This window comes from Podarcis raffonei, chromosome 5 (assembly GCF_027172205.1).
Source record: "Podarcis raffonei isolate rPodRaf1 chromosome 5, rPodRaf1.pri, whole genome shotgun sequence".
NCBI classification, from domain to species: domain Eukaryota; kingdom Metazoa; phylum Chordata; class Lepidosauria; order Squamata; family Lacertidae; genus Podarcis; species Podarcis raffonei.
Genome location: NC_070606.1, coordinates 39,485,928 through 39,630,106, shown reverse-complemented (window position 1 = coordinate 39,630,106; position 144,179 = coordinate 39,485,928). Strand labels below are relative to the sequence as shown.

General features: G+C 41.4%; 2 protein-coding genes and 1 long non-coding RNA gene across 7 annotated transcripts; 1 reads left to right on the top strand and 2 right to left on the bottom strand.

Moving 5' to 3' along the window:
• The first annotated feature begins 27,657 nt into the window (after positions 1–27,657).
• Positions 27,658–120,906, top strand: BLNK (B cell linker). The gene is made up of 25 exons (XM_053388791.1): positions 27,658–27,747; positions 30,579–30,641; positions 66,597–66,643; positions 90,019–90,084; positions 94,082–94,138; positions 95,946–95,992; positions 97,126–97,160; positions 98,418–98,571; positions 100,077–100,234; positions 103,481–103,568; positions 104,210–104,305; positions 106,632–106,657; positions 107,453–107,478; positions 108,254–108,358; positions 110,363–110,405; positions 110,950–110,983; positions 111,319–111,391; positions 111,814–111,844; positions 112,270–112,312; positions 113,528–113,606; positions 115,088–115,119; positions 115,323–115,402; positions 116,676–116,759; positions 117,824–117,979; positions 120,718–120,906. Exons 1-25 carry the CDS (start codon positions 27,673–27,675, stop codon positions 120,835–120,837), a joined length of 1,818 nt encoding a protein of 605 aa, XP_053244766.1. The 5' UTR covers positions 27,658–27,672; the 3' UTR covers positions 120,838–120,906.
• On the bottom strand, positions 93,774–97,423 carry LOC128414078 (uncharacterized). The gene is made up of 2 exons (XR_008330575.1): positions 95,382–97,423; positions 93,774–94,304 (listed from the first exon to the last, which is right to left on the bottom strand). It is a non-coding gene; the product is annotated as an uncharacterized LOC128414078 (long non-coding RNA).
• Positions 120,907–123,781: 2,875 nt separating the features above from the next.
• ZNF518A (zinc finger protein 518A) lies at positions 123,782–137,671 on the bottom strand. 5 transcript variants are annotated; one of them, XR_008330574.1, is made up of 6 exons: positions 136,841–137,089; positions 133,603–133,719; positions 130,964–131,003; positions 130,714–130,831; positions 124,380–130,295; positions 123,782–124,349 (listed from the first exon to the last, which is right to left on the bottom strand). XR_008330574.1 is itself a non-coding variant. In XM_053388790.1 (5 exons), the coding sequence occupies exon 5, from the start codon at positions 130,188–130,190 to the stop codon at positions 125,703–125,705; it is 4,488 nt and encodes a 1,495-aa protein (XP_053244765.1). In that variant the 5' UTR covers positions 130,191–130,295; positions 130,714–130,831; positions 130,964–131,003; positions 133,603–133,719; positions 137,405–137,671; the 3' UTR covers positions 123,782–125,702. The 5 variants fall into 5 exon arrangements, 4 of the variants coding, with proteins under 4 accessions (XP_053244765.1, XP_053244761.1, XP_053244764.1 ...); XM_053388790.1 differs by lacking the exon at positions 136,841–137,089 and adding an exon at positions 137,405–137,671 and having other exon boundaries at positions 123,782–130,295; XM_053388786.1 differs by having other exon boundaries at positions 123,782–130,295.
• Between the last annotated feature and the right edge of the window lie 6,508 nt (positions 137,672–144,179).

Genomic DNA, 144,179 nt, shown 5'->3' with positions numbered 1-144,179 from the left:
GACTTGATTGATATCTGGAGGACAAAGAACCCCCTAGGTAGAGAGGGAACATTCTTTTCTGAGGCCCACCTATCCTGGACAAGAATCGACCAAATCTGGATATCTAGAGGACTGGCACCCAAGACCAAAAAAGTAGAGATCTGCCCTAAAACTTGCTCCGACCATAACCCCTTGAAAATGGACTTGAGACTTACACCAGCTGGATCCTTCAGATGGAGAATGAATGATGCATTGTTTAGAGACCAGGAGATAGTGAAGAAGGCCCAAAAGACGATGAAAGACTACTTTGAACTAAATTTGAACACTTCGGTGGGAAAAAAAACAATCTGGGACGCAAGCAAAGCTGTTATGAGAGGGTTTCTGATACAGCAGAATTCTATTAAGAAAAAACTCTGGAACGGTAAAAAGGACAAGATCTTGGAAAGGATAAAAGACGGAGAGAAAAAGTTGAGACTAAATCCAAAATCAAAAGAAGTTTTGAGAGAAATAAAATTCCATCAAGCACAATATGCAAAACTGATAAATCAAGAAGTTGAATGGAAAATCAAACAGATGAAACAAAGATCATTTGAATCGGCAAATAAATGTGGGAAGCTGCTATCATGGCAGCTGAAAAAGAGACAAAAACTGAACTTTGTTACCAATCTAGAGGTTGAAGGAGAATGTATTCAGAAACCAGAGGAAATTAGAAAGTGTTTCCAGAGATATTTTAAAAAATTGTTTTCCCAAGGACCCCAAGTGGAGACTGAAATAAATAAATTTTTAAAAAGCTATGGCCTACAAAAACTAACACAAGACAAACAAACTGACCTGAATTATAAAATAACCCAACAGGAAATCGAAAATGCCATTCAGAACATGCAACTAGGCAAATCCCCGGGCCCAGATGGACTTACCTCCAAATACTATAAGATATTGAAGGAATACCTGACTCAGCCATTGATGGAGGTATGTAATCAAATTATGGAAGGGAAGGGGGCACCAGAATCGTGGAAAGAGGCATTCATCACTTTGATACCAAAATTGGAATCTGAAAAGACTCAACTTAAGAACTACCGTCCCATCTCACTCCTAAACGTGGATTACAAGATTTTTGCTGACATTTTGGCAAATAGATTGAAAAAAGTCTTAAATGGAGTTATTCATAAAGACCAAGCAGGCTTTCTCCCTGGCAGGCATTTGTCAGATAATACTAGGAACATTGTTGACGTTCTGGAACTTCTACAGACAAATTTGAATACAAAAGCAGTTTTGATATTTATAGACGCGGAGAAGGCCTTTGACAATATATCTTGGAAATTTATGAAGAAGAATTTGGAAGGGATGGGAGTGGGAAGGGCGTTCCAAAATGGCATAGATGCAATATATTCAGAACAAAAGGCTAAATTGATAGTAAACAATGTGGTGACAGAAGAGTTTAAAATTGAAAAAGGAACACGACAGGGGTGCCCCCTATCACCCTTGCTATTTATTTCTGTCCTTGAGGTTTTGCTAAATTTGATCAGGAAGGATCAGCAGGTGGAAGGAATACAGGTCGGAGGAAAACAATATAAACTGAAGGCCTTTGCAGATGACTTGGTTTTGACATTACAGGAGCCGGTGTCCAGCACAAAAAGAGTATTGGAATTAATTTCTGAGTTTGGTCGGGTGGCGGGATTCAAGTTAAACAAACAAAAAACTAAGGTTTTGGCAAAAAACTTGACACCTTTAGAAATAGATGGGTTTCAGAAGGAAACAGAACTAAACGTTGTTAATAAAGTGAAATACCTGGGGGTCAACTTGACTGGGAAAAATTTGAATCTGTTTAAAGATAATTATGAAAAATGTTGGTCTGAAATTAAAAAGGATCTAGAAATCTGGTCAAGATTGAAACTTTCCTTGTTGGGAAGAATTGTAGCAGTAAAGATGAATGTATTGCCAAAAATGCTGTTTCTGTTCCAGACCCTACAGATCGTGGACAGAGTGGAATGTTTTGGAAAGTGGCAGAGGGACATTATGAAGTTTGTCTGGCAGGGCAAAAAGCCCCGAATAAAATTTAAAATATTAACAGATGCAAAGGAAAGAGGGGGTTTTGCCCTGCCGGACTTAAGGTTGTATTATGAAGCTGCATCCCTCTGCTGGCTGAAAGATTGGTTTTTGCTAGAAAACACTGATGTCCTAGATCTGGAAGGGTTCAACAATGCTTTTGGGTGGCATGCATATTTGTGGTACGACAAGGTAAAGTCTCATAAGTTGTTTAAAAACCATATTGTAAGGAAATCTCTGTTTTCTGTCTGGACTAAATACAAGGACTTATTTGAAAACAAGACTCCGAGGTGGTTATCACCGATGGAGGCTAAAGCCACAAAAATACTTAATATGGGGGGTGGCTGGGCAAAATACTGTGAAATAATAGAAAGAGTGGGTGACACTTGGAGGTTGCAGAGCTTTGAAAAATTGAAAGGGAAGGTGCGAGACTGGTTTCACTATGCCCAAATTTTAGAGATCTTTAAAAAAGATAAAAAAATTGGTTTCCAGGTGGAAAAATCAAAATTAGAACTAGAATTACTTGAACCTAAGACGAAAGTGCTTTCAAGAATGTACAACTTGCTGCTTAAATGGAATACTCAAGATGAGACAGTCAAATCAGCCATGATAAAATGGGCACAAGATATTGGATACAACATTATGTTTGAGGACTGGGAAAGGTTATGGACCACCGGTATGAAATTTACGGCATGTAGTGCCTTAAAGGAAAATATTATGAAAATGATGTACAGGTGGTACATGACCCCAGTCAAACTTGCAAAGATATACCATTTGTCTGATAATAAATGTTGGAAATGTAAGGAGGCTGAAGGAACTTTTTACCACCTCTGGTGGACATGCCCGAGGGTGAAGGCCTTCTGGGAAATGATTTATAACGAGTTGAAAAAGGTATTTAAGTATACCTTTCAGAAGAAACCAGAGGCCTTCCTCTTGGGCATTGTGGGCCAGAGGATACCTAAGAAAGACAGAACCTTCTTTCTATATGCAACGACTGCAGCAAGAATTCTCATAGCTAAATACTGGAAGGCACAGGAGCTACCCACACTGGAAGAATGGCACACACAACTGATGGACTATATGCAACTAGCCGAAATGACTGGCAGAATCCGAGACCTGGGAGAAGAGGCTGCGGAAGAGGATTGGAAAAAATTTAAGGACTATTTACAAAAACATTATAAGATATATGAATGTTAAAAATTTGCTAAGGTTTGAGGTAAATATGCTTCAGTATTGAAATTCGGAGTTGATAGAAACAAAGTTAATGATCGAGAAAAGTTTTAATTTCAGAGTGAATAATTAGATGAAAATACAAAAACACAGGAAACAAGGTATTAATTTGCTGTTTATATTTATTATAAAGAATGCAGGGATGGAGGAGATGGGGAAGTCCAGTGGATGATGAAAAAAAAAAAAAAAAGACTTCGAAAAATGAATTTTTTCTTGTTTAATTTCTTTTTCTTTCTGTAAAACCGCTTTTGTTGTGTTATTGATGATGGATTTAGATTCTGGAAAAAAGCAATAAAAAAATTTATAAAAAAAAAAAAAAAGAATATAAGAAGCGACACGATAGAATTGTGTAGAATTATGCATGGTTTGAAGAAAGTGGATAGGGAAATGTTTTTCTCCCTCTCCCGTAACACTAGAACTCAGGAACATCCAAAGAAGCTGAATGTTGGAAGATTCAAGGCAGGCAAAAGTACTTCTTCACACAGTTCATAGTTAACCTATGGTGATGGGCACCAAGCGGATTGGCTTGAAAAGAGGACAGGATAAATTCATGGAGGAAAAGGCTAACAGAGGCTACTAAGCATGATGGCTATACGCTGCCTCTGTGGTTGGAGGCTGTATGCTTCAGAATACCAGGTGCTGGAAACCACAGAAGGGGAGAGCGCTGTTATGCTTGAGTCCTGCTTTTGGGTTTCTCTGGTTGGCCACCATGAGAACAGGATGTTGGAATATATGAGTTTCTGACCTGATCCAGTCGGCTCTTCTTTAGATAGAATTTTAGAAACGTCTTAGTTCAGTAAGTATTATCTGAAATGTTCTGCGTTATGAACAAGTTATTCAGGAATACATACAGGCATCTGTAGGTCACTTGGTTAGAGCATGGTGCTGATAACGCCAAGGTTGCAGGTTCGACCCCCATATGAGACAACTGCTTATTCCTGTGTTGTAGGGGGTTGGACTAGATCAGCCTTTCTCAGCCTGTGGGTCCTCAGATGTTGCTGAACTACAACTCCCATCACCCCTAGCTAGCAAGGCCAGAGCTCAGGGATGATGGGAGTTGTAGTCCAAGAACATCTGGGGACCCACAGGTTGAGAACCGCTGGACTAGATGATCCTCAGTGTCCCTTCCAACACTACAATTCTGATTCTGATTTCAACAGAAAGCTCAGGTGCCCATACAGACTTTGGCACACATGGACCTGAGGGTGTTAGATTAGATCCATGTGTTTGTTATTACATTCCGTAAGTAACCTTGAGAGAGTTTTACACTTATAAAGCAGCCAACCAACTTTTCTAATAAAATACATGTATTAAGAAACAATGCAGCCTTTGCCAACCTGGTGCGCCCACCCCCACCCCCACCCCAATTCACGCTGGCTGGGGCTGATGGAAGTTGTAGCCCAGTCCCTCTGGAATTGGGTGGGTGAAGACTGAAATAAGACATCCCTTACAAGGGAATTGTGCAAAATTACATGTGCTAGAACGATCTGTGAAGACATGGCTCAAAGTACGTTGTCACCTCTTTCCTCAGATGTAAAGAACTCTTAGCATTTCCAGTGTCTCAGAATATCTTCCCCGTCATTTTTGTAGCCCTTCTGTCACTTGTTTCTCTTACGAGACTTGCTGTTCGTTTGAGATCTGGTTTTTATTTACTGCTGTGCATTCCATCTGTTGCCAGTGCCGGTTCTACCAAAGTCTACACGTTTAGAAGTAGCTTGCCACCGGTCCTTTTCTTTGTCTTTGACTAAAATCTCAGAGGAACAGATTTAGAACAGGGACACATGTGTTATAGATAATGGGGGTTTTCGGGGGACAGGGGTGCATATTGCTTTGAATAGGGCGAAGTCATACACATGCAAACAAACAAATATAAGAAAGGTATAAGACTGATAAATAAGATGTACTCTAAAGTTGTTTTCTGTGTTTTCTTTCTTTCTTTCTTTCTTTTTGTTTAATTTATTATCACTTCAGGCATCTGTTCTTATTACCACCAGGGAATGATTCTGCATTCATTACAGCTTGAAACTTCTGTTCGTAATCCAACTCTGTCTGGGTAAAGTGTTAATTAGTTGTAGTTGCTGTCATTGTTAAGTTGGCAGCCCCAGGCCGCAGCAAAATATTACCAGCACATCAGGCTCTAAGGATATGGATTCCACTAGGTGCACACAAAGGATTTGCATGACTTATAGCTCTGATCAGATGTATTGGACATTAATTGCTGCATCAGCAAATACTCCCCCTGAAAAGCACACCATATGTATCTATTTCTGGAGACAGTGTCTCCCAGCATTTTCTAGTATAAATTATGATAAACTGCACACAGAGGTTTCATTCAGGCAGTAGGATATTAAAGAAACAAAGCATTATCCTGCTACTTTAAAATGATTATGGCTTCAGAGGCGAGCTAGCACTAGAGAGGAGCAAATATTGAGAATATGCACAAGCCTTTGTTCTAAATGTAAGTTGGGAAAACTTTGGTCCTCCAGTTGTTTTTGTGGTTGGATTCAAACTCCCATCATCCCTCACCGTTGGCCATGCTGGCTGGGAGTAGTAGTCCAATAATATGTGACTAGACAGGTTCTTGTTTGGCTATATCTGCTGAACCTGTTTGATTTACTGTGCTTCTACTGCTGAGGAGGTATCGTAAGGAGTCATAGGGCATCAAAGCCAAATGGGTCCCATGTAATGCTGCTCAACCAGCCTGCTAATTTCTGAGACATTGCCCAAACAATTTCTGGCTTCTGCACTGAAGACAACTCTCAGGCAGCACATACCCCTCAGCATGCAGGCCCCAGCTAACTCCAGAACCCCCTAGCCCTACTCCTCCTTGCTGATAATGTCTGTTCACTTGCACCCTCTGTGTGAGGAAGCTGATAACAGTGAGAAGAAAGAGCAGCTCTCTCCACTCACCTTGCATTTCCCTTTGACCAGCCATTGGATGAGATAAGGCCCAGGAGAAGAGGTCAGGTGAATGGGCAATGCCAACAGTGGCAAGGAGGAGGGTCCCTTGATGCCCTCTTCCCCAAAGGTTCCTAAAGCCTGGGTCCAGCACAGACAAACTCCATGATTTTGGGAGTGTATGTAATCTCAGAACAAATACATCCCTACTGATGCTCTGACAAAACAATGCCACCAAGATTTAGCACACAGTCCAATATCTCATTGACTTAAAACAGTATTTTATGAAATTTTATGTTAAAACAGTATTTTCTGCTTGACTTCATGCTTTCTCTAGTACACTCCAGTAAATATCAAGAAGACTGCTACTTGTACCTAATAAATCTGCGTCATTGCCACATTTCTAAAGTGCACATTCAATTAATGCTTTGACTAATTTTGTTGAAAACACTTTTCTCTGCGTGTTGTCTTATTATTATTCTCCAGATTAGCAGAGTTGTATGAAGATCCAAACAGTAACTGATTACAATGCATTATGTGCCACTGATGGTGGAAAACATATGACACTTCGTGAAGATAGGTACATATTAATTAGTGGAAATGAATGAAAACAACCCAAAGTGTTGGGTTTAAATAAGATTTGCAGTGTTAAAAAAAATACCACCTTTTAAAAGTAATTCTTTTGAATATATTCCCATGGGGATAAATGACAGGTTTCTGTAAAGTGTACAATGCTAGCAGCAGCAGTGGATGGTGTTTTGGGGCAGAGGGACTTACCTGACTTCCTGGCAGATGAGTCACTACAGTTTACTGGGAAGCAAGAGGTAGAGGTGAAATCAGGGTGCTGCAAACACACAAGCAGGAAGGCTTGATTTGTTCAGCCAGTGTGTTTGCACCACACCAACCCTGCCACTGCCTCATCCTTCTCCAACCTGGTAAACAGCAGCAATGACTCACCTGCTGGGAGATCAGATAATCACCTCCATCCCACCATGCTGTCCGCTACAGATTACAAAGTAATGTGTGTTTTCAGTGCAGTCCACTTTGTATGACTATGTCTAGATCCAACTTAACTTCTTCTTCCTTATATATCAGCATCCAGTTTCTGTAAGGTGTCTTCATTTTATTGTAGCTGGCTTTGTTTTTTGAAGAAAGCACATGCTTCAAAACTGTAGTTCAGCGTTAGAGAGTTCAAATGGATGGTGTCTGCTTTGCACTCTCCATTCAAGAGAGATAACAGAAATTGCAACAACAAGGTTGAAAGAGCTACATGCCCCTTTCCTCTTGCCTTAGAGAGAGCAAAGCAGGTGTTCAACTGTTAGATGAGATGCAGGAGGTTCTTGCTCCCAAGTGAAGGTTCAGAATCAATTAACTGCCTCTTATTCTGTAAATATGAACCAAATAGCCCCAGAATGCACTAGGAACACCAAAGGATCCCCAAAGCTGCTGCCACAGTTCTTAGAAAAGTCATGCTTAACTAGTATTGCAGTCCACGTTGCTATATTCTCAGGCATTTGATCTACTGAAGGGAGGCATTTAACTATTGCTGAACTAACTGTGATGCAAAGAAATATTCATGTTGCTGCTGTGCCAGCAGGAGAGAGAATGTATAATTTCTCCAGCTGATTATTTTCAGTTCCTCTGTCCTGTGCAGCCCAAGCTTATTCAAGTTTACTCATAAAGCTCAGGGCCCTTCCAGACTGGTGGGTTCCTCAGGTTTCTGCAACATGTCATAGAAGAGGAAGAGGAAGAGGAAGAGGAAGAGGAAGAGGAAGAGGAAGAAGAAGAAGAAGAAGAAGAAGAAGAAGAAGAAGAAGAAGAAGAAGAAAAGTTTCGATTTGATATCCCGCTTTATCACTACCCTAAGGAGTCTCAAAGCGGCTAACAATCTCCTTTCCCTTCCTCCCCCACAACAAACACTCTGTGGGGTGAATGGGGCTGAAAGACTTCAGAGAAGTGTGATTGGCCCAAGGTCACCCAGCAGCTGCATGTGGAGGAGTGGGGAATCGAACCCGGTTCACCAGATTATGAGTCTACCGCTCTTAACCACTACACCACACTGGCTCTCAATAATAGTCTGTTGAGGTGGTTTAATAATTGTTGGAAGAAAGTACTTACGCACACAGGGAATAGTTAAACTATGGAACTCACTGCCACAGCAGACAGTAATGGCCACCAACTTGGATGGTTTTAAAAGAGGATTGGACAAATTAATGGAGGATTGGACAAATTAAAGGCTATCCATCGCTACTAGTCATGATGGCTACGTTCTGACTCCAAGGTTGGAAGCAGAAATGCTTCTGAATAACAGTTGCTGTTATTCAGGAGGGGAGAGTGCTTTGGGGCTTGGGTCGTGCTTTTGTGTTTATTTGGTTAAGGTCTTAAATTACTATTAAGCCAGGTTGATTATTCTTAATTATATTTTTAGACAAACAGAAAGATGGGAAAGGAATGATCCTTTTAATCGTGAGAAAGAGGAAGCAGTCACATAACAGGGGCAGCTTTGTGGAATATTCGTGCCTTAAATAGGGAAGTTTAGATTCCTTCCACCCCCATCACATCCAAGGATGTGTTTACCACATCTGCTGTACAGGAACACCCTGAACAACTTTTAGATAATGAAAATGATTCCCCTGACAATAAGTGACCTAGAGGGTTTCAGCTGAATAATGTGACTTTTTAATCACCAAAGCTATTCACTGGAAATTATCCCATATATCAAATTTACTTTCCACTTGTAATATTCAGAAGCAATGTAGAATCAGTCAAAGCACTAAGATTAGAAAAACAGAATGAAAGCAATAACAAATAAGAATATAGAAGATGATGGGTGTGTGAACTGCTATTGCAGCCTCATTTTTCTACAGCTGCATACATTACATATATTTAAAGCATGTGACTTGCCCAAAAGCATCTTAGGAACCGTAATTTAGCTCTCACGGAGCTACTATTCTCAGCACCCTTAACAAACTACAGTTCCCAGGATTCTTTCAAAGAAGGCAAGCGCTTTAGATGTATGGCGTGTTCACAATCCAAAAGTCAAAGTCACTTTCAGAGGTCACCTTGTCCAAACCTTCCCCCAAAGTCAGGGCCACCCAGCCACCAGCCCCTACAGAGCAATGTACACAATCCAGATTACAGCAAACCACAAGAACAGAGCAGGTGCACTCCCAGAGCTGCCTGCAGAAGTAACTGGCTCCAGATGATACAGCCCTCAAGTTAGTGAAGAAAACCACACCATAGAGAGAAAGCACAGAAAGGGAAGGGAAGAGGCTTCCTTACCAACTGTCAATGGCAAACATGTGAGAACAAACATAATAATCACCTTGCTGGACCAGACCATGAAATCCACTCCAAGCCAGATGCCACCTCAGCCCTTCCCTTGAATGGTCACATTTCCATATTTTAAGCAACAAATCTACCCTTTTCACACACCAAGATACATAAGGAGCAATGTGCTGGCAGCCTTCTACCCAGTTACTTGGTCAGAAGTAAAGCCGTTTTCAATTCCTGAGCGTTCCTAACCAATGCCAATCGGTTGCAAGGAATCAGTATGGCTGGCAGTAATGTGGCAGTTGGCAGCTAGCATTTGAAACAGCTTTAATGGAAACATTAGATAAGAAGTCAGAGCCGTGGAAAGAGTTGGATTTTGCTAGAGTCCTATAGGGACTACTCTAAACAGAGCAACTACCATTTCCAGGCTGGATGCAGTTTCCAAGAAGATCAGATGCTGTCTAAGAGAATCCTCAGCGTGCATGTTCTGTCTTTCCCCAAGCTGGCTGGCCAGGCTCTACTGAGGGTGTAATGCCTCAATCCTGGTCCACCACTGCAAGCGGCGTTTCACTTTTAAATAGCCATTACATTGTGGTAGTGGCAGCCTTGGAGACACCCCTATATTTTGTAGCATAGAGATAGACAAATGGTTGACTGAGATCCACCGGGAGATTGTTAGGCAATACATACAACATATAAGCAAGTAAGCAAACCTCTATCGATAAAAGGGCTCCACCATCACCCAAAAATCAGCTGTTAGAATTCTTGATGTAAGATTGTACTTGTTGCATACAGGTCATCCCCGTGTCTTCTTCTTTGGCGATCACTCGTAGCCGAGTAATATTGTCTTCCAAAACAGGGTTTTATAAGTCCATAAGTGATGGTGGAGGCCAATTCTGGATCCATACATCCTTCCACAGTGGGGACAAAGGTTTCCAGGTGGGAGTTAATCATGGTGAGGGTTTGCCAAGCATGCCTTCCTCTTAGCACATTTCTCCCTTTCGTCCTGAGTTTGGGTGTCTTCGAAGTCCGTGACACCTTTGGTAAAGGCTGTTCTCCAACTGGAGTGTATAACTCATGTGGCCAAGTAGACAATTGCTTCCACCACCACCCCAACCACCCAGACCAGCAATTCATACCTGGTTTTGGTTCATGGACCTCAGAGTTCTAGCAAACAACAAAATGGCTCCCCAACCTTGCAGTCTTCCCATGGCTGCTTTAGAATTCACCATTCCACCTTAAGAGGCCCCCTGTCACCAAAAAACGATCAGGACTGCAGTCTTCTGATAGATTTCCTTGTTTAGAATTTCACATATTCTCAGTTTAAATTGATATTAATGCCCATCAAGTACTTGCTTGGAGAACAGCAGTTATTTATACCAGACAACCCTATTTGTTTTGACTAGTGTAGTTATCAGCTGGAACTCTGCTTTCAAATAATTCAAACCAAAAAAGGAAAAAAAATAGTCCTTGCTGTTTTATAATTTAGAGGCAATTTGGTTCAGCTGCGGTTTTTCATTACACCACTATAGATACACTAATAATTCATTATCGTTCTTTTCATTTGCTCCTGGCTGAAATATCATGGGACGTACAAATAAACTGCCCTTGAAAATCTTGTTTTTGACATAAGCAGGAATTCAGTGCGCGGCTTGAAAACTAGAATGAGACCCAACTTCTCAGAGTGGTATAAAGCAAGTTAAAATATATTTCTGTTCCCTATCACCACCATTAGAAAAGCTGAAATATGCTGCACGGTGCCTACACGTCAACATGTGATATCTGATATAATCACTAAGAACAAGAATATCACAAATGTTATTCCAGTAATAGCTCAACATAGTGATAGTAATCAATATGTAGAGCTTTTACTGGGAATATCATTTGCAAATGAGGTGACTACCTCAATCAGCTGATTTTGAGTTAGCAAGCAAGAGCAGCATTTTTTTTATTACTTTATTATTGTATTTTTACTGCCAGGTACAGGGAGAGGTACTTGTGGGATTTTCTGCTGCGGTTGTCAAAACAATTCCTTGGGGTACAATTCGCTTTAACTTTGTGAGCCACCTCAGGCACTACAATGTCTTCAGCCAACCAGGATTCAAACCAAGACAAGAGCTAAATGCAAAACAAACTAAAAACCAGGTCAACTAGTTTTTATGAGTTTGTAGTGCCTGGTCTCTTATCATGACGTAAAGAAGGCTGGAAGCCAAGTTATAAACTCTATATATAAACTCAGGAATGGGGAGACATAGGCTCTCCAGATGTTTCTACAACTCCCATCATCATCCCTAGCCATTGGTCATGCTTGCTGGAGCTGATACAGTTCAATGACATCTGTAGGACCAAAAGTTCTCAATCCCTGTTCAAGGTGATCATTGTTTCAATCTGCATTGCAGGGATGAGGAACCAGATGTTGTTGGCTCTCAATTCCTCCCAATCCCTATCAGCATGGCCAAGAGTCAGGATAATGGGAGGTCAAGTTCCCCAACCCTGTTGTATTGCAATCCCACATTTATTCCCTGAAGGATGGAAGTTGTCTGAGATTTTGCTGTGTTTTGCATGGTTGAAGACATCATAGCAAGGCTGCTCACCATTGTTAAGAGGCTAAAGATGTGCACAAAAGTTTATATCGGGCTTCGTGCCTGTGATAAGCATGCCACTTAAGTCACCTTGTGTTAATTTGATACAACATTTAAAGAAGAAATGAAATGTACTTAATTATAAGCCAGGTAGGTGTAGGTTCTCATTATAATTACTTTCCTACTAATGGAAGATTTGAAATAATTGACCAATCTATTATATATCTTGCAGATGTTTTATGAGACAGAACTATGTCAGCTGGCACCTCTGGCAAAGGAAGGGCATTGCAGATATTAATTGTCCTGTGGCACACTTTCATAGATGAGTTAAAGCAACGCTAAATTATCCTCTGCCACTCTAAATTATATTTGCTTTGTTCACATCCTTCTGTGCCCATCTGGTGGCTATCCAACAGCAATGCATGCAGTGCTATACAAATTGGCAGAGTTAAATGCCCTCCGATTAGTGTTTGTGTGCACGTGTTAACACATGTGTCCACTGGCACTGCAGGTGGAGTAGTTTCTTCAAAGATTTGGAGGGGCAGGTACTATACAAAGAGTGGCCAGAGATTATGGTTGTATGAACTAAGTCATGGTTCCCTGTTATTATTCAGGGAACTAGGGTATTAAAAGGAGGAAGGTTGGTTATAAGCACAGTACAGCTGGTGTGGGGGACTTTTGGTCCTTCGGAATTTGTGAATTACAACTCCCATCATCCCTGGCCATAGGCCTCACTTGCTGGGGCTGATGGGAGTTGCAGTTCAGCAACACCCTGAGGACAAAAGGCTTCCCATACCTGCCATGCAGGTTGGGAAAAGATTAAACAAACCTTTGTTAATATCTCTGACAAATATGAACCTCAAGTATCAGTTTCCACAGTAAAACTCCATACCCTTCAGTATCAAAAAAGGAACCTCGTGAATTCTGACAAAATGAAGATTTGGCCAGAAACAGAGCAGGCCACATACCTTTGAAAGAATGCATATTTGCATAGTCTAGACAAAGAAGAGTTCATAAACGTCACGATAACTTTTTGTAAAACAGGGGTAAACATGTACTGAGCTACTTTAGAAGTAGCTCAGTCAGAGACTCCTTTTGGAGCAAGCAGGCTATGTGAATCAGCGCCCATCTAATAAAGAGCACCTACACTTTGCTGTCCAACAAGATCTGCTTCCTGCACCTGTGCAGGTATTTTGACAGTGCCGCATTTTGTGTTTTTAGCTACTTACTCTCTTCAGTTGTGACTCTCTTCAAGATGGTTTAAACTACCTTTAGAGTCGGTGTTGGCTACCGTTCCTGCAAGGGGGAAGGAGACACAGGAAAGTCCTGGAGATGTTTTCCAGGTTGGCATTTGATAATTTCAGTGAGTGATCACATTTGCTCATTGTTGATTTCAGATTGCATTGGACATCTGAGCCCCAAAAGACAAATGTTGACAGGTAAGAAGGTAAAAATTGTATCGCTAAGGACAATGGCAGCATACACACTATATACACTTAACGCTCTCACACACCCAAAGAAAGAATCTGGGGAACTATAGTCCACCCCTTACAGAGTCCTTAACAGGATTCTTGGGGATGGTGTGCTTTAAATGCACTTTAGCTGTATGGTGTGTACTCAGTCACTAATATATCATCCAATCCCCTTGCATGACATTCACATGGGGCAGAGCCAGATGCTTTAAAGGCCATTTGCAATGGCACTGAGCTCTTAAAGAACATTGCATTGCTAAATGATCACTTCCATCTGCTGAGGAACATTATTACCTAGGAGATATATGCTCTATCTACCCTAGGTAATACCCATTGATCTCCCATGTGTTTTGTGTGAAGGTTTTTTTAGTTCCACTTTCTTCTTCGCTATAACTCTGAATTCCAAATGGGCATTATCTCTTGCCAGAGAAAAATATTTCATGATTGCCATGTTATGATTGCCATACGTTAATTTCACTCACTCAGTGTCATTACTACGCAAATGGGGGAAAAATCTTTGTGTGTTTCTCCGGAACCATTTTCCAATGGCCTGAAGATGCCAAGCTATGCATTCTTCCCAAGATGTAAGATCCATTGTACTCACTAGGATTTACTTTGAAGTCTAAACCACAGAGCCTAGGACTTGCCGATCAGAAGGTCAGCAGTTCAAATCCCCACGGCGGGGTGAGCTCCCCTTGTTCGGTCCCAGCTCCTGCCTACCTAGCAGTTCGAAAGCACGTCAAAGTGCAAGTAGATAAATAGGTACCGCTCCAGTGGGAAGGTAAACAGCGTTTCCGTGTGCTGCTCTGGTTCACCAGAAGTGGCTTAGTCATGCTGGCCACATGACTTTCTGCGGACAAACGCCAGCTCCCTCGGCCTGAAAAGCGAGATGAGCACCGCAACCCCAGAGTCGTCCGCGACTGGACCTAATGGTCAGGGGTACCTTTACCTTTAAACATACATACAATTGCTCTGTAAAGAGACCTTTGGCTATTTTTTTTATTATTTTTTTCTCTATCTCCAGTAATCTGAGCATTTCAATCTGATTTGCAATGGAAATTCTCAATACCTTTAGTTACCACCCGTAATTATTGTTAGGTTAACTTGGAATAGAGGTGAAAGCTGTGAAACAAGAGGGGCATCTAATAATTTTAAACAAAATATGTTAGCAGAGTTCCACAACAGTTTAATTTCAGTTATACTGAATCAGTTGAATAGTGAATAAAGTACACGTGGGCATGTGAATTCCATATAGGATCAAGAATCATTTTTAATTACTTAATTTACTACCAATCAGGAACATATAAAAAGCATTTACTGCTATCACCTGGTGGGTAAATTTGTTCTGACTTTTAAATCGCTGGGTCACAGAAAATGAAAGCATCGCTTTCGCATTGACGAGGAACGCAGAGCAAGCTCGTGATCTCCCCCTTCTGGTTCCCATGAAATCTGCACGGAACGCTATGGTTCCGCTTTTTGCATTGCTCCTTCCCTATTAAAGTTTGTGAGGGAGAGAAAAAACAAAACTGCGTGCAGAAGAAAGGAGTCAAACAAATAAAGATGCATCAGCAGGTGAAGAAAAAGTATGTGTCCAATCTTCTTAAGCACATGTTGGGAAGGTATCAGATGTTCTCAGGTGGTTTGACATTCCCTGCTAAGTATGTTAAACAATAATAAACCACTGGGTGTGCAAAGGGCCCAGTTACAAATTACCTGCTGTATTTTAAAAGTAGGTAGATCTGGACCTACAGGTAAATCTTGGGTCTGTAGTTAGTGGACGCTAATCCATTAGAGCAAATAGGACATTACCCCACCAACCTCAGCCAAACAGGAGTTTCTAGTCCAGCGATTTTAATATCCAAAACCAATTCAGCTCTTGCCATTTGGCATTATTAAGTTATGCAATCTCCCTAAGCAGAGGCTCCATTTAGCAATGATAGCTAATTCTCAGGCAATATTTCCTAACTCAAATGGATATTAACTTACTGATTGATTTTGCCTCAAAATTCTAGAACCTTTGATCATTTCCATGAAGTTGATTTGCAATAACTCTATGACAAAAAATTTAAAGGAAGCCCTTTTTTTCCTTCTGAACTCATAGTTCATTGTCAGAATTATGCTTTGGCTGTCACTGACATTGCCCACCCAGAAAAGAATTTTTAGCAAAATCCACAGCTTGCAAGTAACTTAAAAGCACCATCCAGCTGTTAGAACAATCAAGAGCTGTTAATTCGCTCAACAACCTGAGTGACCAATTGCACCTTCTTTAAAATACTTAAGAACAAATTAAGCCTTAGTTTTCTCTTTGGGGCATGAAGCCATCATTTCTATTCCAAAACAGATGCAGTTGAGGATGCTCCCTCACTGCAATTCCTACATCTAAGTAAGTTTCAAACAGTCAGTCTGGTCAGATTCTATATGTGGAATGAGATGGGTGCCATCTTGTCTTTCGCCTCAGGCAGCAATCTGTCTTGTGCTGGCCTTGGGCTGAGGGCCAGTTCATGAGAGCATTTGAGCAATGATCTCCCCCCACCCTGCCATCCAGTTACATTCTCCGGAATAGTGAAGATAATATTTTTTTTTTAAAAAAAGTTAAAGTACACACAGAGGCACCACCCATGGATATCCACAGGGGAGACAGCAAGTCACCCCTGACCACCCACCCCCAGAAAGACCTCCATTGGCTCCCAGTACATTTCTGAGCACAATTCAAAGTGTTGGTGCTGACCTTTAAAGCCCTAAACGGCCTCAGCCCAGTATACCTGAAGGAGCGTCTCCACCCCCATCATTGAGCCCAGACACTGAGGTCCAGCTCTGAGGGCCTTCTGGCGGTTCCCTCACTGTGGTAAGTGAGGTTACAGGGAACCAGGCAGAGGGCCTTCTCAGTGGTGGCACCTGCCCTGTGGAATGCCCTCCCATCAGATGTCAAGGAAATAAACTATCTTACCTTTAAAAGACATCTGAAGGCAGCCCTGTTTTGGACGTTTTTAATGTTTGATGTTTTATTGTGCTTTTAACATTCTGTTGGGAGCCACCCAGAGTGGCTGGGAAAACCCAGCCAGATGGGCAGGGTATAAATAATTTATTATTATTATTATTATTATTATTATTATTATTATTATTATTATTCCACAGATTCCCAGATTCCATTGTTTTAAACAAGGACATTTCAAGCATTTGTATACGTTCAGCTATTATAGAAAATGCACATGCACTCTTGTTCTCAATTTTTCTAAGAAATCAGCCTGACTTCCCACTTTTAATGTTTTTATTATTATTATTTTAAAAATCCCTTGGGGGGGGGGAATCCTGCAGATGCCCCTGGTTCCCCATCTACTCTACAAACGTTGAGATGGCTGTTCAGCCAGTTTTGTAGTGTGAGCATTTCCTCTTCCTCCCACCTACCCACCCAAACAAACAGAAGAACAGCCCTGCTGGATCAGGCCAATGGCCCGTCTAGTCTGGTACCCTGTTCTCACAGTGGCCAACCAGACGCCTGTGGGAAGCCCAGAGGCAGGATACAAATGCCTCTTTTCCCCTCCTGCCCTTTCCAGCAACTGAAGTAGAGGAGAGCATTTCAGTATCTGGAAGCAACAGGGACAGCCAGAAAGGCCAGCTGTCACCACTGACACCTCTGCCTCTCGCTTTCAGCAGCTAGGATTCGCCCCTCTTTCCCTCAGAGGCTGATGCAGCCAACTGCTCTGCGAAGAAGAAGCCAGCTAGGCAAAATGCCATCGCTGCCACCTTTTAAATGAGGCTATTAAAAACCACATGCATTTATTTATTTATTTTACTTGGTTTAATGATGTGCTATTTCTTTTGCTGTGCTTATTATGCACTGGAGGATGGTCAACAGGGTAAAAAAATAAAGCTTAAAATAAATAAGTCAGCCTACATAGTTTATTACTGATTTAGTAACTTCCTTCTGTAGCTTGGGAGGCAAGGTGGGAAACCTTTATTGCTTTATCCTTGGGCTCTTCCTGGTTTTCTGAAAAAAAGCAAACTTCAGCAGTATAGAGAGAGCAGCACATACTATGACTTTACTGCCCAGGTTACTGTAATATCTTTCACAGCAGGAGATGTGCATTCCAATAACGTGCTCTGTAAATATGTAGTTTCTTAGGATGCTACCGGACAGGCACCTAATATTGCAAATAGGTCATTAGATTTCTTGAGCCAGCCCTGTACACACGTGAGAATGATGTCTGGTGTTATTCAGATATACTTTGGCGAATTTTGTTTTATGCATCCATCCATCCTTCCGAAGCCAGGCCTAATGTATTCTTTTAGAGAATGTTTATCGAATCAAGCTAACAACAACCATTTATCATTTTATATCAATCTAAATTGTTATGTGTGAGAGAGAGGAGAGAGAGAGAAAGAGAGAAGGAATTGTTTTAGCTAATCAAAGTATTTGCCAGAGAAAGATTTTATTTCCGTGAAATGTACTTGCTAAGGGCTTCATTCTTCACAATTGCACTAGCTGTAATTTGTCGGATATGGAGAATGGCAAAGGCTTGGCGGGGAAATGTTCTGTGTGCACATCCAGGACATGTTTATCAATTTGAAAGATCCAAACCCAGACAATGTCCCCTCTCTAGTTTTCATGCCCCCAAACAAAAAAACCAAATGAATGGAATGAGCAAGCTTTTAAGATGTGCTAAAGCTGCTGTAATCTGAATCAATGGCGCTATTACATAGTCAAGCCATGCAATATCGCACAAATGGAAAGACCTCTTTGCAGGCCAATTCAACACAATACCCTTTTGTGCAGTATTTTCTGGAGCAGTATGTAACCACCTCAGGTGGAATGAGCAAAAATCAAGAGATTCTCAAGAGAACACCAAAGAGATTTCAAACTGAAATATCTTGTTGTGGCAAACAGGGTGGAATTCACCTTTGGGGTCCTCTTAAGAGACCCCTGCAAATCAAGAACTGGCGTTTGATCTGCAAAGCAACAGGTACAGCAACCAGAACTGTCTAGCAGGGCCAGAGCAAGGGCTGGTTATTCCCTTTTGTGAGGAAGAAGTCAAACAACTCTTCCTAACTGTGGAATGAGAAGAGGAGGTTAGGGAATGGGGGAGATTTCAAAGCCCCATCTCCAAATTCACATGTCAAAGGCAAGTTTTGGGGGTGAAAATCTTTTAAAATATATTTAGCAAGTGTTTTAAGATGTTTTTAAAATTAACTATGGTTTCATGTGGATGAGACGGAAAGAACAAATAGTAGCTCCCACTCATTATTTGTTTGGGAGTAAAACAACTCATGAGCTCTGGTTCACACATGATGTAAATCCAGCCTCTAGTTTATCCCCCCCTGCCCTGCACACCTCCCTGTCATACATGGCAAAGTCAGGAGTGGGAGTGGAATAAAGCAGGGATCTTTAAACAGCATGCAGCAGCACACTGCTTATTCACATGAAACCATATTTTAGAGGGCTTTTTAAATGAAAGTTTTTTATCAAAACTTGAAAAACAAAACATAGTTTCATTTTTAACTATGGTGGTAGCAGACAGCATGGTGTGAGTGCCAGTACTCACCTGGCCTCACCTAAAGCTGAGTCACTGCCATGTCATCACAGCTTCCATGGGATGCAGGTGGCACTTTGGTCTAAACCACTGAGCCTCTTGGGCTTGCCAATCAGAAGGTCGGTGATTCAAATCCCCGTGATGGGGTGAGCTCCCATTGCTCTGTCCCAGCTCCTGCCAACCTAGCACTTCGAAAACACAGCAGTGCAAGTAGATGAATAGGTACTGCCGCGGTGGGAAGATAAACTGCATTTCCATGCGCTCTGGTTTCCGTCATGGTGTTCCATTGCATCAGAAGCGGTTTTGTCATGCTGGCCACATGACCCAGAAAGTTGCCTGCGGAAAAACGCCGGCTCCCTTGGTATGAAAGCGAGATGAGAACCGCAACCCCTTAGTTGCCTTTGACTGGACTTCACCCTCCAGGAGTCCTTTACTTTACCATCACAGCTTCCACTACTGAACTATTGGTTAACCTTGCAAGAAGACAAGGTCACCAACTCTAGGGCTCCTTGCCAAAATGACTTAGACCTTCTGTCCCCAATGCTGGTATCAGAGTGATACACTGGGATAGACATCTTTTGGTGACAAAATGTCCTCGATAGAAACAAACTTACTCCATGCTTTAAAATAAAAGTTTTGTTTTTGTTTGTCGATATCCTAAACTGGCAAATGGATGAGCTCCCTAAGGGATATGGGGATTACACTTTCCTCTCCGTACTGAGGTAATAATGTAGAGCTGGCGCTTCAATACAGCAGGATACAATAATTCTGAAATGTAAATCCCTCCCTGACCCATTAAGGATCAACCACAAAAGAGATAAGAGAGTTAAAAGAGAAGAGAATGGGTATTGACATTACGCAGTTCCAACATTATTGGTTTTTGTAAAACAAAAATAAAAAGAATCCCTTAACATTGATTTTCCCCAATGTTCACTGGCCAGTTATTCATTGATTATCATCTAGTGCATTTTTACACACAACATAAGCTAACAAATTTAACAATTGGGCTTGTCAGGGAGGAAATACCACCGCAACTGTTCTGGCAATATTGGTCAGTATAAAGCAGTAATGTGCTTTTATGTTGTTTTTATTAGATTCACATGAAATTTTTACTGTTCTTGTAAAAGGCTCGGTGGAGATTAAGGTATTATTCCTAGCATACTGTTGACACAGCTTTTTGAACCTGAGCTGCTGAAGCAGAAAAAAAGCACGTGGAGCAACTGCAATCAGAGCTCCTTTAATCCCAATTCCCTGGCTTTAAAGTGCTGCTTAATCAATCAAAACACTGTGTTAGACGCCATGCGGCTTATAACCAAGAGCTACATATCATCTTTAAATAAAGTCTTAAGTTGAAAGCTCATTTCATGCTTAGCAAGAATTTTCTTGCTGAATCGATATTGCCATTGTATGTGCCCTTTGAGCAAGCGCCAATGGTTTCCAGCTACAACTTTGGAGTATTGCAGCATTGTTGGCTGAAGGATCCTATAAATGTCTAGGCCACGTCTAGACATCCTAACATTTAAGCTGCCCCTTTAAACAATCAGGGCTTCTCCCAAAGTATCCTGGGAACTGTAGTTTGTTAAGAGTCCCGAGAGTAGTTAGGAGACACCTGTTTCCCCCCAGAAGGGTACAATTCCTAGAGTGATTTAACCATCAATCCCTCTTCACAAGAAACTCTGGGATCCTCCAGCCTTCTTCAGCAGATCCTGAGGGTGCCCTTGGGGAGACAGGGAAAAGAAAAGGATAGCAAAGCACCAGCAGAACAGCTGAATTGGATACTACCCAAGGTTTTCAGGGACGTGACTCTTGAATAAAAAAAGTACAGTGTTCATCCCACAAATGTTAACAGGAAAACATTCGGCACAGCCCTGTTATTTTCACAATACTTTTTTTTTCTTTTTTTATCATAGATTTTGCAAATTCCTTTTGAGCGGGGTTTTGATATCAACCAATTGCCATAAACAGTATCTACAACAGAGACTCTGAAAAGCCCAAGACATGACTGCAGCCAAAGAACAATATAATTCAAAGAAATTGCCCAATTAAATTGAAAAGCACATTGAAATACACACGCACACAAAACCACAACTGAGCATTTCAGCAACAATCGTTAAAAAGTGAAAGATGAAACGGAATTCTTGATGCATAAGTAGCAAGAGGGTGACGGACATTTTTTTTTCCCCAGCTGTACTAACTAAACCATGAATTTATGATGTAGTAGTAACTAAGGCAGATTACAATGGTTTTAACAGCAGCCAGAATCTTGTTGGCCCAAAAATGGAAACAGGAAGAAATGCCAACGAGGGAAGAATGGAGAATGAAACTGATGGAATATGCAGAAATGGACAAATTAACGGGAAAAATTCGAAACCAACGCGATCAGAGATTCACCGAGGACTGGAACAAATTTACAGAGTATATCAAAACTGTGTGTGATCAGGAAATAACGCTTGTTGGATTTCTGGAAGCTCTGTGAAAAGAATAGATAGGAATGTCGCTTAAAGGAGAAGATAAAATAAGGATTGTTAAAGTGCAACATAAATTTAAGGAATGTGAGAAGTTGTGATAAATATGAAAATTGTCAGATAGGCTGATGGAAGTCTAAAAGATGTATAAGTTAAATTGGATGTTAAATTATAATTGGAATGGTTATTGGAAATTTGAATAAAAATTAATTTTTAAAAAAAACATTCACCTGGGAACAGGGGTACCAGCAGGATTTTCTGGGCCCAGGAAACTGTGGGTGAATTGAGGCCCCTGCCCCATCACAAACAAGAACTGAGACTTGCATATAAATTTGAGGTGTGTTTAGAGGCAAATTTAGAAATGCCATACATTTCACCACAGTGGGGCAAAATGTTACTTGCTGAGGTGACTTTTATAAGTATAAACTTTGTTAAAAAAAAAAAAGTGCCTACATGAAGGTAGACCATGACCTGGGTTATGTACATTCAAACGTACATAATTGAGATGGTTCAGTTATCAGGTAATGGCTCTATCTCCTCAGGTGGCACGAGAGGGAGCATTTGTTTGAAAGAGGGATGGGGGTCAGGGAATTTGATTCAGTTTGCATTTCAAGGTGAAACCTACCTAATTTGCAGTTTCTAAAACAATATGAAAACCCCAACAAAGGCACGCTTCAAAAGTCACACTTCTCTGAATTTTGCACTGTGAATCTCCAGCCACCTAATGTGCACAAAAATGCATAAACTAGGTAGAGTGTTCATTTTTTAAAAAAAAATGCATATATTAGTGAAAATAACATCAACAATGCTTTATATATGAGGAAATGGCTTTGCAAAAATATGTGTGTGAGGCAAAATTTCATAAATATTGCAAAATATACATGTGAGTGTTAGGAGAAAATTGCACTAACAAACCGGTGAAATTTCATGGAGACTTAAAAAAAACTGATGTGGAAATGTGGAGTAGGGGCTGAACTCACTGGAATTTTTGCATCCTTTCATTTTGGGAATTACCTTGCGCAAGTACGGCTCGTTGGTGTCATTTGGTTTGCAAAATGCCTTTTAACCTGATGTCAAATTGTGTTGTTGGTTTTTTTTTCAAAATTGGTGCAAGTGACCGACTGTATTTTCTCTGCCACAAAAACAATTGATTGCACAACTGAAGGTCTGCTAATGTGAATCTTTGGCTGTCATCTCCACAGGTGTTATTGTGCCCCTGCAGTCTTCCCCAACTTTTTTCTCAGCAAAATGAAGTTTTTTCTTCACCTTAAACCTCAATAATCACACCTTCCTGCAGTTTGTTTCCTCTTTCAGGAAAGGCTGGTTATCTCACTCAGCTTGAAAGGACAATTCATTCTTGTGGTCATTTGATAGTTCAAAGTAACAATTATGCCTTTCCTCTTTTTTGTCAATTTGATTTATCCTCATTCCTCAATCATGGATCCTCATTTATGTAGTCCGTCTAGATTTTGGAATGGGTGGTGTTCGCGCTCTTTCACAGCCAATATACTAAGGCTGAAGTTCCAACCATTTTTGCCTGGGAGTAAGCCCCATTGAATGGAATAGGACTGACTGAGTAGCCATGCTTAGGACTGTGCCTTAAAGCAAGCTGTAAGCTTGCTCCTGAAACCATTCATTTTACTTGTTTGGGTTTGGTCTCTTGTAAAAGCAGGATTTTGATCTTTTGACTGGCAAAAAGATTTTGATCTTTTGTCTTGCACACACAAAATATTTTTTTAAAGATCTGTCCACCCATGGCCAAGGCAGGGTATGGCGTATATGCATGAATTCTGTGTGTCTCTTTTTTATAAAGAACTACTTGCTCAATATAAAAAAGCATTGTAAAAAACAGTTCAGTAACATTCATATTTCAAATGAAAACAAAAACTGGCTATCCTTCTCCTCAGTGGTGAAAAAGTGCCTGGATTTTTTTCTTTATAAGAACTAAATGAAAAACATGACAAAGTGAGAATGAGAGATGAGAACACTGAATAAAACTTGCGTAACTCAGAATGACCTGTTTTCTTGATTAAACTCTGAGGCACGAAGCCCCATTTCAGTTTTCCTACCATCTCCCACTACCACCAATGACATACATGGCTGGCTAGCTAGCTAGCAAACAGGATTTGAAAGATAGCAAAGAGGAAGGGCAGATAAAGCATGTTAATGGCTGCCATAAGCAGAGTATATAGGAATCCTCTTCAAAGGAGAAAAATAGTTTTGACATAGAAATTGGTTGCTGCATTCACCATAAAGCAGCCCTTTTTTCTGCAGTGATCACAGGAATAGGTTCCTCTAAATACTGAAAAAATCCTTTAGAGAAAAGCATTAACTCGGCAACTGCAGTTGACATTCGTAATCAAGCAAATCTGTCTCCGTTTGAATGAAAGCTCGACGGTTGCAAAAAATTGAGTCCATCCCTAATGTGGAGAACTGAACTTAAGACTGGAAAACCAAGACACTGAGAAAAACCAAAATCAACAGATTTGCCCATCCCTAGTTTGAAAGCACCCTCCACATCAAACATTTGCCATGCCCTTGCTGACAGAGGGTGGTATTCACCTAGGTTTTTCTCAGAGTAGACCCATTGAAATTAATGGACCTAGCTTAATCATGATCATTAATACTGCCCACATTACTTTTTATGATGTGGGGCAGGGGATTACGTGGATACAATTTCAAACACATTTAATTTAAAGCGATATTTGGTGCAAATGATGACACCAGTTTCACCCCAAAACATCACTGGTTCAAGCAGATCCTCTGAGAAGCATCTACCACAGGCTTCCTCAACCTTGGCCCTCCAGATGTTTTGAGACTACAATTCCCATCGTCTCTGACCACTGGTCCTGCTAGCTAGGGATCATGGGAGTCGTAGGCCAAAAATAGGGGAAGTTGAGGAAGCCTGATCTGCTATATCGAATTAATGTTACACAACATAGTCTAGTAACTGTCTTTTCTCCTTTAGTGAAGGAAGCAGACTACATGTGCAGGGCAAATATGGCAGAAGCGTGTAACCATTCACCTCTTGCTCCTAGCACTGTCCCGGTACTAGGGGAACATTGTCGCTCCAACAGCCTTTTGCATGTGGCACACAGTGTACTTAATAGTAATACAGACCTATTTTACTCCAAAACATAGCATCTCATGCCCCCTCCCACCCAGTTCTCAGTTCCACATAGCAAAATTAAGTGGGCGGTTTCAAGAAATGTAAGCAAATTTCACTAATTAATTTTCAGCACAGAACTGGGAATTTAAATGTTAAAATTCCAGACCTATTCAGGCACCAGTGAAAGCTATCAGTGAATTTTGCAAAGAGGATTATAATAATTGATCTTCCTGGGGATATTGCACGGGATTTTATGCAATGCATTCCCTGAACTAGTTTTATGAATTTAAAGGCTTCTTGTTTCCCTCCCACTGGGCACAGCTAGCTTGTCAATCATCCTCCAAACACACAGAACAGTTAGCTTTCAGAGGAATAATAGACAAAGCAACTGCTCTGGACTTTAAGCAGTTTGATGACTAAGAAGAACACTTGTATGTGGTAAGTTGTTCTTTAAATACTCTATACACAGTATCTTCATATCTGTCTGCATTAGGCTTGTTAATAAAATGCATTTATGCTTTAAATAACCACAGTGCATTGATAGTTGCTGCTTCTGTAATGCCAATATTGATTTTAAAGGATGTTGCATATTTCATATGTTGAATGCTTGATAAAACACCCATGGGAGCAAGTTGCTACAATTTAGCAAGTAGGTTAACAGTATAATTTCCAATTAACTGCTGCTTTAATGGGTACAGTGAGAAATTACTTTAACGACTACAGTAGTCAATCCATGTAAACAAGACTTAGGAATTTGCTTCCTGTTAAGTGGAAGAGGAGTTTTAAATAGTTTGGATTTTTAAAAAAAAGACAAGAAATATGCTTGCGTCAATCCCTCTAAATACAAAAACTCCAACATAGGAATGGGAGATTGAGACCTGACTTTAAAGTAATTACTTCAGTCTTTAAAATATATATTAGCACAGAAAATACTAAACAGGAAAAGGAAAAGCAGGATGTGGAACAGAATATCCTCGCCCTCCAGTCTTGATGGAAACTTTTACATTTGTCATGTCACAGTGACTCAGGATTCCCGAATGAAACAAGCTGATTTCTGTCGAAATGAGTGATAACTTCATTCCTCCAGCTTTATTTCTAAATGGTAAGGTTCCATTGTATCTTTTTTTTCTCCCACTTCCAAAAATGCAACGTGCTTGTTACTGACTGATCTTTAAAAGGCAGGATTTATGCTGCTTCTATAGCTGTATAATTATATTTATAAGAACATGGTGGGCTTTAGCTTACAAAAATGCAGCTCCGTTTTTTCCACCGTCTATTTTAGACTGTAAGCTCATTGGGAGGAGGGACCTATGTTGACTAATTCTGATTATGCAGTGCACATTAATGACACGGGGCATAGTAACAACAACAACAACTCTGTGCAGAACTCTGTGATCACCAGTGTGACTTAAGTGCCGGAATTTGCTTTGGAAGCAGGAATATGTTGGTGACAAATAGGGACATCTGTAGACTTGGTTTGACCTGCATTTTTAAGCAAACTGACCTGATATACACTTAATGCACCAGAAGGCAGTTTCCTCTTCAGGTTTCTGTACTTCTCCAAATTCACATTATAGTTGAGTACATAAACGCATGCAAAGGATATCTGAAGAGGAAACGCATACAAAAAAAAATGCATGTTTTGTGGAAAGAATATATTCAACATGTGATTTTTGTGTGTGTGGCATTCAAAAAAATTAACAGAATGTGAACCTGAGATGGCTGAAATAGGTTGATTCATCTATCCCTAGTGCCAAGATATTCTGTTGTCAAACTAACCTTAGTTTGTGTGTGTGTGTTTGGTGGAAACCAGAAAAAGTTCTACACAGTAGGCTTGGCTAATGGAAAGCTCATAGGAGGTGCTCTCAAAGGCCAGTTTCCACCTAGCAATGCCCCAATGTGAACTGTAAGGAAAGAACTGGCCTTGAAGGATACAATCTCTTCAAGGCCAATTTTGCCATTAAACTTTTGGGGGGGGGGACAGGTCCTCACTTAGGTTTGTGCATCTATTTTATCATGAACATCATTAAGGAGGCTTATTTTGTTTGCTTGTTTGTGGCATTTCCGCTCCACGTTTTAACGCATCTGTTCTCAGGGTAGCTTGAACAGCTTTACTGTCATGTAAAACACAATACAGAAAAATAATAGAAACAAAAACAAAAGCGAGGAAACAACAATGAAAACACCTCAAGTTAGTCCCCAAATGCCAGACAGAATGAACATACTTTAAGTCATCTCCAAAAGGAAACTAGAGAAAACCATAAATGGGCTTCTTTTCAAGAAAAGTAACGTAAGAGCAACAACTAAAAAGGCTCTGTTCCCAGGAGATGCCAATCTCAGTACCCCCAAAGGATGCCACCTGGAGCTAAGTTGAAGAACACAGAATGTGAGTGCTGAAAATCCCGAATTAATTTTGTGGATTCTAAAAATACATCTGTTTCTCTCTCCTTTTTTCCATGCAGCAGTGAATGTTGACAATAAATTTTAATAGGGATAGGTTGTCGGCATTTACTGGCATATCTCTGAATTTCTGGACATTCACGAATTTATCTGGGGTTGCAAATATTTGCTATAACATATTCATACATACACTTACATGAAACAGAATGGCAGAAGTCAGGGCTTCCAGCAATATGTATTTTAAGATGTGATTTGATAAAGAATAACACTGAAGAAATCAAGATAAAAGATTTCCTACATACAAAACTTAATACACCAGTACATTTACTCCAGTAAACGTCACATTGGCAATACACCATTATCTAAACTTGCTGTTGATGGTGGATATGCTTTTGATCTTTGCTTTGCGTTTAGTGGTGAGACATCTTTGCCTCCTTGTCATGTTCATCACAGCTTATGAGCAGAATGACTGTCACTGAATGAAATGTGAAATGATCACATTAACAACTGTGCAGCCACTGTAAAGGGATGTGTAGCTTTAAGCAATGACGACCACAGGGAGGGGGGAAAAAGTTGCGAAGGACACTTCCTCTAATAACTTCCAGAATCTCTCAGTAATGTTTAGTAAAGCAAACAGTTTCTGCTTTACCAGAAGAAGCAGGTCAGTTTGCCCTTGTTGGGTGACCCAGCATGGCCACAAAACTACCCTTCCGAGAAGAATGTGAGACTTGGACTGCTATTCAAGTGGCAGATCTCCTGAGACAGGTACTGGACTGATGTGATATTCTAGACAATTGACTGTCCAAAGATTAAGAGGCAGGCACAGTTAAAGAGTTGATGTAAGATTACTCCATTCTTTTTGAAGACATTGGTGGCAAGCTCTTAGAGGCAATATGCCTGTGAAATTCTTCTATTATTAGCCTAAAGCACCAAGAAAGGGAATATTTCTTTAGTCGCCTGTGTCATACTGAATGTTATCACAACATGTATAGTTGTCAGATTGCCATTAGGAATATGAATCTGGGTGCAGAACAGTTAACATATGTAACATTTCAACTTCAAGATCCTCCTCTACACGCAGCCATGAGCAGACTCATATTCTTGACTTCAAAACTGCCTGCACCCTCTCCTCTTACCCCCAACGCAAGGACCTGCCTGGCCATGCAAGATGCAGGGTTCAAGAATTCTTGAAGGGGATCATCCCTCCCCCTCAGCTATGGCGGCCATGTGACACCCAACAAGTCAGCTGACAGCTTCAAGGGGCTCACCAGGCTGTAAGTTATATTAGGAGAAATTGCTTTGCAATACAAGTTTATGTTAGGCAAAAATAAGTACATAGATGTTTACATTTGGAAAAAATCGCACTAAAATGATTGATTTTATGGGGGGGATTTAAAAAATGCACACTGGCATGAATGAAATGAAATGAAATGAAATGAAAATAAATTAATAATTGTAGCCTGCCCATCTGACTTGAGTTGCCCCAGCCACTCTGGGCGGCTTCTAACATGTATAAAAACAAAATAAAACATTCTGTGCCATGCTGAACCTTGTACTATACAGTGTTGAAAGCTGATTGATAAGAGAGAGAAACTGAAATTGTGAGATTTGCCCATCCCTGTGCCAGTTCTTGGAGAATCTACCGTACTTGCAGAATCTACTGGAGGACTACTCCAGTCTAGTTTTAAGGGAAGGGTGGGGATTAACAGCTGAATATTCCTCAAATGTGGACAATACCTAAGCAAAGCTTGTAAGATCCATCTGCAGCGGAGGCAAGGCAGCAGAGGAATAACAGCTGAAAACAATATTCTTGTGTATGTGTGTACAACCATACTGGTAACCAGTGTTTTTTTCTGGGGAGGGACACAGGGGTACACATACCCCTAAACATTTTGTGAATCTTTGTACTTTTGTCCATTTACTGTATTTATTTTTCCTGATCTGAACTGTAAAATGCTGATTTTCTTGAGTCAAACTGAGAGTACCCCTAAACATTTTTTTAGAAAAAAAGCACTGCTGGTAATTGTATGTGGGGCACAGGTGGTGCTGTGGTCTAAACCACTGAGTCTCTTGGGCTTGCTGATTGGAAGGTCGGTGGTTCAAATCCATGTGACAGGGTGAGCTCCCATTGCTCTGTCCCAGCTCCTGCCAACCTAGCAATTTGAAAGCATACCAGTGCAAGTAGATAAATGGGTACCGCTGTGGCGGGAAGGTAAACGGCATTTCCATGTGCTCTGGCATTCATCACAGTGTCCCAGAAGCGGTTTAGTCCTGCTGGCCACATGACCCGGAAAGCTGCCTGTGGACAAATGCTGGCTCCCTCGGCCTAAAAGTGAGATGAGCGCCGCAACCCCATAGTCGCCTTTGACTGGATGGAACCATCCAGGGGTCCTTTACCTTTAATTTTTACGTTTACTAGTAACTGTAGGCTCCCCTTCCTCACTCAGGATAAATATTTATTTTCTTCCTTCTCATCATATTGCAGCCTTGTTCTCTTCAGTAGTTTGTCCTGTCCTGGCTTCTGAAGCAAGCAGGGGGACGGTATTATTAAACTGATCACATCCTTGTCATTTTCACCATTTGTAGAATGTGTGATCTCACAGTGGCTCTGATGGTGCTGATTAGAGAATAGCTGCAACCCTTGACACACTTAGCAACACTTAGGGTACTACCTGGTAAAAGGTTATGGGGATGTGGAAGTGAAGCAAGAACTATGCACTCACAAAGCCTTTTTGTCAAAATATTCTCATTTAGCAAAAAAGGGGGTATATAATACTGAGGTATTTATGTCATTAAACAGGGCAATCCTGAATGTGTTTGCTTTTCACTTCTATTTCCTTCTATAAATTCGCAATCTTTTAGAAGTCACATTTTATTGTACTGTTTTTCCCTGACCTTGCATTTCTACAATGGATGTCTGCACCGCAAAAAAAAATTCCACTCCTGCTAACTTCCTCTTTAAATCTAGACATACAACACATCTGTCCATGGTACAGGGTACAGGTCAAGAAAATATGACGTTTTCAAAATAGTGTTGTGTAAAATTTAAAAGAAACAACAACTCCAAAGGAAATGACCCAGCAATCTTCTAAAAAAGGAACTGTGGAGAACTTTCTACTGAAATACTTAGTACAAACTTATCCTACCCAAATTGCCTATTAATAGGTCATGTCACTGGCTATTTTACAACACAGGTCACACGTGTGGCATAAGCAACAGCAATTTGAGACACAACTGGATGCCAGCAGGAGGGCTTATGTCTCCTTTTCTGTGGCTCACATGCCTAAAAACTGTTGGCCATCATGATACTAGGGAGATCATGTCCCAGGGGCTTAGTCTGGTACAGGGATCAGAGTATCAGAATGGGATGTAGAGACCCAGGTTCAAATCTCCACCCAGTCATGAAGTTTACTGGATGACAGTTACCACCTGTTCACTTAACTTACCTCACTCGGTGGGTGTGAGAATAAATAGAAACTGTACTTAAAATGAACATTCATCAAGGCACTATGTCAGCCTGACAGCCATCTAAAAGGTTTGTGTGATGTACATATCACCAGTTCTAATATCACCTTTCCCTCCCTCTTCCTTTTCAGTGTGGGATGCATGACTGCGCCCGGATAGTGGAAAAATTAAAGATAGACGGAGCTCGGTTTTTGGTAAGCATTTTTCATAATTTCTCTTAGAAATTGTTAACAGAAAGATGGCCTCCCTTTTAGTGAGCAGCAATGATCGTGCCCTCACACTGTATAACACTGATAGAGTAACACCAGTATTCAGACTCAGATGCATGAAGGCAACAGAAAAATACCAATATAAAATGAACACAAAGAAAAGTGAACGTTTCCTTACCTTAAACATAAAAGCCAAGCAATATATATTTAGAGTTCATTTCCAATTGTGTTGCAAGAAGTACCATAAGTGACGAAATGTCATGTGACAAAAGAGATCTGGAGGAACTTTCATGGGCTCTTTCACTTTTCATCACAATTTAATATTGCTCAACACCGTTGACAATGTAACATCAAATCCGTGGTAAATTTATTCTTCTGATGGCATTTTGCCAATGCTGAGTGATTAGTTATGTGCAAGTTAGGCTGCTTACAAATCTAGAACTATTCATTTAAACTAAAAAGAAAAAGATAAACAAATACAGGCACAAATTAAAATTAAAATATTTGGAAAAAGCTTTCCCTGCCTTTCCCCTTCACTGACCTTCCCTTCTGTTAGGAGTCTTGCTTTATTTAGACTGCAAGTCTGTGTCTAATTTTAATTTTATATACAGAGCCTGCTTCTTGAAGGAAGACTGTATGAAATTTAATCATACAGGAATCATGAAGAGAAACTAGCATTTTATGGCTGTATGCACTCTGCCAGTTGACGGTCTTGAAATTTGCGCAGAATATGACTCCCTGGTGGGTTTTGTTTTTAGAAGTGTGTGATTTTAGCCCTCATGACTGTAGAGAATTTGTTCTAAAGTTGGGGAACAGCCTGCAGACCAGGAAACAAAAGTACACTTTATGTGCTATGTTCAGTGGGATAAAGCTGTGAAAACATTATTAGTCTTGTGCCCTGCGAGACTCTCCCCCCTGTGTACAGGGACCATGTAAAATAAATAAAGGAGCTATACTAAGTTTAGGTGGCTCCCTAATCCTACAGTCAGAGAATGCAACTTCATTAATGCTAATCTGTCACTAACAATTGTAGAACTTGAAAGTCTTGTTATCACCTCATTCATTTGCCAGAGCAAGGAGGAACCATCAAATTACCCTGACACAGGGGCAGAGCATATGCCCACATGCTCCCAAGGGGGGGCACAGAGGGTGCCCTCCCAGGCGTGGGATAGCCGCTTGGGTGCCCAGAGCGGCACGCGCACCCCACAGCCGGGGGCAGAGCGAGCCACCCACGGGGGCGAAGCAAGCCGCCAATTTGGCGTGCCACCCACCCACAACTCCCAAGCCTCCCCCAAGTTGTCAAAACAAAGGGGGAAGGGGGGAATTCTGCTGGCAAAGTGGCACAGCTCCCCCCCTTCCCCGACGGCTCAGGGTAGGCTTGGGGGTCGCAGCAGGCAGCGCGCCAAATGTCACCCCCTCAGCGAAGACACCCGGGGTGGGTGATGAAATCACTCCTGCTCTGAAAAAAGGCCCAGAGCTGTGCTTCCTCACCCTACTACACTAACTGCTTTCTCCCCATGGGATTGGTGCCCACACCCCAAGTCTAATATCAGCTTGCTCTCCCCGAAACACTGGCAAAAACAAGACTGGTTTAAAGCTTCCAGACAATAGGACCTTCCTTGTACCAAATGAGTTTTCAAAGTAATCCACAGGCTATTACTGAACTATGGCATGTGTCCTTTATTTTCTACATATATTTCCACACATAAACGTCCATCACACTGGTCCTACTACTCACCCAAATCTGTACCTTCTTTTATCTTCTACTGTTCATTCCTTGCACACATATTAAATGATATAACATATTAAGATTCCAAATAATGTAGGGTTGCCATATTTCAAAAGGTAAAAACCAAGACTCCCCAAAATTGTCAAGCTTTTTTTTGATTGACTTGCCTAAGATCCAGGACAAAGCGCCCCCTTTCGGAAATTCCACAGGGACATCAATTCCATCTTTGGAATCCCGGTAATGTCTGGGGAAATCCAGACGTATGGCAGCCCTAAAATAATGCAATCAAATAAATTAAGCAAATGTATGTATTTCACTGTAATTAAAATCATGAGGGCAGAATATCTTCAATGGCATTTTATTTCTCCCTCCTCCCTTTCTAGATTAGAAACAGTCCTGCTTTGCAAGGCATTTTTCCAAATTAGGTGGCAGTTGATTCAATTCAAAGGGTTTTAAATGCCAAGTTGAGAAGACGCAATTGGCTTCATTTTTCTCAGAGCACTGAACATTCATTACCGAGGGAAGAGAGTGTAGTAACAGAACAAACATATAAAACTATTGCTAGGGGGTGGTTTAGTTTCAGATCATATGTCAAACACTGCACGTTAATTGAAAATGAGTCTGAGCGATTCAATTGGATAGAGCGCTAAAACCTGGCAATTAATGCCATGCAAATATCCAATGGTGCCATAAAGCAGGCCAAAGCATCTTCAGTTAATTGGTCCAGAATTAAAACAACAAGCACAAAATTTAGTAATAAAACTGGCACTCAGATTCATCCAGAGTGTGCCTCTTTTGCGCATTTCTCAGCCGCCTTGGGCCTATTATAGCCCAACTGCTTTTGTAGTAGTTCTGTGTTGCAATGACAAACTCATGGCATCTTAAGACTGCTGGCTTGTTGGTAGCCAAAAGCGTAATCATTAGACAATTGCTCTTAAGTCCTCTAAATAGGGCAAAAGCAGACATTGCCTCACCCCCACAGCTAAGGATGATGTAACCTCAGTGTGTCTGTGTGAAGAGAAGCAATAGAAGCTGCCATTTAAGCAGGGGAGTGAGACAAACTGATAATTTTCCTTCCTGTTAAACTGTGATGGATTTGCTGCAGGTTGCCTCTAACAGTTGTTAATTGGTGCTAGCCTGCAGGCTCAACATCTAGATCAGGTACGGGCAACGTGTGGTCCTCCAGATGTTGCTGGATACCAATACCCATCATCCCCAGCTTGCAGAACCAAAAATATAGTCAAGGATAATGGGAATTGTAGTCCAACAACATCTGGAGGGCCACAGGTTCTGACCTAGATTCAAGCAGGGCCAGGCCAATTGTGAGGCAGAGTGAGGTGGCTGACTCAGGAAGCAGACACTAAAAGGGAAGGGAGGTTGATTTTATTTAATATTTGCATTCTGCTTTTCCAACAACAAATGTTGAGCTCAAAGCGGCTCACAGCAACCACAATAGCATTAGGAGGGGGAAAACATTGTAAACACCATAATATTAAACACAGAAACATATAAATAAAGCAAACAATAAATTCATCAAAACAGCTAATAACAGTTCAGCAAAATCAAAACATGGGAAACAGCACCAACCCTGTACCAGATGATTTCCTCTCTCTGGGAAGCTGCTTCCTGGCTCATGGCAGCAGGTATCACACATCCCAGGCAATTTTAAACTTGACTTCTTTTCACCCTACTGCTCCCTTGCTTGATCTGGGCACAGGGCTGGACCCAGTCCATCTCCAGCTTCTGGTTCTCTTTGAAAGGTGACCCAACAACAAATGATGGTAAGGTGTTAGAGGACTGAGTTGCATGTGATGTGCATGAGCTGTCTTGCACCCCTCAAATCTGAATTGCTATCCTTAGAAGACGCAGAGGAGGATGCTGTCCTATTGCCAGCATTGAAAGGGGTTTCGGCTGTCAATCCAACCAGCTTCTGTATGTGGAATTAAGAGGGGATGCCATCTTGTCATTTGCTCAGGGAGCAAAACACCGTGGGCTGGACATGGATTCAAGAGAGCTGTATGGAGGATCACACTATTATGAATGCATTTTTTTATGTCTGAATGTTGCTCTGGTGTTTTATCTTCCCACACTGAAGCTCAGTGATCATAGATCATTCAAGTTAATGCTGGTATTCATAGATAGGGTTCTAAAGGAAGTAGGGTCCTCAGCTGATGCTTGAACCCTGTGCTGCTGCTACTAGCTCCCCACTTTCTGTTTCCAGGCTTTTAGTCTGCATGCCCCTACACTGGCATTCTGAAAAGCTTCTGGGTATGAGTGGTGGGTAATGTCTGTGGCCCCAGGCAATATTATATCCATGCAATTCAGAGCCAGTACTATTGTCATTGGTGGTTTGTTTTTTTAAAAAAAGGATGCCTACTATAGTCATCACCATTCCTTTGCTGGAATTAAAAGACCTCAAGTGATATGCCATAGCTGTGTATGATATTATTTCCTTATAACTGGCAGTATAAAAATATTCCATTCAGCTACTGTACTGCTTTATAATACATATCCTTATGACTGGAGTTCCCAACACCAGTATTATAGTGACAATCCTAAAATTATCTTGTAAAAACAGAGCACTTGTATTAATCCCATTTTCATTCCAATGGTTTTAAGTTGTCTCATGCTTCCCATCGTCACTTCTTTATAGCCTTCCTTAAGATCACTAGCTATGCTGGAACTGCCGTGGAGAACATACTGAAGCCCTTCATTTTCAGGCTGCCACTGATCTCACAAGACCACCTAGCTCCCTTTCCATTTTGAACCCAAAACTAGAGGATGCTCTTAGGTTGAATTAAATTGAACCCAGAGTCATTCCAAAGTGTAACTAGATTCAAGAAGGCAAAGTAGAAAAATCGAGAGACAAACTTATATCATAACCAGTGTTCAAAAACTTATATACAGTGGTACCTCGGGTTATGTACTTAATTCGTTCTGGAGGTCCGTTCTTAACCTGAAACTGTTCTTAACCTGAGGTACCACTTTAGCTAATGGGGCCTCCCACTGCCGCCGCACAATTTCTGTTCTCATCCTGAAGCAAAGTTCTTAACCCGAGGTACTATTTCTGGGTTAGCGGAGTCTGTATCCTGAAGGGTCTGTAACCTGAGGTACCACTGTACTAGTAATGAAATCTTTCTCCAAGTGTGGATTATTATGTAGCCAAAACAGTACAATCTACGCAAAAGAGGGAGGTATCAGCAAGCTTCATGGCCATAGCCAAAGGGGGGCAGGGGGGGGCAGCTGCCCTCCCTAGATCAAGTACAACAATAGAAATACTTAACTGACCAATCACATCAGTTCTGCCCCCCAATAAAAGGCCTGCTCTCCCTAAAAAAGACCTCCCCGCAAAAAAAAAAAATCCTGGCTATGCCCATGGCAAGCTTAGGGAAATAACTAGGTTTGCATAAGGGGGGCGAATCTGAGGGTGGCAAAACGGATCAATGAGGACTGAGCATGCTGGGTGCATACCCTCCAACATTTCTCCAATGAAAATAGAGATGTCTATTCCTTAATGATAATTTTACTATTTGTACCCCACACATCTTATCAGGTTGCCCAAGCACACTGGGCAGCTCCAACGTATATAAAAACATAATGAAACATTAAACATTTTAAAAAAGAACCTTCCCTATACAGGATTGCCTTCAGTTGACTCGGGGTTGGAAAACTCCATACCCTCTAACATTTCTCCAATGGAAATAGGGACAGCCTAAGGAAAAGCGGGACATTCCGGGATCAAATCAGAATCTGGAAAGGCTTCTCTAAATCAGGGGTGTCCCTGGAAAATAGGGACACTCGGAGGGTCTGTGAGTGGCTATGGACTGGAGGACCCCCTTCAGACGGGTGATGTTTTGTGGGTATACACAACATGCCAGATACAATAATTGTGCATTAATAGTGGATTCATACTGTGCTGTGCACACATCGTTCTGGTTTATTGATTGTTCTGTGATGATACCACATTACTGTATCCTCTTTGTCCCACTCTATGGTCTTCTTGAACCATAGAATGGGACAAATGAAAAACAGCCTGGGGGCGGGAATTGTAGTATAAAATGTTACAGGATTTTAGCCAGCATTTCAAGACATGCTCTGATCGGAAACAGAGCAATATGACTGTTCCCTAACTTTTGCAGACATAAGCAGTACTGAAAGTGGGGCCTCAAATTACTGACTATTGGGTGGGAATGGAATATTTAGGAGGAAGTTGTGGCTGGCTGATAGATCTCACTTGCTCTGCCTGATATTGGTTATTTTTAAATGGAATAAATAGTGGAGGTAATAAGCATTTTTTGTCTCCTCCATTTCTAGTTCAAACATAGAAAACACAAAATGGAGGAAACCCCCATGCTCAGTATTTACATCATCCCTGCACTTACACAACTGTGCTAGAACCTTGGAGAATCTCTTTAGACAATGAGTTGTTTATTCCTGTAACAGTTCTTTTAATCTGTAGTTCTTTCTTAACCTCCTTGGCTAGCTTTATATTTCCTGGCTCCCTCTACTTCCCACATCCCTTACGGCTGGGGAGTGCTGCACTGCATCAACAGTCCCAATACCCTTCATTTGCAGGCTGCAGCTGATTTCAGAGGCCACTAAACTCACTTTCCACTTAGAACCACAGTGAAAGGGTGTTTCTGAGGTAGAGTTGGATGTACTGTAGAGTCATTCCCAAGGGCTACCTTATTTCCTAGTTATTTTTCAGCATTCAGCTTTATACTGGCTGCTGTGGCCAAAACATAAACTGAGTGAAAGAGGAAAGAGATCTCCCCTTCTAGATTTGTGGTTTTAAAAGAGGAACGACAGAACCGTAGAGTGCGATGGGACATCTTTAACACTTGCCTTGCAGTTCAGTGTGAACCTAATGCTTTATTATAGCTGTCAAGATATTGCTTCACTGTGTGTGTGTTTTTATATAAAGGTATGTATCATCAATAATACTTTAAGTAGAGGAGGGATCTACATTATTTATGCTTACTAGATGTTACCAATGACAACCGTGGCCTAGTTAATGTACTGTAAGCATGCCAGCTACTGCCGATAAAGAAAGGGAATGGTGCCTTTAAAAAAAGATACAGATAGAATTTACAGTGCTTGGCTATCTGCCTCAAAACACTTTCAATCTATGTTTGCTGTGTTGAGGAAGGGCTACTGTTCATCTGAGAGTTATTCTTTATTTTAAAGCTTTCTGGATTACCCTTGACATATTGTTCTCCACTATATGATGCATTTTTAAGCCTTTTGACTGGTGCAACTCCCATCAGCCCCCAGTCAAAGGCTGGTGTAATCTATTGCTAGCATTTTTCAAAGAAAGAAGCTGAGGGTTCTAACAAGGAAAGGTTGTTAAAGCAAACGGCATTTAAAGCAAACAGAACGAGGAGACCTATTTTAAAACCTGAGTTTAGAGGATTTAATACAGTGGTACCTCTGGTTTCAAACTTAATTCGTTCTGTAGGTCCGTTCTTAACCTGAAACCGTTCTTAAACTGAGGTACCACTGTAGCTAATGGGGCCTCCCGCTGCTGCCGCCATGCGATTTCTGTTCTCATTCTGAAGCAAAGTTCTTAACCAGAGGTACTTGTTATGTACTGAAGTTCTCACCCTGGGCCAGCAGAGTGATACTGTAGATAGTTTTCACTCAGGTCCACATATGCAAATAGGGGATTAAAAGTGACGTTCAGTGATTGGATAGTTACAGAAAGTGCTTACAGTTGCGTTCTAGTGGAGCTCTATATAAGCAGGCTGGCTGAACCCTTCAGTTCTGTTCTGTTCTGGCCTGTGAATAAACAAGAGCTGTTTGAAGAATCGCTGTGTCGTCTGATATGTTCACCCACAACTTAACAGTACTACTTCCAGGTTAGCGGAGTCTGTAACCCAAGGTGTTTGTAACCCGAGGTACCACTGTAGTTGAGCACATTTGCATTCCTCGGCAATTGCTCTTAGTCTCTTTAACAAGCTATGTCGATATGCCTCCAATGGAATGCAAACTATAAAAAGCGAAGACATATTTTTGTATTTTTATTTCTTCCTACAAGAATAAGACAGAAGCCAAGTTAAGCATTGTTGTGTAACCATTACTGTTGATGACTAAACTGTCACCGATCTGTAATAAGCCAAGTAAGTGAGTGAGGAGAAAAAGGCAAAAATATAGCAGGTTCATCTAAAAAGTCAACACATATACACATAGGCTTAATGTGTTTCCAGTGCTGGGTTTTTAATCCATGTGTGATATTAATCCAAAATGCATATGTATCCTTTATTTTGCTAGAAGATGCTTCTGTATGATGCATAGTCCTTAAGCCTTAGCATTCCCACTCACTGACACCTCTTGGCGTATGCACAAATTGTAGCTGTGCTGATGTGAAAAGCTAGGGGGCAAAGAGCTGTGAAACTCACTGGAAAAACCACTAAAAGCCCTGAGGGAGAGAACTATGAATGTTTCTGAATAAAACAGCCCTCCCCAAGCTGGTGCCCTCCAGTTAAGTTGAACTACAGCTCCAGTGAGTCCCAGCTACCATAGCTAATAGCCATGGATAATGTTAGTTGTTGCTCAAAAAAATCTTAAAAGCACCAGGTTTAGTAAAGGCATAAAAGAAAGCATAATTTCTCAAGTTGTTGGGGATCATAGCAGCCAATGCCTAGGAGCTAAGTTCCCTTGTCCCCACTGAATATTTGATGGGATTGCCATTCAAATGGTGTCTGTGTGCCGTGTCTTATGGTCGGTTAAGCAGGGTGGGGCTTACCTGGGCTCCCCTCTCCATATTCTCTTGAGAATGGGGAGTTACCAGTTCCCTTTCCAGTTTCTAATGCATCAGCAAGTTATTTCTACAACAACTACTACTGCTAGCTGTTAATGTACATTTTACAGGAAAACAAGCAGAACAATCCTTTCCCTATGAGGAGTTTCCACTCTAAATGTTGATAGTGAGAGAGGGTAAGAAAATCCCTTCTGAATCGAACCAAATACCGGTACTTCTTTAGTCTAGCATCCTGTTGCACAAAATGGTCAACTAAACCATGGTGGCTGTTATTCATTGGGGCTATAAAAAAGGTAAAGGACCCCTGATAATTGTCCAGTCGCGAACAACTCGGGGGTTGCGGCGCTCATTTCGCTTTACTGGCCGAGGGAGCCGACGTTTGTCCGCAGACAGTTTTTCCGGGTCATGTGGCCAGCATGACTAAGCTGCTTCTGGTGCACCAGAGCAGTGCACGGAAGCGCCATTTACCTTCCCGCCGAAGCGGTACCTATTTATCTACTTGCACGTACTTTCGAATTCCTAGGTTGGCAGGAGCTAGGACCAGGCAATGGGAGCTTAACCCATCACGGGGATTCGAACCACCGACCTTCCAGTTGGCAAGCCCTAGGCTCAGTGGTTTAGACCTGCTGAGCTACCTGCATCCTAGCACCACTCACTATAATAAATAATAATAATAATTTATTTATACCCCGCCCATCTGGCTGGGTTTCCCCAGACACTCTGGGCAGCTCCCATCAGAATATTAAAAATCCAATAAAACATCAAACATTAAAAACTTCCCTAAACCGGGCTGCCTTCAGATATCTTCTAAAGGTCAGATAGTTGTTTGTTTCCTTGACATCTGATAGGAGGGCATTCCACAGGGCGGGCGCCACCACCGAGAAGGCCCTCTGCCTGGTTCCCTGTAGCCTCACTTCTCACAGGGAGGAACTGCCAGAAGGCCCTCGGAGCTGGACCTCAGTGTCCAGGCTGAATGATGGGGATGGAAATGCTCTTTCAGGTATACTGGGCTGAGGCCGTTCAGGGCTTTAAAGGTCAGCACACACACTTTGAATTGTACTGTTATTGTGGAAAGCAGGGAGGCCAACAGGAGGTGGAGCCAGAGCCAATGACAGGCAGAGTCGCACCCTGACTTTTCTGTAAGCCAGAAGGCAGGCGGGGGGCTAGTAGAGCCATGCCCCTTTCATCCTAATGGACCAGCCTCCATTGCAACCAGATGTCTATGAGAATCCCACAAGCGCAATAGTCCTCTCTCACTCATGATAATCTCCAGAAACGGGCATTCGGAATCATACTGCCTTTGATACTGGACATAATATATATCCGTCATGATGAGTAGCCGTCATTAGCCACGAATATGTCTAATTGCATTCTGAATGCATCTACATTCTCAACGCAAAACAAGCCAACCCAAATTAAAAAGTGGGGGGGGGGGAGAGGAATGCTAGTACAACAGCAAGGATGGTTTATCATAAAAAGATAGGGTACAAATGCAAAAAATAAATAAATAAACATAAATAACTCATATTCGCATTAAATATAGATCAAAAGAATATCCTTTGATGTCTAACCCTTTGTTCTTAAAGTTTTACAGCTATATTTTCAAGTAAGATGAAAGCTGTTACTTGGAGGTAACATACTCTGGGTGCTTGTAAGTGGCTTTGTAAAATACCCCCCCTTAAATGAAAAAAGAAAAAGAATCCCATTCAACAGTAGAGAAACTTGGAAAATTCACCCAGCATTTACATATATTAAATGATGCCCAGTTGCTGGCCCATAGTTCTCTAAAGTAATTTTCTTAAATCTCATTTTAAAGAGAGCAAGAACCTTTCCCACCAATTTCAGTGGGATTTAAGGCAGAGCAAATAACTTTCTCTGTATTGCATCTGAGAGGTGATATAATAGCCATCTTCAAATATCAAAAGGGCTATCACATGGAAGATGGAACAAGCTTGTTTGCTGTGCTTCAGAGGGTAGGACCCAAACCAAAGGATTCAAATTGCAAGAAAGGAGATTTCTTTGGGAGGAAAATAATGAGATCTGTGATCCACATGTGGGAAAACAAAAGTACTGGTTGGACACCTGGATTCAAAACACCAGGCTTTATACACTCTCTAGCAGGAGAAAGCCCCCATGGGAGAAAGTTAAGCAGCTGTATAGCATGGGAATGTAGGTTGTTAGACCCCTATTATATTGGCTTACAGTACTCGCACCTTTGTTTGCCAGAGGGCAATGAACAGACCACACACTATTAAGTAAGTTTAAAATACTTTACTTACAAAACCCAAAGGTCTGATTCATGTGTTATTCCATGCCACAGCAAGGAAACCACAGGTAGAATACGCTTGGGTACAAAATACAGAAATAGCTTCAAGCATGCTGTCTGAAGTGAGGGGGTGTGACCTAACTGAGTCTAAGAACACAGCTCTATGGTCTTAACCCCTTCATGTACTAACTAGCACTCACACCTTTTTGACTGTAATTTCCCACAATTCTGACTAAACGTAAGAGCTGTTCAACCAATTCCCAGCACCCTTAAACTACAGTTCCCATAATTCTTCGGGGGTACTTTAAATGGGCTTTACATTTATGGTACATATGCAGCCACCATTTTATATTCATGGTGCCTTTGGGGAAGAATTTGGCTCAAAACACATTGACCTCAATAAATATTTTCTCTTGTGCCTTTTCCCTTCTTTTCTTCTTGTCATAATACCAGATAAGTTTGCCACGAGACAAGCCAGTGGGCTGGTGACAGCAGCCAGTCATTATCACTTTTATTCTAACTATTACTCCCCAGCCCGCATGGTTCTTATAATAGTTTGGCACCTACTTCCAACCACACAAAGCTTGTCTGAGCTTCTCAAATTACCTTTAAAATTATGCTTAGCTATGCAAAGCTGTTAAAGGTGGAAAGGAACTTCCTTGATGGGCTTCACAGAAAAAGTACAGACTGAACACTCAAGATTTCCCCTCACTAATATGATGACTCCATCCTGCCTTCTCCTAAATTACACCATCTGCTATGAATATGAATGAAGCCAAACAAGCAATGGCAGGCACAGAAGAAGCCAGAAGAGAAATCAGCATAGGCCTAATCACTAATTAGTGTCAACCTGCAATTGTTCTCAACTTAAAAGGCAAAAACCACAGACTTTTCAGGGTTGGCGGCTATCTGCAAAAGGGGACAACTATCCCTTTAAGAGATTTGCCTAAGAGCCGCTCGGGGGCTGTGTCAAGCTTTCTTCTCTGCGGGAGCTCTTAAAGGAACAGCAGTCCCCACCTGGGCTGGAACTGGCAACTCCCGGTGAAACGTGAACAATCTGTCCATTGTCAGTATTCTCTGCCAACGAATGAAAACTAGCAGACATTCCTCTCAGTGAAGCAGAGGAGGTTATTGAAATATTTATCAGCCATTCCATATTTTAAAACCCAGGGAGTTTGCCCCCGTTACAAACAAATTCAAAGGAAACAGAAGAAAGGCTCCGATTGCGGAGGGTTGTGGTTTTTCCCCCCCACCTGCTAGCCTTGTTTGGTTGCTCAGATTTTAACATCGTGTAAACTTGTTCCAAATTTTGATTGCATTTGCTAACACACACACACACACACACACACACACACACACACACATATGCATATGTGCAGTCTGGTGTCAACCAGCATGGGGAGAGACTGGTGAGAAAATATGGTCCCCAAAGTTCTCCCAGTCCTGTGCATAGCAGGGAATGCTTAGATGTCCTGATCATTTTAGAGCTCTTAGGCTCCCATCCTTTACTTGCTTACCCAGAAATTAATTCCAGTGAACACAGTGGAACTTGCATCTTTACTGCACTAACTACAATTCACTTAATTATCCCTCCTATGGACAATCTACAGTCCAATGCCTGTCCTGACTATTGTATAAAATAGTATGTTACGTCCAGGGTTGCACTGCTCAAGGCAGTGTTGTACAGCTCCACGACCCCCCTGCTCATTGGCTTTTACATAAGATGAGCCTGCTGAATCACTCTAAGGGCTCATCCAATGGCCAGTCTAGCTCTTACAGTAGTACCTGATGCCTGCAGGGTGCCTATGAACAAGATCAACAGCAACTGGTAATTCAGAGGCATCTGACAGTGGAACCAGAACCAGAACCACTGTCTACCGCCATTCAGCACTGGTAATGCTTCCAGTTTGGTTGCATTTGGAAGCTAAAATAAATACCATGTTAAGAAATGGGACAAACAATGGCTTCCTACAGAGGTAGCTCATTCCCATCATTCCTCATCATTGCCCATGCAGTTTGGGGCTGATGGCGTAGGGCATGTCGTTTTAGGATGTGAAACTTAATTTTTGCAAATTGCTTCAGTGGTGGAGGAGCTTAAAAATATTTCGGGGGTATGAGGAATTCAAATCTGCTACTAATTCTTGTAACTGGACAACATTTAGCTTGGTAAATCTACATTTGATTAAAAAAGCACATGAACTGATCTCAGAAAACCAAAGAAACTTGATTTTACCTTCTGAAAATGTCAGGTAATACTATAAAATAATTAGTTTCTCTGCATATAACTTATCCTACAAAGCATACAACATTGCCTTGTAATCATAAAACATTAGAAAGTAATGGTATCGTTTAATAAGAAACTCATCGGTTAAAAAATCAGTTAATAAGGAATTTCATCAAGTCTTGCTACGTTCTGGGACATCAGTCACCAACTTGTTTCTTGGCCTCACATTTCTCATGTGTGTACACCCTACCTGCTGCCTCTGTGACTTGTTTCACACACCTCTCTATAGACTGAGCATGGCAGGGCCACTGTGGAACTTGTTACGAAAAAGGAGCAATGCAGCAGCGAGCTCCAGATGGCTGGAAAGCCAAACAGGATGTTGATGTTTGGGACTGTTCCGTGGGAACAAAGGAACAGTCTACTCACTGTACTGAGCACCGGATGTTAGCTCAGAGTGTCATCTGACCTGTACTGGAAGTACATGGGAGGAGTTTTTTCCCTCTCTGCTGTTGGTGTTAAGAGAGTGCAGACACGTTTCTCTGTACTGCTGGAAAGACAGAAATAAAGGCATGTAAATACATTTCTGTCTGTCTCTCTCCCCTCCCTGGGGATGGCAGGGGAGGAGTGGTGTGTTCTTCTCACGTTAGAGGAGGATCGCCGATTGAGATCTCGCCTGATCTTGCCGGGAGTCGCAGACGGGGAGGTCAACAAGGAACTCAAGCCGGGTGCCTGGAGAGTGGCCAATTCCTCTGACTAGGCTTGATTCCTACAGAACTTGCATGGGCTTTTCAATGAACTTATTTACTTCCACTGAGTAAGTCTACATGTCAAAGGAGGTCCATATACCCGTCAGACCAGTCCACCAGTTCCAACAGGGACAAAGCACTGGGACTGATGGAAGATGTCCTACTTGGACATAAATATCTCCCAATACGCCATCATCTCCATCCCTCAAGTCAACAATCTTTTGGACACCAGCTGTCCTCTCCTGTCCCCCGAGCTCAATGATCAGGTATGAGGAGGTTGCAGTCTCGCAACAACTGAAGGGCCCATGCCTATCTTACAGGTTCACCCACTCCCCTGCCCGCATCAATGAAAAGGTCAGGAATGACAAACAAATTTGAAAGACATCTTGCCTAACCATAAACTATTCCCTTACACTGCACCGATTTAGTGGAGTGTTGGGTGTATTCTAGGGCACACTGTGAGTTGAGGAGACTGGGTGATATCAGCCAAGGTCCAAGGGTTTTGCTGCTCCTAAAGGAAAAGAAATAATGCAATATGCTCGATTCCACATGTGTACGTTTAAAGTTCATTGTTAAAAGTAGCTTCATTTTAATTGTGGTTGATTGTCTTTGGGTGCTTCTAGAAGCTATTGTTCCCCTTGTTAACTCTGCAAATGCTCTAGGGAAGCCAGATGGCATCATAGCATGAAGGCACAGCCAGACGGTAGCCCTTTTTGGATCATGCAGCTGCCATCTGCATTGGTGAGTGAACAGCTTTGGCGAGGGGTACTCCTATGCCACCCTGTTCCAATTTCCAAACAGGAATAAAGTCCCTTCTTGTGCTTCTTCCTGCCTACTGAACAGCAAGAGATGGAAATGCACCCCAGTGTAGTGCTCTTCAACCTGCCAGCAACCCAAATAAACTGTGCAATGCCTGTCTGGCGGGTCATCAAAAGCCTATTAGCATGTCATCAGGTGGAAATAGCAGTTTGTGAACTCTGTTGTGCCTTGACCCTCAAATTCTTTGTCCCCTACCTAATTTCCACAGCAGCCAACGAGAAACAGACAACTCTCTGAAAATAGAAGCCAGCATTATTTTATTAATTTCGCAGTGAGGTTTTTAGAGAGTTTAGATTTTACAGATCAATATCTGTAAAAACAAGAACTGCGGGCTTCCCCCCCCCCTTTTTTTTTTTAGAAAATCTTGGTCTTTTTCATAAAGAACAGTAAATCTGCATTAAAGTAATTTCCCCATAACTGCCCTCTCTGCTCATTTGCAGCTCGTTTAAGAAATTGGTTTTTCTACTTCCTGATTTGAGAAGTTGCGCCAGCAGTGAAAGTATAGCTTTTTATTGCTCTTCGGAGAGTTAGCAATTTAATTGCAAAAGAAAAGCTGGCATTTGTAGTGAAGCTCTAAGGAAATGGAACCTTATATCTGAAGGGATGAGATCATTGCTGATGGCAAGGAGCCACTAATGAAAAACAAAAGCTGCTTTGGCAAGTAGCGCTTAGTAATATTTAGTAAGCCATTAAGTAGTTTGGTAACAAAATTGCTTTAATTAAAATTGATTGAAATCCCCCAGTTAACACTGTGTTTTGATTCTTCTTGCTTAAAGACGATTGGCTCACCACTGACAAATACCCTAATAAAACTGTTACTTAAGCTTTCCTAACACAGAGGCTGAAGCTGAATAACCACAATCTATTGTGAAAATCCATGCACTGCTTGGCTTATGCGCATAAGCAATTGTAGAATTTCAATATCATTTACTGCTTTGGAGGGAAAGAGAGAGACTGAGGGGGCTCATGCATTGGTAAACACCCGCAGTCTACAACAGCCTGAAATAAACAAATGTGCAATACCCCTGGTACACATCTTCTTGGTGAGTAATGGGTTGTGATTTGGTAACCAACATAAGCAACCACTTGCAGCTCATTCTCAAATCCTGCTTCAGCTAAATGCCATCCTTCTGCAGAAGAAGTTGTACAAAGCCATTGAGACAGTTATCAATCTCGCCTCGCTACAGGATTTCAATGGAGCAATCTTGATCCTTCCTCCCAAGTATCCCCTGAAGCAGATGAGGAAATGGTGCTCAGGAAGTTGTTAGATGCCAACTACCACTAGTCACCACTGCCAATCATCTGGGATGATGGAAGTTGTAGTCCAAACCCATCTTTGCACATGTTTGCCATCTGTGTCTTGAACCAATTGACCTCCCTCCCTCTCCACTCTATTGCACTTTGTAGAAGGCAGGGAGGGTTGTTAGGCTTGCTTTTGTAGAGCAAGAGGATAAATGAGGTTTCACTATATGCTGGCATGAGGGTGCCAGTGCCTTTTTCTCTGCTCCTCTTCACAGTAGAACTCTGAACCAGGCTGCTTGACTGATGAACAAAGGCAAGCCTCTGGGTTCATTCAGCAGTCTGATTTTTTTGTCAGTAATGCAAAACTCTACTGAACATTGAGGTATAGAAATGAAATTTAGGTGCACTCATTCTAGGTGTAATTCCACAGTTCAGATTTGTGAAAATGTTGACCCCGTGCCTGTTTTCAAAGAGGTGTGTGGGAAAATCCTGTGCAAAGCAATCTCTCACTTGAAGGTTCACCCCTTTCTATTCTCATGTAAAATGAACAGATGAGCAGGAATGAGAATGCTGAGCTCTGGTGTTCTGACATGCAGTTCTTGGTAAGCACAATATATATGTAGCTCATACACTCAGACTGATTTACTTCTAAAAGATATGCAATGGTAATATTAGCATGAGACAGTTTAAGCTCACAGAATCCTCATCACATCAGTAATTGTACTTATTTTAATGGGCCTATCTGCTATTATAAAAGAACTCATTTGATGAAGGGAGGGTTTTGGTTGTTTTTTAAAATGCAGTAGTGTTCTCCAGTCCCCCAAAGTATCAAATGCTATTATGGGATAAAGAAAGTATGGTAATGTACATTTAGCATACACTGATAGGAGCTGTATTTCAGTCATGTAGCACATTCCACCTGTGCTATAGTATGATCACCATACTGCAAAAGATAATGTTTACAAAACAGCTGAGGAGCTTTTATGCTTTTTTAAATACAGTACATGGTAGATTTTTACTAAGCCAGCTAAAAGCAAAGCTTTGCAGCTTCCTTGGCTGTCTGATATATTAAATGGGTATGTTTAAGATATATGTTGGGTGGAGACAAAAAAATGGTAACCAAACTGTTGAATGGTTTCTTTAAATGTAAAGGTTCATCATTGTTCCACCCGATGTGTATGTCTTTAAGGGGCCAGAGCAAGGGCCAGAGTAAGATAACGAGACCCAGCTTTACAGCTGTGAAGCATAGCAGGTGCTGCTGAGTTGTATTTGATTAAGGTGTGTCAGCATTTGGGTGTAGTATATAAGGAGCAGCACCTAGCTCTCCCATTACCCTGGGGGATGGGTTGGTGGTTGGGTCTGGTTTGGTTGTTAATGTACTTAGTGTAAAAGGAGTTTTTGTTTTTCTTATTAAAACCTAGTTTAAGTTATTTTTGAGTCCTTTACTTTTTAATGCATGGTCTCCCCAGCAAGCTCTCTGCAGCGTTACCATACTGCAAACAGCCAACATCTTTGGTTATGGGCCCAGCTGCTGAGTGGATGACTGCATATTTTTGGACTCTGAGAAAGGTTTGAAAACTCCTTCTCCTGTTAGCGTTGTTCTGTGGGTCTGGCAGAGTTCCAGAATGGTTGACCGGGTTCCTGAAGCTGAGAAGGCTCTGGTCTTCCCACAGCTAACAGATGAGAACTATAGTTTATGGTCTTTTCGGGTGGAGGCGCTTTTGACCTCTAGAGAAGTATGGACCTATGTAACTGATGACCCTCCTGACCCTGTGACTAATGCTTGGTCGAAAGGAGATGCAGAAGCCAGGGCGATAATTAATTTGGCAGTCAGTGACCAGCAAGTAGTCTATATAAGAAATAAGAAAACTGCCAAAGAAATGTGGGACAGTCTTGCAGCAGTGCATGTTAGAAAAGAGTCAGCATCTGCATTGACGTTTTTCAAGCAGTTGTACCAGACGAAGTTGCAGCCTGGTAGTGATTTGGCAGCACACTTGAGACGTCTGGAGGTAATACGTGGCGAATTAATTCGAAGGGACATGGACATACCTGATATTCAGTATGTTTTTATCATTCTTTGTTCCCTTAACGAGGACTTTGATGGTATAGCTAGCCAGATATCTGCCGTTCCACCAGCACAATTAACTGTGGAAGGGGTGACGGCAAGATTAATGGGCGAGTTGGACAGAAGGGAGGCTTGTGCCATAAGCACTCCTATTTCCAGAAGTAATGAGGAACGCCATATGCAAACTTGTGGTGATACAACTGCATTTAAAGCTGCAAAGCGTTGTTGGTTCTGCAGTAAGCAAGGACATTTTGCAAAGGACTGCAGATCCAAAAGAAAGCAAAGTACTCCCAAGCCTGTTTCTGTTCATCAGTCACGGTTGTCAGCCCAGCAGCCGACATCGTATAGTAGAGACAGAAACGAGCCGCGAGTTTTCCATGCTAGGACAACAGATCGTAAAAGACTTAAACGTGCCAAGTGGAAGTCTTTTGTTGTGGACTCAGGAGCATCTCAGCATATTTGCAACGATCGAAGCTTGTTTATTTCTTTCGAAGAGGAAATTGGTAATGTACATTTAGCCAATTCACAAGTCTTGCAGTCGCTTGGCAGGGGTACCGTTAAACTTGACTCTTTAAACATTACAATAGCGAACTGCATTTACTGCCCGTCAGTGGACAATTTATTGTCAGTAAGGTGCTTTGCTCGTCAAGGCATAACTGTGCGTTTCTTAAAGTCAATGTGTGAGTTTTTCGATGGGAACAAACGTCTATTATATGCCCGGGAATCTGATGGTTTATATAGACTGTATTTTCGCACCTACTCACAATTGCCTATTAACTGCAGAGCAGCACAGTCAAGCCAGGGGTTGAGGAATGTAAGGCCTCATTCCGGGTGTGTCCACGAGGCACACAGAATTCTGGGACATCTGAATTTTGCTGATGTGAATAAGACAAAGAATATTGTTAATGGCCTCAACTTAAAACCATGTAAATTCTTTATGCAATGTCTATCCTGTTGCAAGAATAAGATTAAGGTTGCACGCAAGGGTAGGTGCTCAGATAGGAAAGTAACTGAGCCATTTGAGCGTGTACATTGTGATTTAGTTGGGCCACTCCCACCTTCATTAGGAAGTTCTAAGTACTGGCTTACTCTGATAGACCAGTATAGTAGATATTGTTGGACTTATGCAATAGCTGAGAAGTCCCAAGCATTTGAGAAGTACAAAGTTTTTTGCAACTGGGTAAAAACGCACTTTAACAAACCAATTAAGAACCTATTTTCTGACCGGGGCGGGGAATTTGTTTCTGAGGATTTTGAGAAATTCCTGGAAGCGCAGGGGACTACTCATGAGTTATCTTGCCCCCGAAGTCCCTGGCAAAATGGGCTTGTTGTGCAGCGAGACCTGCAGGCAGGGGTTAAAACGTATCTGCACGATGCTAATCTGCCCAAAGACTTTTGGGCTGAAGCGCTTAATGCGTTTTGTTATGTTAAAAATCGCAGTTATCATTCTGGTTTAGATGTCACCCCCTATGAGAAGCTGTTTAAGAAACGCCCTAATCTGAAATACCTACGCATTTGGGGTTCAGATGTAATTATGCATTATCCCGCTAAGCAGAAATTGGGTGAACGTAGTGTCCAGGGAAAATTAATGGGCTACCAGCAGGGGGCGTACAGAATTTACATACCAGCAACTGGCAAATTTCATATTACCAGAAGCATGATACAAACTGTAAATTGGAATGGAGTTGCTGTCTTCCAAGATACTGATGGTATAGATAATACTGAGGAAGAAGAGGAAGAAGCAGCAGCAGCAGGAAATGGTGCTTCTGAATTAATGGAAAAAGACAAAAAGTCTGTTGAATCTGATTTGTTTGATGATTTAAAGTCAAAGGCACCCGAGGGGAGGTTAGATTCTCTTGAGTTTTCTGATCGTGAGCTTAGCCTACAGGCATCTCTTCAATCTGACAATGATTTACAACCTGAAACTAGTGGTTCACTTAGTCCCATTAAGTCTGAGGAGTCTGACTCTCCTTCCGGACTGAGACGTTCAGATAGAAAGAGACAGAAGCCACAACGTTTTGCAGATGAACATTTTAATACTGTGTATGCCAGTAAGGCAGTTTTTGAACCAAAAAGCTACAATGATGTTCAGAAATTACCTAAACAACAAGCTGCAAATTGGTATAAAGCTATGAACTCTGAGATAGCTTCTTTAAAAGAGCATAACACTTGGTCTCTTGTACCACAAACCCCAGATATGAGACTTATTGATTCAAAGTGGGTTTATAGAGTTAAAATGAATGACAAAAATGAAGTTGTAAGGTACAAGGCTAGATAGTTGCTAGGGTTCTCAACAAATTACAGGTGAAGATTATGATTTGTGTTATTCACCAAGCGTAAAATTTGAAACAGTTAAGCTTTTGTTAAAAGATGCATCACAACGTGGACATTCTGTTTTGAAAGACATGTACAAAGTATGCTTTATGTTTTTGTTCCACAATGATGAACCGCAGGGGAAATGTTGAATGGTTTCTTTAAATGTAAAGGTTCATCATTGTTCCACCCGATGTGTATGTCTTTAAGGGGCCAGAGCAAGGGCCAGAGTAAGATAACGAGACCCAGCTTTACAGCTGTGAAGCATAGCAGGTGCTGCTGAGTTGTATTTGATTAAGGTGTGTCAGCATTTGGGTGTAGTATATAAGGAGCAGCACCTAGCTCTCCCATTACCCTGGGGGATGGGTTGGTGGTTGGGTCTGGTTTGGTTGTTAATGTACTTAGTGTAAAAGGAGTTTTTGTTTTTCTTATTAAAACCTAGTTTAAGTTATTTTTGAGTCCTTTACTTTTTAATGCATGGTCTCCCCAGCAAGCTCTCTGCAGCGTTACCATACTGCAAACAGCCAACACAAACATGGGGTGACAGTTCTTCAGTGCAAAATGTTTAAATTAATGTAATTCAGCCATTTTTAAAGCAAATTTTCTGAGATTTGGTCCCATCTGACCCCTGCCCAATCCATTCTTATAGTAGGACAGTGGGTGCTTCTCATGCTGGCAAATTTGTGGCAGAAGTCACATACTGTCATACCTTGGTTGATGAACGCCTTGTGACTTGAACATTTTGGCTCCTGAACGCCACAAACCCAGAAGTGAGTGTTCAGGTTTGCAAACGTTCTTTGGAACCTGAACGTCCAACACGGCTTGCACGGCTTCTGATTGGCTGCAGGGGCTTCCTGCACCCAATCAGAAGCCGCGTCTTGGTTTCCGAACATTTCCGGAACGGATTCCATTCGACTTCTGAGGTACCACTGTATTATCATTGACATCATAATGACAGCCTGCATTCCTTGCTCCCCCCTCCTTTAACCTAGATTTATCATTTCTGGGTAAAAAACAAAAAACCAATGTTGTTGGGTTTTTTAATGTTGCCAACTACCTATTTAGGATATCTCAACAACCCATTTTCAAACTAAGCAACCAAATCTGGAAGCACCAGAGCCAGACCTACTCTTAGGCAGAGTGAGACTGCTACCTCATGCAGAAGTCACTGGGGCTGGGAAGGGGCAGCAAGGTGTTGGAAGACACAGCTGTGTATGCCACACAACCCAGCCTGTACCCCCTTCTACTATCCTGCTGCCCTCAGGTGCAGCAAAGGACGTGGTCTCCAGTCTGGTTGTCTTCTTCTGTGTATGTGAAATGCTGAGGGAGAGACCTTGTCTTTTGCCTCAGGCAGCAAAATGCCTTGTTGTTCCTGTTTACACTCCCCTCCTTTTCTCGTTCTCCACTGAGCTATTTCCCACACTTTCTTGTTTTTCTCATCCAGATGCAGAACAGGAGGGACAGAGAGAGAGAGAGAGAGAAACAGCTACTTTGGCAGTCAGTGTCAGCAGGGAGCGGTTCTGCACAGTTCCCAGGCCCTCAGCCAGCAGGGACTCATTAGAATACAGAGGTGACTGACCACAGTCTTCAGTCACAAGCTCTTCCTTCCATTAAATTCTTGTAAACTCTCATTCTCCCCCTCCCCTCCAATCCAAATGTTTGCCTTGTGAATAGTGACTGAGGAAGGATCCACAGAAGATGATGGTGCTTAAGGATGTGGTAGTGTTAGTCCTTCGGCTTCAGCTACTGCTGGAGTTTAACATGTGTTCTCATGTCAGCACTCAGCTCCAATCAGTTTCATTTCAAAGAGTCATTAGGCTATTGCAAAAAAAAAAAGCAAATTTAGCTCCCCCAAAATTACATAATCAAAATGAAGCTGATACAAATCAAATTTACAAACGTACATGACTTGTTTAGCAGCAAGACACTTGTATAAGAGCCAAACTAAACAGGACATTTGATGCATATAAGCATTTCACATATACATTTTTAAACATTTAAATATAACCCAGAGGAGGAAAACAGGTGAGGGGTGATGAGGATGGGGTTTAACCAGACAAAACTTGCCTCAGAGAATCTCTGGGAGGAAAGCTTCCATTGGTGACAATTTACTTCTATTCTTATTTGTTAGAGAGCCAGCAAGAACTGCTTAAAACAAAAATGATCTGCAAGATATAGCCACAGATGAACATTCTGCATAAGTGTGGCAACTGATGCAAAGAGAGAAAGAAAGAAACCTGGTCCAGAACTATTTGGCCCTTCCCATTTCATTAAACACTGTTATAGATTTATAGGTGTTAGGATTTTATTGAGGTTTGGAGGTGTCAAAGCTAATTTCCTTGGAAGAAACAGCCAGACCCAAGTGTGTATTAAGGGTGTGGTGGACTCACTGATAAGCCTCTGCTATTGTAAAAGCTAGTTAAGTAGGCACACTTGCTGGGCTTTTTATTGGACATTGTAATCCTCGCCAAATCAACAAGTGTTAATGAAGTCAGACAAACTTCTTTGTGAGATGACCACCTTGGAGAGTTAACCTTTAGGAGTTCAAAGCCTCAGAGGAAATAGGTGTTGGAATGCAAATGAATGGAGTCCTCCCTCTGTAGAACCCCTGGCCTACCTGGCAGCAAGTCAGTATGTCAAGTCCAGGGATTGAGCCACACACACAAAGTCTGAAGGTCAGGAAATGCAGTCCAAGGTCAATCCAAGTAACCAAGTCTGAAGTCCAGCAGTCAGGATACAGTCCAGCATCAAACCCATAGCACAGTCCCATAGAGGCCAAGGTCCGTCAACAAGGGCAGCTCAGCAGACACAGCACCTCAGCTCTACTTCCCTTTTGCAGCATCTGGGCTTGATGAGGCATGTGACCTTCACCTGCTCAGAGCCTGCTCCAGCTGAGGAATCACAACCCTCCTCCCAGAGCTAATGAGCCCCACCTGGCCAGCTAATGAGCTGGGCTATGGGCCCTTGCCTGCCTCAGCCTCCTAGAGCACCTCTCCTGCTGCTTCTTACATCTCAGAGTCTGCCATGTTCATGGAGATAGGGGCCCCTCTGGCTCTGAGGATGGGTCCTGCTGCTCTGGTTCCTGTGCATTGACCTCCATCCCCCTGCCATCCTCCCTCACACTGTGAGTACTTCCTTCCCCATCTCCTGCTTGCCCCTGTGTGTCCCAGTCCTGGCTACACCTCTCATCAGGATCCTCTTCCTCCTCCCCATCGTCCTGCCAGTTCATAACAAGGGTTTAGTTTAGGGAAGGGGGTTGGCAGGGTTGTAACGAGGAAGCAGAGAGGAACAGTTAAGCTGGCAAGTATCCTGCAGAGCAGGAGAGGCTATGGAGAAAAGATACTGATACTATGGAATAAATTGACATGTTTTGGGCACTGCTGCTGTGAGCTCCTCCATAAGCAGGTTCAGGTTATACATCTGTGAAATTAAAACCATATCTCTTAAAGACACTACAGTCTCTATTGTGCCTCGTTTTTGAACCCTGGTTAAATGCCAAGACACCTGAAATCTCGTGCACAGCTAGGCAGGGGTTGGGGTGACCGGTAACAATATGGAACGTCTATTAAAAAAAAAACCTGCCTGACAAGAGTGGAGATAGTAGATTTCCCTTTCCTTCTGGTGCAAGCAGCATGCAAAACATATACAGTAAAGGCCAAATCCTTTACTGCCTCGGCTCAGTAAATGTGGAACCTTGTAGTTGAACTCAGCAAATGCAGGTCTTTAGAGCAGGGAAATCTCATGGCCCATGACCCAGTACTCAGATGAGAACAAAGTTCAGGATACCAAGGGGGAAACAGCCAGCTGGGAGAACATCCAGAGCTCTCGCAGCTGGAGGACACTGTCTTGCCATTACTCTCTGACTCGGAGAATGAGTCCTCAGCATCTCTGCCTCCTCAGCCTTTTAGAAGCTGAAGACTACAAAATAAGGTGACGGCCCTTGAACCAGCAAGTCAGCTCCTCTAGTGAGGTGGAGCCTGCTACACTCCAGGCCTGCTCAGAGGACATGAGTCTTCATTTGGCTATAGCTTCCTCCAAAAACACCTCCTATGGCTGATTTAGGAGGGCCACTTGGAGTTGCCCAAAGCCCTGTATCCTCCCTGCCTCGCTAGGGCTCTTGACTTTGCCTGTTTCTCCTGAAAGCTCCAAAGACACACACAGACTGACAGGTTGGGAAAGGTGTGACTGTCCTGATGTTATTGGACTACAATTCCCATAATCTCTGATCATTGGTCATGCTGGCTAGAGGTACTAGGTACTGGGAAACATCCATAGGGCCACAAGTTCCCCACCCTGGCTTTAGAGCGTTTTCTTGCAAGAGGCTGAAAGGCAGGAAGAGAAAAGCTTTTCGTCAAGCTAAAAGGGGAAAAAAGAAGTGAGGAGGCTACTGGGATAAAGCCACATTTGAACCATTTTGTGTTATCATCATCATTTTTTTTCCTGTACCACTTTTCCTATAAACTCAAGGCAGTAAATATGAGTTTCTTCCCCTTTCCATTTTATCCCTATTTAAACCCTATGTGGTACGTTAGGCTGAGAGATGGATATTGCCTAGGGTCAACCAGGAGACAGCGGGGAACATTCTAATATAACATAGCCCAGGAATGGCGGAAGCCTGCTGCCCCTCCTAATATTATTGGGCTCCAACTCTCATCAGCCCTTGCCGGCATGGCCAGTGGTCTGAGATGGTTTGAGGTGGAGGACAATAATGGCCTGTTCTGTACCCCTGGCACATCTGACACTGTGTTGGCCCCTCCCATATCACTAAATTCTTTGGGCAGGTAACAGGAACAGGAACAACATTAAAATATAAATTTAAACCATAACATTTGGCTTTATCTCCTGTTCTTGGTGCCAGGTATGTCCAGAAGGTCAGGTTTCCATGGAAATACTTGGGCTCACTGCAAATCAAGAGTCAAAGATTGACCCATCTGCCCCGAATTGTTTATTAACTGGCCTAACCTCCCAAGCAAAAGGCTTAAGTATGCAATTGATAGTTAGCATTGCTACCTGATTAGGAATGCACACATTGCATATTACGTTCCATCCAGCAGCGGGCTATGAGTTGGATGCAGTGCAGTGCTGGTCCTGTGTCTTTTGGTGCTGGGGAGCTGTCAGCAAGAGCTCCAGGTTGGCAGTGGCTATACATATTTGCACATCTGCAGGATGTTGCCACTGCCAGCCCAGAGCTCTCCCAACCTCACTGCTGCCTTGGCCAACCCCACCTTGATCATGGTCAGCAGCAGCAGCAGCAGTGCAGCTATCAGGAGGGCACTACAGCCACTGCATCCTTCCTCATGCATTGCTGCAGCCTCCACCCTGTGTAATGCTGCATGGTTATTTGAAGGAAAGGACATCTGAATATAAGAGCCCTGTTGCATCAAATGCAAAATCGGTATCCCAGAGTGGAACGCAAGACTAAACTCAAAATATGTTGCATTAGTAGAAGAGGGTGATTGCATTCCTAACCCACAAAGTCTATTCTAGATAAGAAATGAGCCCATTTCCCCAAAATAAAAAGTCCTTATCTCTAGGGCTGGATATTGCTTTTACCTGACCTCTGGCCACACTGTCAATATTCAAAGGGGCCAAGAGACACCCTTGTGTTCCACCACTGGAAACAGTCAATTGACCCTTTAATTCTGAGCAAGCCCTTGAAGTTGTAAACCCCAAACAGAAGGAATCTGACATCCACATTTAATTGACTCCTTTTCTCTCTCTCTCTGAGTGATTCCCTATGAATAGAATCAAATGCTGAACTCGGTTCAAAAGGTATCTTCCCATTACCGTGCAGGCTGGGTGACAAAATACAAAGCGTTGCTGAGTTGTTCAACAACTTTTCTAAAACTAGGTTATACAGCTATGAGAGATTTCATTTGCCCAGGATTCTAGGGTTCCTAAAAGAAAATCAGCATAATGTTTAGCAACAATGTTGATCTGCCTTACTGAAGATTAATTCTTTGTAGTTGATCCCCACCCTCCCACCCTCCCTTTCTTCAACTCCAGAACAACTAAGGCTGCAATCCTATGCACACTATTGTGGGAATGATGTTCACTGAAACGAATGGGACTAAAGTAGACATGCTTTAGGGATGCTCTACATGGTATTCTGTTACAGAGAGGATTGATTTTGTATCTTCTGTCTTTTGAAAGGGATGGGGAAACTGGGGCTCTTGAGATGTTGTTGGACTCCACTTCCCAAAGTGCTTTGAGACATGTGGGTGAGAAGCGTGTATAATTTTTTAAAAATTAAATTAAATTATTCCTGACCATAGGCCGTACTGGCTATGGCTGATGGAAGTTGGATTTCAACATTTGATGGATCAGTGGTTAGACATCCCTGATCCAGAAGATGGAGGGGCTTCTGGGAAGCAGTTCTCTAGGTTCAAGGAGGACCATCCTCTAGTTAAGAAAGCACAGGAGAAGCTACTGAAGGTTCTCCCCTGTGGAAAGTGTCCTGAGCCTTCTCTTCATCTGAGCCTTTTCTTCAGAGCACTGTGGAACCGCAGAGCTGGGGACCATGACAGGCTGGGCCCCTGCAGGCACTGACAACGATCTTAGAAATGTCATAGAAAGCAAATCTAGCAGGTATGTTACCTAGAGACAAAAATGGACTTCCCACGTTGAATGCAGGGGGCGAGCATCAATGTTTGTATTAGTCTCATGAACGACAACTGCCAAAAATTAGAGGAGTGTCTACCCAAAGCAGACATCTTCTGTTCATGCCAGAAATCCTTCTAATATTCTGCCTTCTTCAACACTAGAGTTTTATATTCTCTTGGACGGGCTACCATTTATTGTTATTTTTGAAAGCCTCCCTCCCACCCTATTAAAAATAACTTGAATGGTGCAGTCATCCGTAGGCTGTTTATCATCTGATTTAGAACAGCTAAGGAACCTGCTGGTTCCCCAACCCATTGATTCAACAGAGTGCAATTTATCTGTAGCAAAATGCAGTCGCCAAGGTAGCTTCTGAACTGATGCTAGGACTATCACAATATCCAAAATATATAAGTAGTACGAAGGCAGGCTTAAGAAGGAAGGAATTATGCTGGCAAGAGGAACATAGAGCTGGCAGGCTTGATCGCACTAAACTACAAGCTACTATTGCATCATTGCAGCTAAATATAGTTTTACGGGAACCTTGATACAAACTGAAATAGTCTAATCTTCAGAGGAAGTTCTTCTCTGTGTGCCATGGCTCGGCGAGGCATGTTATGTGGTGATGAGAGAAAGAGCCCACTTTGAAGTGCTGTCCTACTTTTGGAATGCCCTTCCTTTAAAAGTGTACTTAGCACCCAACCTTTTTATCTTTTTGGTACTAAGGAAAGAGTGGCTTGTTTGCCTCTGCAATTTCAATGCTCTATTGTATTGTATTGCATTGAAATGATAGGTTAGCCTGTTTTGTGGTTTAAACTACTTTTACAGTTTAAATCGGTTTTTGTATTTTATATTATGTGATTTTGTGTTTGGGGTATTTTCTACCCTGCCGTGACACCTACTGAGTGGAAAGACAATCAATATTTCAAATAAAGGTTGAATTGTATCCAAACTTAAGTAAGGGTGGATCTGTAGAAAGCAATGGGCTTAAGTTACTGAATTAACATTAATTTCAGTGGCTTAACCCTGAAATTATTTAGCTGGATACAACCCATGATGTTAGCTTTTTTTGGATGCAAGGACACACAAATTGTGAGGAGAGTCAAAGAGGCATTTCATATGTGACACTATAGTGGAGTCACAAAGTGGTTTCCAAACAGTCAAGCAGAAACTCCAGAAAGTTCCTGTTGGACTCTTCTCCAGCAGTGAGTCACTTCTGATCTACTGCTGGTCATTTGCAAATGCTACCACACTTGGGGCATCCAGACACCAGAGGCAATTTGCTAGAATGAATGAACTCCAATCTGTCAGAATGCCAGTCATAGCACAGGTCTATCCTTAGAGCTCTCAGATTTCAGGAGAGAGCTGTGTCTTTGGATACACAACTTGGGTGTATTCTGGAGTTGTTGTTGTTGTTGTTAAATTTTCCAAGTAATAGTGAAGGAATACAACCAGTAATGAGAAATATAACAGCTTAGAAAGGCATAAGATTACTCAGTCTTACACTTTCAAAATAGAATACTTCCAAATAACACCCATATAGAAATATTTTTAAAGCAGAAAATTAATAATTTATCCTTACAGGTTTTTATGTAAACACCCTTATGAGTTTTTTATAACAGAAACATGAAGAGGCAGAAAGCAGAATTTGAAAAGACTGTTCCAAATATAACATGCAGCTGAAATGTGTCCTGTCTGGATCTTATGTTGGCATGCAAGGATAGTTTGCACATTATTTTGATTTGCAATATGTTATGCTATTAAGCTTTTTGGATGGTTTGAATCTATTTTGCTCTTTTTATGCTGATTATTAACCTTTTAAACAATATGTGTGAAAGTTTTGAGAACTGGGGGGGCAGGTCTTATTCTTTTTAAATTAAAAAAAAATTAATTTATGCTTTTACCATAAATTGGTACACCCATTTCACAATATTCTTCATTATCCTACATTATTTGACTTCCCCACACCTCCCACATGGTGTTCCTTTTGACTCTTAGTTGTGCTACATATCTTTCTACACCTTGTAATTAATTTAGCTGCTGTTCCTATATCTAATCCTACTTGGAGATTTAACTGCTATAACTCTTTAAATGGTCTCCAAAGTTTTCCCACTCCTCTCTTATGGTATGTTCATCCTGGTTTCTTAACTTTGCCGTCAGCATCACTAACTCCACATATTCTATTAACTCATTCCACCAATCCTCTTTGGTTGGACTGTTAATGTCCTTCCACATTTTTGCATAGGTTATTCTGGCTGCAGCAGTTGCATAAAGAAAAAGATTTAATACATTCTTAGGTATCTTTTATTTACTTTTCTCATTCATGCATACTTATCGCGATGTTAGGATTTGGAAGATAATGTGGTCCAACCTTAAGGCAGGATCCTGAGTGCACGATTCTCTCCCACACCACACAAATCCCTCATGGGAGTTTCAATCTCTCATCTGTAAGACCGGAGCAAAATTAACTGTAACAGGGATCTGTTCAACAGGTCTGTCACAAAGTTGAACAGGTGTTGTACATCACTTTTACTTTTCGATTCTCTCCCTCTTTATCACACTCCAGGCCCTTGTTACTGGTTCTGTGGTTCTGCCACTCACAGTTGCCCTTCTTGTCAATGTTTGTTCATTTTCTTTCTGAAGCTCCATAACTGCCCTTGTTTTGTGTAGACACAAATATGCAGCATGTCTTATTTTAGGCTTAATTTAGCACATTCCTGCTTCCAACAGGTGGAATCCAGTAAAAGATTAATACATAAATGTTTCTTTTAGATGCCTACAAGGTCCCTTTACTATTAAATGAGAAGTGTAGTTTTAAAACTCTTCTCACCATTAGTTTTTCCTCTGTTCAGGATATGGCCTATTAAAGTTCTGGTGTGTCTGACACGATCCAGTCTTGCAAGTTTTTCTAAGTTCTAATTTTGTAGCTCTGGCCCAGTTTGCAAGAAACAGAAAAGCAAATTGTGTTGCCCAACAGCATAGGAAGAAAAGGATAAAACATGACAAATGCAGGAGTCATTGCATTAGTGTAAGAGTATGATATAACTAATTTCTGGACACAAGAAGAATGTTAAGATAAATGACCAAGCAAATTTGGTGTGAACAGGAATCGTCTTCCTGACCACTGGCATATCTGGGAAAGCAGCTTGAGTTCTAGATGCCACAAATACAGCACATCAAAGCACACAGTACATTCATAAAAAGAATTTAAGTGCTATGAAAGCCCTTTCTCATTTCTTTTTTTCCACAGTTCACTTTCATTTAAAAATATCTCAGAACCCTGGCTTTCAATTCGCATGACATAAAACTGCTTCTGAGAAGAGTTTTTAAATGCACTTTTCATTAAGACCGCCAGATGTCAGAGTTTTCTACACTGAAATGGCTTTGAAACCAAATTATCTCCTTGCTTCAATCAATGCATATTTTCCGTTTTAACTGGTCACATGCCCTCCTCTATGTTTCCGAACTCTGGTTTTCCACCAGATATCCTCACATGCCAGGATGAGAGGTGCTATTTGACTTTGTAACCTCAGTTTGGGGCTTAGAGAAACTTAGACGTACATACATTACTCCACAACCTCAAGGGTATTTTCACACCTTACATACTTTAACCAATACTGGAAATATAACCTTCTCTTGACTTCCACATCCTTCTAGAATACATTTCAAAGAATACGACCATGATCCTCCCACTTGGTTCAGTTCAAATTTATTAATAGTCTACAAACCTTCATATTCGGGGAGAGGTATTTGATTCCATACACTGCCAGTAGTCTATATGGGTTTTTTTCCTTATTGTTTTGCAATGTTTGGTAACTGATACATTCTTAAATTATGTTTGTGTTTGTTAGTCCTCTTCGGTTTTGTTTTGTTTTTAAGAAAAGTGGAATATGTTTAAAATGTTTTCTTTTTAAATGGGAAGAAGATTTGGACTTCGGATCGTATTTTGGGGGAAGTAGGTTATTATTCAGAACATTCAGATTTTAACTTTGATCTCTGCGAAGAAATTTTGAATTGACTAATTCATTTCTGTATAGCTCATGAAACAAGCACCATTCCATACTAATTAGCCCAATATTTCTCTCTCTTTTTTTGTCTAGTTGCAAGGAATGCTGGGAACCCATTCCAAGCTCTTGTTAGAAAAGCTTTGGAAAGCAAGCGATAAGAGTCCAAAAGAGACAGGCGAAAAAAGGATTATCTCAGTATTAATTTACTGACTTGGCTGACGCAGCTAATTAGGGGTTGTAAAAGCATCCACTGGTTGCCAAATGCTGAAATGGTCACAGAGGGCATTAACAAATACTTCCATTGGGAATTGTAGGACTAGCTGGGATATTTTAGCATTCAGAATTGTGTGTGTGTTTTGCTCATATCCCCCACCCACTGTTTGGTATTGTACAAGAAAAGTAGAGCATTAAACTGCAAATGTACCAGAGTACACATAAGAAAAGCTACACCTTTCCTAGGGTGAAGAGTGGGTTATGGGTGTTTGCACACATGAAGTCTTTAATGTTGCCTGAAAAAAGTATGGCGTGGGACATTTGCGTAGCCATCAGCAAGTTTGCTTTAGGAAGTGACTTCTCAACAGATGTTACAATGCAGGAAGTTTTTATTTGAAGGGAAGAGCACAGTCTACTTCCTTAAATGCAAATGGTGATTTGTTTTTCTTTTAAACTAAGCATGCATGGTTTTCAGGCTAGCCGGCATGTGAGCAAAATCAAGAGGTGGAGGAAAGCCAGAATGAATGTTTGTGCCAGAGTTTCTGAAGCAATTTATACAGTGGTACCTCGGGTTAAGTACTTAATTCGTTCCGTAGGTCCGTTCTTAACCTGAAACTGTTCTTAACCTGAAGCACCACTTTAGTTAATGGGGCCTCCTGCTGCCACCGCGCCGCCAGAGCCTGATTTCTGTTCTCATCCTGAAGCAAAGTTCTTAACCCGAGGTACTATTTCTGGGTTAGCTGAGTCTGTAACCTGAAGCGTATGTAACCCGAGGTACTGCTGTACACAGGGAAGAAGGGAGTTAATACAGCACAGTGCTAGAGTAACTCATTTCTAGGTTTATTTTCAATTAATCACATTCCTATGAACTTGAGGTTCAGACCATTGAGCTATAAATAAATAGTACTTACTATCTAACTACTAGATGTGGTTTTATATGTGTTGTAAGCTGTCCAGAGTGACTAGGGAAACCCAGCCAGATGGGCAGGGTATAAATAGTAAAATGATTGTGTTATTATTAATAATACCGGGTAGTTAACTGAACAATAAAATCCTTAATTACTCCCTAGATGAATGCAAAAATCCTTCTAGAATAACCAAAAAGTTTGACAAAGTGAACCGAGACTTTCCAAACATTAAGCACTCTGTTTTATAGGAAGTATATCTAATATGTTAATTCCCAAGATCAATCTCTCCAAATGATAGTAACTGTTTTATTTCCAGTTTTTGGTGGCAAATTGTTTTGGCAAATCCTAATAAATACTACCTCGATTTCTGATCTGAATCAGAATAGTGACTATACTAAGCTGCACAGTATTGTAGTAATTCCTTTCAAGGGTTGCCAACTTAAAAATAAATAAATAAATTAAAATCCCTCATCCATCCTACCATGGGCTCCAGGCGTTGCTACATGGCCTCTCCCAAGTCAGATGTTAGGGAGCAATAACCCTGAGTATCATCATCATACTGACAGTACTGTGACCCCAAACTCCTAATGACTGCTTCCAGCTGCTTTATATAGATGTTAAATAGCAGTTGGGTTAAAACAAGTGCCCTGTGGCTCCACATAGTGGAACTGCTAGGGAGTCAAAAAGCACTCTCCCAATGCTGCTCTCTGGACTTGGTCCCATAAGTAAAAAAGAAAAAAAGGTAAAGGATCCCTGGACAGTTAAGTCCAGTCAAAGGCGACTATGGGGTTGTGGCACTCATCTCGCTTTCAGGTTGAGGGAGCCAGCATTTGTCCACAGACAGCTTTCCAGGTCATGTGGCCAGCATGACTAAACTGCTTCTGGTGCAACAGAACACCACGACGGAAACCAGAGCGCACACAAATGCCCTTTACCTTCCTGCCTCAATGGTACCTATTTATCTACTTACACTGGTGTGCTTTCAAACTGCTAGGTTGGCAGGAGCTGGGACAGAGCAACGGGAGCTCACCCCACCACAGGGATTCGAACCGCCAACCTTCCGATCAGCAAGCTCAAGAGGCTCAGTGGTTTAGACCACAGTGCCACCCGCATCCCATAGGTCCCATAAGTAGGACTGGAACCGCTGTGGCACAGCACCCCTGATTCCCATTCCCCAGAGCCAGCCCAGGAGGATACCAAGTTCAGTGGTATCAAAAGCTGCAGAGTGAGAGAGCAAGAAGCAGGAGCAAGGTTCCTCTCTCCCTGTCTTGCTTTCTGTGAAAGTCATCCTTTACAAGTAACTCATAACAGGCTGAAACAAATCTGCAAGGCAGATCCTGATAGAGCATGTTACAGTAGTCAAATCAAGATGTAGCTAATACATATAGGACCATAGTCAGGTCTGAGTATATCAGGAATAGGTGCAACTGATGTACCAGCCAAGCGGGGGAAGTTCTACCCATTAAATTTCTGCTTCTCATGCAGATCTTAATGGCACACGAATTGAGGCAGAAAAAAAGCTGTCTGCCCCTTTCCTTGTCCATATATATATATATATATATATATCCATAGGAATTTGCTGATTTCGAGACCTAGTCAGGCATCCCCTAATTATGGTACATACAGTGTGTGAAACTAGTTTTCTGTTTTGTCTTACAGTATAATTACAGGATTAGTATTAAATATAGATGGTTTTCTAGAGTCTGAAATGCCACATTTTCCTAATGCAGATAAGAATCATAATGAGAAGCAGGGATACATTTGAATTTGAAAACAGTCTGTAGATACACAGTTTTGCTGAGATACTGCATATGCCATATATATATGGGTTGAGGGTTGGTGGAAACACTTAGTTCCACTCTGAAATCAGTTTTAGCTGAGCCAGCAATATTCCAGATTAGATTTCAGAACCTGGACTGGATTCCATTCCACACTTGTGAAGAGAACAGGATTGCCAGCTCTTGAAAATAAACATTATAGTACCCAGGCAGGGACATTGGTGAAGCATGGATTTAAAAGTGAAGTCAAGATTACAGAGCTTTTAGGTGGGTCCGCATGTGGAGTTCAGTGGTCTACAGTAGGCCTGGAGGTAAAGCTCAGTGCAAAAATGGACTCTCCCAACCAAACTTTCTTAGTAGTTGCTCCCCCTCCCCCCCCCAAAAAAAACCCAACCAGGATTTACAAAATGTTAATAATAGTCAGAAAACCAGTGAGGCAACAAGATCACTCTGCTTCTGACCTGAAAGTCAGCACTAGTTAACAACGTAGGCAAAGGCATACTAAGGCTGAAACTGCAGAGCTAGAAATAATCAGATTTAATTTTGCTCATTTGAGCTTGGTCAGGATGATTTGTTTTCTCACTACAGCTGTTGAATAGCAAAGCTAGGAAGACTGAAGAGGTGCATGGTCACTGAACTTACCTTACCTTTGGGCTTTGTCCCACTGACAGCACCTCTAGCATTTCTTGGCCTTTTGGACAGACTGTTTGCAATTTGTTTTTCTAAACCCATTGTGTGTTTACCTGTGCATAGGTATGTGCCAACCTTCACCCCCCAATCAATATATTAGATGTCCAAAGAGTAAGCCTTGCTTTCACTGCAGAACCTCAACATGACTCTGGATTTGTATTGGCAGAAATCATGGATTTCAGCTGAAGACTAGTTAACTTAAGGTACTTTACAGAACAAAAGTTGCCCTTCCCCATGTCTCATCCTACATCACTCAGGAAGGGCCCTTGACCTTCTGGAAAGGTTTGGGGGGGCATGGGTAGTTGCAGGGAGGACATGAACTTCCTTAAGTTATCTTATCTGAGGAACCGAACTCATGCTTTCCATGCTATCTGGTTCTCATGCTTTCTGCAATAAAGTTGGGGTTTTAAAGCCCCGTTTTGAAGTTCACCCTGCTTTTTGCTTTTAGAACACAGCAGAAATGGTAAATCTATCAAATTCAGCTTGTGTGCAAGTAGACAGATGGTTATAAATTTTGTAAAAATAACACGCACAAGCTTATGTTACATCAAGATAAAAAATGCAGTGAAAACTTTATAAACAGAACGTTGCTGTCTTCGGTTTTAAAGGGTCTACAAATAAACACTGAAGTCTGTGCTAAAATATATGTTATTTGTCTGAGTGATAACAGTAACACAAATTTGTCATTGTGTGCAATAGTAATATTTATAATCCTAATGATACGGCAACCCAATAGTTCAACTGGAGGAAGCAAAAAATAATAATCTTCTAAATAAATAGGAATAAAACTGGGTTTGGTGATATTAAGTTCTATAGATGAGGAGTTATGGCCAAGGGCAAAGACTCACTGAACAGCAATGGCAGAGTGGAGGGACACTGGATGGGGCCTCGACTGGTAGAAATCAAGACTTGGATGGCATCCTGTCATGCATTCATGAGCATAAAACGTGGTGAATGGTGTTTGCTCCAATTCAGCTGTAAAGAGTGAGTTTTCCTGAGGAAAGCAGTGTGCCAAATGGAAAACTGCTTGGACTCATGCCTAGAAAGTATGGGGGAAGCAGAAAACGTTGGACCTGTGCCTTCTAGCCATGGGGCAAGTGGAAGTATAGGTGAGCCCCGAATGCCATCATTTCTGAGTAGCAGTGTTCTTTGACGCCTCTCCTTTCCCTCAAATGCTCAAGGATTGCAAGACGCCTGGAGCCTCACTGGACATTCTGTGGAAGCTCCAAAAAGGAGACTCATCCAATTCATCCTCTTGCTTATAGTTTTAATAATCATTCATTAACCTGTGTGGGTTTTTTATGCACAACATTCCTGGGAAGATTTTGCACTGTACAACATGTGCCACTTCCCCTCCACAGTATCACCAGGTGTTAGTAATAAAGAGTTAATAAGTAACCAGGACTTAATCCTTCAGTGGCATTAAAAGAATATGATTACTTAACTCCACAGAGTAATCTAACTGTCCTCCAGCTAAAGTGAAACTCAGTTTCAATTAACTCCTCATTTGTTTTGGCTGTTCCCTACAAAAACACTTCTCTCTCTCTCTCTCTCTCTCTCTCTCTCTCTCTCTCTTTCAGAATTTATCAGAATATGAGATGAACAGATTCTGTATAATGGACCAGCCGTAAGTTTTCACTTTTTTTGGCCTTCACAAAGTGGACAGATGTTTTGTTGCAATTCATAGTTAATTTTGTATGATTCATATTTAATTTAATATCCTCCTTTCATTTTCCCCCCCTTTTTTTACATAGAAGAGAATCAGACCATAACCTCATCCAAACTGCTATATTTATTTTGTGTTTGGATTAGAACAAACTGGATTGGCCTTGCAGAATAAATTCCACCTTTCGTTTGGGTATATCAGCCTATATCAGCCATAAACACTATGAGTTTATTTTGTGATTCAATCATGCACAAAGTAAACTGAAAAACAAGACAAAAGCAAAAGCAAAAAATAAAGATCAGTCTCAAAGCAGCAGATTGGATACAATTATATTAGTCTGTTCTTATTTCTGCATTATATATTATTTCTTATTTCTGCAAATATATTAAGTACATTAAGTATATTCACACACACACACATATATGTAATACATAAATTAATATATACAATGTATAAATGGTCTAAACATTATAAATGATTTCCTATAAACAGTAAAATGTACCATTATCAAAAGAAGAAATATTTGTTTAAAAAGCAAGTCAAAAATATATTTGCAAATGATACAACTTCTAAAGGAAAGACAAATTAACCCAGTCTCTATTAATTCAGCTTTACTTGAAAACCACATATGGTCTGTTCTGATCCCTGATATTCTTTTCTTAATTATTTGTGTGACTAAATGCCATTTATTTGATACTTCACTAAGTATTGACATATGATGCTATAATGTTAATTTTTTATCACTTCCAGTTTGTTCTAATAATTTCCAAATGAAGTCCTCTTTGCTAGACGTGTGTCCTTACTTCCAAGTCTGAGCTTACAAATCCTTGCTAGTGTAATTATACACAGGACAGGTTACACTTTTTTTAGTTGCAGGTGTTGCAAGGTTTGCATCTGAGCCCGCAGGTGTGTCCAGCACTCACATGTACTCAATGCACACCTTCAAGAGAAAGTGGGATCTGTTATGAATACACATTTACCTTTAACCTTATGCCCCACACCAGGAAAGAAAGGTTGGTTTATTACATGAAATAAAGGTGGGAAAGTATATGGATGCTGTTTCAGACAGCCAACTTCCTGCTACAGAAAAGTAAGTCTTAGGTTGTGGTTCTATACACACTTATGTAGGATTAAATACCATTGAACTGTTAGGTTTACTTCTGAGTAGGCATATGATTGCACATCAAATTGCTCAAGCAAAACAGCTCTGAAGTAAAAGAATTTTGATCAGGACTCTTGTGTGAAAATACCCTCCAATATTTGTCATTCAGGACATTTTCTATTTAAATGTCTTCTTAGTGCCTAAACATTGGTCATAGGTAAGTAAAAGCACCCTGGAAAAATAACATATTTTTGTCAACATTTCGAGCCCAGAACTGTCTTTGTTTTCAACACAGTGACTGCACCATAATTATATCTCCTTCTTGAGAATATATTTCCAAATTACAGGCCCAAACCAGACAATTATGTGTAAGATTCACACCAGTTTTTGCAACATGCAAAGTACTAAATTCTAGTCTCCCTTGCAGTGCTCATTAAGCAGTAACTCATCTGAGTTATGTCTGGAAAGGTTAGGGTGAACACAGATGTTTCATATTTTATATTCACGTTTAAAAAAAAAATATTGCACATTACTCACTAAAGCTTCATGGTACCCAGGAAGATTTGGCTAGCTTAGCTTAGCCCCCAACTTCCAGCTCTATGGCCGCAGAGTTTATTCCTCATAGAGCTACAATTCCTCATAGAGCTACAATTCCCAGCACCCTTAACAAACTATAACTTCTAGGTTTATTCGGGGAAGAGGATGTGCTTTGAATGTGCTTTAAAGGTATAGTGAGTGCACAGCCTGTTTCTCCCATACGAGCTCTTTCCTAGAATGTTTCTAGTTGGTCGAAAAAGTTGGTGAATGTGCATTTTAAAGATTTTTGTATCCAGTTTCCTGTTTTATTTTCGTTACAAAAAAACCCAAAAACTTATTTCAGCTGGTGTTTGTATGGGCAATTTATTTGCTGGCAGCCATTCCCATCAGTAAACAAGGGTCTGTCATGTGGTGATTCACATTATGTAACTGCTTCCTTATGAGAAGAAAATATGCACCTATATTTACCAGAATGCAATAGAAGATCGCTTAGAAGATAAAGTGTAACCATGGTGCCACAGTATCTTTTTAAAACTTCCTCACATGTTGCACTTGCTGGGTAACTTTGTACAAAGTCATGATCTTTCACTCTATGGCCATTTCAACGATTGCTTGGGAGACTTTCACTTACACGTAATACATTAATTTCCTACTCCACATCCTTTGTTGAGAAACTATTGATGTAAGAATTCAGATTCAGTAGGGTCAAAATGAGAAGGAAGCATATCTTTGGGAGTGCCTGAAGTTTCATGTGAAGAAATTCCAGGAAGTAATCAGCCGTCATATTCCAGAATTCCCATCAAAGGTTCTCTCTCATATACTCTTATATAATATATTCTCCTTGATTTATCAGGATTACTGATAAAAGAAGTCTATAATTATGGAAATACATAATTTTTTCCTCTTTGTGAGTATCTGGAACAAATTATGCATTTGGATATTAATATATTCCACACACACACACACACATATTATGGGGTTAACATGATTTCAGAATGTGTGGCCATTGTGCATATTGAGCACACATCACAGAGAATTTGGTGTGTTTTAGCAGCATCCAAGTGAGGAATTTGCAAAGTGGAAGAGTAATGCATGAAGTGCCCTATTCATGTTGCCAAGTCATGCACATTTCCCAACATCACTTGGAGACTAAACGTATTCACCTGACAATGTCCCCTGTTTATGCTGTTCAGTTTTGCTAATTCACCATGGTATCTGTTGAATCTGCACAAGGGCTGACGTTTATCCAATGACTTCAAATTAATTACACATGCACTGACTTATTTTTACAAAATGATGCATTGTATCCTCACAGTGGAGTAGGAAATGTGTGCATCAAAACAATTACAATTCCAGTGCAAAGAAACCAAAATTCTTCAGCGTGAAAACTCAAATGTATTCAGAGGCATGGAACCCAATACAATATATGCCTATATTGGTTTATTCTGCCACAGTAAACATATCTTAGCAGCAGGGCACTTTTGTATACATTTGTACATGCAAATTTATATGTGTAGATGCAAACTTCAGGGGAGAAAGCAAAGTTGATTATTTTCAAAGTTTTTTGGAGGGAGCAGTCAATCTGAGACGAGATGGAAAAACCCAGGGTGCAGGACTCCTAAACCACCTCCAGCAATACCACTGTTTAGAATGATAAACAATTTGCCCTGCTCATCTGAACCAGAAGGCCCCATGCAAGGTAAAATAACAAAGATGAGGCCTTGCCATTTTTGCAAGGTCTGAGCCCCCCGCCCACACTCTTCCCTCTTTCCAGACAGTCTGGTAGAAAGTACTGCACCTGGACCTCAGCAGTGAGAAGAAACTTGCGTTTCCTCAAGCATGAAGAAACTGCACATTTAGATTCTCAAGCTCTGTAAGGAAGGAAACTGTGAACAGATGCATCAAGTAATCTGAAGTCCTATCTCTTTCGCGTATTTGTGCCTAGTGTGCTGTCGCCATACACCAGGCCTCGTTCCAATCTGAGGACCAGAACTCTCGGTTGTTGCTATGATTGCCCCATGCTATAAAAGCCATGTCACAAAACACAGCTGAAATTGGCTTAAAGTATTATCCCAAACAAAAAGAGAAAAGTATTCTCAAATTTAAAACAGTTTTAGCTAACTAGTAATAGTTTGAACTATCTTTTTTTTAATGGCACATTGCAACCTACAATTGTATTTTTGCTATTTCATAAAAAAGAGAAATGTGCAAATGATTCCACATTGGCACATTTCCCCCTGTCTGTTTTTCCAATTCTGTTTTGTTGTTCATAGCATTCTCTAATTAATTTCATTTATTTGGAAATACTGGTCTTTAATTAGCACAATTACTAATGAATTAGCACACTAACTGTGAACTTCCGTGCATGTTTACTCAAGTGTTAAATGGGGCTTACTCCTTGATGAGAGTGCATAAGACTGCAGTCTAAGTGGGAAGACAGTTTACCTCTTTTATGTCTTTAAGATATATTTCTCCTGGACAGCTCACTTTTAAGAAATGCAAATTCAAAATTCTGTTCTCCCATATAAGCCCACTGTCTTTTTGTAAAACATCAAACAACTGGCGCAAATAGCGCATTCAAACACGGGAAAACAAAATGTTGTATTTTAGTTTTCTTATGCAACAAAATAAACCCAATTCCTCTGCCATTATGTGTCATGGTATCCTAATAATGGAAATTTTAAATCACTCATATTCCATGGTCTGAGAGCTGCACAAATAATGGAAAAAATTCTGTGGTAAACCATTTTCAAACAGCAAATTTCCAGCTTCATGTTACATTCCTAAGACATAAAGAGGGAGATGTTTCTGTCTCTTTACAAAGTATAGAGTAACCCTATACTCACTTACCTGGCTGTGTGCCCCATTGAACTCAGTATGGTTTACTTTTGAGTAGACATAAAACTATACTGCGTGTTTCTTTAGCTATGTTGCTTGGTTAAAACATTTGAAATACTTCAGGAAGAAATATTTTTACTGATACATATATATCTATTGCTTTAATGAGATGTTAAAACAGTACATTGTCAGATTTTGACCTGAATCTTACTGCTAAACAAAAATGGTTCCATATTGAAGTCTCGGATTCAAACCACTACTTAATAGTTAAGCCTAGGGTCTAAGTTATGATCGACATATGGTAAGATCCAGGCCTCCACAGCACCATTGGGTGAAGCTGTATTTCAGGGATGGAGAACCTGCAGACCACCAGATCTTTCTGGGCCCCAGTTCCCATCAGCATAGGCAGTGGTTAGGGATTTTGAGAGTTGCAGTCCAATAACTGGAGAGCCAGTGTGGTGTAGTGGTTAAGACCGGTAGACTTGTAATCTGGGGAACTGGGTTCGCGTCTCCGCTCCTCCACATGCAGCTGCTGGGTGACCTTGGGCCAGTCACACTTCTCTGAAGTCTCTCAGCCCCACTCACCTCACAGAGTGTTTGTTGGAGAGGAAGGGAAGGAAGGGGAGGGAGGGAAAGGAGAATGTTAGCCGCTTTGATTCTCCTTTGGGTAGTGATAAAGCGGGATATCAAACCCAAACTCTTCTTCTTCTTCTTCTAACGTATGGAGAGCCTCTGCTTCTCTATCTCTCCTGCATAATAACAGGTAAGGCAAAAAATCAAGCCTTTTAGCTGATATGAAGCAAAAGTCCCCCACTGACTGAAGAAGCAATCAAAATAATTTTTAAAAAATAATAAAAGCAGAAGTGTTAACTGTACCTCCAAACTGCGATTTTGTTCTCAAGGGAAATTAACTGTGGCTGGAACAGTTGCTAAGTGAATCATGAAGACAGATCCGGCATGAGAATGTGCTGTTTTCATGAATGCCTTCTGACTGTCAGTGTTTCCTAGTAGAAGTGGAACTGTACTACCTAAAAGGAGTACGTGTGGCCCTCCAGATGTTGTTGCACTGCAACACTCAACATCCCTGGCCGTTGGTTTTGCTGGCTGGGACTGAAGGGGAACTGGAGTCCCACGAGGAATCTTGGATGTGCATTGACACAACTTGTTTTTACGTTGGGACTGGAAGATTTTGCAAATCCTTCAAAATACGGTAACCTCAATAATGCCAGGTCGGAATGAGCAGGTTGAGGACCAGAGAGGTTGTGTGATTGCTCTGTCATATTCCAGCAAGAACCCTAATTACTCCAAATCTGCTAATTGAGTTACCCATTACAGGACTGTAATGTGCAAACAAGAAACGTCCCAGCTGCCTTTAGAGCTGCATTTGCAGAGGAGGCATTTAAGTAACTGACGCATGAAACTGAAAACCTTCTGCTGGGTCCCCCACCCCACCCCACCAATTTCTCTTATTATTAATCTGCACTTGCATCAGGAGGAAGGGCATAATTTAAGAACAATAAAAGAAAAAGTGAGGGGAATGAGGAAGAAAACGCATACATATTGAAATCGTAAAACACAATTTAACACATCTCCTGCAGCATTAGAAATCTTGGTGGAGTTGTCCATCTTTGTGCACGTACAGTCGTACCTCGGAAGTCAAACAGAATCCCTTCCGGAAGTCTGTTCAACTTCCTCAACGTTTGACTTCCAAAGCACGGCTTCTAATTGGCTGCAGGAAGCTCCTGCAGCCAATCAGAAGCCACGGAAGCCCCGTCAGACATTCGGCTTCCAAAAGAACATTCGAAAACCGGAACAATCACTTCCAGTTTTCGATCATTCGGGAGCCGGAACGTTCGACTCCCAAGGCTTTCAGGAGCCGAGGTACGACTGTATGTATATTTAACACACATGACTGTCCTCAAAGAAGCCTGGGAAACATAGTTTGTTTAGGGTGCTGGGAACTGTACATCTGTGAGGAGTAAACTACAGTATAACATTTACGGATCTGTCAAGGTCACAAAACCTTACAAGAAGAGAAATGATTCGTTTTGGAATTAGGTTTCAAACCCTCATGGTTGAAACCAGGTGGTGACATTGTGAAACTCCAAGAGGCACACAAAGTAGCAAAAACAAAATAAAATAACATAAAATATTTTTTTAAAAAACAATTCCTTCCAGTAGCACCTTAGAGACCAACTAAGTTAGTTACTGGTATGAGCTTTCATGTGCATGTACGCTTCTTCAGATAGCAAAGGACAGGTGTTGGAAGCACACTGAAGAAACTGCTTAAATTTTAGCATCTTCCTGAATTTGAGAGCATGATAAGATCTGTAGTGCCCAGACCCAGCATTAGGGATGGTGCAACTACTACAGTGAAGACTGGAAGCACTCTTCTCAAAGCATCTTAACTTCACATGACCCTACAAGATGCTTCAGCCCATATGACTGACCAGAATGGGACCAGAGCGGGTGGTGCTATGGTCAGTTCCTTTCCATTGGGCATGAGGGGGAAGTACCCACCAGCACCCAATCAGGATGCAATGTGGAAAACATCTGAATACACCTCTGCACTTGGACTTGAATGCCCAGGTTCAATGTCCGCACCATACATTCAAAGCACACAGCTTTCCCCAAAGAACCCTGGGAACTGCAATTTTCTAAGGCTGCTGGGAATTGTAGAAGTCAGCTACAGTACCCAGGATGGGGAAAGCCAGGTGCTTTAAATTTACAGCTTGGGTGTGTGAGTCCATTACATGACAGTGGCCAACAGCAATGAAAGTGCATTGCCTGTTGTTTTTCCAAAAGTGTTCTGTTGTGCCAGTAGTGGTTTAGTCATGACCCGGAAAGCTGTCTGTGAACAAACGCCAGCTCCCTCAGCCTGAAGCGAGATAAGCACAGCACCCCATAGTCGCCTTTGACAGGACTTAACCATCCAAGGGTCCTTTACTTTTCCAAAAGTCCTACTTGAGCTCTGTAACTCTCCAACTGTTTGAGTTATGCCAGATTCCCAATGTAAATTCGACTCCCAAGCTGCTGTTCAGCCACTGGTGCTACTGGTAGCTTTCCTTCCAAGGCAAATAGCAGCTTTGCAACTATCTGTGGGTACATCATGATTGTGGTATAGTTCATCTCCTCCTCCCCATGCAGTAAACATAGTCGAAATCCTAAATCCTGACCCTATTTAAGTATTTTTTAAATAGGAAATGTAATCACCCATTTCACACACCATCCCACTGGTGTAGTTCATTTCAGCCGCTGCTGTGGCTGTGGTTCTAGGTTTAACAGTGTGTTAACATGCAGCCCCCTCACTTTTCAAGTTCCTTCGCAAAATCTGTTCTTGCTCATCGAAGAGGAACAAAGGGTAGTGTTGCAAAATCCAGTTGCCATGTTACTCTCACTATACACGGTATCTTCACAGCCCCTCGCCTTTGTTTAGATCAGTGTGTGTTTGCTGCTAACACTCCCTGGGTGACCTTTCTTTTCCTGCAAAGGGAGGGGGTCAGCACAGTTGCATTCCCACGTTAACCCTCCCTTTATACTTTCTTTTCAGCAGCATTCCTGGGCCAAAAGCAATGAGGTAGCACAAATGAATAGACACTTCAAGAAAGATACCGGTTGGCAAAGACTAAGGTTGTGTGTGTGCATTACTGATTTAAAACACAGCTTGGTCATTCTCCCCCCCCCCCAATATGCATCGAAGTTCCTTTAGGAGAAATGCTTCAAAACACAGCATTTCATAGGAAACAACAGGGCACCTGCAGGATATAGTTTGTACAGCGCTTGCCCAAGCAGTGGTGGGTGCACGTTGGATGGAGGGTAAATGGAAGTGTGTGCACGTTGTTGTTGTTGTTTAGTCGTTTAGTCGTGTCCGACTCTTCATGACCCCATGGACCAGAGCACACCAGGAACTCCTGTCTTCCACTGCCTCCCGCAGTTTGGTCAAACTCATGCTGGTAGCTTCGAGAACTCTTATCCAACCATCTGCCGTCCCCTTCTCCTTGTCCCCTGCCGTCCCCGTCCCCAACATCAGGGTCTTTTCCAGGGAGTCTTCTCTTCTCATGAGATGGCCAAAGTATTGGAGCCTCAGCTTCAGGATCTGTCCTTCCAGTGAGCACTCAGGGCTGATTTCCTTAAGGATGGATAGGTTTGATCTTCTTGCAGTCCATGGGACTCTCAAGAGTCTCCTCCAGCACCATAATTCAAAAGCATCAATTCATAATTCAAAAGCTCTCACTTCCATACATCACTACTGGGAAAACCATAGCTTTAACTATACGGACCTTTGTTGGCAAGGTGATGTCTCTGCTTTGTAAGATGCTGTCTAAGTGTGTGCACAGCCTGACACAAACAGCATCTCAAGCAAAGAGAGCATGAAATGATCGTGGGAAGCATGATGCGCACACATTGAAATCGACATGGAAGAGAACGTGCTTGCCTTTCATGAGCACAGAAGGCGTGATCTGCGCAGATCCACCACACTGAAAGAGAGCCACTGAAAGAGTGTCAGACTAGGACCTGAGAAAGCAGAGTTCGAATCCCCACTTGGCTATGAAGAAGGATCGCTGGATGAACCTTGGGCCAGTCACTGCCCCTCAGCCCAGCCTACCTCACAGGCTTGTTGTGAGGCTAAAAGGTGCTGGAAGGAAAACTATGTACACCACCTTGAGCTCTTTGGAAGAAAAGTGAGATATACAGTGGCACCTCTGGTTACGTACTTAATCCGTTCCGGAGGTCCGTTCTTAACCTGAAACTGTTCTTAACCTGAGGTACCACTTTAGCTAATGGGGCCTCCTGCTGCCGCCGCACCACCGGAGCACAATTTCTGTTCTCATCCTGAAGCAAAGTTCTTAACCCAAGGTACTATTACTGGGTTAGCGGAGTCTGTAACCTGAAGCATATGTGACCCGAGGTACCACTGTAAATATTACGACAATAATAAAAATGGGATTCCAAATGTGTCTGGATGCAGCCCGCTTTATGGAAGGAGCATAAGGAGAGTCCTGTGGGTACAGATCCACAGAAAACCAACATTCTTTCTCCAACAGCAAGTCGGCTGGGCACACCAAGAAGAACTCTTCATAGAATCACACCAGGAAGAACCCTTCCCGGTTTCTTGTCTCCAATATCTGCTATTCCGAGGTAGTCTGCACTGGAACATGGAGGCTCTACAAAGCGAACTTTGTGTGTCGTTGAGGGGCGGGCGAGGCATCCCATTGCAAGAGAGGAGGGCCTTTCAAGGCAGCAGAACGTGCAGGAAACTCTTCCAGGTAGCAGCCGCTTCAAAGCCCCGGGACTGCGGCAGGAAGTGTTCCCAACAACCAGCTTGATCCCTGGGATGAAACGCCCGCGGCGCGCGAGGCAAAGCCGCGAGGACGTCAGGAAGGACTTTAGCCCCAGACGGGGGTGGTTTTGGACACGCCCAATAGGTGCGGATCTTCTTCAAGTTTGCACAAACACCCTATTGCCAGCCAAGCTGGCTCCGTCACATGACCCCCTCGAAACATGAAACCCGGCCGGGCGCTCGGGCAAGTTTTGCTTCTCGTCCCAACACACGAGGAGTCGCCTGGCGGGCCGCGCGCAAAGGCGGCGCTAAGGGGATCCGCGAGGAGGCGAAGCAGCCAGGGGAGTCATCAAGGGGAATCCAGCCTTTCTCTCTCGGGAACGAGCCAGGAAGCCCCCCTCAGTCCCTGCCGACTCGGATGCCCGTTTGTCCGAGGCAGTCGCCTCGCCTGGCAGCATGGACAAGTTCAATAAAATCACGGTGCCAGCGGGACAGAAGTTCAGGTATGGTTTGAACCGCGTCCCTTGCTTTCCTCTCGCGCTTTTACGCGAAGGCGCAGAGGCTGTTTCTTTCTCGGAGGCGCGCACGAGGGGGATCTGGGGGACAGAAGCAGGAAGAGATCTTGTGGCACCTTAAAAGAAAACGGGGGGAAATAAGAGGGTTTCCTTATCTATCTGGCGAACTGGCTTGTCTTCTACGAAAGCTTATGTCATAAAAAAAAAGTCTTGAAGGTGCCACTAGAGTCCTTGCTTGCAGCAGGCTGACAGCCTTAACCCCTCTTTGGAAATGGCCAGGGAGGATAAATTTGCTTGTATGTAAGAAGATAAAGCAATCGAGGGAGGATTCAAAATGGTTGTTAGGGTAGCAGGCTGCAGAGTTGTACAGTTTTCTCAAATGGAACTCGAAAGCATTCAAGGAAGAAGACTGTCTCCAATACTTTGATGGAATAGTAAACAACAACAACAACAGCAACATCCTGTGAATTGCTTGCTTCCAGATTGTTGCTAGCTTGGGGTGGGATTCAGTGGCATACCAGCAAATTCAGGTTGGACAATTATGGTCGGTTGGGAGGTCTTGGGCAACAAACTCACTTTCCTGGAAGATTGGATGTTTGGTGAGAAGGAATGTGACAGGAATAGGCAACATCATCTAACCTCCCCAACAACCAAGCAGAATGCGTGCTCAGTGAAATAGCCAAACATCATGTCATCTCCCTGCAAACAAGTCAGGATGAATGTGCAGTAAATATGTCATCTTGAAGCACCTTATGTTTCCATCTTGAGAAATGCTTCCTTTGTTGAGTGTCAGCCGGTCACTAAAGGTGCAATAGCCCAACCAAGCTGGCAGGTTTGCGCCTCAATATGCCAGCACGTATTCAGAACTGTTTGGGAGCCTGACATTTGTTTAAATGAGGATACAATAATGCTCCCTGTGTTCCTTTTTTCTCTTTTTTTTTTTTTTTGCAAATTAAAGAAGCATTGCTGTTTATCACATTGGTGCATGCATCCTTCCTTTGTGTGGGCAGTGCCACTATCTTTGAGCTGTTCCTCTTCTCTGCGTTGGGCATCCATCTAGAATTTGCACAGGTGCTGCACAGTTGGCAGGAAGTGAATGTGCGAGGTGGTGGTGGTTTTTTTTGCATGAAACTCTTCAATAGCTTTTATGGCAGCTTTCAGATTTATATTGCAAAGACAAAAATGAGTCATGGTCGGTTGACCGGTTACTGAATGCCTTCCAAAGATATCTCCAAAGAGTGGGACCTCTCTGTCTGCTTCACAAGGGAAAACCAACTATTGCAGATACACATGTGTTCTACAGGTGTTTCTGCAGCAAACATGTCAAGTGTGGGTGATGCCATGCAGGTGTGACTCAGCTACACCTGTCTGGGAACTTTATATCACAAACTGGCTTTGAGACAGAGTGTTTCTGAAAGTACTCTACTGAAAATTAATTTGAAGAAACTGATGGCACGAGCAATCCAGTGGAGAATTAACAGTGCCCATGGGACTTTTGATGATGGGGCGTGTAAAAATGTTCTGTGAGTCAATCGATCTAGGGGAAGATAATTTGGTTGGAATGAAAAGTAAATCTAAGAAACCATAATTTTATGAATTGCATTTCTATACTTCCCTTTGTCCTATAGGAGCACAGAGCAGTCAACAAAATAAAGGTAAAGGTAAAGGGACCCCTGACCATTAGGTCCAGTCGTGGCCAACTCTGAGGTTGCGGCGCTCATCTCACTTTATTGGCTGAGGGAGCCGGCGTACAGCTTCCAGGTCATGTGGCCAGCATGACTAAGCCGCTTCTGGTGAACCAGAGCAGCGCATGGAAACGCTGTTTACCTACCCTCCGGAGTGGTACCTATTTATCTACTTGCACTTTGACATGCTTTCAAACTGCTAGGTTGGCAGGAGCAGGGACCGAGCAACGGGAGCCCACCCTGTCACGGGGATTCGAACCGCTGACCTTCTGATCAGCAAGTCCTAGGCTCTGTGGTTTAACCCACGGCGCCACCCGCGTCCCCTAGTTAACAAAATAGTAATATAGAAAACAAAAAGTATATGCCTCTTAATTGTAGTAAACACTTTACAAGAAACATTTAAGCCATCAGGAAAATCATCGACAAACAATTACAAATCAGTAATTGTAAGCACTTAAATTTACATACCTACAAATGCCACCGCAATTATACCTTGCAGCAGATTAAAAAAACTATTAATTCACGGTTTTATACAGATATCCCACCAAGCAGCTCAAGGTGACGTACATGGTTCCCCACCACCACCGCCACCTTATCTTCACAACAACCCTGTGAGTTAGGTGAGGCTGAGGGATGGTGATTAGCCCACTCTTACCCAGTGAATTTCATGGCTGAGTGGAGATTTGAACGCTGGTCTTCCAGGTCCTAATCCAACACTAATCTCTACTACACCATACTGGCTCTTCCATGTGATGTCAGTGAGGAATGATGTCAATGTGAGAAAACAAATGCAATTACATACACATAAGGCAATTGGATGTTAATGAGTTACCAGTGCTTTGAGGTTGCAGGAAGGAACAGGTATGCAGTAAAGGTGAAACCCTTGTCCGATGTTCATCACTGTGCTTGAAGCATGGATAGGAGCGCTGACAAAGCATGTAATTCGATTTCATCAGCCCGTATTAGCTAAAGCAATTATTGCAAATGAGCATTTGGCAGAGGACAGCTGAATACCAGTAGCTAAGCCTATTTCTGTAAATTTTGCAGGACTTTCTGTTCTTTCCTGACAGAGACAGAGAGAATTTATCTTGCCCAGTGTGCTAATTCATCTCAAGTCTTGCAATAAGGCAGGATATATCTTTAAACAAATATCTAACACAATTGTATAAGGGTGGCTGCTTGGATTTAGCACTGTTGTTCAGGACTTTTCTCCACAGAATAAGGGAGGAGCCTGGAGTCACTGTTGTGTTGAATACCACTTCCTGCCGAAACTTCTACATGTAGTAGCATGTCGGTACTGCTAGGCACATTTCAAAGAGGCGCAGTCTGCAATCCCACGCATATTTAGTCGGGAATAAACGCTACCAGAGTTAAGAGGACAAGAAGTGCTGGAAAGTGGGGGCACAATGACGTGGGTGGGAACTTTTGCAGCTCCCCATCCCCACCTCGATGGTGAGAAAGAACATCCCACCAACTCATGCATACACTCTTTGGACACTTGCTGCCACGTACAAAGCTTGTTCCTCCACCACTTCTCCATCATAGAAATTAAAAGGGAAATGAAGCAGGATAAGAATTAAAGAAGACAGCAGAGCTTGTTAAGAGTGTTGTGGACATCTGGGAGAAGACAGCATAGAACCCAGAAAAGCAGTTGCTCTGGAGATCAAGCAAAGGCCCAGATTCTATTAGGAACATAGGAAGCTGCCTTATTCTGAGCCACACCATTGATGCATCTAGCTCATTAGTGTGCAGATTATCTACACTTAACTATATGGCCCCTTCCACATCCAGGTGATCTGCTCACACATTAATCAGTAAGGGGTGTTCAGCAGTGGAAAGGACTACCTCAGAAGGTGGTGGGTGGACTCTCCTTCATAGGAGGTTTTTAAGTAGAGGTTAGATGGCCATCTGTCTGGGATTCTTTAGCTGTGGTTCCTGCATTGCGGGGGGTTAGACCAGATGACCCTTGGGGTCCCTTCCAGCTCTGGAAGTCTATGATTATAGGAGTGAGCCCACACTGATCAGCCCTGCCCTTGACATTGTGCCTTCCAGTTAGCTCCACCTCTGGCATTCTCACATGCAGCACATTGTATCGTCAGGGTTCCAGATCACATGGAATGCACAAATGTTCTCTGCCTTCAAACATTTGCACTGCAAGTCTGGATGCCAGCTGGAGCATACAAACTAGTGGGTGCAATCCTGTCCACACGTTGATTGGACAAGTGAACACGTCCCTTTAATAAGGCTACCAAAGTAATAAGTTGTAGGATGGAATTTAGAAGAAAAGAAAATAATTTAAAAGACAGAGTTTCTGGCTGTTCCAGAAACTGAGGATAACATAGCAGAAACTAGCAAGGTAGAAGTTTAAGTTACAAGGAAGATGATATACGAGATTGACCTTTTTTCCCAATACAGTGGACTCTCGGGTTGCGAAGGTGATCCGTGTGGGATGCACATTTGCAACCCGCGTCTGCGCACGCACTGGTTGCGATTCTGCGCATGCGCAAAGCACAATTTAGCACTTCTGCGCATGCGCAGTCACCAAAGCCCGGAAGTAACCCGTTCCAGTACTTCTGGGTTTCGGCGGTTCGCAACCTGAAAAAAACGCAACCTTAAGCAACTGTAACCCGAGGTATGACTGTAGTCTCTGTGCCGTTAACAGGCATTCAACAGGCAGAAATGCAGCAATCCCCACACCTGAACAGCTTCACCCCTCTGATCACATTGAGTGAAGGCGAGATCCAGGTTTCCTCAAACAGACTCCTCCACATGGCTGGGAGCCCCATCTGTGAGGGGCTTCCAGTCGCATGGAGGAACCTATGGAAGTCAAGCTGTCTTCCCCCTTAAGACCTTTACCAAACAGGCAGAGATGAGAGAGGCAGAGCTGGGCAGCATGTAACCTCACAGGTGGGACCAGCCGCCTGTCCCTACTCTCTCTTATCTAAGTGTTATCCTTCAGTGCAGCCGATATATGAACAGGGCTTTATAGCCACACAATCAGATAGACCGTGTTATTCCCCAGAAGCACTGGGAACATTTTGACTACCTAAATACTCCCAGAATTATTACTGTCATGCACTTCCTAAAATATGCACTGGGAAGTTGGCTAGAAACATGAAATGATGACGGTCATCGTAAGAGGACCCCCCTTTTAGCCTATAAACTTTTCAGCTAAAGAAACAAGGAAGCTAACGAAATCCCACCAAAGCAGCCGACGTTCATCGCCATGAGCAGGTCTAATGATAGCTTAGAGACGGTATAAAGAAAATCAGCCGTACAGGCCACAATCTTCTGCTTTCGCTCCAGCTACTTCATTGTATAAACAAGCATTCATCTACCTTAATAACATGCTTTGCCCTGCTTCACTTTAATAGAACTACTCATGCTTAACAGAAATTATTTGAGTGACCTTTCGAGATACAGCTTCAGGTCCAGTTATGTGGAATGAAATCAGTGGGACTTCCCAGTAAACGTTATGAGGACTGAAGTGTTTGGCAACCAGCATTTTAAAGCTTGGTTTCCCATATACAGTGGTACCTCGGGTTACATACGCTTCAGATTACATACGCTTCAGGTTACAGACTCCGCTAACCCAGAAATAGTGCTTCAGGTTAAGAACTAACCTTCAAGATGAGAACAGAAATCTTGTTCCGGTGGCACGGCGGCAGCAGGAGGCCCCATTAGCTAAAGTGGTGCTTCAGGTTAAGAACAGTTTCAGATTAAGAACGCACCTCCGGAACGAATTAAGTACTTAACCCGAGGTACCACTGTAGTATGTACAGGAATAAATGGAGGTGGGGGTGTTCTGCCCAGGTTGAGGTGTGTACATGTCATATGCAGCAATGACTGCTGTACAGTAAGCAATAGAAACAGAAATAATGTGTGTATAGGGGCGGGGACCAGGATAGAAATATGTGGGGGACTGTTTTCCCCCAAGCATTTGTTTTATTTTTTCCAGTGGAGAAAAAAATTGGGAGAAATTGAAAAACATCTTTATGATCTATTTTCCTTTTATAGAATAACAAAGATAACGTTTTTAAGGCAGGTTTTACAAGTATTCCTTATGCTGCACTGTGTTCCCTCAGAATGATTTCTAGTACCAATATACTGTATTTTTCCGTGTATGACATGCCCCCATGTATAAGACGCCCCCTATTTTGGGGGACTCAAAATTAAGAAAATGGGGAGAGATTGCCCCCGTGTATAAGACTACCCCCCCCTTTTAACATTCTTTTTTGGTAAACAAAACCAAAAACAACCTAATATTATACATGGAAAAGTACGATAATAACTATGTGATGCAATATAAAGTGTTGGGTAATTGCAAATTCCCTCCATTCTTGCGGTGGCTAATTTGCAACCCCTGCAGATGACATTGTGGGACTCCAGCTCCTATCAGACCCAGCTGTAAGAACATATGAGGAACAGCCTGTTGGATCAAGCCAGCATCCTGCTCTCACATTGGCCAACCAGGTGCCTGTGGGAAGCCTAAAGCAGGACATGAGCAGAAAACGCTCTTCTTCCACTCCTATGCTCCAGCAACTGGTATTTATTCAGAGGCATGTTGGCTCTGTAACTGAAGGCAATATGTAACCCCACCATGTCTTGTGGCCATTGACAGCCTTAACCTTCTGCATGGCCGGTAGTTAGGGATGATGAGAGCTGGAGTTGTGGAACATCTGGAGGGCCAGATGTAAAGTGAAGACAACTCAAATCCTATGCTGCTTGGCTACAGATAGATAATTAACTCTTTTAAAGAGAGGTGGAGACAGTTTGAAAGAGGAATCATTGTTTCTTGCATTTTAATCGTCCCATTTTGTGGAGATATAGATATTTGTGGTGGTATTTTTTTCTGTTTCTGGATCATTGTTTCCTAAATCAAATGTGTGTTTTTAAAAACAATAACAAAAAAACCTACCCTACTACAGCACTGTTTTAACCTTCCCCTCATTTCCCCCCATGATACTTTTTGACACTTCAGGGTGCCTCAGTTTTGATGCTCCATCTGGGTTTATTTGTAATGATTTGAATAAACTAACGGTGTAATTCAATACATGTTTACTTGGAAGAAAGTCCCACTGCATTCATGGTGGCTTGCTCTAAATGTGTGCTGGGTTGCAATTGATAGAGTGTAGGCTTCTGAATTTAACAAATATAGTCAACATGTACAATTCCATGTACTCTGATATACATAATGCACTTTAGGTTCCAAACGTAGTAAAATAGGCTTAGAACTGACAAGAAAGTAAGTGCTGCATATATTTCTATTTCCACACCAATTTCCTTCTATTTTATGGAGAAGGGAAGAGTGAGGATTTCCCCGTCACCCTCAGCTTCGAAATATTTGGAAATTGTACATATTTTACCATTCTTCTACATAAACCATTTTTCTCAATTTGTCTCTTAAAAAATGGATAATTGTTACACCTCTGGAATACTGTTACAGTGTTACAGAGGAACAATATGAAGCACATCTTTACACAAATGCTGATGAAACAATGACTTGGTTCACATGTCATGCAAGGCCAAAGCAATGGCTTTAGTGCAGGAGTGGAGAACTTCTGCCCCAGGTCCGTAGGCCAGTCTGGGCCCACAAGGCTATTTCTCTGAAACTACATTCATCTGCCAGTCAGGTGACATAACCCTGATCAGAGAGGGAAGTGAAACCCTCTAGAAAGAGGGCTTGAGCCCTGAGTCACCCACCAATCAGCTGATGGACAGGGGAGGTCAGTCCTGCCCAGTTAAGAGTGTGCAATAGAGCTCTCTGCAATAGAACTCTCTTGTACACCTGAACCCGGCAGAAGCAGGACAGAACGTCAGTCGTGGTCTGTTCAGGAGCAGTAGGTTCCCTAGTGCCTGCCAACCACCTGTCAAATCATCTGACACCCCAATGATGTGTGACTGACAAGTGGGTTGTTAATATGACTTTCATTTCTTGTTGAAGTAGAATGCCAGACTTTAAAAAGCAGCAGCAACAACAAAAGTGTGCTATTAAATATCAGCTCCACTAATTAAAATAAATTAACTAACCAACTGAAGCAGTAGTCAATTCATCCCCTAATTAAAGTTGGCATACTTTAACAAAACAAAAAAAAGTTTGTTTTGGTAAGAGTTCTCTCACTGATAAGTATGTGATCGAAGGACATTTTAAAAGTAACAAATAGCCCATGCAGTCTCCCAATACTTGTAATTTGAAAGCAGCTGTGCAGTGCAGCCCCAGACACACTCACCTGGGAGTATATCCCATTGAATTCAATGCAGCTTACTTCTGAGTAAGCATGGGTAGGCTTGCACTGTTAATTGTCTCAGGTTTCTCAGGACCCAAAGGTACATTCAGCAAAACATTGACCCTGAGATGTCTTTAACTTTGGATTCACCTGCTTCTACTTTTTTATGAAGCTAAACAGAAACCTGTTTGACCTCTTCTCATCTGTTTGTTTTGTATGATGGCTGTCATTTCAACTTCTTACTCTGCACGCTTGTTTCCCCGACCTGACTGACGTTATAATCACATGTCATTGGCCACCAGGCTTTTCTAAATAGAGAAGAACCTTCAAGGAGTGTGACGCTTAATAAAAGGAAAAGCGGAAGCACTTGATGAAGATAACCACACAAAATCTCAGCAGGAAGGCAAGGAACGGCAATCTGTAAAATGTGACAAGATTTTCAATAAAGATCCAGTAGAGCCGTGTTGAAAGCTGGTGTTCCAAAGGTTGCAAGGAAGGGCATGGCTCTGGGGAAGCAAGTCTATCTCACATTTTGTGGGACATCATTACAGCTGTCATTCATGTCCCCATGAGAAGCAGCTGCTTTTCCTGTATAAACTTCTCAGATGGGGAAATCTGACCCATGGGTCAAACTCCATGCACTGATACCACAGTTATCGCCAGTCCATCGTGGGTATGAGTGCTTCCCTCCCATGCTTGGCCATTTATATGTTGGGCCCTCTTTTTTTGTACGTGACATTTATTGGCATCTGTCTGCCTCGGGAGACAATGCAATGCGCTTCTAGGGGTGAAGTCAAACCACTGCATTAGCAACACCCAAGTGACCTTTCTAGGGTGCAAGCTTGGGCAGTGTATATGGAAAGCCTGGGCTGCCCAGATGACAGGACCTCCCTCTTGGCCTCGCTGATGTGGTCCAAAGCAGAGCAATATGTTTGGCACCAGCTTGGCTGCAGGAGTTGGTGGAAGGCACCATCCAACCGTCTTAGGGACTCCACTCCAGATCTGTGTAGGGTTTATTCCAAGGCAGTGGAGGTTCAGGATCAGAGTTATCCTTCTAGAAGGGCTACTTTCCCAGGTTGATGAGCCCCATCTGCTCCTCAGTTCCCTGTACAGCATGTGCAGAAACCTCCTTCTTGACCCACTATTGGTCTCATCCGCTCAAACCACTGGAGCCTGTCACTGCATGCAGGGGGAAGTTCCTAACCCACTGAGGGCTTGAGACCCATCAGCTACACCACACCTGGTTTAGCCTGCCTATCAAAGCCATTCCTGGGTTCTGGCCATTTTAGAGTTGTCACATGCAACTCTAAAAAACCCTTTAGCTCTTTCCACAGAAAGGAGTTCATCCTACATCCACGTTGTTTGCAGCTAAGAGTGAAATATCATTGTCAAGTGTGCATATGCTGTGCACGTTGCTCCAAAACATGATCTCACAATTTTGTTCTTGAGTACTGCACTTAAAAACGCCAAACCTTTCAGGAGTAAAACATTTACTGGAAGTAAAAACAGACTGATTTATGAGAATGAAACAAGTGACAGCCCGAAGTTAGTCAGCCTATTGCCATGAATGTTTACTCAGAAATAAGTTGACTCCATAGGACTTACTGCCTAGCATTGTATAATTTGTTCCTTAAAACTAGAGGGACTTAGTCACAAATCATTTGCCCTGTTTATTTCAGCAGGTTTTTAAAGTGGCTTTATCTAGATTGGGACCCCATGCAGGAGAGTTCTCTGGACAGGGACCATAGCTCAGTGGTAGGCAGGGCCACCCAAGACATTTTGTGGCCTGAAGCAATGGGCGAGGTGCCACCTTTCCCCTTCCACAAACAGTAGCCACATACTCAGCTGGCAGATGAGTCTTACTTCAACCCTGACGATGGCACAGCTTCTTCCGTTGCATCTGAGGACAGCTTAAGGAGGGCAGGGCAGTTCTGCATCTGCCGTCTGAAGCAGTTGCCTAACTATCCAATGTTAGGCATGGCCCTGATGGTAGAGCACATGATTTGCATGCAGAAGGTTCCGGGGCAAACCCTGCCATTTCCAGCATGAAAGCATGAAGTTACAGATGACTGGGGAGATCTCTGCTGAGTCCCCAGAGAACTGCTGCCAATCACAGTAGACGGTCCTAAGGTAAATGGATAAAATAGCCTGGCTCTGGTATAAGGCACCTTCCTGTATACTAAAACTCTGATTTCTATCCTACAGAAATGTACATTTAGAAGTTAGTATATTGTGAGTTAGGAAGTGCCTTGGCAAATGGGAGGGTGAAGAGGGAAGGGATCCTTGACTCAAAACATTTTCCAAATCGGCTACTATGTTTTTGCTTTTGTTGTTTTATTTGGTGCTGCAGTTTACCTGTTTCATTATTTGTTTTTATATATGTATTGTTTCTAGTAAATCATTTAGAGACTGTTTCGGTATTAAGCAATAGATAAAGATATGTAATAAGTAAATAAATATAATAAGAAAAATATATTTACAATATCCATTATTGACTTAATATTTGCAAATATCTGCAAAATATTTGGGGGTGGGGTGGGTAATTGCGCTTAGACCTTTTTAAAAGAAAAAAGAAGCAAGTTCCTAATTTATAACTGGGGACAGGGGGAAGCAATGGATTGTGTACAGAGTAGCGCTAAGTGACACATTCCATCAACTCAAGAATTTCTACTTGTACAACAGAACTTTGCCCTCCCTTTGTACACCTCCTAAATCTGTTAACAGGATCAGGCCAATGGCCCATCTAGTCTAGCATGCTGTTCTCACAGTTGCTGACCAGATTGTGCAAGTGGAAATCCTTTGCCCTGACAGAATACATTAGTTGGATACCTACTGCCTAGTGACAAAAATCAATGCAAGTGGTAATTGACTGTGTACTCCTTTGTGTGCCTAATCCATGGAACACCTGGTTGCTACTGGCAGCTCAGACACTTCCCATCTTCCAGTTAAGAGGGAAAGGGGAGCAGAATTAAGTCACCAACTGAGCAGTGCTACATTTGAATGGCATTACCTTCCTTACTGGATTGATAGCATTTGTATTTGACTTTGACAATTTTAGAACCAACAACAAGATTTCTCTGTCCTAAGTTATTTTTTGAGGTTGGGCATAACGCTGAGAAACCAGTCTGATACCCCCTTTTGAGTGAACACATCCTGATTAGAGAGTTACTATTTATTTTACCTGTCTCGTTGAAATAAAGGGAAGGACTGAGGGGGCATTCCTAACTTCCAGTAGATTTTTACAATCTGCCTGGAGCTGGTGAGCTCCATTCATTGCTCAGAAACTATAATCCTCTCTCTTTCTTTAATTTCTGTTTCACCTGCACACCTGTTTATACAAAACTAAAAGTCACGTCTACCAAAACAAAGACGAGCTGAGAGGTAATTACTATGTCATTGACTGAGTACAGTCCAGCTCCATTGAAATAATATTGACTAAATAGGAACAAGCTCTTTGGCTCCCTTTCTACAACAGTGAGGTAGAGGTGAAATATGTCTCTTCTACCCCTCAATGTAGGGGCAATACTAGGGTTAACTTGTTTTCCAAGACCATAGGAGCTAAAATTGTAAACTGGTGACATCAACTTAACATCAACTTGATGTACAAGAATTAGCAAACAAGGTTGCTCATGGCATGGGTATAAGCTTTAGCACTCGATAACATCTGCAGAGTTGGGGATGCAGGTGGTGCTGTGGTCTGAACCACTGAGTCTCTTGCACTTGCCGATCAGAAGGTTGGCAGTTAGAATCCCTGGTGTGGAGTGAGCTCCTGTTGCTCTGTCCCAGCTTCTGCCAACCTAGCAGTTTGAAAGCATACCAGTGCAAGTAGATATATAGGTACCGATGCGGCAGGAAGGTAAACTGCATTTCGGGGCATTCTGGTTTCCGTCACTGTGTTCCATTGTGCCAGAAGCGGTTTTGTCATGCTGGCCACATGACCTGGAAAGCTGTCTGTGGACAAACGCCGGCTCCCTCAGCCTGAAAAAGAGATGAGCACCACAACCCCATAGTCTCCTTTGACTGGACTTAACTGTCCAGGAGTCCTTTACCTTTTACCTTTGCCTAACATCTGCAGATCAAATGGTTCAGTGTCTGGCTTAGAGATGGGGAATATGTGGTCCTCCAGTATTGCAACTTCCATCACCCTGAGCACTGGCCATGCTGGGTGTGGCTGATGGAAGTTGGAGTCCAACAACAGGCTCCCCACCTCTAATTCCTAATATTGCAAGGGTGCTCTAATTCTGCAAGGATGCTCAAAAAAGGCGTGATTAAATGGGAGGGTATTCATTATTATTGCATGTTCTTTTGCAGGACAGATCAGGTTCTGGAAAAGGTGTCTTGAGGCTACCAAAGGTCTTTTAGTTGAAATCTTCCTTTCCGCTAATTAACTGATTTGGGTTAATAAAATTACACGTGGTACCGGGAGAGACCAGATAGAGAGAAGAGTGTGTGCACTCTCTCTCGCATAATACTAGAATCTGGTTTATCCAATGAAGCTGAACAGTGAAAGATTCAAGACAGACAAAAGGATGTACTTGTTCATACTGTGGATGGATCAACAATGGGATTTGTTAGCCCAAGACCTGGTGTTGGTCACCAACTTAAATGGTTTTGAAAGTGGATTTAGACAGATCATAAATGATGACTATATACTACCTCCAGGACCAGTTGCTGCGAAGCAACAGTGGGGAAGATAATTGTCCTCATGACCTAAATCTCTTAAAGTTTGCAATCTTTTAAAAAAAAATTAGAAACCTTTTGTAAACTAAAAAATGCCAAAGATTCCAAAAAAAGGAATGCCATAGATTCACTTTCTGAGAAGTTGCTCAATAAACTGATTGAATCATTGTCATCAGACCAATGAGAAGATTTGCACTGTAGCACTATGGATGCTTATTTTAGATTGCCTCGCTACAGAACACTTTGATGAGTTTTTCTCAACAGATGCTGGGTTTACCAACAGCTTCTGAGAAGAATTAACACTTCCAGCAAGAAAAAGAGTGAAAGAAAGAAGTGGTTTGGGGGAGAAAGGAACATATGACAGCAAATACGGGGCTTTTGATGTGTCTAGTTGTATATGTTGTAATACACCTTCTTGTTCTATTAATAACACAGCCATGATGAAAGATGTCCATGCTTTATTTTCTACAGGCAACTTCAAAAGATAGTACACGATATCAAGAAAAATGACAGCGGAATAATGAGCAAGTTCAAAAAGTAAGCTATGCACACCTGTAATTTACATGATTGAATGTTTTACTCATTTTAGTGCCTATTTTTGATACATGTTCAGCAGAAAACTGTGCATGCCTACTCAGAAGTAGGTCCCAGCATGTTCAAGGGGGCTTACTTCCAAATAAGTGTGCATTAAATGGAACACTTCGTGGTATGTGACGGGAGGCCCAGATGCCCAACTGAGCATTTTGAAATTCTCAGTTTTGCTCATAACAAACAGTTCTAAATAGTCTTCTTAATAACAGTATGTATATGAGGCCACATTCACTCCATACATTTAGAGCACTATGATAACACTTTAAACATGGCTTTCTCCAAGGAGTTGTGGGCTCTGTAGTCTGTTAAGGGTCCTGAGAGTTGTAAGGAGACCCCTTATTCCCCTCAGAGAGCTATGATTCCCAGAGTTCCCTGTGATTGGCTGTTAAACTACTCTGGAAAATGCAGTCATCATATGACACATGAAACCATTCTGAACCTCGAAGATGGTGTCCCAGATTTGGGCAGTGTTGTGTTGGAGGATATGCATAGATGGCCATAACAAAGCAGTTTACTCAACAAGCCATAAAACAATCCATCGGTCAAAATAATAAAGTGCTATAACAAAACCAAAGGTAGATAACCTAAGTTCCGTAAATGACTTCCTTAAAATGTCTGCTGAAATAAAAAGGTCTCCGTCAAGCATCTGAAGTCCAGCAGAAAGAGTCCAGCCTGTCTCATCTCAGGCAGGGGAGGGGAGCTTCACAGTATCATCTCCACAATGCTGAATGAGCAGCTCCAGGTGAATACAAACCATGGACCTGAGCCATAGGAGATCCCTAACAGAGACTTCCCCAAGGTGATCCTTAAGGTAACCATCAGCCAAGTTGTTAAGGGCCTTGTTAATTGACACAAGATCCTTTAATGTGACCCGGTAACATGGGCAACTGGTGCAAGCTTTAAAGCATCAGACTTATGTGATGGTGGAATGCATGGTGCCTCCTTGGTCTTCCCCGCAGTATACATACCATCTGCACAAATGTCAGCTGAAGAGTTCTCTTCAGATGTTTCTCAGTGACAACTCACCACTGTTCCTAGGTGTATGTAGGCTTCAGATGGTCTACCTCATTGACATTTGCTTGCAAATGCAACTGATTAAGAATTACGGCCTCTTCTTTGTCTGAATGAGCCAGCAAAAGACGAGGCAGAAACTCAGGTGTATGTCAAAAGCCGGCTGAAAGTTACATCATGAATGGTCTCAGCCTCAGTAGGAGCACTGTTACTGCTCCTCTGCCTCATGAAATGCTCATGGTTAGGAAGCATATCTCCTCGTGAAGTGCTGCTCCAGAGCTGTTCTACAGAGATTACCTCAGAAGGTGATGAACTCTCCTTCATTGGAGGTTTTTAAACAGAGGTTGGGTGGCCATCTCTCAGTAATTTTTTCGCTTGGATTCCTGCATTGTAGGGGGCTGGGCTGGATAACCCTTGAGGTCGCTTCCAACTCTACAATTCTATGAGGCGAAGGAGAAATAGAAGTAGCATGCAGCTCACCTTGCAAATAATTCCATGAAATAACCTACAGTGGGTTCATTTAAAAGTGCTCAGACTTACAAACAATGCAATCCCAGCCACGTCTACTGAGAAGTCCAACTGACTTCAGTGCTGCTTGCTCCCAGGTACATGGGTTTAGGGCTGAACTTTTATAAGGGCATCCCTTTTTGACCCAGCTGTTATGTATTGTCCTCCTATTGGACAAGCACTTTCAACAACTGTGTTTAAACTGGTATCTCTGTATTACAATGGCATGATAGCAACATGTCTCAACAACTTCTGTTGCAACAGACCTGATAAACCAAATCAACAAGGTTGTTCTCCCTCCTTCAAAGAGCTTGCAGCAATTCTTTTCTTTAGGGAAAGAGAGAGAGAGAGAGAGAGAGAGAGAGAGAGAGAGAGAGAGAGAGAGAACCAATTTGCCCCTACCACAACTGCTATGTGTGCGCGCTTAACACTGTATTTATCCTTAAAACACTTGACTAAATATAGATGCCTACAGAAAGGCACTCTGGAGCTAGACTCCTTTTATATTAGCTCATATATCGCTCCTGCAATTATTACCTTCCTTCCACCCCAGAAAATGCTTGTGCTTCTCCTTGGCTCTAATGGCATCAATAGATAGCTGTGGGCAAAAAAAAAATTAGTCCCACAATCTGTTACCAAGAACAAGCAGCCAGTTTTGCTCACATGCAGGGCAAGAAGGAGGTATACTAAGTCCCCCATTCACAGCTGCTGCTGCAACATCCATATCTTACATTTAATGCACTCTTATACCACTTTAACAACCATCATTCACCCAAAGAATCCTGGGAACTGTAGTTTGCTGAGAGTGCTGGAAATTACAGCTCTCTGAGAGGTCTGCTAAAAACAGATCCCCTCTAGGAGATCCATATGGCTGTATTTAATCAGACTTCTTATATTTTGAATGCCGTGAGTTTTGTTGTTGGTTCCTGTTGTGTTCATACTGTTTTACTGTCTCTAATTGACACTGCTCTGACCCTCCTTAGAGAGAGAAAGAGCAGGATAAGAATGCTCATCATTAAATAAATCACAATGCTAAAGTGATGAGAGAAAACGCACTTGGTGTAACTTTCTTTTCTGTGCAGAAGTGTAGACATCCTTGAAGCTGTACTGATGGGCTAGGCTGGCCGTTTCTCTGTTAGCAGAAGCCTGATTTTGAAAGCACCTGCCAAACACCACATGAGTAACCTTGCACATGGGCAAACTGGCTTACAGGAGCATGCATGACCGAACACACCACATTTGACAAATACACGACTTCCTTTTTTATTTACTGTAAAAGCAAAGCTACTTTGGAGTACAAGAACCGGGTCACCATCTTTTGACCCTCCCACAATGGGAAAACGATATCAGTGAAAATAGCTACATTTTGCATGCTGACTGTGCAGTCAAGGAAATGAATTGAAGCATAACATGAAAGGGGAAGCAATACTGAAAGGAGGGCCATAAATTGTAGCATAACTGAACTAAAATGGGGAACTAGGGGGGTTTATGGCAGAATATCTAGGCCTCTAAACCTTGTGATGATGATGATGATGATGACAATGGAACATCAGTCATGTTCTCTCACCTACAGACAGAGGCTTCGTTGTGCTACTTGTTGCAAAGAAAAGTGTAGGAGTTTTTCGTTCATCAGGTTTGTTATCAGCCTGATAACTATTGTGAAATTTTATTATGAGGGTTGCAAACTTTTTCTGCAGGATCCCACTTTGTGGCTTGATCTGCAGATATCAGTATCGCTTGCTGTTTGGTGCTATTAACAGATACAAGAGCAGGCATGACCGGTTTCTTTTCCCCTAGTCCATCAACAATACTGTTCTTAATAGCAGGGGTTGAGAGCATGATCCTCCCAGATGTTGCAAGACTACAGCTCATCGCCAAGCATCGTTCATGCTGGCTGCAGCTGATCAGAGAGTCTGACAACGTCTCAAGGGCCACAGGTCCCACAGCCCTGCTTTATGGTCAAGCCTGTAAATGTTATAATGCCAGTGATTCCCAAACCAGTTGAGCAAGGTTACGTGACTTGTAAATGGTTCCATTCCATTGACTGCTCACCAGATGCACACATATTCAAGCAATACACACACACACACACACACACACACACACACACACACACGAGGAGCTTTCTGTTTACTTTCTCTAGCAGCAGGTTCACCAATCTGAACAGCCAAAACTCACAAGAAATAAAAATGCAGCTGAGTGATTACTTTAGCAGCTATTGGGTCGAAGCAACTAGATAAGTCCTCCAAATGCACATGTGGAACTCATACTGTCAAAGACTCACTATGTCATGCTACAGAAATACCAGTGGTGTGCATTTGTGGTTTCGTTCCATTTGCAAGTACGAGTGTTACAGCTTTCACAAACTGACAGACCTAACCTGCTTGAGAAACGTTTGTCTTTTCTTCTCTCTTTTGATACTTAGGTTCCAAAATGAACAAATGGCCATAATTTGCAAAACTGGAAAAAATACATGGGATCGGTATGGCGATTGAGAATTGCACAAGTTTTGGTTGTTCAGCATGAAGTCTTGTTGCCCGCTTTCAGTGTAATGCTTTTGTGTTTTTTGCCAGGGTTTACTTGTAAAAGCAGCGCCTTCTCTCTCCTGTCGAGTCCCTAGACCATCAGCCTCTTAATTTTCTTTTTTCCTAAAAGTACATAGGCAGAGCAAACTTGAACATCCATTCCACCACGGGACCATCTCATGGATTGTTTTTCCAGCACTTACCTGTGTGATGCATGCTAAAAATGTAACACATAGTGTTTAAAAGCATGTTTAAGCATGTGTTTTATGTGGATAGCCGCTGCAGGAAATTCCAACTCCTTGTAGCCTTGTAACTGTATCAAATGATTTATGGCATCTACAGGTATTTTGTGAAATCTGCTAACAGCTCAGGCCTGTAGAAGTTGGAATGCATTTTGTTTAGTTAAAACCACAAATAATTCAAACAACCATGTCATATTTCAGGCCAGTCCGATTCGAAAAAGACATCTACTGCCAACCTGAAACACTGAGAAATTTCACTGCACTCTCATATACTGTGATCAAAGATAAACTCATCCTTTTTAAGCATGCCAGCTATGGTTAACTTCATTGGCTTGGATTCTAAGATAAATTACCTTAAGGAAGCTCACAGGAAGAAGTGTTTCCTAAATTCTACTCACTACTGCGGTCACAAGAAGAAAAAATAGCCTCATTGGAGTGTTGGGAAGCCCCTCTGAACAATCTGAGATAGGGCATGGGAGGCTGAGAATCAGCCACAATTGAGCAGACCTCTGTCTGATTTTGAATGATTAACACTATCCTCTACATGCCCACTCAGAAGTAGGGATGAGGGAGACATTCATTTCAGTTTGTATGTAAATGTGCACTGATAACATTAAAATTCTAAACAATATAGGGATGAATAAGTAGACACAGCAATAATTGTAAACAACTTTTAAACACTTGCTAAAAGATGCATGGCTTTTAAACAGTGCTGGGGGACATGTGGCCCTCGAGATTGTTGTTGGACTCCAACTTTCATCAGCCCCAGATAGCATGGCTAATAATCAGGAATGATGGGAATTGTAGTCTAACAACATATAGGAGGCTACAGGTTCCCCATGCCTGGCTTACATTGTATCTTTCAGATGTTACAAATTCAAAATCAGATTGGACATGTCTTGGAAAACTCCCATCCACCTAACTAGGATCATTCCAGCTAAAACAGCTTATGAATCACCATTATCTGAGAACCCAGTTCTGCTTAGATTTGCATTCATCAGCAGCTCCTCTTAAGCTGGTCAGGATCAGAACTGGTCCCTAGGCCCTGTGGAAAACAAATTGAAATTTTGATTAGCAAAGAAGAAAGGAACTTGTTTTCAAATAAAGAAGCTAGAAAACAATATTGAGATGCAGAATCAGATTCTGATTCAGAATAGACAAGAAATACTGGATGCATTCAAACCTAAAATTTGCAGATTAAAAGGACATTTCACTATTTAGCATTCTAAATGTTGTATTGGATAGTTTTGTAACTAACAATCTGCATTTCTTACATCCTTAATTTTCTGTCTGTTGTGTTTTCCTGCAGAAATATCCATGTTCATTACATGCATTCTTTCCCCAGAAGTATCACAAACCATAGATTTGTTTGCATCTTCATCTACCTCTTGCTAAGTGTCTTTGTCGTGGTCTTTTGTCACCAGCTTTTTGTTATAGTTCGTTTTCGCCAAGTGCTTTGTTGCTATGCAACTATTATTTAAAGGTCTGGAAGTGTAATATAATACTTTTGTATTTTTCACAGGCTAACAAATAAACCACCACCAAGTGTGCCACCAGTAGATTATAGAGGTATGAACATGAAACTGTTTATTAACTGTTAATTAAGTCCCGTGGTTGGTACCAACCACAGTTTAGGGAGTTTGGGGCTTATAAAGGAAGGTGAGGGGCAAGTCACATGTATCTTGCCCTTGGGGGTGCCCTTTCCTTGGTGGGGGCCCATGTACTTGGCCCCCACCCAGATGGTTGGGTTAATTAAAAGTTATCTCAGCTACATGGAAACCACTCACAGAAGTGGTTCCGACATGGCTAGGGTAATGGTTAAATGGGCACTTAATCAATGAGTTCATTGCATAGTTGATCATAAGTGTCATGTAGCTAACGTGAACCCTGCCTCACTATGAAGAAATTTGAATCATTACCTTGGCTATTAGATGTGAAAAGGCAGGCCGCAGAAAAGCTGCCTCAGCTAAAAGATCAAACCATAAAGAAGTACCTGATGAAACATAACCCTTTGCTAGCTTTCAGAATGGTATTTAGGAAGCCTCAGGAGAAAAGTAGTACTGTACCACATTTAGGCATCGGAGGCTGTGATTTAAGAAAGAGCAGTTTTGGATGCCCATTATACACAGTGCCTTGGCTTCAGATTTCCTGGGTAACGTTTTGCAAGATGTTTCCTCTCCTTCTTGGTTCCTGTTTAAACAGAGATGCTGACTTTCTTCAAGAAGAGGGGTGCCTGCATGTGCCTCGTTCCTGTCAGAAGATTGTATTAATGTCTCATGCAAATGGTGTGCAGGCGAGGGATAGGAAATCAGTGTTGCAGACTGCCTAGCATACAGCTATTGGGGATGGATGGTCAGGCATGCAGGCTTCCACTGGGAAAAAACGATAGCTGCAAATATCACAGCATGTGACAGCCTATGAGAAGTGGCCAAGAAGATAAACAAAGGGGAGGGGGAGCAGCTTTCCCCCTTTGCCATAAAATGCAAATGCTGTATATTGTAGCACATGGTTATCGAATTGTGTCCTCAAGTGCCAGTTCATTTCACTACCGTAAATCTAAGTTACAGTATTAGGTAGCTGTATGAACACCTCAGTTAGGAGCATTTTGTAGACAGAGTTTTGCAAGAAGGAAGTATTTGACATCTTGCTAACCTGCATGCTCTTCAGTGGCTAGCAAACTAATTTTATTTGTTTTTACGCAGAGGCAGAGGAAGAGGAACAGTGGTCAGATGAATTTGTAAGTACACTCATCACACTTCCACCATTGCACCTAAATAACTATAAATCTGAGTTGTGGAATTTTTGACTCCAAACCATCTATTTTTGCTTCCGTTTATATAAATGATATTATCAGTCTTCTAGTCACACTCTTGAAGAGCTGGAGATGTGTGTATGTGTGTGTGTATCTGCATTACTACCAAAATGCTCACAGCAGTGGTCTTGTGTCTGGATAATAAGAAGTTGCCACTTAGATCAGAACTGGAGTTGGGAGCCCAATAACATCCGGAGGGTCACGGGTTCCCTATTCCTGACCTATTTAGTTCTGAACTCACCACCAATTTCCTCCAGCACCACTGCATGACAAATGCTGATAAGGTCTGCTATTTAGTACTGTCACCCTGCCTCACTGGCTGCCATTAGGATTCGCCACAGGGCATAAAAACCCACTGAGTGTGCTACCAGCCAAAAAGTCACTGGTCCTCCATTCAAATTATTTCTTGTCTTGTTTTCCCTGAAACCCACACCCACATGGCTCTGTTCCTCTGCACCCAGGGTGGGGAACATCAGGCCCATGGTCCAAATGTGGACCTCCAAGTCTTTCCATTTGGCCCTTGGGACTGTCCTCAAGCAAAACACCCACAAGCCACACACACCCTTCTTTCTTGTCTGGGAAGGGTCCTTGACCCCCTGTGGTAAGGTTTCTGGCCTGGAAGGAGAATGGAGGTATTTGTATATAGAAGCCTCTGACTTTTGCATAGCTGGAATGTAACTTAGGCATGTGATCAGAGTCCCATTCTTTGCTTAGTCCACTTTTGCAACTGCCCCTGCCCACCACTGCTATGCCGCTCTCAGAAGGTGGCCTATGAAGGTATGTAGCCCTTTGCCTGTAGTTTCCTTGCCCCTGCTCTTCCCCATAATCGTAGGCTGCTTTGTAAACTCAGGACAGGTTTAGATTGTCAACTGAAGATGTGGACTGTCCCAGAAAATATTGCATCCAAGTTGTTTATTGAGCACTGGGGAATGTTCTCATGTTGTGACTAGTCTCTGGCAGCCCATTCACATCTACAGGTAATCATTATACATCACAGGGGACTAATCACGTTCATGTAAACACAGAATTAAAAGACTTTGGGGGAGCTGCTTACATTTTGGGGTGGTGTTAAAAATAAACGATACTATGGCATATCTCAACCCAACACCCGTATTCTCTCTAAGAGTTGCATCTTACAGGGTTCTAAGAAAATGAATGATGCCCTATTTATATTTTTTTTAGGATAGTGATTATGAGAATCCTGATGACCACTCTGATCCTGAGATGTATGTGGTTCCCACCGAAGAAAACCCTGATGACAGCTATGAGCCCCCACCAAGCGAGCAGGAAAAGAAGATTCCAGCAGCCTTCTCATGTGCTGGAGGAGAATATGCAGGTAATCTTTATGCCTCATTCTATGCACCTGTTTTCCTATTCCAGAACATAATGAATAGCATAGAATTTGAAGGAAGCAGGAGGGATTTAAATGGTGGCCACACCCCGTTTCCCCGGTCTCCTAATCAGGGCTGAGCCTCCGTAGGATGATCTACCTGCATTCCTAACTCCCACCTTACAATTGTTTCCTTTATGTATCTGCCAAAGTGGGCTTGAGTCCATGAAAGCTCATGTCACAGTAAGTTAGTTGGCCTTTAAAGGCCACAAGCCCTTTGTTGTTGTAATTTCTAATTGTCGGCTGAGGTTACAGTACCACTCCCCCGCCCTTTTAATGGCACACACAAGTCTAGGGTCATTCATTGGGTGCTTTTCTGTGAGGTGGAAAATTAAATTATAACAGAACTCAGACCTGAGCTGCACATGACACCATTCACAAAATTAGCACAAGTGACTTTTTAAAAGTCAATTTCAAGGGCAATCTGGACCAGTGGGGCAGAGGAAGTCCAGATCAGGCTCCCCACATCTACAATCTGCTTTTAAAATGCCAGTCATAGAAAAGTTCACAATATTATCCCCACCCCCAAGATATGAAGTTCCTGTCAAAACAATGAAGAGGTTTTTTAAAAATATAGCTTGTTATTAAACAAAAAAAGCTTTATTTTATTTTTAAAATTGCTGTGCAAGCTGATATGGAAAATATTCAGAACGCTCAGTTCTCTCAGTGGTATTGTTTTCTCAAAAGTGATCAATTCCAGGAGTCGGATGATTTTTATGACTTCCCATTTCATTGCCAGGGAGTCGAGGGTAGGCGGTATTTACAGCGCCCAGTTTTCAAACAATGCATTTTATGTCAATCCCCAGAAGTGTTTTTTGGCTGGGATATTAGGGAGGGTTTCAAGCACAAGTAACTTTGACTGTTGATCCAGTCGTGGTAAGTATGTCATATCCAAAGTAGTTTTGGATGTGTTACTGTGCGGGGGGTGGGGGTGGAAATAGACATAATCTTGTACAGTCTGTTGCTTCTTAAATCAGACAGAGATGCAGAGAACCAGAGAGCACAATATACTGAACCTGCTTTGCAGTCATACTAAACCATAATAGAAATAAGCTACAGTTAATGTGTATGAGCAGCGTGCTGGTACGCACTGCCGAAACCACTCCTGCCATGCTGTTAGAAAACAAGTCATGGTCTGGCTTGGCATGTCAACTTAACCAAGGCTTATGGTTTGTTTGGTAGAAACAAACCACAAGCCTAAGTTCAGATGTCACAACTAGCCAGACAGCACAGCTGGAGTGGGAGACGAGTGACATGCCCATAGTTTCAGCCGTTTGTTTTTAACTATGGTTTAATGCACCTCAGGTCAGTTACATGTCCTGTTCCCTGTACATCAGTCACACGTCTGAAACTGATCTCAGTCTATAAGTAGACTAGATCAAAATGGAAGGGGATGGAGGCACCCTTTTGAAAGTTAAGGATTCTTACTGGATTTTCTTTCTCATTTACAGACAACAAGCGGCCTAGTCCACAGAAGCCTTGGCCCGTCACCAAACCACTGCCTACTTTGCCAAGCAACTCTTTATCTAAACCAAAGAAACTGGCCACTTTGCCCTTGCCGCCTGCTGCTCTCAGGCCAATACAACCACCTAAGCCTAAGGATGATGAGGTAACGCTGACAGATAAATCAGGATAGTTATTAGATACAAAAGCTACGCACGGCTACCCTAAGAATAAATCCTCTTGACCATGGCAATAGGGAGGTCACAATTTAAAATAATAAAAATGATGACAGTAATGATTTACAATTTATTGTTCTAGGACCATTTGCCCATTTTATGAATTTAGCACATTTCACATTCTCTACATACAAAAGATTCAGAAGTAGAAGGGAGAGTTGTAGGAAGCTGCATGCTTATTCCTGTAAATAATATTACCCTGGCACTAACAAGGCACTTCACATACAGTTTATTTATAAAAGCAGGAGGAACAGAATGGAGATCAAGATAATCAAGGCCTAGGGAACAGGCACACAACTAGGGGCAGAAGTCAAATATTAGAATCTCTCACTTGCTGTTGTTCCTAAAATAATAAAATAAAATAAAATAATAGTAGTTATTAATCTATTATTATTATTATTATTATTATTATTATTATTATTATTATCTTCTTCTTCTTCTTTTTCTTCTTCTTCATCATACTAATCTTAAATCCCTGGGACTGAGAACAGTGTTAAAGTGATTGTACCATCTGAGGTCTTACAAACCCTCACATGCTCAAAGTGGAGACATGCGAATGGTCTCATTTAACAGAATGGCAGTGTGTTCATTTAATGTTTGAAGCATTCATTGCAGTGCTCCCCCAGTGCTCACATCACTGTCATACTCCCATAGTTGTACTAAAACCTCTAGAAGAGAAAAGCTCAGAACAGGTTCTCAACCCAGACCTGTCACTCCAATCCTCATGTAGGAGCTTGGATGTTCCCTGTGCAGTTCTGGAAGATCAAGGGATGTTCTGCTCCTTTCAATATTCAGAGGATGTGCCCATATTAAATGGGAATGATGTATGTGTGGAGCATTCTCTGCTGTTGAAGAAAACTAGCTGCTCCTGCACATGTGGAGGTCTTTGTGTGTGCACAAGAGGCCCCATGGCGCTTTGACTAATGGGCAGTGAGTCACCCCCAAATTATTCACATGCAGTCGCAGTCAGACATAATCCATTCCCAGTATTACATTCTGTCCTTATAACAAACAGCCTTGGTCCCGCATACATTACGGAGCATCATTCTCCCATCCTTTCTTCTTCTTTGGTTATTTCTTTGTCTTAAGGCTTTCATATACATTCATATACCAATTGGTATACATTCATATACCAATCCAGGAAGAAATGCTACAGAACAAGAAGGAAGAAAACTATTCATATATCAAATACAATTCATACACAGTTGATGCACCGAGTTTATTTTTTTACGAATTTATCTTGTTTTTATGCTGCTCTTCGGTCATATTCCCAGGGCAGTTGGCAAAATAAAAACCCACCCCAAGCCCCAAAACAATTAAACTGTAAATACAACTGTGTTACTGCTGTAAATACATTTTGCAGAATGCAAAACAAAAAGGGGAACCTGGTTCGTACAAGTAATAAAGCAGGTGCAACAAGTTTTAATTTCAGTTTAGTACATTGTTTTCCAAAACATTGATACAAGGATTCTGTTCTGTTGAAAATTTAAGAATGGGTTCCCTAAATGAAAAGGTAGCAAATTGTTAGCTTTGAATGTCATTGTTGTTATTATTGCATTTTTACTGCCAAGAGGGGAGGGATAGACATGTGAGATTTTCTGACTTAGGTCCCAAAAGAAGCTTCCATCTGAGCGATCTGACCACATCGCTCAGTGGTCTCAAATTGATTAATAATTGCAGAAAAAAATCCTTTTGGAAACCAACAAGGAGAAGTCACCTACTTGTACAGAGCAGACATGGCAAACCTTTGGCCCTCCAGTGCAGCTGAACTATTAATTCCCATCAGTCCCAGCAAGTATGGCCCAATGGCTAGAGATTATGGGAGTTGCAGTTCAGCAACATCTGGAGGGCCAGATGTTCCCCAAATTTGCTGTAGAGGATAATTAAATCATATCTGTTAGCTCAACTGCTATTTATTTGTTGTTGGATCCATAGCCAGCCTGCTGTCTCAAAATCCCTCACAGCATCTTACAACATATAGTTAAAAACATTAAGCCAAGCACTGTAAAAGTACAAGTAAAGTAGTACCAAAATCTTAACTAAACCAACAACCTAAAACAGTTGAAATCACCCATAGGTCTGTATGGAGCAGTATGGCAGCCATGATGCAATGGACCCCACTGCAGCTCGGTCCCTCCCCAACTTCAGAATGGCCCAGCATAAGGGGGGTTAATATTGCACCTGATGTCATGCTCAGAGTGAACTCATTGAAATCAGTGGACTGAAGCTTGTCGTTGCTTAATTAATTCCATTCATGTCAATTCATTCATTCTTGAGTCGGATACAACTCAAAGGTCTCAAAAGGGCCAGTTTTTATAAACTACAGTCAAACCTCTTCTTACGTCTGCCTCCGCTTGCATCCATTTCGCCCAACGTCCATGGCAAACCCAGAAGTAACCGTCGGGTTTGCCGCCATTCGCACATGCACAGAAATGGGAAATCGCCGCCCGCCCACAACGGCGCCTCTCCCAGTGACCCATTTTGAACTCTGGTCGGACATCCAAAACGGATTATGGTCGCAGGTAGAGGTTCCACTGTACTTAAAATCCTGGTGATGGAGGCCAAGCAAGCAGACCTCTTTCTTCCATTATTCAGGTGCTCCCACAGAAAAACCCATGCTTCTAGTGCAAGACAGCTTCAGCACATACATGACATAAAACCCAAAACACTCAATTAGTCTTGGTTCACTGGAGCTGGGGGTATTTATGGGAGAGGTTTCCCAAGCATAGACCTTTGTGTGTGTTTTTTATTCATCGTCTCATAAAGACAATTTATCTAGGTGACATACTACATCTTCAATATGTAAAACAAGGCTAAAACACAACACTGAATCCAAACCCGGCATAAAATAATGAAACAAACAACAGCCGTAGCAACACAACTTTATAACATGAAAAGAGAACAAAAACGTACCAACCCCCATCAACCAGCAGAGATGAATGTTAAAATGATCGAAAGGGGGTTTTCCTCCCTAGGAAACTGGCTATTAATGGCTTTGCCAGGACAGAAAAGATAACAGTGGCACTTTCTACATCTCATTTATTTCACAGGAGAAATCTAATCGTGTGCTGAGAGCTCTGCATTGAAACCGCAGGGGAACGCACAATGGTCTCCGGCTGGGTCATGTGCTATTTTATACATACCCTATATTAACTCATCTCTGCATTTTCCTTCAGGCAGATTACGTTGTACCTCTAGAAAATGACGATGAAGAAGATAATTATATTCAACCCACTGAAGAAAGCACTCCGCCACCTAAAAAACGTAAGCATCTGGGTTGTTGTTTTTTTACACACAACTTCATGAAGCCAACCAAGTGGGCAAGGTATTGGATCTGAAACGTGTAGGACTCCATTTCTGTCCAACAGACAGGAAGAAAATTCTCAGAATTGGCTGTGCAAATTTAGCTAGCAGGGCCATTCCTTTTGATAAGATCCAGTCTCTTCCCTTCACCTTCCAAAGGACTACAGAGGTGAAGGGAAGAATGCAGGAAATTAGGGCAAGCATAAGCCACATTTTGAATCTGAGAGGTGATATTTTATGCACATTTTTAAACTTTCCATAGAACGATGAGGGCTAGGTTCTTGGCTGCTGATTTTAATTTCTTTCTTTCTTTCTTTTTCTTGGGGTTCTGCATATACCACTAGATTTCTGCTGTAGGCTTGCTGAACCATGTCTCTCCACGTTTGAACGGACCGCTTCCTTTTTAGAAAAGGAGCTGTAATGCATATTTAAGTATACCTCTAAAAGAGGGGGGGCTGGCATATTGCTTGCAGTATAAAAGAGCAAATTTCAGTTTCAAACAGTTTTAAGGAAACCAATTTAGCCGAAAATACTATCCCCCGATACATGTGACTTTGGTTTTCATTAGTGTGACATGCCTGTGTTTCTTTCATCATTTTAAGCCCCAGTGGTGAACAGATTGATCAAGCCCATGCAAAAACTCGATCCTCCCAGTTCACCAGCATTGCCTCCTGTTCCTGCATCACCTTCAACATTAGGTATGAAAGAATGTGTATTAGTATAATTATAAACACCATTTTATATGTTTTGAAGTTGTGGTTATATTTTGCAGTCCTTTTAAAAAGCCATCGTAAAAGGTTTGTACATATATATTATTATTTTTTAAAAAGGGTGTTGGGAAACTGTGTCCCTCCAGATATTATCCCTGACCTGCAATCATTCCTAACCATTGGCTGTGCTCCTTGAATTTGCAGCAAACTCGGGGCTGATTTTGCATCATAAGTCATCCTGGATCTACTATGTTGGCAACTAGAGGAAATAGCTCACTGTTTTGTCTGATAAGACTAGCAGGCTTCATTAACGCTGTACAGTGTAAACAAGCCACGCCAGAGAAGGGAGTTTTTTCTACGCACATTGTCTGGAACGTCAGAAAGTTCATTCATAGTACTCCTTTCGGTTTCTTTGGATGGTAGCAATAACTTTGCTTTCAAATAAAACAGCACCCCCTAGTGGAATTTATTAATGCTACAACTATCCCTAATTTCATCCTTTGCATCAATGACAAGTGACATTATTATTTAACACAGTTAGGAAAGCTGGGTTTGAATCATTTTTCCAACCAATTCCTTCTAATAAGTGAACATACACTTAGCCATAACAGACAGTAAAACACTGCAAGACAAAAGCTTGACTTCATTCCTGCTGAAATCGATGGGATTTAACTCATTTGTCCTGTCACATTGATTTCGGTGAGGCCTGAATTCGCATAATTTAGTCTGGACATAACCCAATGTATTCAAGTCAGGAAAAAAATAGAGCTTTGATAAAATGAAGTATGTTAGTAATATGCTTAAGATTTTTTTGCAAGGATCCTAAGATAAGTGAGCAGAAAACTTAACAGAAGGAAAATTTTCCATTCCCTCCCCTCAGCCTATATCCCCTTAAAACAGTGATGGCCAAACTTGGCCCTCCAGCTGTTTGGGGACTACAATTCCCATCATCCCTGACCACTGGTCCTGTTAGCTAGGGATGATGGGAGCTGTAGTCCGAAAACATCTAGAGGGCCAAGTTTGGCCATCACTGCCTTAAAAGCTTTTCTGAGATGTCAGGGGACCTTCTTCAGTAATATGGGGGGGGGACACATGGGGTTCAGGAAGAGCAGTTCCTGTTATGGGCCCCATGGAAACACCTTGACAGGAGTCGGTCAGATGGGGAGGAGGGGTGGGAAGAGATATGGAAAGTGGAGGACTCTGACCCTGCAGAGGGTCCCAGCAGATTGGGAGGTGCTAACATAGACCTCGGGAAGGGGCCGCGTAGGTTGTCAGGAATACAGCCTGCCTTAGGGTCATCTGATACTCCCAAGTGTAATGTCTTAGCCAGCTTATGTGACTCTGTTGCTACTCCCAGCCAGCGAAGAGCCACTCTCCCAAGGGGAGGCACAGAGGGATCAGTCAGACAGTGAGCTGGCACTGTCATCACCAAGGAAATTGCACCAGTGCAAACAGATTTCACTCCCTCAACCTGCTCTCAGGAGTGCTTGCATGTTTGACCAGGCCCAAACCTGGCCCAAACCTTGGGGCAGCACAGTGCCTTCAGGAAGCCCTCTGGCAGCACCTGAGGATAATAGCTCTCTCCTGCTGTTTGCATTCAGACCTCCAAACCTGGAAGTAGCACATAGCCACAATGGCGAGTACCCAGTGATAGCCTTATGCTCCACAGGGTTTGTCCAGTCCAGGGATCACCAACCTTTTGAGGCAGTGGGCACCCTTGGAATTTTGAGAAACTGCCATGGGCACCGGCCCAAAATTGGCTGCTAAGGGGGCATGGCATAGCACAGACTATCAACTGACATCAACTGCATAAACGAAGGTGTCCATCACACTCTTCAAAAGGAGAGCCCAGGGTGTGTTTCAGAAGCTTAGCTAGCCATGAACTCGAGCTCTGCCATGCCTCCAGGATTTGTGAACTGTAACCCAACTTATGTTTAGGTACTGTAGTGAATTCTGGAATAAAGCTTTCCCCCCTAACAACCCTTTGTCTTACCCAGTATTGTCAGTGAGGTCCCTGACCGTTCTTGGAGGTTTCTTTCTGTGAACTTTTTTCTTTTCACTTATCGTAGGACTGGAGCCAATGATGCTTAATATTGCTAATATTTTTTGTTTTATTCTGTTCCTAAATATCAGTGGCTTTTCACCTTTCAGAAACATTTTAGCATGATCTACAAGTATCAAATGTCCTGCCAAAACTGGTTATCATTTTTTTAAAAAATAGAACTCTCTCTATATATAGTCATTCCTGTATCTATATTTGTGCATGCCTGTTTTGAGTTTTGTTTCTAACTGTGGAACATCCTTCTTTTTCCAGATGTCTATGAAATTCCTGAGGAAGAGGTAAGACCTTATATACATGCTTTGAAAACCAAAATCTCACCTGTGCAGAAGGATCCTGTTTTTTATTGGAGAGAAGAAATATTCCATCCCCAGAGTGGGAAATGGCATATGGTCCATTTTGTGCTCAGATGAAACCGTGTGCATGTTCAGAACAGTATTTCACACATTTGAAATATCAAATGGAATACATTCTGACCATACTAGACATGGAAGTTTCCTTGTACAGTGGTACCTCGGGTTACATATGCTTCAGGTTACATACGCTTCAGGTTCCAGACTCTGCTAACCCAGAAATAGTGCCTTGGGTTAAGTACTTTGCTTCAGGATGAGAACAGAAATCGTGCTCCAGCGGCACGGTGGCAGCGGGAGGCCCCATTAGCTAAAGTGGTGCTTCAGGTTAAGAACAGTTTCAGGTTAAGAACAGACCTCCGGAACGAATTAAGTACTTAACCCGAAGTACCACTGCATCTATAATATTGTGACGCAGGACTTCCAAGTCCCTTTCCATTTTCATCACTTCTTTTCCTCATTGCCAGGAATGTTCTGTTCATAGTCCTTCTTCTAAGAGCAACTCCATCCAATACAGCTTATGTCTCAACTCTGTCCTCTTGTGGGGCAGGTTCTGTACAACCTGTCTTTTATTTGGATGGGTATGTTTTAGTTTTTTTTAGGTTTTATTGGCTTGTTCAATTTTGTAATTGGTTTTAGTGTTTATACTGTTTTGGAAATCACTTTGGGTAAACATGACTAAATAATAATATTAATAATAATAAACAATTCATTCTCTCCCTGCAGGAAAAAGCACTGCCTCCATTGCCCAGGTAATGTGAAATTCTGTATAAAAAAATTATTATGTGATTCCCTGCACAAGTGTATGTCCTCCTAGAGGTGTATTCATCTACTCCAGATACTTAAGGCACATTTAGAGCAATGGTTTATGAATGGACTAGAATTCAACTCGACTTAAGTGGAAATAAGGTGGGGGGGGGGAGATCAAATGAGAGGGAGGTTTGGCTTTAGGCACCAGGCAAAAATGCTCCTCTTCAACCAGGCTTTGGGCTAATTAACGTCCAATGCCCTTTTAAATGTGTTGTGGGAGGGGGCATCCTTGGTTTGTTTGTTTTTTTCTTATTTTATGTTATATTTTGTGTTTTTTATATTGTATTTTTATGTTGTGAACCGCCCTGTGATCTACGGATGAAGGGCAGTATACAAATGTAAATACTAATAATAATAACAACTAACACCTTTAGGATTATGGCCATAGTCATCTGACTGGTGTACCTTATTTGCAAACTGAAACCATATAGTCTCTAATGCTACAACTGAGACCTAGGAATTTATTAGAAGATTGATGCATATTTATGGTTATCTTAATAGGAAAAATATGCCCAGCACCATCTTTTTCAAGAAATATGTCCTGTAAACTTCTTCCAGCATCTGTCTTGCCTTCCAATTATGAGAGTATCTGGGCAAGAAAACTGCTCATTAATCCAAATTCACAACAGCTGGGCAATACTTGTGGGCTAGTTCACATTTTTTGTAAACATAAACTTTTAATATGAAACCTAGACTTTTAATATTTTCATCCCTAAGGAATTCCAAGCAACTTCCTCCAAAACCTGGACAGAGACCTGAACCCAGAGGACACTCGCTTGAACACAGTGCAGCTAAAGAGCCCTTTAAACCTGACGTGCCCAGGTTAGTTATGAATAATAATAAGAATATCTGTAACAATCGATGAGTATGTTACACGAAAAGGGGTTCACACTGAGCATTCAGTTTGGCATTGTGGATACTGCATGTTCCATTTCAAATGCCCAGGCTCCATATGCACTATGCATTTAAGGCAGGATCATACCATTTTAAACAGTCAAGGCTCCCCGCAAAGAATCCTGGGAAGTCTTGTTTTTTAAGGGTGCTGATAGGAGTTGATAGGAGACCCTTATTCCCCTCTCAGATCTACAATTCCCAGAGTTGGGAATTGGGGTTGGTTTTGCTCTCTGCATTTTTCTTGAAGCTGTTGAGCAGTGAAAATTGTGTCCACTGTCCCGCTAGAAGGTCGAAAACCATTTTGGGATTCAGGAAGGGTAGCCTCGGATATAGTTAGGAGATGTTTTGCTAAGATCCTTGCAAGAATTTTGCCAGCTGCAGCTAATAAAGAGATGCCTCGATAGCTTCTGCAGTCTGCTCTATCACCCTTTTTAAAACAGTTGATAATTTTGGCATCCCTAAAGTCTACTGGGATCTCCTCACTCTCCCAGATTTTTTTTATGAGCTTGTGAAATTGTTGTACAAGTTCAGTTCCACCCACTTTGAAGAATTCAGCAGGTATGCCATCAGGTCTGCTGGTTTTGTTGTTTTTCATTTGGTTAATAGCTGTACACAACTCTCCCAGATTTGGAGATACTGCAAGCTCATCTCTAATTTGTTTTGTGGAATTCGTGAGAGGACCTCAGCAGCTACGGGGGGAGTTGTGGTTATGGACATGCTGGTAATGTTCTTTCCAGCGCAGTGCAATAGCTTCTTTATCTTTTAGAAGTGTGGCATATGCATATGGGGAATATGCAATGATTTATTGGTCTTTGTAGCTTTAAAGAAACACTCTGCATCATGAGTGTCAGCTAAGTGCTGGACTTCTTGAGCTTTTTTTATCCACTAAGTGTTCTTTGGTTCTCTGGTTCTTCTTTGAACTTCAGCCTTAGCATTGGCATAGGTTTTTTTCTTAGTGGCGCAGTTCTATCTCTTTGGCAGATCTGAAAGGCCTTTCTTTTCTTGTCAATAATGTGTTCAATCTCACTTTCATTCTCCTCAAACCAGTTCTGGTGTTTCTTGGTTTGGTGTCCAATAGTTTGTTCACAGGCTGCAATAATGGAGTTATCAGGGAACTCTGAAAGCTGATGGTCCTTAAGGGTTGTTCGGAAGCAATCTCGCTTAATAGGATCTTGAAGGGCTTGAGTGTTCATTTTGTGCCTTGGTTTCCTTCCTTGAAGCCTGTGTTGAGGTATAATCTTGATAGCCATCATGGAATGTATTAATCAGTGATCTGTCCAGCAGTTGTCAGCACTCGTCATAGGAGAACATCACGGTGATCTTCAGCTCAGACAATTACATAGTCTAAGAGGTGCCAGTGGTTCGACTGAGGGTGGCTCCATGATGTTTTAAATTTATTTTTTTGTTGAAAGAGTGTGTTGGTAAATAAAAAGGTTGTGCACTGCACATATAGTCAAAAGTATGATTCCGTTCTGGTTGCTGTTGCCAGTTCCTTCTCTCCCAATAGTCCCAAGCTACAGATCAAAATCTCACCCAACTCTTGCATTAAAATCACCCAGAAGGATAATTTTCTCCTTAGGCATCTCTGATAGGAGGGCATCCAGCTGAGAATAAAAAATTTCTTTAATGTCTTCATCGATATCCAGTGTTGGTGTATAAGCACTTAAAAATAGTAGCCTGTTGGTTTTTGGTGAGTTTTATCCAAAGGGTTGAAAGTTGTTTAGTGCTGACATAACAGCACTAAATGTCAGACATCTCTGCTTTACAGGAAGTCCACTAGTCTCTCTCTTTATATATACGCATAGTTCATCCTAATCAGGGTGCTCGCTACAACAAAAGTTTCAGGTGAAACTGAAATTATAGCAAAGCAGATAGTTACTATTACAATTAAGAGCAAAAAAGTTTGATTGAAACATTTTATATGCTTTCCAGAAATGTTTTGCCACTTCCTAGGAACCGGCCTCCACCAAAAATTGTAAGTTGTTAACCACCTACCTAGTTTGAAAGGCAATTCCTTGCTGTTGCTTGAGGGACAGAAAACCAATTGCCTTCTGGTTGTTGTGGAGAAACAAGTTCTCATGTCCTGCTTGTAGGCTTCCCATTGGCATCTGATTGGCCACTGTGGATAATAGACTGATGGACTAGATACATCTTTCTTCTTACCTAGAAAGCTTCTTTTTATGTTGTGCTTTGAACTAACAAAGATCTTCACCGAAGGATTGGAAAATGGCATTTCTTTTTCTTCCAGTTTTGTCTAAATAATTTAGGAGAGCACATCTCCTCTGATTAAGATATTTGTTGGCTCAGAATCCTTCTCTGATTGTTCCTTCAGTTTTCTGTGGCTTCATAATCTGGCTTTTCTTATTAAGTAAATGTTGTTATTTATGTGGCCAACACATTTTGAGCCTTCATCACTGATGCTAAGTTTGTTTCAGAGGCCCAGAGAAGAGTTTTTAGTATGAAATACTCCTTATCAAAAATTTAGTACCAAAATCTGACAACTGTTATTTTGATTTCAGGAACCTGATAGCCTCGGAATACAAGATGATGACAGTAAGTATATTCTGCCTTGGACACAATTGACGGGCCTTTTGTACTATGACTGGAGGGCATCAAAAGCCACTCCAGCACCAATTTCATGCCTCCCTCTTCATTCCACTTATACTGAAATCCTAACAGACTGGGGCTACATTCATACATCTGCACTGTTAATATTCTCTGTGTATCTAATGCATATATTTCTGTGGCATATGTATTTCAACCTGGAGCCTTCCAGATGTTTTTCACTTCTGCACCTATCATTGCTGGGTATTGGCTACGCTGGCTAGAGATGTTGCAAGTGTAGTCCAAAAAAAGGGGGGCACTAAACATTGTGTCTGGATTTGTAGATCTCAGCAGCAACAGTGCTCCAGAATTCAAGGCTCCTTCTGCTACAGTCCCATCTCCATTTCCACGGATTCCGTAAGTTATAAAAAGATGTTACTTTAGAACTGTTCCATGTACTCTCAGCATGTACTGGAGGCAGTAAAGTAGAGGCTGTCCTATGGATTAAACCCATTATATAAAGGATCCCACTGGATTCTTTTTAAAATTTGCATCACCATTAAGCCGAGCAACATTAAAGTTGGGTTTCCATGGGCTGGATTCCCCACTTCTAAGAGGGCTTTCCTGTCTCCCTGTTCCCACTACAGTCCTCTGTAAAGGCTCTCAGAAGGTCTAAGGATCTCTCAGGCATGGCACTTGATGTGGCAGGTGGGGCTGGAGGAGGAGGAAGGGGGGTGGATTCCCCTTGTGTAAACCAAAATGCTTTTCACTCATGTTGTGACACTTTTGCCTCCGAGCTTATGAATCACATGCAATAACTCTTTTTTTTTTCCCTGCAGGAAAAAATTACCAAATCCAGCACTGCCATCAGTAAGTTGATTTTGATTTTTAAAATATTATTACACATTGAATAATAAATGAGAATACAACAAAACTTTCAATCATTCCATAATACTAAACAGTGCTTAACACAACCCTTATCCTAAATCAGCCACGTTGTTCCAATTTCTCGGCGCTAAATGGTAAAGAGGCTATTTGTACAGTGAATTTTGCTTCTGCTGACAACCAAATCCTCAGTGTGCTACTGAACGGAGCAGAAATTTATTACAGCTAATTGCTGTGGCAGATATTTGGTGCTTCTCTTCTTACAAAGTACTTCAGTGCCTAGCGAAGGATATCCTCTACCACAAGCCTAGAAGGGAGCAGGGATATCAGTCAGTTGTGATGTCAGATCACTGGTCGAAGAGCATTTTACCACACAATCTTAACCCAATTTACTTCCTGTGTCCCCCTAGAAACCAAGCCTCCCTGACAGAGATCACCTAAGTGTTATTGAAGGTAAACTACTTCTATTGTTCAAACATTTGTCTACCATCTTCTTATTAATAATGTGTAAAAACTCTGTAGTGCTACAAGGCCACATACACTATTGAATCCCACTCAAGGCAGGATTGATTTTGTCTAAGGCTGCTATGAAAATTTCAGATGGGGTAGACCATAGCTCAATGGCATAGCACACACCTCCATAGCATCTCCAGTGAAAAGACCAGATAACAGAAGATGGGGAAGACCTCTTCCCAAGACAATGGAGGACTGCTTCCAGCTAGGGTAGAACATATTGGGCTAGATGGAACAACAGCCTGACTACTAGAAGGCATTTCCCTCTATTCCAAGAGAGCTTTTGCAAAGTAGAATTAGCAAGGTATTTACAACCACATCCAATTGCTAGATGTAGCAACAAGCAATGTCATCTTCTCCTAAAGTGTTTAGTATGTATTGCCTGGATTTGTGCTATAGGGTGGGAGGGGGTGCAAGTAGATTGGTCAGTGGTCTACTGGGGCTTCACCAGTCAGTGATCTGCTGATGGACCATCTCCTGCTTGCTGGGCTTCTTGCAAAAAGTGCTGAACTAAGTAGTCTACATCCTCCAGGTCATGAAATATAGACTAGTAAAACCTGTTAAAGAGAGCCTGGATATTCACTTTTGCTTTGCAAATTTATCAAGTGCATGTGAACCATGCGGATTCTCAAGAGAGAAGACCACCACCAAAGTCTGAAGTCAGCTCTGGCACAGTGCACTGTGCACCCATCTCATTCTGCTCCTTTCAACAAGGTGCAATGGGACTGGTAAAAAGTCTCGCTTCGTTGCAAGGTGTTGAGCAAGTGGTATCCAGTTTCCCTTCCACCTGTACGTATAATGCCACTCTGGTTGTAGACCTGAGGACTGAAAGCCTGAGAAGCCCGTTTTGCTCTCCTCTTCAGGATTGTACCTTGTATTGCTTTATAGCCAGAAAATGAATGCTGTGTGATATATGGCACAATTCAGATGAAGATAGCCAAACCAGATTCTCAGCATAGAGCAGATGAAGGACTAAAAGCTGTTGTGCCTTGACCTTCAGTAGTTGCAGCTGCAGCACAGCAGAAAGTGGAAGGTCAAATCACAAGGTAGTGTCCTTGCCACTCATGCAAGCTGAGCTACGCAGTATGTCACCAAGGGCAACCGAGACCCATTTGCATCCTTTCCCTAATCAGACTTCTCTTTTTCCAAATGTAGATAAACCTATACCAGCTGAACGCCGGCGCGTTTCCAATCATGATATCCCTCTTCCACCCATCCCTCCCAGCATCCAAAAGTAAGCAAATAATTTGCTTTAAATTTTTCGGTTTTGCTACTGAGTTATGATCTGCTGTTTTCAAAGTCTAAAAAGAAAGAGAATCCAAAGTGGGTACAACTGATTATTAGGCAAGAGATGGAATTAGATACAAATGTCTTCCTTAACAATTTGCACATCAAATCCTCACAGATGAGCACCCTGCCATGTATTTGTATTGGGGCCCTGATCCCCAGTGCAATTACTGCCATTGCCTTTCACCCTCAGAAGAGGGGGAAATGAGCTTTGGAGCACCTAAAATTAAAGAGTAAAAAAACAAAAAATATCCCAAGGTGCAAGCATAATAAAAGTCAAGAAAAGTAGTTTTAACCAGAGGAACAGCATGTAAGCTCCAAAATTTGTAATGTTGTTTCTTTAACCTCCTGGCATTGTTGCACAAATTGGAGTTTAAGTGCTATTCCTTGAGGAAACTATATTGACAATTTAGAAGATGCCCCTCTTTTCTTTGCGGCGAATATTTCCAGCAGTTGGGCTGGCATCGCCAGCAAAACATAATGGATTGGATTTTAACATTTGTTCTTAACTCCTCCCAGCTGCAGCTCTGCATCCTTTTCTTCTACAAGCAAAGCATAGAACAGGCTGTAGTTAGAAGAGAGAACTGTGCAAGTAGAGCTGCCTTCTGCTCATGCTAAGGTTCTGTGGATACAACCACTGTCTTTATAAACAGCAGACAGGGGATCCTGCAAGGGCTTGAGTACTTTCTTCTCAAAGAAAACCAGGAATAAACCAGAGGAGAACATTTCCGTAGGATTATAAAGGATGTATAAGTTTCCTTGAAGGAAAAAGCATGTCAGAAGAGCCTTGCTGGACTTCCAGCATCTTATTCTCAAAGTGCCAACCAGGTTTCTGTAAGAAACACACAAGCAGTACCCAAGCACAACAGTAATCTCACCACTTACGTTCCCCAGCGACCAGTGTTGAAAGTTATACTGCCTTTGGTACTGGAGTCAGTACACAGCCATCACGACTAGCAGCCATTGAGAGCTTTCTCCTCTGTGAATTTGTCAGCCATTGGTAGCCACCGTGAATTTGTCTAAGCTAGGCATGTCCAAAGTTGGTTTAAGGGGCCTAATCCAGCCCATCGGTTGCTTTAATCTGGCCCCCATGGCAGTTTATTTCCTGGGGTAAAATCCTAAAAAAACCTCAACAACTTCAATCCTAAATAAAGGTAAACAATTCAACTTTGGTCAGCCCTTTGGTCGACCCTCATGGCCCTTCACTTCATCAAATCTGGCCCTCTTTGAAAAAAGTAAATAAACTGCCACAGTAAGCTCTTTACAGTAAATACCACCCTTTTCGCTGCTTTGTATTTTTCTTTATTCCCTGTATGGCTTTCTCCTTTTCTGGTTAAAAGAAATGGTGAGCAAAATGCAGTTCCCTCGCTTACCTCAGTTGCAACGTGTAATACCACCCTGCATTTCCTCAATTTCTGTTTGTTTCAGACCGCTGCCTCCGAAGCCAGCAACACTGCCAAGTAAGCCCTCCTTCATTTGACTTAAGTTGGGGTGGGTTTCCAATTCATGCATCTTCAGCACAATTAAGGAAAATTTCTCTCATGCTGTCTTTATGACTGACGTGGCAGCAAAGGCAATAGGCAAAGGGGACTGCAATTTTACATAACAGAGCCCTCTCTTGTTTAAACATGGAATGTTACAGGTTGCCTTGTATCTTCCCTAGGACTCCCAGAACCTGTGAACCGCACCTCATGTGCTCCACGTAGTAGTAGCCTGCAAGGTGGTTCTACTGCAGCAGAACAGGTACACCACTATTGAAATTCATTTTTAAAGAGGGAGATTGGGGAGTGTGTTCCACAAACATTTGGTCAAGATATAATACAGCCGTAGGGAATTTCCAGGCCTCAGGCCTAAGCAGCCTCCCCATTTAGCACACCAGGCTGTTTCAGCCAAGTCACACTCACCTACCTTACAGCTGATGTCATATATTATGTCAGGTGTGGGGCAGGTAAAAGCTCAGCAGGACAGAAAGGGAGGTTTGCAAGTGCCAATGATAAACTGGTTGTCAGCACTTGCAAAGTGCTGTGCCTGTGTCCACCTGGGCAAAAATGGGTCATCGTGACATCAGGTCATAAGACAGGTGGGCAGCCTCACCCACCTGTCAAACTAGACATGCAGGGAGGGTGTACAATGGATTCCTCCTATTATAAAATGCCAGTCCTCAGTTAGGTCCTTCAGCCAGTTCACCACAGACAGAAAGCATCTTTTAAAACAAATAACCTGATTAACATTCATTTCCTTTATGAGGAGTTAAATCTGTTGCAATTACCATACTTGGTGTGTGGTCTGAAGGCATGTAAGGCCACTCTACCAGAAACTAAGCAAGTGTGGATCTAGATGGGAAACCTCCTAAGGACCACATAGGTAGGTTGCTTTGTGTTCCATGATAAAAGAAAGGTGGTTAATAAAATATTAGTAAATACAGCAGAAAGGTGTGTGGGAACAACTATTAGCCACACAATTAAGTAAGGGATATAAGCTCTTTTGTCATGAATTCTGCAACCTACATTTAAAAACTCTTCATAACCTGCATTTTAAAAATAGAACAAAAGTCATTTCCTGAATAATTCTGAGAGTACGAAATATTACACTTGTGAATGTCTGGTGGTTCCCTCACTGTGAGAAGTGAGGTTACAGGGAACCAGGCAGAGGGCCTTCTCGGTAGTGGCGCCTGCCCTGTGGATGTCAAAGACGTAATGGATGTCAAGGACGTAAACTATGTTACTTTTAGAAGACATCTGAAGGCAGCCCTGCATAGGGAAGTTTTTAATGTTTGATGTTTTATTGTGTTTTCATTTGTTGGAAGCCACCCAGAGTGGCTGGAGAAACCCAGCCTGAAAGCTACGCAAATGCTGTTTCATTTATAGATATGTATAAATTTATACATTGCCTCTTCATTCATATATGCTTCTGGTCTTAAATATGCATTCCGATCTTAACATTGGTTTGTTAAGGCAACATAGCAAATAAGTGCTTTTTTTGAGTGTGCAGATGGAAATGCCTCTCCTTTTCACAGGATGCCAGTGTTCATGGTAAAGCATGGTTTATGGCTTCAAGTGATCGAAAAACAGCTGAAGATGCATTATACAAATCAAACACGGTAAAAAATAATTTTCCAAACACTCATAGCTTGTAATAACTCCTTAGAAGCATAGAAGGGGAAAGGAACTTGAAATTTACAAAATAAACATCAAGAGGCATACATACTGTATGTCTGAGGGGAACAAATGATACTAGTTACAGGCTTTTCATACAATATAATTTGGGAACACTGATCCCAGAGCCCTCTTTCACAATGCATAATTCAGCCAGTTTGTGCAAAGATTAAACCGTTCCAAGTCTCTTAAGAAGGCTGAGGGGTTCGCTGCAGGCTGACACAGAGTAATGGGATAGAATTGCCACCTTACTGATCTTGCAATGTTAAGTTTACCATAAAGGCAAAAATGTACATTAGACCATGCAAGGGATGAAAGGAATAGGGATCTAATCATTCTTATTTGGGTCTGTTTAAGTTGATGGACCCATTCTGTTCTACAGGAAAGAGTCTTGTAGAACCTTTAAGCATGAATACATGTATTATGGCATGTGCTGTCCTGGACTTCGCTTCATCAGTGAAGTATTAGCCGAAGTTGCAATTCCATATGTACATGGTTAGATGCTATGTAGAACCTGTCACGAAAAACTGATTTTCCAGTCTGGGAAAGAAACCAACTTCCTAACCATAGAATCCTGCATTCTAGAACAGAATGCAATATTCTTAACAAATTCTACACCCCCCCTCTCTCTCTCACACACACACACACAGACACACACACAATTATCTTGTCACATTCTGTAGAAAAAGGCCATTTCCTCACTAGCACATGTAACACTAGCATAAGTTATATATAATTCAGATACAACAATGCAGTTTGCATCGGAGACTTTTAATCACCATTGATGTTAATTGTGAAGGTAAACAATAGACTATTCCCAAGGGGAGTGGGTAGACACCAAGAGGGATGAGAAAACTGGAATACCCCCATGCTAATATTTGGGATAGCTGCACACTAGCTAGCATTTTTCAGTCTGTTTAGATCTTAGGGAAGAAAGGGTTACGGGGGGGAATGAATTTCTATGTTATGAACCCTCATTAGTATTTGCTTTTTCATATATGACTTCTAGGATGGATCTTTCCTAGTAAGGAAGAGTTCAGGACAAGACTCAAAGCAACCATATACACTTGTTGTGCTTTATAACAAGAGAGTATATAACATCCCAATCCGATTTATTGAATCAACAAGACAGTATGCTCTGGGCAGAGAAAAAAGTGGCGAAGAGGTAGGTGATCGCATTTCTGTTTTATTTGGATGGAAATTTTAGTTACATTGCTTCTGGGCATGGTAATGTATAAAAAGAAAATCTTTTTAAAAAACTGATTTAACTATTACTTTTCTTACACATTAAACTAAACAGAAAAGGAGTTGATTCAAATCCAAACGAGACCTAATTAAAATGTGAGTGCAGTTCTTTTTAACAATCAAGCCCTTCATTAAAGAACTCCCACTGGGAGCTCCTAACTGTAGCTTTTCCCTTAAAGACAATAAAATGAAAAGCACACCAAAATACTATCATTTATCCAAACTGTAGGGATGTTGTGCAGGTGGGGGCTTGTGGGGATGATAACAACTTAATTGAATGGGAGACAGATACACTCAATTCCCACTTGTAGGCCACATCCCTTCAAGCTATGAAGAAAATAGCCAAACAGTTGGATCCAAAGATGTCTTATCTTATTCTCTCGGAACAGTTGCTTTACACTTTGCTGTGTGCTAGAATATGAAACTAAGCCCTCAGAGGGGGAAACAGCACTATTTGAACTCTTCTGCTACCCTTTACATAAGTGGGGCAGCACTCAACACTACATTAATTTTGCTTTTGAGTGGGATTCAAGCAATCATTAATTAGCAACTTCATAAAATTGACTGTACAAAGGACATTACTGGATTTAACAACAACCGCCGTAATGTGTCATGTACTGTCGATCCAATTTTACTCTTATCTTTCAGAAGATTTTAATTAAACTCCGCTGATTCTGAAAGTTCTGACCAGTACATATTACTTGTCAGGCAACTACCGTATTTTTCTCTCCATAACACTCACTTTTTTCCTCCTAGAAAGTAAGGGGAAATGTCTGTGCATGTTATGGAGCGAATGCCTATGGATGGCGGGGGGATCTGCTGCAGTCGTGAGCAGAGGATCCATGGTTCCCCTTCCTTCCCTCCTCCGTGGCTCGCTTTGAAACAGCAAAGCGGGAGAAGAGCTGCTGAATGGGAAGGAGAGAGGGACAGAGAGCCTGCTTGCTTTAAAGGAGCAAAGCGGGAAGGGAGAGGAGCCGCTTACACTTACACTCCTGTCCGGTTGGCTCCTTTAAAGCAAGCAGGCTCTCTGTCCCTCTCTCCTCCCCACTCAGCTTGCTAAATAGCAGCAAAGTTTTTCAGCGAGCTGGGGAGGAGGGAGAGAAGCAAAGCCTGCTTGCTTTAAAGGAGCTAAGCGGAAGAGGAGAGGAGCCTTCTCCTCTTATACCCCTCTTCTGCATTATTAGCAGCATCCTTCTCCACCCACTTGTCCCTTGAGTGCTTTTCCTTCTCTCCCCACTGAAAACATGGTTACAAAGCACGGATCCACATGGATCCTCAGGATTTTTGAACTGGGTCACCCCAAATTCACCATCAGATCACATAGCATGTCCATGGTTACAGTTTGCACCAAAAAAATCACGCACCCACTGTTGCCTGGGGCCGCAGTGGTGCAAAAATGTGGTTACAAAGCATGGATCCACATGGATCCTCAGGATTTTTGCATTGGGCTACCCCAAACTCACCGTCAGATCACATGTCTGTGGCCACAGCATGAACCACAAAAATCATACATCCACTGTTTTGTTTAGAATATTTTTTTTCTTGTTTTCCTCCTCTAAAAACTATGTGTGTGTTATGGTCGAGTGCGTGTTATAGAGCGAAAAATACGGTAATTTTTGCCCCCCTACCCACCTCCCAAAAAAGTGTGCATTTAATGTTTTGGGATTATATTGTAATAAAAGCAAGTGTGTATATTGTCTTCTCACAAAACTGGAAAATTAGTCAAAGTATCCACTGTTAAATCAGAGAGCTCAACAGTATTGTTTCATATTTTTAATTCTTTCTTGGGGCTAGTCTTTATATTTGTGCTAGCACAGTAGTAGTACACATTGCAGCCTAAGGCTGCAATCCTAACCGTATCTACTCAGAAATCCCACTCAATTCAATGGGGCTTTCTCCAAGTAAAGAATGCAGCCTTTAGTCTTTTTAAAAAAACTAAACTTAAAAATACTGAATGTCCTTGAAATGTTAAAAACTTTACTGTACTACCCCATACGAAAGATTATCCTTTCACTCCGAAAAGAATGAAATGACATTGTTGAGTTCTTTTGATTGATATTTCATCTTTAAATTTTAAGAGGTATAAGTTTTTAGTTTTTGTTTTTTATGAAACGTGGAAGTGTGTTTTTCTTTAGTCTGTCATTAAATTTAAGACAAAATGTTAATTCAAAGCATTTAGTTTCCAGTGTCATGAGTAAAATTTTGCTCTGCTTCATCCACTTTTTAATATGACTCTCAATGGAGCCTTGTAAAACCAACACAAGTGCTGGAATGAGTCTGCTAAGCTATAAGCATGCACACGCGCACACACACACACACACACACACACACATGTGTGTGTGTGTGTGTGTGTGTGTGTGTAACTCGAAAAATTAGAGTATCGTGGAAAAGTTCATTTATTTCAGTAATTCAACTTAAAAGGTGAAACTAATATATGAGATACTCATGACATGCAAAGCGAGATATGTCAAGCCTTTATTTTTTTATAAATGTGATGTTTATGGTGTACAGCTGATGAAAACCCCTGTATTATAATCAAAGTTTAGTTGTTGTTTTTTACCCAAATCTTGATGATTCAGTTTTTGGCTGAATCAGCAAGATTTGTGTTGTCATCCACGTTGAGTAAGCCATCTTGAACTCTTTGTTTTCCCAATCCAGCACTTCAACAGTGTGGCTGAAATAATAGAGAATCATCAACGGACTTCTCTCGTTCTCATTGACAGTCAAAACAACACAAAAGACTCAACCAAACTGAAATCTATTGCTAGAGTATCATAACTGCACTGAAGATCCACGGGGGAAAATCTTCCAGCCCTTATCTTCTGAGAATTTAAGATTGAGCATCTTAATAAGCATGAAAAGCTTTCTCCAAAAGCTTTACACCAAGCACCATAGCCTGAGAAGACCACACAATGTGTAAGAAGAGAAAGAGAGATTTTATTTGATATAGTTACCCAGTCTTTGAATAACCTACTGGTTGGCTAAATGATGAAGGGGCAATTTTACAGGCACACCAGCCTCTAAGTTGTTATGTACTTGAATGTACTTAGGTACTTTTAAGATGTTCCAAGTTCAGGTAAAGTATTCCTTGACATGCGATATATTCAGAAGAAGTGTACCAGCTACATCTTAACTGTTCTTAAAGCAATTTCTTGGGGAAATTCACATTTGTTAAACCAGGATGTCTACGCCAAAATGAGTCATCATGGAACAAGCTAAAAACTGGACCTTTTTCCCCTGGGATACGTCTAAAAATTCAGTTCTATTTAATGTAATGCAGCAGATTTGTATTGGCTTCAACTGTGCTGGTTGAGAGTATTGTTACATGTTTATTAAATGTACATATAAATAAGAATATAAAAAGCCTATGATAGAGTATGGTTCTATGCAATTGTGACTGAGTGTACTTGTTGTAATCTTTCACGTTTAAAGTACAACTTACCTACCTCTCAAATTCTATTAAAATGGGACATAATCGCACACCTCTGCTTTTTTAGAAATGGGTAACAGGCTGATTCCTTGTGCTAATGATTTTACTGATTGTAGGCATGCAGGATCAGCTATCAAGGTTAGACTTAAGTTTGGAATTTTAGACTGTGCACAATTTAGGACAGGTGGGTATAAAATGAAAGTCTAATCATTAACTGATTCTTGCAGGGAGGGGGGTGTATTTTCCTCCATCACAGAATTTAAGACAAGATAGAAGGCACAACTTTGTAGTGAAAAACATTATGGCTTGGATCCAGCAAGGTAGCCATTGTGCTTATGGAGCTTTTCCTATAATTAGCAAAGAGAGCTCTGTGCGTTTCTTGCCTTCTGTCAGTGAAACTAGAGTTGAGATTTTGCTCATTTTCCAAAGGACAACCCCCTTATTTCTAATCAATGGCCTTATTCCCCACCTTCCTTTTCCTCCCAGATATATTTTGCATCAGTTGCATTTTACTACACCCCAATTGTTATCTAAATAATTTTCCACTTGATTCTATGAGTTATGCTAACACTCTAGAATTTTTTGAACACAGAACACGTAGCTTGCCTTCCTGTTACTTAAAAACTGAGTCTTTTTCTTAAAACTCCAATTTCTATAATACAGTGTTTCTAAATGAGAATTGACAGCAAAGACCTGGGGTCACGTTTTTTGTCAAAGCTCTGATAACTACTCTCCTTCAGAAGGGAAATGTATTTCTGCTCAAAACTACACGCTTGTATGATTGTATAGCCAAATGATTTTCAGCTCTCATCTCAAGGTGAATAAAGGTAATTGAACAATGCCTCCAGCACTATCCTAATTAAACCCAAGCCCAATTTCAAAAGTCCTTTTCTTCCAAATCACAGCAAGTCGTGCTGGACCTACACAGGATATTATGGTTAAGAAGTGAACTTTTTTCTTTCCAAATCAACCAATTCATTGTTAAGCACTCTTCGGGCATTCTACGCAGAAGTAAATTTCAAAAGGGAGATGGGTTGATGAGCAAGCTATCTCTGCCCACTTCTGCTGCTTCTTTTAGAAATTCTCTATGGATGCAAAAAGCTGCTCTGCAAACAGTTGCTTTCATGGAAGGCAAATGAAATGGAGACAGGTTTCCCCACTGCCTACCCTCACATTTTTACTTATACCCTCATTTGGAACACCTGAAGAGGCCTATTGTTTTACAGCAAACGAAGCATGTTTTTGGAACCAGTTTTCTAGTTTACCATGACTAGGCCTGTCACATACCATGTGATTTGCAAAAATGAAAGTGGGGGAGGAAATGTTTTTTTCTTACCAGTCAGTATTGCTACATTAAGGAATACTTCATTTGGGTTTCAAATTCAGTTAATGTAGAGTCAGCTGATGAACAACAAACTTCAGTAGCTTAGGGAAGAAATAGTAAACTAGCAACAGGACTGATGCTCCAGAGCTGGGGCAAGTATTTTTACACAGCAATCTTACACATTCACTCAGAAGCAAGTCCCATTGACAAGAAACTCAGCTTCTAAATGCAGCAGCAATTTAAGGCCATTTTCCTGCCTTGAGTACATAATACTAGAAGTGAATGCCATTTAACACAGATATCAAAATTGTATAAAATCTACCGTTTCCTCAAAACCTTTAGCAAATATGTATATAAATAATATGATGCTCTCCAACCTTGTTAACTGTGACAAAGGATTAAAATTTAATAGCAATGTTACAAAAAAAATTAGTGGCAAAAAAATTACAGTCACCTTACAAACACCCACTCATGCAGCATTAAAAGTAGCTGTGCTGTAGCAGAGATCAAAAGCCACATTACAAATATACTGCCTGGCTGCTCTACAGCTCAAGCCATGTGGCTGAACCTTTGTGGATGGCATATAAATATTTAAAAGTCTAGCAACAGCCTTACAAGATCTCATTTCTGGCTTGCATGTTTGTTCAAACTCTTACATTCAAGGTGAGGCTTGTGTCATTACGAAATAGTTTCCTTTATAAATACCCAAAATAATTATGAATATAAAAGTTGGAATGTCCACACATGGAAATAGATGAACCATACTACTTCCTTTAGTAAACTTATATTGTAGCTACCTTTTTAAAAAGTGTGCATCCTGTAATGTATCTGAGGATGTCACCTCAAGTAACTAAGACCATTTTTTAAAACTATAAATTTCTATCGGCAAGGTAATTACTGAATGCTACCATAAAGACCAGTGCTTTACTCATTGTTTAAAATTATTCAACACAATTAAAGAACAATAGATCTCTATAACAAATTTATTAACACCAAGCATATGCAGGGGAATTTTTAAGAGGTAATTCTGAGTTGCATTTCTTGTTTAAAAGCACATCATTTTCCTGAGATACCTTACTTTGTAGGAACTGTTTAAACACTGGAAAAAGTTAAAGATACAAATGTGAACCTGTTACTGCTCATTACACTTGATTTTTCTCCCTGCCCCATTCCCTTCAGATATGTCTAAATTTTCTACAGAGGACCAATATATAACTTAGGTACTGAAACACTGCCAATACTCAAATTACTCCCTGGCCTTACAACACAAAAATTAAGTATTTGTTATTTCTATCAATACGGATTATTCACAAAATGCCTGTTCAGACTTGACTTGCTAGGGACAAAGTTGTCTCAACACTAGTAGGTGTTGGGACAGGTGTATTTCTCTTTATCCCTTTCACTTTGGCAGGGGATAGGAGAAAAAGTACTGTTTGATCCAGGCTATCATATACTTATTTAAATGCTTAAGATGTCCAGCAGTTTTTTCCAAAATCAAAGATGCAATGTTCTGTGTTACAACATGGATTATTGCAACTTCCATTTTATGACAAAGGGGGAGGGCACAATCAGCAATACCTTCTGCCAAACTGAGATTTCTCTCCTTTCTGTCCCATAAGTAATATCTGAACAGGCCAGACAATTTAAAGATGTAATCTCTAGCCTACAAGGAGAAATAAAGACTGACTGCAGGCTATAAGAGGACAGTAGTTTGTATAGTGGATTGTGAATCAACACAACTAAAAGCCTGAGAATCTTGAGTAAAAACCTGATACCATTTCTAGAACATAGCAGCCAGTGCTATACTGTCAAAAAGACAAAAATCTATTCAACAATTAAGAGACCACAATCAAAATGCAAAGAGTTTTTTTGTCCAAATCAGAAGATAACCAAATATAAGAGGGTTTTCTTCCCTATTGTGGAATGACAAATACTCCAGAATTTTATGAGGCATCAATGTATGGGGTAAGAAAATCTAGACTGGAGTACTCTTTAAAAACTAAGTTATACTCTCTAGCCACACAAAAAGACTTACAGAAAAATAGCCATAATCCGATTTCTAGCAAAACCAAAGCCACCACAGCCACAGGCTGCCCTTTATATACATCTGGTGGCAAAATTATTCAGTATAACACAAATCATACTGATTTAATAGGGATGTCAAACATCCACTTGGAATGTTCTTCAATGTACTGTACAAATTGTGAATACATTATATTTACAACTGATCTCATTATCAGGCTTAAACACAATAACATGTTTATTGATTTATATGAAAAATACTTCACTAAGAAAGTAGACAAACTGCACAGAAATAGTACAAGTGTCATGTGCATAGCAATATAGCTTAAAGCATTCACATATGGCTTTGTTTAAAAGAAACTGTTAGAAAACCTGGCCCTATGAGGGCCTGTGGTTATACAGTTGACACAAAGTAAACTGCTTCACATCTTTTAGGCACTTGCTAACAACAGTGTTCATCCCTGGAAAAGAAAAGGGGGGTTGTCTTGAAAGAGCGAGGAAAAATACGGCAATAGCTGTGTGTAGCTGAAAAACATTTTTTTAGTAGTGCATGCACAGAGCTGAAAAAATACAATTCCTGTGCAAGATTTTATAGCAAATAACTGAAGTATAAAAATATGTACACACTTTGATTTTTAAATATATACATAACAAAAGCCCTGAAATTCATTCTCTAAATATATCACATGATAGTAGTAACAAAATGCAATTTGAACTGCAATTGAAGCTATTTAAATTAAATTCATACAGGATAATTTTAGGTGTTAACACATTTGTTTCTCTTTTAAAAACATCATTTTGATGCTGTCATCCAAAATAATCTGCAAGCAGATGAGCTCTTTTGTCTTTTTCAGTCATCACAATAAATTACCCTAATGAATTCCAGTCTCGAGTGGCTTCCATTAGATGACGCTGTCCATGTCCTACCCAATTGTCCTGATTGTCAAATATCCTCCCACAAAACCAGCACCTAAATTTAGTTTTCAGCGTATTATCAGAGGTAGTTTTCACAATCTGATAATTGTTTTTGCTCGTCTTCTTCAGTGTTAATTTTAAAACAAACCTTTCTTTTACAGGACTTACAGGTTTGAGCATTTTGCGTTTTCTTCGAGAGAGATCATTAGTAATTATGTACAAACTGTTATAATCTGCTGGCTCCAAAAGAGCATCAATAGTTCTCTTTGACAAGGAGACCTTTAGCACATGTCCTTTAAATTTAGCAATAGTCTTCATAACATTTACAACTTCTGGAACATCTGCATCAGGATGGTTTAGCACTACAACTGGCTGATTTCTTCGGGGGCATTTGATTAATTGTTTGGAATTAAATGGAAGTAGCTTTAGAATCCTCACAGTGTCTTTTGACAATCTTGGTCTACAAGGGGCGCGAATTAAGGATTCAAATTCATTCACATCCATTTGATTTTTCGCTTTACATTTTCGATGCAACATTTTCTTTCTAGGAGGTTCTTGAAGGACATCTTTAACTTTCCGTTTCAAATTCCTGTTCTTCTGTGAAACCATAGCATCAGAAACTTTAGCACCAGTTTGCTTTGAATGACGTTTAGCTTTTGAAAATTTGTTTGTTGGTGGCCCGGTTGACATCTGGGTTCCAAAAGCGTTCCCTTTGTTAGCACTAACTGTTTGTGCTGAATCAGATGGAATCTTTTGTGACCGTGTCTTTAAATTCCTAAGGGAATTTACAGATTCTACAGAAGTAATAGGATCCTTTGATTTATCACTTGCCAAACAGGCATTTGCTGGCATCAATGTACCTGGAAGCAGTAAGGCATTGCTAGAAGAAAAAGCTGCCTTTTTCTGATCTAGTGCAGGACTATTAAGGGAATGCATATTATTGAACTGTAAGGATGACTTAATGTTGCTAATTGGCTGACAATTGTCAGCAGCAGGAAAGGTCTTAATTTTCAAAAAAAGCTTTTGTTGCATTGCTCCAGTTTTCTTTGGTTCACAATTTTGACCATTAGCAGTACCCTGAAGAACATTATGCTTCTGTACTAGGGACTTGTTTGGCGACATACATTTAAGAAAAACTGCTTGTCTACCATCAGGCAAAAGTGCATAAACAGGTTGTTCTTGTCCAACCTCTGGTGGTTTTATGGACTCCAAGGTAGCAACATTACTGCCTTGATGTCCAGCCTGTATTTTCACGGAAGAAATTCTGCTCTCTGAATTTGTCATGTTAAGTTGCTCCGTGTATGACATGCCAGTGGATGAAGCAACCGCTGTCCCACTAACACCAGAATAATTTCTTATACTGCCAGAGCTGTCTATTTTAAATTTCATACCTGATGTAGCTATTTCCTCTTTACCACACTCTTTAGATGCAATTTTCTCTAAAACCTGAGAACTATTTTCAGTGGCATTTGCAATTGTTCCAATTGAGCCACTACCAAAAGTCAAGATCATTCCAGGTCCTTTGTTTAAAAGTAAAGGTGTAGCTCTTGTTGCCTGAACATCTGATGAACTGTTTTTTGGAGACGGCTTCCCTGAAATAACATGTAATCCTTGTTGATGGGCAAGCCGCAAGGGTACAAAAAACCTTGGGAGAGATGACTGAAGTAGCACTGATTTCTTCTGTTCTGGAAGCATTGGACGGATAGCATTAGGGACATTCAAACTGTAGTGCATCTTGTGTTTTTCCAACTGCTGTGCTAAAATTGAATCTGTTTGACTTTTAAGCAATGCACCAATGCCTGTTGTCCTTGAAGTAGAATGCATTTCATCTGTTCTATGAGCCATCACTGGGAGTCGTCCTTCATTCCTAAAATACACACCTTCATTCATTGCACTGCCATTCACATTCAACTCTCTCTTGAATTTAACAGGAGAATTAGTTAAACTGCATGCAGCAGTTGAATCTCTGAAGTGTGCAAATGTTTTACACTCCATTTTATTATTTGGAAATGAGTTGTCATAACCAGTTTTTATATAGTTGAGTGGCTGAGTAGCAGGTTGCCCTCTTAGAACATCTTGTAATGACTGGTTTACTTCAGGTGACAAATAGTTGGATGCCTGAGTACTCTGGAGTGAGAAAACAGATGTTATTTTAGGCATAAGTGATGTATTTACACAATTAGAGGCATTTTCTTGTTTTGATTTTTCAGCTACATGTTCCAACACTTGATTTACCTTTGTATTCAAATGCTGCTGGTCACCATGATGATTTTCTATAGGATGCTGTCTGTCAGTAGCATAATTGGATTGGTTAGCTGAAAATACTGGAACATTATTTGTATTTACAAAGCCATGAAGAGACAGCAATGAAGATCTTCTTTCTAGATTTAACACTGTTTGTTGTTGCAGATAAGTAGTTTCATTTACAGGCCTACTCTGGAGAGAAAAGGCGCTGTTGGACATATGGTGTTTGGAGCTATCCAAAGTATCTATTTTGGAATAATTATGGAAAGGCAGTGGTACTTGATTAGAAAAATCAGTTGATGGGCAGTAGATATTATTGTATTTACTGTTGTTTACTTCACCATTCCGTACTTTTAATTCTGTAGGAAAGGTTTTTTTCATAGGGTCATAATGTAGCATGTGTGCACCAGCAGAGGATAAAACCTGAGAATGGTCCTGAGGTACACAATTCCTCCATGAAGAATCTCTATTTCCAGCCTTAGCCACAAAATCACAAGGAAGTGAAGAATCTGGTTTTGCTGGCAGACGAGTTGTAGAGTTTCCTACCATTACAATATGAGGTCCTACTGTTCGAGATGTATTCAAACTAAAATAATCTGGACTTTCTTGCTTTATTTTTCCTGAATATTGATTAGAAAATGACAATGGAGATGATGCCAATGAGTGAACAGAATTATTTCTAGACATTTGCTGATTAATTTCATGAGGTCCAGCAGCGGAAGGTAAATTGAAGTTGTCAGCTGTCTGCTGCAGACATTCAGTTGAACCATCTTTTACCCCATCAACCTTATTTTCTGTTGGCAAATTCTGTTTATCTGTAGGTAGCAGTTTTATTACTATATGCTGTTTTCCATCAACCATCTTGAAGCCCATAAATTTAGCACTGTAATTTGCAGGAACAGATATTTTGTTGTTTTTAACCATCAAAACTGTAGGACCATGAACAGCTTTTTTCAGCACGCCAGAACCCAAGCCATCTTCTGCTCTACTGTATGGTATTGCTGGAGAGGATTTTGCCCCACTGTAGATATGCCTTTCATTGAGAAGATTGTTGTCTTCGCTGAGGTGTAATTCTTTTGTAGGCTGGCCTGGCTCTTCAGATTTAGGCTGAATTTCCTTCACGTTTTTGAGAACTTGTCTGTCCTCTTCTCCAGTTCTACAACTGCCAGTAGTCATTCTTTTACGTCTCCACAGGGCCTTCCTCGATGCACCTGTTTTGTACCTTTTCAAGATAAGTTTTAGTCCTGTTGAAGTTTTCTTCATCTTCTCATTGTTATCTGTATCCGTTTTATCTTTTGCATAGAGGTGGTCTCTGTGTAATGTAATAATATGTTTTAAAAGATAGTTTTTCCGAGATGCCATGTAGTTACAATATTGACAACTGAAAGGAAATGTGCCGGTGTGTGAAGCAACATGTTTCTGAGATTCTTCTTTTGAAAAACTTGCATGGTGACATTTATCGCATTTATATTGTATTTCATTGTGCCGATGAATATGCTGAACAAATGTGCCAACGTCATGGGTGGAAAATCTACATCTTTCACACTGAAAATGGCCATTTACACAGTGCCTAGATGTGAAATGTTTTGTTAGGTCCAACAAAGTATATCTATTATCATCATTACAGATTTCACATTTTACTAAAGTGCTACGATGTGTTCGACGGTGTTGATTAAATGATTGGAAGTCATTAGCTGAAAAATTACACATTTCACAGGGGTAAGATGGCAACTCTCCACGATGTAACAGCTGGAAATGCTTCTGCAGATCATTTGGACTGTACTTAACATTGTTTCTGCATTTGGTACAGCTAAAATTCAGTATCTTTGCAGATGTTTTCAATCCTTCCTCATAATTCAGTCTTGGTTTACTATGTAGAATATCAGTCTCAGAAAAGTTGCTTCCATTCACATCCATGTGCATGGAAAAGGCTCTTGCAGGCTTTTCTTTACATTGAAATACTTTCATGTATCTGTCAATTTCATGTGTACATAGCACTTCATTTGGAATATTTACCCTAGGCAGCTCTATTTTCACATTTCTCAGTCCATAGGTGAGAATATCTGAAATTGCAGGTTGAGTTATATACCCCTTAACAGAAGTATCCAATGTAGGAACACTTGTTCTATCTAACTCATTGTTATGTAACAAACTTGTATTTTGGATGCAAAAGGATGGTTCTTGTTCAGATGGCATTTTTCCTAAAGTACTCTGTAATTTACTATTTTTGTACTCTTCGTTATTTAAGAGATTCTTGTGCAGAAGTACTCAGAGTTCCAGGATTTCCTCAGTTTAGTAAATCTGGAATTAAAAGTACAAAGTTAATTTTAAAGGTTAAAAGGGGGAAAGATACCCATAGTTTCACATACTAAAAGCAGCATAATGACTGACACCTGTGTGCTAACATAGCCATTAAAACTAAAAAGTCACAAAGCTTTTGATCGAAGTTGTTTTTTGTCACCACAGACATGTCACATTTTCCCCCATTAAACCCATAATCCCCTTGATGTGGATTAAGAATTGAAACCTTCACAGTGACACTCAATACCTTTCAGCTATTGGGGTCTCCTTTTACATACTCAGATTACTTTGCTCCTCCCACATACGAGTTATTCTCATTGGTTAATTCCTACATGAGTTAATGCAGCGCCAGAAGCAATGTGCCATTGTTTCAGCCACAGCTTTTCTCCCAAATCAGTAGAAGACAGTCAAACCCTACCTAGTTATGTTCCTGGCCTTCCACCTCCAAGGTGATCAGTAAGTCAATCTTCACCCAGTTTCCTATGATCGCCCCATATTCTACACATTTGGACATGATGGACTGCTTAACACAGAGGCTGCCAACCGTTTTATAAAAAACAAAATACACAAACAGGAGACTCAATTACCAACAAGCACAGACTGTACCATGACAACATGAAATGAAAATAACCTTAAATGTCAACTAGGACTTCAAGCAGGCAACTTACCAGAAATCTCAATTAAGTAGATTTAAAAAGATGCTTCACTCTGCAATACAGCAAACAAAAAAACCCTTACTATGTGTTCTGAAAGATAAACTCTCACAGGATTAATATGTATACATCAGGAGCAAAAGACAGAAATTTGAAAATATGTGACTCAGTGGTATCAGACCTAAACATTTCTAACACAGGTCTTTCCCCTAAGTAGATGTTTTGCTGTGGAAAATCCTCTTGTCAGGGGCAGGGGGTATCATTAAACAGAAGTGCTGTGCAGGCATTACGCCTCAACGAGGAACTGGGGGAAAAGTAGGAAAGACGGTCATGCAAGTCGCCCCTGTTAGCAACATTCTTGAATGCACCAGCCTTCTTCCCACATTGAGCCAGGTCTGAGGGAGTTTTCTAAGTACTTTTGGTTGAACACACTTAGAAACCCCTTTTAAATGTTACTACTCAACACATGAAGGTCGGGGTAGATCCTGCACATACAGAGACATTAGGCGTACAGCAGTGTGTGGTCCCATTCCCCTTCCAGGATTTGAAAATTCTAACACCTAAACAGAGCTAGAGAGGTCTTTGTTTTCCTATATGCCTGCCATTATGTTATCTATAATGTTGTTCATCAAATTAAAGCAATGAAGTCCAAGGGTTCCAACACTGGTTGATGTTCTCCTTTTCTAGCTCAAAGCATAGTAGCAATGTTTGAAGTTCTCAAATGGAAGCAGCATTAGGTAATTTTGTGCAACACCTAATGGATACCCCTATATCCAGTCCATCACCAGATCATGTAATCTATTACAATGTCAGAAAATATAGCCCGCCCTTCTCTGCTTCCTCAGCAAAACTCTGGCCCCTGCCCTGGTAATTTCTTTCTTTAGCTACTGCCATCTCAGGTCTTCCACTGTCCCATCTTCATCCACTCATCGCCATCTAACATTATGCTGACAATGTCACCTCCCTTGGCAAACTGACCACGTGATGCCCCTTCTTAAATCCCTATACTGGCTTCCTATCCCCTTCCAGATCCTGGCCGACTCAGCTCCCAAGTATCTTAAAAAATTGTATCCATCCATACTGACCTTCTCAGGCTTTTAAGATCTACAGAGGGGGCTCTCTTAGTACAGTGGTACCTCGGGTTACAGACACTTCAGGTTACATACTCTGCTAACCCAGAAATAGTACCTCGGGTTAAGAACTTTGCTTCAGGATGAGAACAGAAATTGCGCGGTGGCAGTGGGAGGCCCCATTAGCTAAAGTGGTGATTCAGGTTAAGAACAGTTTCAGGTTAAGAACAGACCTCCAGAACGAATTAAGTTCTTAACCTGAGGTACCACTGTAATTCCACCAACCAAAGAAGTAAGAGAATAGAACCCAAGAGAAGACTTTCTCTGTGACAGCCTCTAAACTATGGAACTCCCTACAGAGCTGCATTTAGCATCTTCACTATACAGTGGTACCTCTGGTTACGTACTTAATTCATTCCGGAGGTCCGTTCTTAACCTGAAACTGTTCTTAATCTGAAGCACCACTTTAGCTAATGGGGCCTCATGCTGCCACCGCGCCGCCGGAGCACGATTTCTGTTCTCATCCTGAAGCAAACCCGAGGTAATATTTCTGGGTTAGCAGAATCTGTAACCTGAAGCGTATGTAACCTGAAGCGCATGTAACCCGAGGTACCACTGTACAGTTTTTGCTGTATGCTGTAGACAAACCTCTTCTACCCTAGCCTTCAACTGTTTCATGGGACCCACCACTTTTGCTGAATTTATATTGTTCTGCTCAATTTTGGTTTTACTTGTTTTATAATTGTAACAGTTTAACCTTTTTAAATAATTGCACATTATACTGTTATAACTAACCCTGGGAACTTATGGTGAAGGGTGGGTGAGAAATCTGACAAATAAATAAATACATTTCTTGTGCTCATCTTCAAATCCTTCCACGTTCCACGGCCTTCCTCCCCATTATCTCTCTGCTCTTATATCTTAACACATCTCTTCCTTTGGCTTTTATCTCTTCAGCTCCATTACCCACTGTTGTCTAAAAGTCTCATTCTTCACCCTTTCTCCCTTGCTGCCTCAAATACCTCCCAGAATGTGTCCAACCATCTCCCTTACCTCATTCAAATTTCTCCTAAAAACTCACCTTTGGAACAATCTTCTAGTGATAATACCCTATATTAACTAAGCCAAAGAAACTTAATTGCATCTTATTCCCCTGTTTTTCACTGCTTTCATTGCCAATGTTGTTTTCCTTTGTTAGGTTTCAGATTGTAAGAACATGTAAAGTGCCATGTACACAGATGGTGCTATATAAATAATAATAACCAACATAGGCAACCAAGCATGTTGTGATTTACAAGTCTGAACACATACATAAACATAACGGGTGATATCCAACTATTCTGTGAAATGCCCTGAGACCTCTGGGTATAGGGTCGTATATAAATTTCAGGTATAGGGCGGTATAAAAATAAATAAGTAAGAGCACACTCACTGCAATCAATGGATTTTAAGTTGATTTTGGTACTACTCTGAGTATAACTAACATTAGATATCACTCAACAGCATTTGAGAATACAGGATATTTTAAACAAAACTCCCCCACAGTGAATTTTAACTTTAACCACAGATAAGTAATAAACTTACTGTTTAAAAAGATTAAAAATCCATTCTTCAGTAGTCTGTTCAATACTTTTCTTTTCCAAGAGATGAAAGGCATAAAACAGAGGGTCAAAAGACACTGCATTCAATGTACAAAAAATCCTGAAATAAAGAACATGTTTTTAAAAACACAAACATAGGAACAACTTAGAAGTCACTACCACCTGAGATCTAACTGTGCCTGATCCTAATGTACCTACAGCAAAAAATTAGGTAATTTTACTCTAAATGTGGTCATTCATAATATGCCCAGAAAGCAGGGGGGATTTATGTCAATATCTAGAAGTTTTGCAAGTTTTTGTAGTTCTGCACATGGCTGGCACTAAGTATTTACTAATACTCCCTTTAAAAAAATGATATTGTTGACTACAAATCTGTAGCATTTTTTGACCCCTGACTTTTAGCAGGATAATCAAAATCAAATAAATGCCCACTATGACAGAAATTCTAAACAAATACTGTAAACTAGGGAAATGCCAAGTTTAATTTATTCTCCCAAATCTCACCAACCTTACACATCTGTACAAGTCTTCTACACTTTGGAACAGAAACCTGGCTATGCTAGCTAACTTTAAAGCACATGTAACGAGCTTCCTTAATACCTAATATTTACATTGCTTATTTGTAAATTAACCTGCAAATATTTATCTGCAGAAACTGGAAATCTAACGATTTCCCAAAATATTCCAAAAATAGTTAAAAGATGTCAGGAAAGAATTTGTTCATGTTACAAAACAAAGGCTGCACTCCTACTTTTGAGTAAACACAAAGGGGATTGCACTAAACACATGCACCTTATTGATTTTGCAAGCTTTAAAATAGTGCAAACACCACTAGTTTACTAAAGGTGCAATCCTGTGGTACCCGGGAAGGAGTCCCAGACACCATAAAGTATCTCTAGAAGTGGACCACTGTCAGGTGGTTCCCTGGATGGCAACAGTGCTTTCTGCTGCCATGGCTACCCTACCAGTGGTGGGCCCAAAACTAGAAGGATATTAGCATACATTGAGGGCAGCCAAGGATCTGCAGGATCCTACACTTCTTCATTCACCCATCATGACTCCAAATGGAGCCAGAAACTAGAGTAGCCTAAGAGTTGGCATACCTAATTCCCTGCAATGGAAAGCAACCATAACAGAAAAAATGGTCACCCCTTCCTCACCTTCTGCGGAAGCCAGCAAGGCTTTGAAAATGGAAGTCGCTCTGCCACAGATCTTTCCCACCCAGTAGGACTGCTCTGCTCACTTCCCGCTTCCCCAGATTAGATTACTTACAAGTAAAAAAAAACTGTTTAAATTTAGGATTTTCTAGACAGCAGCAACTTGAAAACCAGAGTACACAATCAGAAGCATGAAATCTTTCACAGAGAAAGAGGTCTGTTCTATGCAGAGGTATGTGTCATGGGGACCAGAGAAGGAACTTAACAGGCTAAATCACTCTGCCCAAAGATTAAAAGCAGATATACCTAAACAAAAGCAAAAAAACCCAAACCTCAAATTTAGAACAATTTTAGTATCTCCTTATACAGGCTGAAGCCTAGAATATAGTTACCAAAACATGCATTATTTTAATGGCAAAAAACAAACCCAATAAATCAATCTTACAAACTATTATTCTTGGTTCAGCATTGTAACCTACATGCAATGTAGTCACCTTTTTTAAAAGAGATGTCTCAAGTCTACTGATCAATTCCCTATACAAAGTATCCCATATTTTGCAAGAGTTGAAGGAATAGCAAAGACAAATTATCTCCATAGATTGTATAAAATGTGTCTACTTGTAACACTGCAACTTCTGGTAGTATCTTATTTCAGAACCAAGCCTTTGTTGTTTTCACATCTCAAGTTTATGTGAGCAAGACTGGACTGGCAGATTTAGAATTTTCTCAACTTAAGTTGTAATACAGGTCCATCTTACAAATTATCCACATAGGTACATCCCACTATATTATTATACAGCAATATATCACTCACTATAATTTAGTGAGACGACCAGTGAGAACAAAAATGATTAGCACATTTCCATGGTTATATAAGAAGAATCTTTGCACTATCTTAAGGAATTTTCATGAACATTTGGCTTTGTTGGTTTTCCTTTCCAAATAACTTCTTTCAAGCTGCAGCAACGCATGCTACTTAACTTCAGTCCTATGGTAACACAATCATAAATATCAGCAACCAAAATCAGCTCAGTACTTTGTTGTGAGCAAGAGAGGATTATCTTGGCAAGTCTTTTTTGGTGCAAGGCTACACCCAAGCAAAACAAGATGGCAGTCAACAACAAAGCAATCTCCCTCCCACTCTCTCTCTCATTCTGCAGGAAGTGCTTCCTAGCCATTTCCAAGTTAATCCTTTCGACACAATCCAGACAGGGCAATGCTCAGCATCTGCACTTGGAAAGGGTGAAGGGCCTTTGCCCCAAGTCAAGCCCATGATAGCCCTTGTTGAGTTTTGAAACCATGGAGTCTGGCCTGCCAACTTGCTGTCTTTAGGTCTCAAGACCTTTAAGGTGCTGAAGGAGTCCATAAACTGGGAGGAAAACAAAAGACCACCCAACTCATTCGTCTGCCTGGACACACACAAAAAAGCCATTTCGGGTTGAGTTGGGCTTCCTGGGCGCCTCTAGAACTTTTGGGCGCCATAGGGAGAAGCGCTGCCAGGCCCCTCAGGTGTCTCTCAGGGGCACCAACCCCGCTATTTTGGTCCCCATGGAGCTGTGTTTCGGGAGACAAGGGGTGGGGGTCAAGCTGCTCGCGCCCCCCGTCCTAGAAAAGGGGTCCCTGGCTGAAGCCGCGAGGAGACGGGGCGCTGCCGAACAGCAACTCTCATCCTGGCAAGGCGGAGGGATACACGCGCGCTGTGTTGGTCGAACCTTCGCCCACAGAGGCGCGAGCGGCAGCGCGGCCAACGGCGCGTGGCCCCTCAATAGTTCCCCCCGCACCCCTGGAATGAGGTGCACTTCTCTCTCCCTCTCTCTCTCTCCCTCCCCAAAACCAAGCCGCGACCGCGGGACTATTTGATGCCTCGGCCCAACAAGAGGGCGGGTTCCTGTCCAACTACCGGGATTCGCCCGTCCCGCTGAAGAAGCTGCCCCCTCCCGCCGCCCGTATGGGGTGGGGGGATCCCGCCTCCCCGTTACCTAGCTGGACGTCCAGGGCCCCGCGACTCCCCCGCGACCTTCCCCCCCCCCTACGCTGGGCACGAGCGCTGGGCGCCTAGATTACCTCGCCCGTCTCCATAGTCCGACGAGTCACAATTGGCGGCCATTATAGTTTTCCATCCGGGGACTCCGGCAGTTTGACGAGCTCAGCAATGGAAGGCGGGGTGACTGTGGCGGAGGGATATTTCGCCGCACAAGAGAGGGGGCGGAAGGACGGAGGCCCAGGGAAGTTTGGGGGGCGCGAGGAGACGCCTGGGGGGGGGCTGCCGACGACGCCCTCTTTGCCGCTGAGGAGGCGCCACGACCTGCGCGCCCTTTTTTTTCCCCTCGTCGCTTTCACGTACCATGAAAGCTGCCTCGGCGGCGACGGCGGCAACCGCCGGCCGGGGAGTTTTTCTGTCAAAGTAATGAAGGCAGCAGCGGCAACACGGCCGAGTCCCTCCTCTTCCTCCTCCCAGCCTGTTATTTGTGTGTGTGTGTGTGAGAGAGAGAGAGAGAGAGAGAGAAAGGAAGGCTGTGGGGGTGGATTAGTAACACCAATACACACTACCAGATCCAACAAAGAGGCACCCATATTCCCCCCTCACGGGTGGCCAACGAAACGGCCTGGTGCCACACAAGCACATACATACAAGCAAAGCCCATCCCGGGAAGCAAAACAGGGCGCCATCATGTCCTCTCCCTCAGCCAAGGGATGACGACGACATCACCCACTTCTTCCCCCTTTGCTCATCCATCAGCCGCACGCGGCCATTGTCTGGAAGCCGCCTCCTGATATCAGCAATGTATTTGCCCTCCTTCCAGTGCTCATCTTTCAGTTGCAGATAGCAGTCCTTTTGTGCTCAAAAGAAGAAGGAAAACGCGGCCTGTTTCCCCTTCTCTTGCATGAAGACAATGGCGTTCTCTGCACACTCGCGAAATGCAAAGGGAAGGGGAAATGGCCTCCTCGAAGCAGCTTATATGAACCCAGCTTAGCTACAAAACAAAGCAGACGGGGAAGAGAACTGCTGAGTGGCACAATAGAAGCATGAATAGGTAGCATGAATCGCATTTGTTTAAAACCTAGGTGAACGTTATCAGGAGGGCCTAAAAATAGGGGTGAAGCCAGTGCTGAAGCTCTCTTTGTGACAGACAACACAGGGATGCACCTTTGGTTGGTATATGAAAGGTAATTCTTTGCTTAGCTGTTACTGCAACACGGAGGGTAAGCTTTACAAGCCAAAGGATTGCTTCCAAATTCGACATTTTTGCAGCCTTGCTGAAGCAAATCCAGAACAGCATTATTCAACATATGAACAGCCATATTTGGATTTTAAGACCAGAGTCAAATGCAAAGTAGGAAGCTAGCAAGAAAAATATTTGGAGCATAAAGGGGTGGCTTAAATGACAACATGCAGTATAAGGAAAATAGATTGGCTTCCTGTGTTCTATTGAAGATCTTAGACGCAGAACTAAAACAAATGTAACTTTCAAAAAATGTCATCCTTACATTCCCAGGATGGGAGTTCAATAAACAGATCTTCAAACTCTGTTATTCAGAGTTGAATTTCTCCATCAGACTCAACTCTGCCATTCTCTCCTCCCCCCCCCCCCCCCGTTCTGTATTTGAACTTCCAAAAGCAAATACTGTTTCAACAGTCAGAGAAAAAGTGCAACTTTTCAATAGACTATAAAACCTTTAGACATTTGCTAAAGATTCATTACTTTATGAAAAATATGACTATTTATTTTCAATGAACAAACTTTCAAAGCAAATGCTTATCCAAGAACCTACTTACATATTAAATCTATTTTTATTTGGCTTATTTGTTTGAACATATGATATCCTACCTTTCTGTTTATATTACTAAACATTCAATATGGCTAACAAATATATAAAATGTTGATAGCATATACAATGTATATAAATACATCTAGGAAGCAAGATGCACTTTTCATAAATCATGAAATAAAGCATTTGTGACTGTGGAGAGATCATGTTTTACTGGGTTTGTTTTACATACTGTATAGGAATTCGCTATGTGTCCATAGTTTTGTGAAGAGCTAAGTTTAAAATACAAAGTATCCATTGCTGACTAGCAGCTGGTTGTTACATGAGACTGGTCTGGAAAGAAGCAAGTTTCTTTTTTATACTGAGTAATAAATTGCACTTCTGATTGGCTGTATAGGTGATCTTACAGGAAGGGGATGAGAATTCTTTGGCACTCAAATTTGTTTAAGTGAAGAATACGCTGGCTGGAACATAAATAGGCTGGAGGGGAAGCAATGTTGGCAAGAGGCGATTGCAGTAAAGTGGGTTTTTTTCCCCAGGGGGTTCCAATACCACTACTAGCAAGGATACAAGGGACCCTAAGTATGCCTCTGGCTACCAAATATCTTTAGGGCTGGTTCAATCAGCTGCCCCCTCCCTTATGGTAGTAGAACTTCATCAATGCCCCTATGGTTTTCTATGCCTTTACTTTTACTGCCTCCATATAACACTTCCAACAGAAGGTTTCATTAAAGAGTACACCCAGGTATCTAAATGAGCAAGTATAGCCTGCTAATCCAAGCACAATCCAAACCTAGGAATGTGTCTGTCAAAAATCATAATCTTCATCTTAGAGTAATTTATAGATAGGTTTTCCTGTCTACAGTATGTGCTGAGGCCCAGTCAGGAAAAGGAGAAGAGTATTAAACCACCTGCATACACCAAGATTGAGATCTTTGTGTTCCTAACTACTGGAGAGGGGGAGTTTGCATTGGGTAAATATGGCACCAAATCATTAATATAAAAGTTAAAAAGAATGGGAGCCAGAATGCAACTTTGCTTCACGCCTCACGACATTTTAAAAGCATCAGTCACATCACTGTTTAAACCTACTCTGACCCTCATTTCTGTGGTGCTGTATAGTTCTTGGATCGATAGCAGAAGTCTGCAGTCAATGTTGGCAGTTGAAATTTATCCTGCAGAGTTGAATGCAGAAAAAAGATAAGTTAAGGTTACATAAAGATTATTCATAATGCTCTTACAATATTTTCTTACAATACGGTTCAGAATAAAACATTGATCAACAGTACTGCGTCCTCTTCTGAAAGGATTGTTTACTCTTCCCTATGTAGCAATTGCCTTTGCTATACACCACAAACTGATTTTTCCACCCTCCTAATTTCAAAAGTCCTTTGCCATGCAAATATGTGGGAGACTATTCAGGAAACACAACTCCAATACACTACTGAGCAACAGAACTAATTTGGCACCTCTTTGAGTTAACTTATGTCTGCCTCTCTCCATAAAAATCTTTTTTCTTTTCGAGCTGTGTGCTTTCTCCTCTTCTGAAAAGTTTATTTATAATGCTACACACAACTGATACATTTATTCCACATAAATTAATCCAAAATAACTGTCCTCCCCTATTTTTGGTCCTACATTGCTGTTTAAAATGTATTCTTTATTCATAAGTGACATTCAAAAGTAGGAGTATACGCTTGTGCCACCTTCTGTATGTTTTATTCCATGTTTGGAGCAAACATGGTGAGCAAAAAGCTGAAAGGGTCAATTAAACCACTTTAATTGGATATCTTCTGGATGCTATAACTTGACCATTAGGAAAGCTACTGTATTTTTCCTCCGCCATATAGAATTAATTATTTTACAGAATGTCTATCATGTTCTCATTAACATGCATTGTATTGTTCATCATTATTTCTTTTTTCTTTTCTGATAATCCAGATCCTGTTTAGAAAATATGCAAGTGAACAAAGCAGAACCTAAAACAAAACACTCACAAGAGACAGTGCAGATGGAGTGGTGTTTTTAATTAAGTCAACTTTTTGTTGGGTGTAAAGAGAGCAATATTTCAGACGAAGTCCCTTGAAGCTGGAAATAATGTATTCATTTTCATTAAAGAACGTTGGCCTGATACAATATATCAACCTACCAACTTGATTTCTCTCACTTCCTAGTACTCTAATGACAATAGTAATCTTTAGTATGCAATCCTTTGTATGTAACAATTGATGGAAGCTGAAAAATAGACTAACACCATGCTATAGCTCAGTTATGTAATATGTATGGTAAACCAGTGGGCAAGACAGGAAATCAGTTTACAAGTGGGCATGCATTGCATCAGAAAGTAAAAGGAGGCTTGAAGAGCTGGAATGGATTTAAGAAACCATATAATGGCAAAGGAAACCAAGTGAATTAAGATATCTTCTGCAAGGCAGGGAGGGAGTTAGTAATAATGGTCATAAAATCATGAAGCTATCTAAATTCCAGTTTTTGAAGTCACAAAATTGAGCTTAATACAAAACAGCACCAGTATGATGTTATCTCTCTTAATGAAAGAACTAGAATTAGAGGCCAGTTGGCCTAATTTCTGTACCACACAAATGGAAAGCAATTTTATAAAGACATATGAATTCATGTATGTATGCAGCAGATTGTGGACCAATGGCATCATGCCTCAACAAAGCCAACAGAACATCTTAACGGTGTCAACAGTATGTGGTTAAAGGTGATCCACATTCCAATGTGCAACATCCACTCCAAGCACATGGCTTTCCCCACTGAATTCTGGGAACAGTAGGTTATCCCTCCCAGAATTACAATCCCAGCACCCTTGAAAACTTCCCCAGGATTATTTGGGGAAAACCATGTGCTTGAAATGTATGGTGTGAATATGAGGTTGCTTCCTCCCACAGCATTTTAAGTTGCTTTCTTATTTTGCTGTGCAGACTAGAGTAGGGTCTGGTTTGTCTTCATCCAGTGCCCATTGCCTGCTTTGTTTTCCCTGTGTTCACTGAAGGTGTCATCTGTACATGTGCTTTCATCCGCACATGTGCAACAGCTGCCTGAAATGTATACAACTTAGCTTTACCACTGCTTCTGTTCTCAAATCAGATGGAAACTGGTTTGAGGGAAAGTGCCTCAGACAGAGTATTTAATCAAGAAGTTACAGGATACCTACGGATTGTGGTTTGTGTCATGTGTGCTCAGCTTCAAACACCAGTTATGGAAATGTGCTGGAGCTACAGTAAGCATCAATGTGCAGTAAGATAGCAATAGCAGAACAGGTGCATTCATATCTTTGCCAATATCCTGAGGGCTTAGGGTGTATTTTAAATGGATACAAAATAAAGCAGGTGATTAAATGAAAGGTTTCCTCAACAGAAGTAAATGACAGCATAAAGACCGAAGTGTAAATTGCAAGGAAGTGAAACTGCAGATTGTACAAAAATGTTGAAACTTCTGTCTGCTAATTTCACATAAAGAAAGTCACAATACATGCAAACCTGTAAAATTTAGAGAATATCTCTCTAACATATAAAAACAGCAAATTGAATTCTGTGTTGATGAGAACAATGTGGTATTTGAGAGAAGAACAACAGGTTTTAAAAATTGCTTTGACTCTAATAGATGGTGTCATATCCTAAATATCACTCAGGATTCAAAATCGTTGAAAACATTTGTATTGTTTTTTCTTTGGGGATTTTTGTATTGCTTTAAAATGTTGTTTTGAGAGTGCTGTGGCTACATCTTATATTTTTCCTGGTGCTGAGGAATGCTCCCAGTTGTTACTAGAGAGCAACAGTGGGGGGGGGAGAGAGGGAGGGAGGGAGAGAGAGAGAGAGAGAGAGATCTGCACAGTCAGGAACATGAGGGTGTAGCTGCCTAGGATGTCAAGAGTGTTTCTCTCTCTAATTCTAGTGTTATTCCACAATTTCCATTACAGCCATTTTATGTCATGCCCTCTCCACGGCAATCAATTTGTGACTGACAGCCTCAGCACACTCTCAAACTAGAAATGTGCCTACTAGTTCAAAAAGGTTGGCAACCTCTGCCCTAAAATATTGTTAAGCTTAACTAAATTTAGTCCAACAGCTTGCTGGTTTAGCCATCATTAAGATTATCCACAGTTCAGATGACATAGCAAACTGTGGTTAATCTAAAATGGAAGCCAAAACTTCTCAACTATTTTTCACTGCTGTGCTAGAAGGTGAAATGACCAAGGCTGAGGCTCACGGTGGCTCAATATAGTAATGCTAAATTATGTTTTATTGTTATGTTCAAACTGGTTCATTAGCTTCATTGTAGATGTAACTGAGAGATTAAATAGATGGGATGTAAACTTATATTGAAGTGTTTAAGATCTATTGATTTCAGCTGAACATTCCTTACTTTTTTCTGAATTGGCCCCTATGGGATATTTAAGACAGGAGTATTAACTTAATTTTAAATTACTTAATAGAATTTCCCTCCATTAGATCTTCCCTAAAAAGTTTCCCCAAAATATTTCTAATTTTATCTTCAATACTTGAATCATAAGTTCCTGTAGTTACACAAATATATTTATATCTAAATATAAATACATTCCTGTTTAATATAAGGTTTTTAATCTTCATTAAACAAGCAAGCTACTACACACAACTGGCTAATGCTAATTTTTGCTGTTTCAAAATATATCCCAAACACTGGTTTAATTATTTACCACATTTTTCCATCTATAAGACGCCCCCTATTTTTGGGCAACAATCAATCGCCAGTCCACTCTCAGCACTGCCAGTGTATAAGACGTCCCCTAATTTTTGACATTATTTGGGGGGGGGGCTAGTCTTATACACAGAAAAATGCAGCAAGTGTTTCTCTCTCCAGATACAAAGCAGCATAAAAATCAGAGTTTTAACTCACTGGGAGATCCCAAATCAGTTGTGATGAAACGAGAAAATAAAAATATTTAAATATGATGATATGATCTAGTTATATAATGATATCATCATAACAAGCATCTACTGTAGCAATGTAGGTATGTTTCCATTGACTTTTTTCATACTATTGGCACCCAGATGTAAATTTCAATATTAAAACCACCAGTTTAGTTAAATAATACAATTGCTCTGTACTTTTTATCCAGGGGGATCTTATAAGCTTTTGGAGCTTTGAGTTTGAAGTGCTAATTAGTCCTTCATCATTGCTGTTTTACAGCTTATTGCTTTTGCTTATATCACAACTAATATGGTTATTATTCTGTTCATATTTAAAGACTAGAGTTTCTATTTTTTTAGTAGCTCATCCACACACACACAGGTGATCAAGAATTATGTAAAGTGGTTGGATAAATAGCTTGCACATTTCATATCTGTATGTCTTCTTTGAAGCAGCTCTACATACATTCTCCGTATATGCTGTACTGAGATTACCTATACTGTACTAATTAGTGTCTTTACTTTGTATCTGGTATTTTTAAGAGTTATATTTTCATCAGTTGTTCTCATATAGGTTCTATTTTCTGGGAAAGACATTTTGTCAAGACGTGTTGGGACCCATGCTGTGTTTAATTAAAATGTTTCCTCTTCCTACTGAAATATATTTTAGTACCCTCTATAAAAGTAAGTACCATTCATCTCTCAGGGAGGAACAAAAA

What these genes read in the sequence shown, in the direction of transcription:
- BLNK (XM_053388791.1), top strand. Translation starts at nt 27,673, where the DNA reads ATGGCCACAAAACTACCCTTCCGAGAAGAATGTGAGACTTGGACTGCT. An exon ending in CTAAGCCTAAGGATGATGAG is followed by an intron (nt 100,235 to 103,480) that starts GTAACGCTGACA and finishes ATTTTCCTTCAG; the next exon opens with GCAGATTACGTTGTACCTCT. An exon ending in GTTCTACTGCAGCAGAACAG is followed by an intron (nt 115,403 to 116,675) that starts GTACACCACTAT and finishes TCCTTTTCACAG; the next exon opens with GATGCCAGTGTTCATGGTAA.
- ZNF518A (XM_053388790.1), bottom strand. Translation starts at nt 130,190, where the DNA reads ATGCCATCTGAACAAGAACCATCCTTTTGCATCCAAAATACAAGTTTG.